The following is a 144,179-nucleotide window of genomic DNA, read 5'->3' as shown; positions in this document are numbered from 1 at the left end:
GGGTCATGATGACAAGGTGAAGAAGAGGAACATCAGTGGAGGCTGAATGAGAGATTTGAGTCAGAGAAATGTGCTGCAGGGTGCTGAATGTGGGAGGTTCGGAGGTGGGTGGTTCATTCATGGAGCCACAAGATCATTCTTCATCAGAGCTGTGGCTTTAAGTGTTGCTGTGAGAGAAATTAGAGATTTTTGTACATTACTTCACATCAGTTTATTAAAGGAGATGACTTTTCAGCACAGATGGAGGGTTGAGCACTCAGAGAGCTAGATCCCCTCTCACAAATGTCTCTATATTTCTGAAGCACAAACAAAGGAATAATAATAATAATAATAATAATAATGTCAAAACTTGTTTTTCACTATTTTTGATATCTATTAGTGGTTTTTTTACTTCGTACAACTGCTTCTACTTCTTCCTGTTTTTTTAAACCAGTGCATGACCTATTTATGTTTTTGAATCAGAATCCAAATGTACAGTACGGCTGAGAAAAGCTCATTGACAAACCGCCGTTGTTGGGCACAGCACGCTGGAAATTGAGCTGCGTCACCCTGGCGAGTGCTGTCTACAGTGGAGATGGATGGTCTAATGGACAGACGAAGGTGGAAGGCTTGAAGTGTGTTTTTCCTCTGTGCTGAAGAGCCCTTGTGTAAGTGGGCCAGGAGGGGCAAAAAATAGCTCCAGTCCCCTTGAGGAGTCACTCCACAAGGTCATCTCCTTGCCCTAGGCCTTTATGCGTGAAACTAAATGTCCATACTTTTTCTTTCTTCCCCCTTTCTCTCTCTCTTTCTTTCTCCTCGTCTCTCTCTATTTTCCCCTCTGTGGCTTAATGGCTTACCCAGACCTCGACATCAGTAAGGTCTCTGCAGCAGAGTGTTGAGTTTGTGTGCTAACGAACCCCCAAGCTAATTAGAATTTCAGCCAAGCTGGCTACTCTCCTCATTTCCTTGCCATTTCCCTCCCTTTGGACAAATACAATTTCACCCCTCAACCCGCGCAGAATTAATCCAGTTAATGTTCAACACAAGATGAATAATGGCCACTTATCTGCTGGGAACATGGATACAGAGGGGCTTTTGGGTGCAGGACCCTTAGTGAGCCCTCAGTCTTGTGTCAAACTAAATCTGCTCTTGGGCAGTGTAGCTGGGCCAAAGTACTGCTATTTCATGGTAGAGGGGACGTCAGTGTGTCTTTAAAATGACACTTCACTCGCTGAATGAGTTTGGAAAACCAGTGAACCTTTATACTAACTGGCAGCTGCTTCCTCTTCTTTGTGACTGGATGCAAGTGTCTGCATGAATCATTACACCCTTAATGTAGCGGAAGGACCATTATCCGACAGTAAGCAAACAAAGTTACCAGGATTATCTGTGGTGGCTGGCAACAACTTCCATATCATCTTCAATATGCCACGCACTGACTTTAACACCCTTGCTTGTTCCTTGATTTATTGGTTTGTGTCCTCGCACGGAATCCAGCAATTAAAGATTAACATTATTCTGCCCCATGTTTTCTATAAAGCTGGGTTATGCTTGATACAAATCAAATAAAAATCACATTTGATGGCAAAAGTGGACATAGCCATTCTGAACGACGAAACTCAAAGGCAAGGTGAAAATGCTGCTGTCATTGAACAGGTGAGACCAGTTTAATCTCAAAAGTTCATGCTTTCCTTCTCACCTCTGCACCTCTAGTGTTCGTAGCAACTATGACCAGAGCATAAGCATTAAAGCACCTGTGTGGAGAGGAGGTCATAGTGGTGGATGGGTCCAAAAACACACGACTTTTACCCTGAGGGGGCCAGTGTTCATGTCCCTGAAGTTCTTGTTTCCACAGAAGCCACGATTTATTTTTCAAACTTTAACCAAGTGGTTTTGGTGCCTAAACTTAACGGGTTACACAATGGTCACAGTCATCAACTAGTCACCATTTCACAGTTCTGAGCAGGACTTCCAGTTTACTCCTGGCGTCAAGCATAAATCCAGCTTTAGACATTCTGATAAGCCCTTCTCGTTAAGGCGTACTGGCACATTAATACTCCTTGTTGTCTTCAGTGACGTTATTCTTCAACATATTAACTGTCTGCTTTGGGGTTCTGTAGACCTTATCTTCAATTGTATGTTTACCGTTTACTTATTTATATTCATATTTGATTTATATGAGATCCTAGAACTCTTAATTGCATTTTGACAATTCATTTGGATCATTTTTTCTCTAGCCAATCTTCAAATGTCCCCTTGCTGATTGCTCCTTTCCATTGCCAATGACATGTTTGGTTGCTGAGGAATTATATGGTGTGATAATATATCCCTGCCCTCATATCATGGCTGCTTCAGTTCTAGATCAATCAGTTTAAGGGTTTGCAACACAGTTCAGTAGCCAGTTGGGGATCAGATTATGGGCAGTACTTAGAGTAGTCAGAAATTAGCTAAAGAGACCCTCTGCAGCAGTGAGATAGAAAAGTTATATGGGAGAGGAAGCTGGTTCACTCCCTCCCTCCCAACATGTCTGAGCTATCAGCTGTTGGGGTGAGTCCCAGCTGCCTTGTGTGTTGACTCTAGAGTGATAGCCATCAGCATTTGCCACATGAAAGGAGAGGAGACTGGTGTTCTTAAAAAAGCAGATGAGAAATAAAGATGAGGAGGTCATGTTGGGATGTTGGCTACATTTCAAATTGAGATAGAGGCATCTATTTATCAGGAGTCTTTTTCTTACCATATCATGCTGTATATAAATCAGTCACTGCCCTGGTAAGATATAAATAATGGTCTTGTAGGATAAGATCCTTTTGAGGCAGTACAACTTTCCGGGAAACTTCAGATGGGGCTCCTGGGCCCGGGTGAACATATATTTACAATATCGCTCATCCTGTGCTTTGATACAGACAAAAACCTCAATATGCTTATGCATGCTTAGTAAGGGAGTAAACCTGTTTGACTCACTGTCTAAAATTACCAAGCTGAGACTGTCAGTGCATGCCAGGAGTCCGGACAGGCAATGCTATCTGTGGTATGTCCCCCAAGCTGGCCTCTATGCTTTTATTCAGTCCTCTCGTGGCATTTAAAATGGCTCACTGCAGGTTGAACAGCTTATTAGGGAGAAGGGAATGACTTATTGGGGTAAATGGCTGGCCTCAAACCAGATGACCCATTCTGTGGTCGCTCCGAGCAGAGGACACTGTCACTTAGGGAGCCTTGTAAAATCTTGTGGATAGGCCATAAGTACAGCCTGAGTTGTAATTGATATTCTTGTGTTTTTAAAGGGGCTGCGATTATATATTCTTATGTATGAGACTAAGTCATAGCAAGAGTCACCCGCCACGTGTGAGCAGAGAATCCAGGGCAGAAAGACGGCTTTCACTAAAAAAGAAAAGCAGAGCTTTAATCTGACTCCAGGGAAGCCAGAGGAACAGTTCCTGAGAGGAGAAAAGAGACTGCAGTACTGTCCTTAAAAGCTGAGAAGGTCTTTCAGAGCGACTGGCTGGTTTCAGCAGTAACGGCAAAATTCTTCCTTGTGCCTCTTTGCATGCATCATTTCAAAGCAAGCTTTTTGTATAAATATATTTCTCAACACATTTTTTTAAACTTGTGTTTCCCCAACAGGCAGCAGCAGGGAACTTTGGGAAAAATATACACATATCTTGATTTAATTACTCTCTTAACCACTTCCATCCATCCTCCAAATTGCCTTTTTAAATCTCTCACCAATCTGTTCAGCTTTGATTGCCAGAACATTTTTTTGCCTTTTTTGCTTTTTCTTGACACATTTTGCGTTACACAGATATGCAAACGAGGAGCAGCAGTAGGACATTGTTTAACACTCCTACCACTCATTGCAGGAACAAGAGAAGAGAAATAGCACTGCAGAGCTTATTGTCATGGGACTGTTTGAGAGATTGAGAAGGAACCAAAATAGCTGAGATGGTAATCTGTTAGGGAACAATTATGCTGTTTATGTTGTTGCTAATAGCCGGGCTAACTGACTCCACGTGGTGATCATATAAATCCGCCCCCTGCTTTAATTTCCTTGTGGCTGGTTGTATTTTGGTCAGTTGAATTTTGATAATCATATCACTGTGGGAAGCAAACTTTATTTATAGGCTATAAAACTTTTCCGAGCGGAAGTGACAAAATGCTTCACATGTGACTAGAAACTCGAATGAGTACGCAGCCTTACTTATTTCCTCTTGGCGTGCCGAATTAGGGCCAATGCTAGACCTAGTCATTTTTTAAAACAGCCCCAGTGTTTGCAGTGTCGTCAGCCGGACTCTGGAAAGTTAATCCGGCCCAATTCTGGGGCTTCATTCAGCCAAGTCAAGCAAATGGATGTGGAATTTCTTCCAGGTCATTTTTGCTACATGGGAAGAATGTTGTCTACTCATAATAACAAATGATATGAAATAACAAATGCATAGATGGTAGTAAAGTATAGAAAAATGCTACTAATATTTGGTTAAAAAATAATAATAATAAGGATAATAATAATAAGTCATCCTAAAATACTGGGTCCCAAGGTGCAATGCAGTGCAAAAAAATAGGCTACTGGAGTTTTAATATCCTACTAAATTGGCTTTACGTTTGCATTTGATTCAGTGGATTTTCATTGGTCTGGAAAAAAAAAAAAAAAAAAAAAAAAAATTCAATTTCCCCGTGCGGGATAAATAAAGTAATTCTTCTTCTTCTTCTTTGTCCTTGCTCAAGCTAATGTCCGCTTCTTATGTTAAACAGCACTGTTTTGTTTACAGGGGCTCACCTCTCCATTTCCCCATGCAGGTCAGTGCCCTGCAGCTCCTCTCTCCCTCTCATCTTTTTCGGGCCAGTTGATTCAGGGAAGTGAATTAATTCACATTCAAATCCTGCCAGTCATTCATGGTGCTAATTACCCCAGTGTTGGGATGCTGACTTGCTGACATCACACCGGGATATACGTAAGAATAGAAGAAAGAGAAGGGTAGCTTGTGTGTGTGTGTGTGTGTGTGTGTGTGTGTGTGTGTGTGTGTGTGTGTGTGTGTGTGTGTGTGTGTGTGTGTGTGTGTGTGTGCGTGTGTGTGTGTGTGTGTGTGTGTGTGTGTGTGTATGTGTGTGTGTACGCGCGTGTGTGAGTGCGTGCGTGTGTGTGTGTCAAGTCACCCATAGAAGGCCCGCAAGAAAGGATATAAGCTACTGTGCCTTCAAAACAAAATCTTTCAGATATAAGTGATTTTAACTGACTTGATTTTCTCTTTGTTCAGAAATTAATAGAGGCCAAATGCCTGGAGATGGAATATCAAATCTTCATGGAGCATAAAGAATGTTTAAGGCTTTCGTGGTTAAGTTAATGGTTCAATAAAGAATTAATTAGACTAAAAAAGTCCACTTACTTATGGATTCCTCTATCATTAAGGTTTGAATTACAAATAAGAATTACCTCTGCCACAGAGGTTTAAAAAATAAAATAAAAATAAATAAATAAAAAGTCAAATCTATACTCAAGATGTCCACTTTGCTTTTTCCTGAGCATTCAACCGCATCTCATGGTTTTCCTCAGCAGTGTGAATAGTTGTAACTGAGCTTATTCTTCTTTGCAACACAGTCGTTTTGCATTCTGTCTTTTAATTTGGTAAAATGAATAAAGAAAGAAAGAGAAGAAAATATATTTTTTTTAATTGTGTTTTTATTTTGAAAGTGCAAACCGGAAACCATCACCTCATATATACGCACTTGACACCGGTTAAGGATTAAAGTACTCCTATTCAGTGGGTCTGTCAGCACAGCAGCGAGCGGAGCACCTCCAACGCTCCGTGTCCTTTCGCAGCGAAAGTCCGTAAGGGTGTTCACTCAGAGCCGACAGCATAATACCGCTTCTGAGGGAGATTTCTGTCTTCTTCGTTTGGATTTTTCAGATATTCCGGCGGAATCTGCGCTGTTTGTTTGGATCTGTAAATGGAGATTTGTTTTTTTACGCACTTTTTACGCTTTCTCCTCAGTATTTGCTGAACTCCTGAGACTGTTTGTGGAGAGCGGGGGGGTTGACAAAAGGCTTTTAAACGGAGGGGGTAAATGTAGCAGAGGGGTGCAGGCACCACGCAGCGGGGTGAGGGAGAGAGTGGGGTGTTTTCGTGGCAAATCTGTGGCGTTTGGAGTTTTGAGGCAAATCCTGCAATGTGGAAGACGTATTTTAAAAGCAACACCAACATAACAACCAGCGCCGAGGTCAGGGCTATGGCTTCCCTACGCCGCCGTTTGTAAGAAGGTAAGCAGCTGATTATCGATTGTTTATGTTGCGTTTGGAGCTTTTTTGTAGCGCGACGGACGACCCGACGGGGCTTTGAATACGTCATGAAAACAATAATTCAGTCACTAATATCTTTAGGTATGAAAACGACTTTAATCTTTTTACTCTCTCCTTGAAATGTATGCGTTAAGAAGTCACACTACTGAATATCAAAGCCAACTTTCCGATTTAAAGTCAGTGGGCTTTTAACCTTGGTTTTCGCCTCTTTCTCCGTAGTCACTTTACTCATACAGGACTGTTATTGGAATGTAAATAACACCATGAACGCAGAGTTTTGTTGGACTCGTCTCACACTGTAGTTCTCTCTGCAAAGACGTGTTCTCGCCGGTTCATGTCCCCCACCCCAACCCCCTGTGGAGCAATGGTCCAGCTACTGTGCTCTTTCGATAGTCTTTGTTTATTGTTGTGCAGCCTCTGTTCCATATGGATTGTAGATCGTTTAGTAAATAAACAGACTCATAAGTAGGCCTAAACTTTTTTTTAATACCCCCCCCCTCCAGTCTAGTGTTATAATGTTGTCAATATTTGAGTCTTCCCAGTTGAGAGGCTCCAAACCTTTACCGAGTTTGCTGTACACTGCATTGGAAACAAGCGGCATAGTTGTAGCTCCATTGAAGTTGTTTTTAAGGAGAACTTCGCGAGACTCAATGCAGGCTAATTGACCCATTTAGATGGCTACCTTTTGGCCTAAAGGGTCACTGGATTAGCACATGAATGGACTGACGGGGGGATAATGAATAATGTGACCACGCAGCTGTCTGCAGTATCGTTAACTGAACTGACATGAGCCTAAACGCCAAATCAAAATTATTTCGGAAATCCAAAACTGCTTCTGGGAAATAAAAATTGTACTGCATTGGTTGCTGCTTTTTCCCACTTACAAGAAAGAAAAACCAACATAATATTCCAATAAAGTTCCCATACAAGGACTGGTAGATTTCCTGAGACATTTTTATCCTATAATGAATCATAAGCCAGTCGACCAAAGCCTTTTAATGTATGTTACTGGTTAACACATTTGCTAATGATCCGGTACTGTCTTTCCAGTGTCTGAGAATGTCCTGAAGTCTGATCTGAGGTTGTCTTGGAAGCTTGTCCCTTCCATGACATCCCCCTGTTCCCATCCAAAGTAGTGTCACTTTATGGAACAAGTCGACACTGAATGAATAAGTAATGTGATCCAGCCTCAAGTAAAGCGTGACTGCAGCTGAAAAGCGTCCCAGTCTGATGTTTCATGAATATCTCTCTCTCTCTCTCTCTCTCTCTCTCTCTCTCTCTCTCTCTCTCTCTCTCTCTCTCTCTCTCTCTCTCTCTCTCTCTCTCTCTCTCTCTCTCTCTCTCTCTCTCTCTCTCTACCCCCTTTTGCTTCCCACTTCCCACACAAGTCCCATACCATTCACTTCTCAAAAAGAGATATTATAGGATAAAAAGCCTCTTCCAAATCTGCAATTTAAAAATTAATGTGACCATTGAGTCCCAGTGGTGCTTTAATGTATGTGTTGAAGTAGTCATAAGGTTACATAATGTTTAAAGCTAGTGCTTTATAACACCTTCTGAAAACCTCAAAAACCACTGAAACAAAATATTTTAAATAGCTATTAACTGTAATGGACAACAAAAGTAATTTCTACAGAGATAAGTCAGTGATTAGCATTTTAACAACTGCATCTCCCACAAGTCATGCACTATTACAGGGGTCCTCCAACGATTTTTGTTTTGTACCTCCATAGAGTTAGGGGACACACAAGATAAAGGTTTAAAAAGTAGTTAAAACTGAAGCAGCAGAGGTCGAGATAGCTTCACTGTTTAAGTCTGTAGTATGGTCAAACTCCAAAAACACTGGCTCCTACAGTTCCCATAATACACCTCAATAGCATCTGTGGAGTGTCTAATGGAAGCAGTCGTGTTGAATGCTAACGAATTAGAAAGATGCTTATATGTCTGTCTCCATTACAGTAGAGGAAACTCATCATCAGGTTGATGCCAGGGACTAGTTGAAAAGAGAGGATTTTATATAATTTGTTATGACAGGTGGGTGCAGGCCTAGTCTCTGTCCTTGCCATTCGCTGCATCTGGTTTCTTACTAATTTGCTGCTAATGGAAAATGTCTTTGTCATGGCTGATTCTTGTCGGGAAAACCTCCAGTCATGTTCAACTGTGATTAACTCCTAAAGGCTCTGAAGTCAACATGCAGCCCAGTGTAGGTACAAAGACTTTGCTTGTACATTGGTAATTTGTGAAAAATGGTCACCAATTGTTGAAGCCCAACAACAGCTTCTAAACACTGAAATGTTGCATTCACCAAAACAATACAAAAGGCTGTTAAAGAGAACAGAGTCTGCCCCACACACACACACACACACACACACACACACACTGCTAGAGAAAATAAAGGCAGCAAAACAGAAGACAAGACTTGGCTGCAGTGTGTGCGCCCAGCTGTTCTCTTCTCTGTGCTCTCCTCTCTTGTCATTCAACCTCCTACTTTTACGTAGAGTTGCCATTTAAAGATGGGATTTTAATGTGGCCGTCCAATGTGATGCCATGGAAAAGCTGAAGTGGTTTTGGGAGCTGTTCAGGAATGAAAGTGGAATGAGGTTATACTTCCTCGACTGGCTCTTGGATACAGTTGAATCAGATGGTTTTCTAACGCTTGGGTTGTATAGCCTCCTAACCATAACCCTGGAGTTAGAGTTACAACCCCAGCCCTATTTTTTTTTTTTTTTTTTTGCCAAACAAAGATAATTTTGAGTCAACTGTTTTGCTTTGAAGCACAGTATTAAAATGTTAAATTTGATCTGAGTTTTAAGATGGCTTGTTCGGCCAAACTTGACACCACACTTGCTGAAGATCTTGCAGCAGTGACCTAAAGCAATTGAACAAAGTCTATATAACTGTAAGAGAGGCCTATCAGACTCTAGTTACATATTAAAACCACTGTGTTACCTTGGTTACAGAGCGAATCTAGAGGAGCAAAGTGATGATAATTAACCCGATACGGTGAATCATTGTCCACTGACATCATGGTCACAGGGATGACTATCCAACAACAATACCCCCCAGGTCTTGAACAAACCCCACACTCCAACTGACCAATGATACACCAGCGTTTACATCTCCCGGGGGATGGAAGCCCAGTCATGTTTGAATAAAGAACAAGCCTTTTAACCTTGTCTTTACCTCACAGTCATTTATAAGGCTTCAGTGATGGACTTGACTTGTATTACCCCAGTCCCCAAATCTCTTCTAATTGAAATCATGTAGATTACAAGGGGAAGCTCTGGGATTAAGTTTCAGTGTAGGGGAAATCCCAGGCATGTGCATGAAGCGTGTTGTAAATCATGAGGATAGCACGGGAGGGAAGGAGCAACAGGCCCCTGTAGGCCTCCAGTATCTCTGGATGTGTGTGTGTCTGTGTGTGTGGGGGGGGGGATCAGATGTTTTCCAGTTGAATCACTTGAGGAAGGTCATAATCACACATCTGGCCTGAGATAGTTGGTCGGAGAGGTGCGTTTCTCCAATGGTTACAAGCTTCTCTGCCTCCAAATTGAACTCCACAGAGACTATAGACTGTGGGGCAGGGAACTTGTAATGTGTCTTCTCAGAAGGAATGCGCTGTGAAATGCTTTCCTTCAGCTCAGGCTATTTGTATACCCTTATCTCCAAGAGTTCCTCCTCACCCCAAGGCAGAAATATCTGCTAACCAACTGGCAGTGTCTCAGAAGAGCTGTACGTACGCGCTTAAACCTTTCTGCCTATCCCGTGTTTGTCTCTCACTTACAATCATCATCTTCATTGTTAGTTTGAGTTCTTACATGCACATTTCTGTGTGTCAGCCAGTTAATCAGTCCTGAATTGGTAATGATGCAGACGGTGCTGGGCTGTAATAAAGCAAGCTGCGTCGCCTCTGGCTATAGCATCATGCCGCAGAGACAGGGATTTGCCAAACACCAGTCTGCCTGTTTGACAGCTGCTTGATGACTTTGTCTCCCTGAGCTATATCGATGCTTATCATAACTATTAACATTCATGGTGATGCTATCTGGACACTTTTTTGGATGAAATTCAAGGGGTCAAGACTGGGGCTGGCCCTTCCACAATGAAGTCTACCTCTTAGCTCAGGGTGGCATTGAAAACTTGAGTTGACACTAATAGGCTGTAAGGCTCCTCAAGGAGGTTGAGGAAACTTAGGTGGTGATGTAGAATTCATGCAACTTTAGACCTATATATTTGCTGGTTTTCTTTTTAAGGGTTACCTGTCTTATGACCAGTTGTGGCATGTCCGTGAGGTGTTTTACTTAGAGAGCTACAAGTATTTCTAGTGTCTGTTCTATCATCAAACTCCATCAGTGCTAAGCCGAGGAGACTGAAGTGCTTTGTTAACCGAGACTCAACCCCTGAACAAGAAGTGCTCCTTTTGAATGACAGATTAGGTGAGACTTGGCCAGCTCTCCACGTGATGCATTTACAGATCCTCGGCCGACCAAGCTGTCATTCTGTCAAACGATGTCCTGAGTGTCCTTAAGCTCCTCCATAGGGCTGTCTGTCAGATAGGCAGATGTCTGTCTGGGAAGGTAATGGGATTGTCTCCCTGGTTTGGTCGCCTGAGGTGCAACAAGGGCTAGTGAGATGCAATCTTCAGGCCAACCAGGGTTTCGCTCTTAATGCAGGGGTTTAAAGCTGTCAAGGGCACAGGAATCTGTATAAACAATGTGTTCTCCCTTTGGATCCAAGTACAGACCTGGTGAAGGTGGCCTATATTTTAATTATAATCCATGCACTCAGGTATTTAACCCACATTCTCTTCTTTTTGGGATATGTCTCACAAGCTCTCTGTCATTCTCCAAGGAGTACTTCCTTTCTGTTAATCCCAATATTTTGTAAGACAACACTCTAAAATGGTTGTTTGAGTCTTTGCAATGCAACAACTCTCTTTATTACTTCCTGGACATGAAAAATCAGTTAGCAATAAGAGTGTCAGTATCAAACACTTCCAACTCTCTTTTCTGTGGAAAATTATGGATACTTTCCCTTTTAAAGCTGGGTGGGTCCCCTTGAGTAATGAGAGTGGAGCACTGTCCTAGCTAAGCATCTGCTAGTGTTTCTCACTAACCTTGTGCATAAGGGAGTGTGGTGTGCATGTTACTGTGTTTGTACAGTGCTGCTTTCCATCACTGTCATTGGCTGTATTCTGCTAATTTCCATGGCCTGTCTGTGATTATATCCTTGTTCTCGGTACCCCAGAGGATTGGTGAACGTTGCATTTGTGGTGCCGACAGTTTATTGTGAGGGCTGCAGTGGGGAGCCTTGACCCTTTGAACTGTGTGGAGTTCACATCCTTTATGGAAAGAGGGTCTGCAAACAGATTTCATGCGGTTTTGAACAAGTCAAGACTTTCACAAAATTATTTTTGGGAGGGGGCTTTACTATGTAAGACGAAAGGCTTGGGTCACATATTTTCCTTTCTTTTTTACAGGTAGTCTGAGGTTACCTTTTGAAAAAAAAAAGCAATTTGGTTATTTTTATTTTCAGTGATTAATGGCAGGCTACAGAGGCCCAAACAGCAACTGCAGCATGACGTCTTGTTTCTGCTGAAACTCTATCTCCCCAAATGTATTTCTGTTTACACATTGATTTATTAAACTGAGGGTTTGTTTTCCCCTTAATGATGGTACAGGCTGGGGTATAATGAGTTAAAGTGTGCATAGTTTATTTGCAAAGCACAAATCACAGTGTAATTTAGAGGGTCAAATAACCATTGCTGTCATTTCTAATCCGAGTCTCTTATTCCATTAAATCTTTCATTCATATATTCATGTTGACCAAAAGTTCATTGGCTTGACAGATGTGCTTTGTCTGTGATTTGCCCTGCTAGGAAGATCTGTGTGCACTGCAAGTGTCGTCGTGAGGAGCATGCAGTGACAGCCATGCCTGTAGAGATGGAGAAGACAGTCACCAAGCTGATGTACGACTTCCAGAGGAACTCCACCTCCGATGACGACTCGGGCTGTGCCCTGGAGGAATACGCCTGGGTACCACCAGGACTCAAACCTGAGCAGGTATTGGCATCTTACACTCATCTGTGCCGCACCACATTCATCCTGGACGGCACCACTGGGGTCTGTGTTAAACATGTGTAGAACTGTACACTTTTCCTGTGCAGTTTCTCAGCTGTTGTCAATCACTCCTGATTGCGGACATCACATAGTCCACTGTTCATCCACCCACCAGAAATGTCCATATTAAAGAGATACCCATTTAAATCCAGGTCTGTGTCATGGCAATGTTGGCATTGTTTCAGATGATTGATGTTTGACCTGTCTCCGTGGATTTCGGCAGCGTGTGATGATGCGTTACCAGTTATTCAGCAGATTTATCTCCAAATTAAGTGTCTCTTTAAATTAAAAGTAAAAATGTGTTATATTTAAGCATTTAAACCCACAGCTTTGTTCTTTTCTCAGAAAGTGTCTTTCCTCTATGTTCTAGTATTGTTTGTTATACAACAGAGGCACGTCAGGACTCTTAAAATGGATCAAATGACAATGAGTCTCCAGGGCTCACGTTACACTCACACTCATCAAACAGCTCTGATTTTGTCACACGCACCACAATGGGGGTTCAGGAAGTTCAAATGAATATACAAAAAGTGACATGTTTAGTGTCTTAAATCATTTTATTGTGGATGGAAGTCCAAAACAGAGGGGGGAAAGGTTTCCAGTCATACACACAGACAGTTCAGTTATACGATTGTGTGTACTATGTTAAACTGCATGTCTATATATTTTGTAACTTTGCAGTTAGTGCTGCAGCTCTCCATATTATAGCTCACCAGTTATGCTGACTGCTCCTTCTGCAGGCTAATGGGTTACAAGGATTGTGTGGCTCTAGCAGTTAATCTCCAATTCTTTCCGCCCGGCAACATGTGTATAGTAGGTGTTATCGCCCACCCGACAACTAAGCTAAGCCGGAGTAACACACAAACGCATTAAATGATTCCATACATGTAGAAGAAAATCCTCTTTTACAATATTCTACTGAACCATGCGTGTACACATGTGGGAGGGTTTCCAGTTTTATGGGACGATTCAAGCGTTTATAGAAGCTGGTTTCATTTTGTTGATGAGCTGAAAGCAATGAACTGGCCAATACAATGTTGCCCTCTGTTTTCACCTCAGGACTGAGCACAGCTATTTTTCATCTCCCTTTAGGGTCACACATCTAACCCCGAAGTCAATTAGATTCTCATCTAGTGGTGATATAACCTCAGTGCAGTATCACAATATCACAATACTAAACAGCCTCGAAACCACTGTTTTTTCTGTATTTTGTGATAAGAAATTGTGAATATTAAGAACAGCCTTAGTGAATAGTGTCCATAGCTGTAGAAATTTCTATTTCCCAACCTGACATCCAAGTCATTCAAGCTGTGGAAACATGTTGTGTGACCTCTCACAGAGGTGCGGAAGCAGGCTTGATGTGGGGCTTTTCAACACCCAGCCTTCCTCTGCACAAGGTAAAGACAGAGAGAGAATAGAGGGAGATGGTAAACACAAAGCTAATCTCCAGGATCTAAAAGGCGGCTTTAGGTTTCACCGTAGAGAGCGAGGGCTGTGTAAGAATCTGCTATTTAGCCAGCAGTGGTGTAAAGTCACCACTCTGTAACAGGAGATTTCAGACCAGGACTGTGGTATTCAATCATATATATCTGGAGGATTATGAGGGAAAAGTCAGCACTTAGTTGGGACTTTTCCGCTCTCCTGTGTACGTTTGCATTTTTGTCAACAGTCTCTGAAATACAGGCCCTTTATCACCAATGAGCCATTACTGAGTGTGCTGGAAATATAATTGGGCCTGCCAATATTCTCTCTCCCACTGTCTTCTCTTGCTCTCTTCTCTCCATCATTCCCAAGTAAAATTCTTGGAGGTTGCCAAGTTAAAGCCAAGAATGTTACTCAGCATTGGCCTGTATTTGGTGTTTTATTTTTTTTACCATCGCGTAGCAAGAACTGCAATCTAGTGTGCAGACTGGACTCTGCATGTACCAGAATCTGATTTTGTAATTTGCACTTGAACATGAAATCTGCTTTTTTCAAACAGCTAACATGGGATATTTGAATAGAAATTCAGTAGACTAGAGGTCTTTCCAGTTTATGAGAGGGACCCACAGCTCTGACGTGGATAACTTAACTTGCAAACAACAAAGAGCCAGTCTCAAACGTACCTGAGGCCATTTTGACCTGTTCCAAAAAGGGACCTGAGGACAATTAGACTCGTTCCCATACAAGTTCAAGGACCATGAAAACCGTCAGCCCCTGACCTGATTACAGCCAGCAGCTGTGAATGGGAGATAAATGATAAAGCTATAAATTGCACTTTAAACACCAGTTAATGATAATGTCAGATCAGTGAAGCCACATCAGTTTGCCACACTGTCATCATGGCTCGAGAGATGAAAATGTCTCAACCCGAACCTAGACTATATCTCAACAACTGTTGAATGGATTGACATGAATGTGTGTACAGATGTTTATGGTCCCCAGAGGAGGAAGCCCACTGACTAGGTGATCCTAAACTTTTTTCCTAGCATCACCATGAGGTTGTTTAATGCTAATTGGCTTTTTTTTCATGCTAACACACCAAACTAAGAGTCTTATCTAGTTGGTAACCCCAGATTTGCAAAACTCTTGCGAGGTGGTTATGGTTATACACACTGACCTTGAATGGTTAAGGTTATTTGGTTGAGGTTAGGCATTGTAATTGAATGGTTATGGTTGGACATTGTGCTTGAATTATTATTATTATACCCCCTAAACATTGGCACATTTATCATTTTAACTGTGAGCATTTTATCATGCTAATGTTAGCACGTGGCTCAAAGCACCGCTATTTGTAAACGCAACCTCACAGAGCTGCTAGCTTGGCTGGGGAGCATACTATGTGTTCTCAGGGTGCTATGTTCCCTATTTCAATATATATTTAATATGACACATTAAAGATATATACCAAATGGTTTTACGATCTCAGCAAGACTTTTTCTCAAGGTCAGATGTTCAATCTATATTTCCTTCAATTTTCCTTCGTCAATATGTTGAAACCACCTACATCGTTTAGCCTACTTATGTTATACTCCCTGAAACCTATAGTTTAGTACTAGTAATAGTTTCCCTTTAAGCCCTTTATAACTTTCAAATGCATTGCACTGCCCCCATATCTGTACTGACTGCAGTGTTGAGCTGTGGGCACTTTTACATCTCTGCAAAAACGCGAGAAGAGAAGGACAGAGAATGAAAACACAGCGGATCAATTCATAAAATGAACACTATTTTTCCCACCATGTTTGGCTGCAACTACTAGTGTTTTCTCAACAATATAATATCTCTGTCCACTAACCACTGTAAAGCAGCTTGTTGGGAGAGAAAGTTAGAACTGGTGCCTGGTCGTGTCTTTTCTAGCACTCTGACCATTAACGGCAATTGAAACCAGCTGTGTGAAGTGATCGCTCTTGTCCCTCAGTTGAGAAGTCCTACCATTTGCTTTAGCTTCTAAAAACACTCCTTTCTGTACAGTTTGAAATTCTGCCCTGTCTTTAGTTTCGTCTGCTTTCAATTACAGTTATTATCACAAGCTGCTCCTCCAACTGTGTCCATTATGCACATGGAAGTGTGTGTGAGTGTGTGTATCTGTCTTTAGATCTTATCCTCGGGGCAACGTGCCTTTCACCTCCAGATTGAAACCCTGTTGTTGTTGTTGGAAGCATGTTTCGTAATTTATCATCAGCAGTATGTGTCTGTGCATCTGGAAGCACAGGCACTGTGTGATTTACCAGCGCTTGACCACAGTCAGTTTTTTTAATGGAATATCCTGAGATCCCCCGCCGGCGTCCTGAGCCGTGCTGATGGACACGGATCCTGCGTCCCTCACCAGCACCGGTGGAAGCCAACAAAAGCAGAGCAGAAGGAACTAGGTTACACTTACAACAAGAGGTTACTGCTTTAAATTCATCCAAACACAAACATACTTGTGTAACACTTTAAGGAAATGCTTGTCTTGATAAAGAATAAACAATTAAACTTTAATATATGAGAGTTTTTTTTAAAGCAATATTTTAATATAGGTATCTATGTACCGATGCGTGTCTGCATTATTCAAGTTCATCAGTTTTTGTGTGACAGACTCTGTGTTATTGCCAAGGACAAAGCTGATGGCTTCTAGTCAGTAGATCCATTCAGTAGACAGATGGATCATTAAGATTGGCGTGAGGTAGTCAGCAGGTATCGATCGTGTTCTCCCTCGCTACATTCCAAATCTTTTAATATGTGTTCTGCTGTATTGGTTTTGTTTGTTTCTTTCATTGATCAAACATCTTGTTCATTGTTTTACTTTTACTCTCTCGTCATCCATCGAACATGTTATTTTATTATTTCCCTTTCGACACCTCTCATTCTCCTCTTTATTTCCTGACCTCAAATCTCCCTTTAAAAACCCAAAGGCATTCATGGTTTGCACCCCCTCTAATCGCATAAATATATGACTGCCTGACCTCTGTTATACCCCGGCCCCCCGATACAGTGTAATAAAAAAGACTGCAATAAATAACAAAGAGATGACACTCATTGTCTGCTGCTGTAATGTAAAGAATGTCCAAAGCAATTTGGGATGGCCAGATTAGCATTAATCCTGGTGTCGCAGACATTCGTATGCACACGCACTACTACATGCATTCCTGTTAACCAAGTGTGTGAGTGTGTGCACATTTGACAGGTCAGCAATGCATTCCCATGTCAATGTGCAAAGATGGAGAGGTGAGTTTCCATTAAGTCTCTGCTGGTGGTCCGTAAATCAAAGTGATTTCTCTTTGTGTGTGTGCGCGTGTGTGCATGTATTTTGTCCCTGCACAGTGACTCCTTTTTGTGCTGGAATGATTAATAGACATTGTAATAATAATAATACCATTTTGTGTAATTTATCAAAAAAAGACATTGCAATAATTAACAATTTTGTGTAATTTATCAAGTAACAATGCCAAAGAGGTCGATTGTATATTCTAGCGTCTTCAAATGAAGATGTTTAGCCTCTCTTTGTGTCATATAATTTTAATATGTATCGGTTTAAGCTTTTTGACTGTTGTAAAGATAGAGTAAGTAATGGAAGTGTGAGAGCTCTTGGTTTACATTTTTCCTAATCTTGTGATATTTTATATGTAAAACAACCAATTAATCAAAAATTAGGAACCGTGAGCTTAATTTATAATGAAAAGGATCGTAGGCTGCAGACTGAGAGTATTTTGGGCTTGTCACCTAGTTTACATGTTGCAGATATGTTGTTGTTCTTCATCACTCTCCTCCTCTCTCTGTCTCTTCGTTCAGGTTCATCAATACTACAGCTCGCTGCCCGAGGACAAGGTGCCCTATGTGAACAGCCCAGGAGAGAAATACCGCATCAAACAGCTGCTCCATCAGCTCCCACCCCACGACAATGAGGTGAGAGTCCAAACTGACCCCTCCCCCACCATCTCCATCCATCCATCTATCATCCCTCCCTCTCCTCCCCTCCTTTAGGGCAATACAGAGATAAGAGAAGGTAGGAGACAGACAGGAAAAATGTAATCTGTCTTATAAATGAGCAGGAATGAGATAGTGGGGTGTGTTTAACATTTTTACATCAATAAACAATTACCACAATTAATGTGAGATATTTGGACATTTGACCTTTATCGCCTCTACATTAGCCTGATAAATACACTGAGTTGCGATATAATTGTCATTATTCAGTGTAACATAATGTTCATGTTTGCTCATTTCTGTTTGAGCGGGAGGGGTATCTTGTTTAGCAGAGAATGACATCAGGGAAGCAGTGGTAGAAGTTGCTTAGAGCTGTATATTGGTGAGTCCCTGTTGCAGAATGGTTAACGTAAATATCACATAACCGCATCCACAGTTTTTAGATTCCACAGTTTTAGATTACAGTGTTTTAGATTCCAGTTGCAGCGATCAGCACGTTATTCTCCTCCTGTAAAACCAATTGGAAAAACCTGTGTGTGTGTGTTCGTGTGTGTGTGTAGGTACGCTACTGTAACAGCCTCGACGACGAAGAGAAGCGAGAACTTAAGCTCTTCAGTAACCAACGGAAACGGGAGAACCTGGGCCGCGGCAACGTCCGGCCATTCCCTGTGACGATGACTGGGGCAATCTGCGAACAGGTAGCTGACAAATATTGGCAAAAACATACACCTTTGTATCATTTGCCCAGCAGTCAAGAGTAATGACAAGATTTAAGATGATCTGAAAGCCGCCCGACTTTCAAATGTCATTTCTGTATCCCATGACAAGCGAACTAAGCGCGTCAAGATCAAAGGTGCATCATGTGGCTGGCGGAATGAAAGCAATGAATCGTGTGACAAGACATATGGAACAGCCCACTGGCATTTCACGTCTTAGTAACGATGTATGAGAGGTGCTTTATGTTCACATATAAAGGGCAGAGACACAACAGTCGTCTGCTATTATAACAATGTTGTGACCTTGTCTGCCTCTTCTCAACGTGTTGTTGTAAATAGGTCATCGTAGTATGTTTGTCTACATTTATTCCTGTAGTGTCCTTATGGGACTACAGAGTGTTCTTTTAACACCAAACTAGCGTACTTCATCACCGAACCGTTTACTGTGTGTACAACAGGCTTAAGCAAAACAGAGGTACACTATTTTGTGTTGGTGCCCTGGGTGTATAGCTGCTTTATAGCTTGCGTTGCTCATTCACTCAGCAGACACGCACACATTCACGAGGGAGCAGATTGTATATTGATTGAACTCCTTACGCCCCCCCCCCCCCCCCCCTTTAGCCTCCTTGCAGAAGTTCGCTCTGTGCCAGTTAGATAACCTGATTGTAACTCTCACTCCATCTCCATCTTCCCACCCCTCTAAATCTAGTATTCCCACCCGACCTTTCCTCCCTGTCTCCTAAGTACTCACTCTCGTTTATCTTTTTCCGGCTTCTCTACCTTTACACCTCCATGCCGATCTCGCTCTCCTTTTTATCCTCCGGTATATCACTCAATTTGGATTTGTTCCTTTTGCTTCCATCAACATCCTCCAGCAGCCATCCAGCTTCCTCTCTGTGTCTGCGCTTGCCCTCACCGGCTACATATGCAAACAAACACACTCGTGATCTGAGTCTTAATGCCTAATTGTTTTAAAGACAGAGATGCACTGATTTGATACACCAGATCTGTAACCACACTGATACTGACCTTATTAAGATCCCATGAAATTGGCACTTAAACTTCTTGAAAGTTAAAAATGTTACTTCTTTGAGAACTGTACATCTTCAGTGTTCATCTTCAAGATCCAGCTTCTCATTTGTAGGGCAATGCTGCTTTTCTTCGTCTTATGGCATAGCAAAAATAAGCAATATGAAGATGTGATCTCGGGCAGGAAATTGTGAATGACATTTTTCACTATGTTCTGGCATTTTATCAACCTATTTAGTCATCACAAATGGTTCAACAATCCCAACATTCTGCCCTTTCCATCAAATCACACTGCCTCTCTAGTAGCCCTGTTTTAAACAGGACACATTAAGAAAAAAATTGCCTTACAGGTTTCAAGATGACGCCCCATACATTAATTTTGGTTGATGTTCCTTGTACAGGAACCAAAACGTTTTCAAACTGTTTTGAGCCCACAGAGTGTACACATATGAGTCCATCTCTGGTCGAGCCAGCTGACTAGATGCTGGCTACATGTTAATGTGATTGGGAATAAAATAATTTATTGGTACTTATCATCAAGATTTAAATAAATTGTGAATAAAATTGTGTTTGTGATGTTTGATTCATCATTTTACTAATAAAGATTATCTTATCTATAGCCTTTACTTTTCAAATTATTGTATAAGGGGAAAAAGTAATTATTACATTTTATATGATCTTAAATTTCTTAGGTTCTTAGTCACTGTCATAATGAAATGGTAATACCAGAATGAACTTTATAGAAATTCTATAGACCTTGATGTTGATGTTATTATTGTTTTGGAATTGTGCCTCTATTGACACTGACTGCGTATTAGGACAGGAGGCATAGGGAGCATGAAAAGTCAACCAGGTGTACAGAACTACAAAAAAGTACCACGGTTAAACTCTGTATCAGCTATTACTCTGAGTTTACGCATAAGAATTGGTTTTGTAGAAAAAAGTGGAATCTTAATAGTGACGAGTTCTGACAAAAGCTGTAATCATTTACTCAAAAATGCTCCTTCCTCTTCTCCTTCTTCTTCCTCCACCTCTTTTTAGTGCCGAGGCCAGATAAATGGTGGTGACATTGCTGTATTTGCGTCACGGGCGGGTCACAGCGTGTGTTGGCATCCGGCCTGCTTCGTGTGCAGCATGTGCAATGAGCTCCTGGTGGACCTCATCTACTTCTACCAGGACGGAAAGATCTACTGTGGCCGCCACCATGCTGAGAGGCTGAAGCCACGCTGCACTGCCTGCGATGAGGTAGTCTTGTCACACACATGCCTGCACATGGACGACCGTGTGTTAACAGACGCACATATCACTTACTTAAACATACTGTGCCGGTAATGTGGGATGGTGTTGGTAGAGCTATTTATTAAGTGTTTACACACGCAAACTTTACACAAATGCATGCCTACATACACACCAAACTGGCTTCCCAGCACACACTGTCACAGTTTAACACATGCAAGGTTTTTTTTAATCTAATGGGGTCAGCTCACAATATCCTGATCCCTCAACCATTAGTACTGACTTACACTCTCTCCAAATGGGGACAGAATGCTGTTAGTACTTAAAAAGCACCCCAGTGTTTTAACAGCAGCGTAATTAAAAGCAAATGTACCATCTAGATTTCACCAAGCCCCCACACACATTAGCCTCCTACACAAGTCAGTGACAAAGAGGATGATCTAAGAGTGGGAAGCTGCAGTGGAGAAAGTGTTGTGTATGGTGGGGGAGGGAGGGCAAGCCTTTGCCCTGTCAATCAGCACGCAGTAATAACCCAACTGAGGTTTTACCTCTGAGGATCTGTGATAAACGATACTCCTTCTTATCTTTCCTTTCTTAGATCATCCTTGCGGACGAGTGCACTGAGGCAGAGGGGCGTCACTGGCACATGAAGCACTTTTGCTGTTTCGAGTGCGAGACTGTGCTGGGAGGCCAGCGCTACATCATGAAGGAGGGACGGCCCTACTGCTGCTCCTGCTTCGAATCCCTCTACGCCGAGTACTGCGACTCCTGTGGGGAACACATCGGTATGCTGCTCGCATCTACGACCGTTAATACAAAACTGCATTAATAACCAAATGGTCATGCAAAGGATGGAAACATTGAAAAATCAAGTGAAACATTATTGAGCTAATAGTGACCTTGTTTTTTCGTAGTGAGTAACACAGGAGAAAAAAGCTACAGTAGAAAGGATGTGGCCTGGTTTTTAGCAATTTATTACAGAATGATGTCATAGTCAGGCATTTGAAGCAGGGGCACATAGTAAAGGAACAGAGACCTTAGCTTTAAGAGAACGGAAATATGTACAGTATATATCATGCAGCATGTTTTCATCCTAGACTCATGCATGAAGTATCAACTTAATACAAATGTAAACCTTTCACAAACTGTAGTGTTGGAGGCAAACCCACTGAGAGGAGAAACCAAGGTATTTTTCAGCGAGAAACCTTCACATTAGCACCTCCTGGCCCCATGCCACCTCCTGTTAAAACTGTATGTGTGTGCGTATCCCCACTACAGGATGCCCTGGTGTGATTTTGGCATATACCTCTCATCAAATTTTCTAGGTAATTGTTTGTTAGACAGGATATAGAAAAGTATTTGGATAAAAAGCACAACTGATTATGCATTGAAACCATCAAAAAACACGCTTGAGCCAGATGGCAGCCATTAGCAAATAGCTGGTTTTCTTTCTCCCCTCAACAACTGTATGCATACTTAAAATGCAGCCTGTTTATACAATGCTAAGAAAGCTCCATAATGAATTTGCTCCCAGGCGTAGTTAAGTTACAGCCTCCAGCTCTATTTTCTCACTCAACGACCAACTTAGCCACTATTTTCACTTAAAACAGCATTTTAAATAAAGACATTAAGATTTTAATTTCAAGCTCTTGATAATGACATGGCACTTTGTATTTTAATTGTGCCTGTGCATAATCTTATTTTGCATAAACCCATGTGCATCTTTCCGACAGGCATTGATCAAGGCCAGATGACGTATGATGGACAGCACTGGCATGCCACAGAGGGCTGTTTCTGTTGCGCACGCTGTAAACGCTCTCTGCTGGGTCGGCCTTTTCTGCCAAAGCAGGGCCAAATCTTCTGCTCACGCTCCTGCAGCCTGGGGGAGGAGCCCAATGGCTCAGACTCCTCCGATTCAGCCTTTCAAAGCGCTCGCTCAACAAGAGAGTCCAGACGCAGCTCCAAGGCAGGTAAGAATGCAGGAGGAGGCGGTGGAGTTCAAACTGAGAGATTTTCAGGCGAGGTGGACCCACTATCTCTACAAATGGATCTTCTGAGTCTCTCCAGCCAAACACCCAGTTTGACTCGTGAGCCACCTGCTTGGCAGAGCCAAGAGCAATCAGGTGACTGCTATAATTATGAATCCCGAACAGACCCAACTGCCAACCCCACCCCTCTCCAGCTCCTGAGCCAGTGCAATGTCAGGACTGCCTATAACCCCACCTGCTCTGGACAGAATAATCAACAGCAGGATCACAGGATCAAGGAGAATGGAGGTTTAAAGAGACCCCCCATCTCAGCAATGAAGGGCCACTCTCTGAACGAGATGTGGTTCCAACAGCCAGCTCCAGAGAAGTACTATCCACCCAAACTGAGGAGCCAAAAGAGCTTCACAGAGGTATCACATTGTTCTCAGCACCACAACGGCTTCTCCTCTGACAAGCGCTCGATCAGTTTGCATGGCTTTCAGAGGGACAGGGACGGAGAGGCGGGGCCTCCAGCAGCAACCCAGGTGGCAAGAAGCAGGAACCCCATCAATGCACTTAACTTTACAGAGCAACTGACCCCACTGGAGCAGACCCCGAGAGGATCCATGGAGTCCTTGGCCTTGTCCAATGCAACAGGTGGGTACTATAGTAGCCGGTAGACCTGTGCTTGTTGCTGGTTTGGCGCCATGTTAGCATGACTAAGGGCAGCGGTGTGTTTTTAAAGAAGAGTGCTAGTATCACAAGTGTATACATACCAACTTGTGCTGACATTGCTGGTTGTGTGATCTGAAATTCAGCTTGACAAATATCGTCTTAAATTTGATGGGATGACAATGAATAAAAGACAAAGTTGACACTAAATTCAACTCTATTTCTTTACAGGACACTCAGCAGATGGAGGAGGAAAGCGTCAGGAGCACCTTTCTCGTTTCTCCATGCCAGATCTAAGCAAAGACTCTGGAATGAACGTGTCGGAGAAAAGCAACATGGGCACCCTCAACTCCTCAGTGCAGTTCCGTAGCTCGGAGTCTGTTCACAGCCTCACTGCCAGTCAGCCCTACATGGAAATGGATCCTCCCAGGTCCTCCCAGTACCAGGTGCAGTACTGCGACCCTCCTGGCATAGGTATGGGTATGACTCATTTACCGCCTGGCTTCACCTTCCAGGAGGAGGATAGGGCGAGTTTGGTGAGCAGCGCCAATGCTGCTCGCCTACCACCCATCAGTGAGCGCAGGGTGGGTGGTGTCGGTGGTGGAGGCTCTGGAAGGGGAGCCAGTATCCGAATAGATGCTCCAGAGGAGACTCCTCAGAGGCGCCGGCACCACCACCGCTCTCGGAGATCCCGTCGGTCCCGTTCAGAAAACGCTCTCAACTTGGTGGCAGAGCGAAGGGCCAGACCTCAGGAAAGACCACAGTTGTGTGTCCGTGAGGATTATGACCGTTTTCCTCCACCAAGGAGTGCCAGGGACCATTTCGGAGGAGGAGGGGGAAGATACCAGCCCCAACCCTTTAGGCAGTGCCCCAGAACCACTTCAGACCTGACTCTTCAGAACCCTGGGGCTAGCAGACGCCCTGGCTTGAACCAATACTCCTGGGATGATTACGATGACGATGGCTGGTGTTCCACCTGCTCTTCGTCCTCCGAATCAGAGGACGAAGGTTACTTCCTAGGTGAGCCGATCCCCAGACCCATCCAGCTGCGCTACCTTAGCAACCAGGAACTCGTCCGTAAGTACAACAACACAGGGATCGGAGGACCTAACCGCAGCGGGCAGTTACACACCCACAAACGCAGAAAAAGCAAGAATTGCATTATCTCCTAACACCTTGTCTTCAGGCAAAGAAAATGACTCTTTTTCCAGCTTGTGTAGTACACTTCCATCTTCCATCTGGAGAAAAAGAATAAATAAAACTCACGGTTCATTTATTCAGTGTTGTTGAGTGTTGAATATCAAGTAGTTGAAAGTGATGAATTGCAGTCGGTAAACAGTGAAAAAGCAACAGTGTGTGCATGTTTGTTCATTTAAATGTGTCAGAATATCTCCTGAGTATTACGGCTAACAGTTACATGTGCAGTTCTAATCAAGTCACTTTTATTAAAAGCTGATGTGCAATTTTTTTTTTTATCAGAACTTAATTCCCATGCAGCAAACAAGTGTGCAAGGTAGTCAGATTGGTACAGTTTAGCTTTTTCATGCGATGTGATTTAGTTATAGGATAAACTGTACTATTGTATTCAGTTCATAGCATGTACATAGGTAAATGAATTAATAATTTCACTTAAGTTAAGGAAGTCCATGTAAATATGGTTGTAAAAGAGGCCTCACATATTTTTATATTTTGTATGGATAGAATCATTTATGTATTAAATATATATAATGTAGAAATAGACGATGATAAAAACAACTTATGCATGTTTTATTTGGCTGACCTGGTCCTGCATTTGGAATAAAGGAGTATTTCAGTGAGTGCTTTAATTGACAGCTGGTGTTTCTCTCCCGAGAATGACAACACACATGTTTGGTATTCACAAGAGTGCATAACATTCATCTTCTCCATCTGTTTAATGCATAAATTAATGACAATGTGGTGTAGAGGTTGATTAGTAGAGTCACCCTCCATTCGGTTGTTATACTTAACATCTTAACGGGTGCTGTCACATTCGAACACACAGAGCTCCATTGTCTCAGAAACAGATGCCACTGAAGTTCTGGCTTATTGCATCAGCCTATGTACTGTAAATTAGAATCTGCTGATAAAGGTCTGGGGATTTATTTATTGAAATCTGGTGATTTTTTTTTTGTGCAAGTATGTATGGCATGCTAGCAGTGTGGCTTGAGGGATGGCAGTGGGCTCACCACTTCGGTCCAGGCAGAAAAATCTCAACTATTTGATGGACATTCATACTTTCCAGTCTTTTGTGATCCCCTAACCCTAATTTCTATCTTATCCAGTGAAATATCTCAACATCTGTGAGACTCAAAACATTTTGTAGCGCAACCATGACATTTGTGGTTTTGAAGGAACAACTGTCGGATGGATTGCCATTAAATTTGGCAGAGAAATTCCGGTTTCCCTCAGGATTAAATGTAATAACTTTGATGATCCTCTTCCCTTAGGATTAAGCATCATCGTCATGTTAAGTTGTCTAACTGTGACTGTAAAATATGTTATAAGGTGTTTTTACACTGGACAGCAAGTCAGAAATTTGGCCGCCTTTTTGTCGGCCTTGTCCGCGTATTCAAACAGATTGTGGCATATTGCCGGCCTGATTTAGCCCTCCAATGTGCCAGCTAGGACCCTACACATATTGGCGACTCAATTTCAATGTAAATAGAGTTTTGGGGCTTGCCGGCACATTGAGCAGGTGGCCAATGTGCTTCACGTCACATGTTTAGGCTTCGCCTATCCCAGAAAGCAGGCTTTTGGGAAAAGAAGAATATTCCGTCCAGTTTCACATGAAATCAAATTGCCGCCAATGTGACACCTTTTCCGTATAAAAACACCTATTAATGACAATAAGAGCATCCAGGGGATGTTCTGAGTATATGGGTAAATTAAGGGTGTATTTTGTTACCTGGCACATCAGCTGGATTCTTGTGATATCAGAGGATCACGTGAGAATTGCAGGTTCACATATGACACGGCAAATACATCTTTTCATCTTGTCAGTGAGCCCGCCATTCAGCATCCTGGAGAAGATACTCAGGGTAAGGGGGGAGTTCAAAAGAACATCAATGTTTCCTAAAGAGGTGTGCACAGATGGTGCAGGAGCATCAGTTATATCAGAACTGGAGAGTATATCTTCCTTGAAAGACGAGCAAAGAATGGCACTGAAGGCATTTCTTGATGGAAAAAAGATTCTTGCTCGGCTGACTCCGCCAGCCCATATTAGACAGTTGATTTATCCAATCACCTGCCAGGTATGTTTTGGAAGTGGCTGACCTTTTCCAGACAGTTTCCAAGGATGGCTTCTCTGATGGTTCTGTGTATCAAAGCGTCTGACAAGTCAGATTAACATTTTGGGTTTGGGGAACTGAGAAGAGGACAATAGAATAAAGCTCTCCCATTCATTGTCTATAGATCAGCTCCAAACTGTAAACTTGAAGACATTTCAATTTTGAGACATACTCCTCTGGTTTGACATAAAATAACTCATGTTCTCAAAGGTGCTATTGATCGAATTGTCATTCTGAGCATGCTATGCTGATATCAAAATTTAGTCCAAAGCCATTCCACCGAATCAGTGTCTTTTCCCTCCCCAGGACATTATATGCATAACTATGCATGAAAAGTATGCTTTTAATATATATTATTATCAAACAGTCCTCCAATTTCTCCTATACTTGCAATTTGAAGATACAGTATGTAAAACCTTGATGAAAACTACCAAGAACACTGAAACAAATCTAACAAATCTTCTACACCCACTTTGGGCCATTTCACAAGTGACATGATCAACAGGAAGAATCATCTTCTGAGTCTCCTTAAGGTCATGACCAAAATGTGATTCTCTTACTCTGTTTTTGATATTTTAGTCATATTTTAGTCATATATATAGTCATATTGTAAGTATAACGGAGATGGTCGATATCAACTTTCAGTCCTATTACCTAATTTATTTATTTTTTTAAATGTAAGAAGGTTTTGGTAAGCCACTTGAAGCGCTAAGTGTTCTCATGCTTTTAGCATCAATGCCACGTGGCTACATTTTATGTATTTGCTAATTCTATGATAAAAACTCAATTATGTTACTATTTAATTTTAATACTACTTAATTTGAGGGATTTGTCATTCATAAACCAATGCAAAAAATACATTTAATGTCAAGAGATTTAATGTCCATTACACATTTTCAGTAGTTACACTTGAAAAATTTTGAACACAACATCCAAAAGGCACTGCTTTGGCACAATTGTGCTGCTTCCAAATACTGCCTCAGTGAACCACTAGCATAGCTTGTAAGTAAGTTAAATCCTAAACAAATCCTCTGCTCCCATTTAATTATTAGCATATACACTATAACAGGTTGTATCTGTCTTAAGCAGTGACATACCGTAAATTGGATTGCCTCTGACATACATGTGGTCCGGGGATTACTACCACTAGCCCCTATAATCCACACGCACACGCACACACACGTTAAGAACAAGGTGTGTGTATGTCAATCTCTTGATAAGAGGCGTTCAAGCACACATACTGTTGACATGATTGGCGCACTGATGCATTTATTTCACCCAACTTCAACTTCCAAGGCGTGTGCCCCAGTTTTTGTGTTTACCCTGGGACACTCGGATAACTCCCAGACAGGGAGGAAAAAATCCTAATTTAGTCAGCCATGATACGACTTAACCAGCTGCACAAACACGTGAGATACATTATGTCAGACTGCTGATGGCCTGGTCCATAAATGTGGACTTTCCACTGCTTTTAGAAAGTCTTCAAATTACGGCTGCAGTCTGTTCTCACATCAGCTGCAAGTTTGGATGATTATTACTGCCAGTGTCAGTGTTGCTTAAGTGTAATGAGACATACAATAAAACAAACACAAATGTCTGTTTTCAGTAATGTAGATGTCATTGTCCTTGACACTTGAGTTTTCCTTACATCATCATTAAACTACTTTGTTTCTTTATTAGTCCTTTGCCAGACTTTTACCCAAGCGTGGAGTGTCTCCATGCTAATTAAAAGCAAATCAAGGCCGTACAATGAGGGGTGCCACAGAATGCAGCCATAAGCTTCCTGGGACGTGCCATATTTACAGTAGTGGATGGTGGGGAGATCATCCTCAAGTTGAGTGGATGCTTCCAGTTGTGACAGTCATATTGTTGACCAAGCTGTGACTGTGACCAGTAAATCAAATATGTGAGCTCTAATATAATGAACAAAGAGTTTACATTGTCAAAATTATTCTCAGGAAGAGAAGGTTTAATCATGTGGCCATTAATGGTACAATGCTGCTTTTCTGTAAAATTGAGAGTTCTTTCAAACATGATATAATCTGTGATTTGTTAAGGTAGACCCCTGGTCAGTGAAAGTGTAACACACTGTCAGAAACTCTGTTCACTCCAGAGTTTTATATTTATCATCAAGTATAATGATCATGTTCAGAGAGGTACAGCTCTCAGGACACTAAACGTCGCCTTCTTCTTACAACATGCCAGTCACAGATGAGTACAGTGTGCTTCATTTATACTGTCAATAACGTAATAAAAAGTTGATATAAAACTTGTAAAGTGTATTTTTTAGAAAACATTAGGGAGCTGTCTAAATTCAAACATGCGCATTTTCATCACAGGAGTTAATTACACCTAAAATAACTATGAGATTACTACTTGAGCTGAACAGCAGAAGTGCTGCCTGATCAGAGGATTAATGTAGTGTGTTCGGAAGAGAAGAAAACAACTTGTTGCATGGGAACACAGTTCAGTGCTATTTAGGGCTGGATAATGATTTGATTTTTCATTTTCAGTCGTAGCTGTCCAGTCAGACTGAAATGTTTTTGAGTAATGAATTCAGGATGAGGTAAAAACTAAGGTAATTCTTGTTCGTTTTTACGGTGTAAATTGTCTCAAATTATACCGAAGTTGTCATGTGATCACACTGTATAAAAGGTTGTCCTACTACATAAGCTAATTTTGTTTTTCCTCCCACAATAATGGCCCATTGAATCACACTGCCTGCACTCGGGCTTCTTTAGGCTTGACAGAGTACACAGTGTCTGGAGAACAGATAGCCTTTCTTTCTTTAACTCTGAGGTATGTGTCTGTGCTGGATAAACAAATCAGATGAAATGAAAATGACAATAGACCCTCTTTAAGGTTCACACAAATCCTGTTTCCTGGAGCTACAATGGCCTGAAATGCATACAAAAAAACATGCTCCAATAGAAACCCAATATACAATTATGAACCTGAAAATTAGGATAATATTAAATCTGCACTCATTCATAAACCTGTGTAATGAAATCCAATTCAGTTACAAAATATAACAGTTTAATTAACAGCCACACATACAGTATGTTAGGTGCCTGTGTGTGTGTGTGTGTGTGTGTGTGTGTGTGTGTGTGTGTGTGTGTGTGTGTGTGTGTGTGTGTGTGTGTGTGTGTGTGTGTGTGTGTGTGTGTGTGTGTGTGTGTGTGTGTGTGTGTGTGTGTGTGTGTGTGTGTGTGTGTGTGTGTGTGTGTGTTTGTTTTAAGACCCAGATGCACAGCTGTCATGAGTTGAAGCCGTTTGAGTTGTTTTGGGAGACTCTAAAAGCCATAATTACCGGTCCTTAAGAACGGCTGCAAATTACAGCTGCGCTCTGAGCAAACTAAAATAGCCTGATTCAATTATTTACAAATGAAGAATGCCAATGGTGTGTTATCGCACACACACACACACACACACACACATCCAGCTTGGCACGTAAGTACACACAAACTCTCTCACGCACATTCACACACTAGTGTTAGTGAATAAGAGACACGTGACAGGACTGACTGAGGCCATACCAGCAGTCTCCCCTCCTTCAGCCTCATCATGTGTGTTCAATTACCATGGCAAGAATGCACCAGAAAAATGTCAACAGACACACAAACTCAGATATCACAGCTTATTACAACCTGACATTTAGATACATGAGCCAGACTGGGACAAAATCACATTTTCAGAATCAGTATCAGCATTTGGGAGTCTTTTTCTCTTCCTCAGGCTGTGAAATTCCCATAATCCGACACTTTATTTGAATATTTCCTTGGAGGCTCACTCCTCTCCTGAGGTGGATGTGTTAATATTGTGTGACAGAAACCCCACTGTCCATCTTCTCTTCTCCTTTCTTCTTTTCTCATCTTTTCTCTTCTTTTCTCTTCACTTCTCAGCTCTCTACATTGTCACTGCAAACCTGCATACCAGACCCAAAATGTCATTATCTCCTACAACTCCCACGCTGTTTACATTCAAGCAGCTCCCAATTGTCTTAAAAAATAGGTCAGTGAATGACAGTGAAGTAGTCAAGAATAGTTTAGACTTGTGACCTTGACTAAATCTGCTAATCTGAAAATGCATTCTCACCCACTTAAGCATGGCCTTTGCCCTTCAAATGTGATCAGTAAACACTTTGTATCCCACTCAGCTTCACCTCTCAAACTAATCCCGGTTTCAATAGACTTTTTGCAAAGTTTTTCTTAAAAGCAATCAAAAAATGGGAATGGGAATCTTGACACACTCTACACTGTTACACTGTTTATAATAAGTATCTATGGGGGCCCTCATTAGGCATGATTGTTGTCTGTCAGCCACACTGAAAGAAATTTATTCCAGTGTTTGCATAGTCTGACACGTGGCACAGTGGACTCCTGCCAGGTCTGGGTTAATCCACAGTGCCGACGGCCCGAGGGGCACCTTGCCATAATGGAGAATGGCATGTTGGGTACATCGGTGTTGCACTGCCAGAGGGCTCCGTCTGGTTCATGATATCAGCCCCCTCCACCCCTCCTCTCTGTGACTCATTAACAAGCTCAGGTCCCAGGAGGGGTCCCATCTGTGTGCCACCTGTACGAAATCACCACCAATAGCAACATTTAATGTAGAACACCATTCACATTTGTTCCAATGTTTCCCTTGTGCATATCACTTAAATGTCTATTCCCTTATTTCCTGCCTTTTCGTCTGTCTGTTTCTCTTTCCCTACTCTGTCTGTCTGTTTTGCAGAGATGATGGATGGTCTGATTAGTCCTAGCTGTAAATGAGGCAGAGAAGGTCTGTGATGTTGACTTTACAGTAACACATTTTTCCAAGACCTACAAATGATCATTACACTGTGTAAGGCAAATGGCCCTTTATTGTCTTATAACATTTGCAGTTGTAGCTATAATATATTAATAGTAGAAGTGTCTGAAAGAAATTGTTAGGGAGTGAATTCATGAAAATGATTTAAGAACTTTTAAAGGTCCCATTTATGCTAATTTTCAATGTTTCCATACCTTCCGCATCTGTGCCGTCAGCTCTATACCATCATTGCAGCCGGGGAATGACTGTAACGGCACTGTAGCAGCATATCTACCTAGATGTTGTACTGTTGTGACATCACAACTGTACTTAAGTCTCGACAGGTCGTTTAAAGGATTTAGTTTCTGACTACGGGCTATGTGCATTTCTCTGTAGATTGAGCGTTTTGACACTTTCACAGTATTTATATAGCCCCTCAACTTGCTTTATAATGAAAAACAAACAAACACGGAACTTACTTTTTAAAATATGGGACCTTTAATTGCTATTTAGCAAAACTTTATTTTATATTTTAGGATGATCATATCCTCTACGGTGGCTTCAGATTGCAAAATAAATGTGTTCAATGTTACTTTTATTATGTTATACGCCATTTGATGCTCCTTGTGGTTCTAATTTTCTCAGCTATAGCCATTAAAGGTATTTGCACTCCGTAATGGCCTTACTAGTTCTCACTATTTGTGGCGGAATCCGCGTTTGTACCTGTCGTGACGTAAATGACGTAATTACGTGATTATTATGGTGGTAAATATGATCAATGGTGAGTAGTGGTACAGCTTTGATACAATGAGATATATTACTGATGCTGTTTTAGTGCTAAAAATTGTATAATTTATAAACTTATGATAACATATATTAATAATAGTAATAATAGCAGCAGGAAGCGTCACACAGGACCACGGCAGCAGGCACCACCACGATCTGCAGAGACCTGCAAGACGACAAAGCACAAACAACTCAAGGAAAGAAGATGAATTAGTAACATGCATTTATGAGACATGAATGATACAGACAGAGAGGAGAGAAGCTCAGAGTATCAGGAACAGTAGTATCCCCATGCAAACTAGGCCTATAGCAGCATAACTAAGTAAGCATAACAAAATCAGCTTAGGAATGTAGGAGTTAAATCAAAAAATATGTTAACAGCTCTATGAAATGTTTCTACATACAACTTTGAAGAAAGTTTTCATTGACATAGACACAAATTGGAATTGTCCTTCACTGAGGCCACTGACTAGCATCAATGTGACCTGCTAATTCCCCTGACATCTGCTACTCACCCTCTTCCACTTACACAAAGTAGATAATCTTCAGACACAATGGACAATTTAATCAGGTGGATTTTTTTGTGCATCCTGTTCACTAACTGGCATTATTTCATATAATCATCATATTCACATGGCTTTATACAGAACAGCATGTGTCAGTTCTATTCACTGGAGAAATGTCCAGAAATCATCCAAGTAGATGGATGTACTAACTTGAGACTTATGAAACAGTGACTCATACAGTCTGTAATACATCCAACTGTGTTCACTATCATCTGATTTGCATTTCAGTTCAGTGAGCTCAGTGTTGCCAGGCGGAGAGACAGAAGAATAATGGAACTTATCTCACCTTTTCTCTGCTTTGTATGGGTTCACCACTGGAAGAGGATTTTACTTTCTACTGGAGTCTAAATGGCCTAAAAATACCATGTAGGATTGTAAGAATGATGCTTTTAAAGCCTGACCCAGAGCAAAATCTACTGATGTTAGTTTATTTTGTGTTTGTCCATTAGATACAAAATTTCAAATAATATAAAGTTTAGAGGGAGTGTCTTTTGCGAATGACTTGAGTAGGCTACTCACATATGGTTAGATAGGGCTAAAAACACTTGTGAAAAAACATTGGAAGTATCACATTGACCTCTACTCAAACTTACCAAGTTACATCTTGAACTCTGCTGAATCCTCATAATTTCCCTATATGACGACTGAACGAGGAAATGACATGAGTTTAATCAGAAATACAAAGAAAATAACACATAATACAATCTTGATCACAATACATGCGGATGGAAATTCATCTTCAACGTTTGTTCTTGTCGGGGTCACCCTGGACAGGACGCCAGTCTATCACAGGGCACATAGAGACAAACAGAGACAGACAACCATTCACACCTACGGGCAATTTAGAGCCATCAATTCACCTAACACGTGCATGTCTTTGGACTGTGGGAGGAAGCCGGAGAACCCAAAGAAAACCCATGCGACACAGGGAGAACATGCACTCCACACAGATGGGCCCAAGCTGGGATTCGAACCAGGAACCCCTCTTGATGTGAGGCGACAGTGCTATCCACCACCACACCATGCTACCCCTAATAATAATAATCTTTAACCAAAGTAGGCAACAAAATTGAGTTAAAACATGCCAAATGTTAAAATATAAATTAGAATTCTAACAGTAAATGCAGTTATTTGGACTCTTTATCAGCCACCTTCATACTGGTATAAAATGAAATATATAGTTTAAATTAATCTGCCCTGGTTCCTATGGGCTACAGTTAGTGATTTGTGTGGGTGCATGTGAAGACTTGAGCAGTGTTGTGCATCTCAGTAGAAGATTAACATCGCCATCTGTCGGTGTAATGGAGCCATTACAGCTGTAAAAAAAAAAACACAGAATCAAAACCATGTTAACACTATACTTTTCTGAATTCTCATTCAACGTTCCTCAAGAAATGTTTATTACACATCCATGTGATTGTCTTGGACCATTCATTTTTACTTTTCTGCTTATCATCTGTGCCTTAATTATAGCATTTTCAAACAATAAAAACACAAATTGATAACAGGGACTATACTCAGGCCTGCAAGAGTAAACAGCTTACAAATGGTTTCTCCAATTAATCCTCCAGTTAATCCTCCTCCAGTGTTAACGAGGCACAGCAGGACGTTCCCCTAACTGCTGAACTATGGACAGAGTGTGTTTGGCAGCTAATGAAGCCCCTGTGGCTGCTAGCAGCTGCTGGCTAGTGATAAGGAAGGGGAGACATTCAAAGGCTTGTATGTATATATATATATATATATATATATATATATATATATATATATATATATATATATATATATATATATTCCCCACTAATGATGGAGTCAAGTCTAATGGCTGCAAGATGCGACCTGGAGGCACACAGATGGAAAATGTCCAGAGGAAGAAACTGTGAAGTAGGCAATTCTGCTTCTATAGTGTTCTTGATGTAAGAGTGTAGAAAATGCTGACACAATGCGGTACATTAGAATATTGCATACTTAAGCAAGCAAGACTATGGAACACAATGTCCTTAAAAGAGGAGAAAGAGACACTCACTCAATCATCTCATCTCACTCACTCATCTTCAACCGCTTATCTGGGATTGGGTCGCTGGGGCAGCAGCTCAAGCGAAAGAGACAATACATGAAAAATAGTAAGATTAGTTTATTTAAAAGTTAGGAAGTACTACAATATATACCATATTTACAGACACTGCCTACTTTAAAGTGAGACTATAACTCTTGAGAGGATATGGATTACCGTACCTAGTCTGGTATGACCACTAATGGTGGCTAATGTTAGCAGACTTTAGGTAAAAAATAAGGGAGTTTTGACACGGACATCACTAAGTGAGTTTGCTGACTGAATTTTAGCTTTTCCTATAACTGTTGCATACTCCTACTTTAAGGATAGCCTATGAGTAAAAGAAACAAGGTCACCAATAGAAATCCAAATAACAGTCGCGTCCCCCTTTGGAGTTTAATTAGCTGGCCCTGAGAGACAGTAAAGAAAGAGAAAGGACTGGCCTTGTGTGACTCTGTGAGACTCTTCCCATTTATTTTGCTGGCACTCGCGACAGTGTGCTTTAGATATTAAGAATTTCAAGTAAATCTGATTAACTTTGTCATATAAGTCTGATTTCCTGTTGCCAGTAGATGTCGCTGTGTCTTTTAGATGAATCATCTCTGGTAAATGTGATGCAGTTCGGGCAGTTCATGCTAGAGTTCGAGCAACTTCCTGTTTATGGCGGGCGGGACAAAATGGATGCCATGCATTTACCCAACATACACAAAACCTGCATCAAGTGTAGATACCACAATGTAAGTTTCATGTAAATTGGTTGATATTGATAATTTTTCCTGTTGCCAGTAGGGGGCGCTATGCTTATGACTAAATATTAAGACGCAGATGTGAAGAGGCCTGGACTGTAATGAATCATGAAAAATTTGGGAAATATTGGACAATGTATGTTGAAGTTACAACCACTTCCTGTTTCACGGCGAAGGATGGTCGCCAAGACAACAGAATTTGATAAAAAGTCAAAAGCTACATGATCAAGCGTCTTGAAAGTCTTTAGTCTGTGCTGACAGGATTTGAGGTTGGTGTGTTCAACCGGCTAGGAACAGGACATCAAAATATGTAAAATGCAACTTCCTGTCGCCAGTAGGGGGCGTTATTACTACGATTAAAAAATGTCCTACATCTGTGTTCAGGGCAGGTGTCTTATCAAACGTGAAGTTTTGAAAAGATCTGAAAACCTGGTGTGCAGTTTCAGCAATGTCTTTTGCTCCGCAAATTTAGCGTCGGCCATGTCTTGAAGGTGTACAGACAAACTTTGAAGTCATTCCGTTGAAATCTCTAGGATGAGTTTGTTGAAGTACAGAGCAAAGTTTATGAAAAAATCGTGTCATCAAAAATGAACAAAAATGGTTAAGTCAAAATGGCGGACTTCCTGTTGTTTTAGGGCATACCTCAAAGAGGATATTTTGTGTGTCTCTGCATTCTTCACATGCTTATACCAATTTTCATACGTGTAGGTGAAAGCGCATTGAGGGGCTCGACTTTGGAAATATTCAAGGGGGCGCTATCAAGCTTATTTGCCACGCCCAAGACTGAGACTCATAAAATATCAAAATTTTCACCACCTCTGATCAGTGTGCACAGTTTAAAAAAAGTTATACATGTTGAGGCCCTCAAAATAATATTAATAATATTCATCATCATCATTCCACTTATAATAGACTTAGTCGGTGCTCGGGCCGTAATATGATTGCGCTTTAAACTCACCTTTAATTCACACTTGAAGTTTGCAAGTTGAAATGATCAGTACTGTTTCAGTTGAATAGTGAATGTGTTTACCTTTGTTGTTTCTGTGACTTAGACCATATGGAGGAGTACAAATTAGGAAAGAAAAAAGAAGAGACACATTTGATGGGCTCGAGCAGCTTGTTTCAATAATCTTTGAAAACAGGTTTGTTTTAAAGTGTCAGATAATAAAATCCAAATTCAGTGCGGAGACATACAGGTATGAACAGTTGGTTGTAAGGACACAATCCATACAATTCGCACTAACCAAACAATTTCTGACATATCAGTGGTGCAGTAAATCCAGTTTCCTGTTACGCCATGGAAGTCAATCATTCCTTTTTTCTTTTGTCTGTTAAGTCAACATTGCACTGGAAACATGGGCATTTTCTGTTTCACAAAAAACTTTTTATATTAACAACACACAACATACCGTACGGTACCACAATTCTCCATGAAACATGTAAATAAAAGGCGGAGGCTTTTGAAGCCAGTGGATGTAGAGATATAAATACATGTATGCAGACTGTGCACATGTATCTTTAAAGAAAAGACCCTGAGTCAAAGCAGAGGAAATTGTCAGTAAATTAAAACAATAATGTTTTTAATTCAGTGATGTCCATAAATTGATCATTTACAAATGTAGTTGAAGATTTTAAAAATATATGTAATAGCCCACTAACCCTAACCTCTTACCCGAAGACATGGAGACATGATTGTAAGCTCACAGTCTGAACCAGCAATAATGTGTTTGGTTATTGGCACTTGAAAGGCATTGAGGTTAAACATCAATTTGGATCTTGGCCCAGAAGCCTTCAGTGGCAGTCAGTGAAAGCCTGTTAAAACACATTCAGCAAAAAACAGTTCAAAGAAATGACTGACAGTGCATAAAAGTGTTAACTCTAGTTCTGAATAAAAAACAAATTTTCAACCTGGATTTTGATTCTGATACAGTAAACTTCTGGCTCTGTAAAAGGGAGGAGACAGAGAGAAGCTTTATTCAAGAAAACCTGCCAGTGAGCAGATTTGTTTCACATTGTCAGTTACGATGACCCAAACTTTAAGTTACCTCTCTTATTGAAACGAAAACACGACCAGTTTTCTTGATGTTAAGGTTGACAAACTTAAAGTTTTCATCTATTGTACTCCCTGAAACCGGGCCCTGAACAAAATATGACAGAAATAACAGAATAACAAACCATGAGCATTAGAAGTCACCCGTTAATGGAAAATGACAGGGAATAAAAACATTATACGTAGTTCATTATTGTTTGTGTTTCATAATACTGTTTTCCCCTATATATGAAACTCTGCATCCTCATATGAAGACATTACATTTTTGGTTTCGTGCAACTTTTACTTTATTCTACTCAACTAAGAGTGCCACAGGAAATCATTCCTGCCTGTGGTCATTAAATTATACAATACATCCCTTGGAGACTGTCACCCCCTCTCTGTAATACGGACTCAATCATAAACAATCTGTTTTTTCAGAACAGAATAAATATATATATATTGGTTTGTAAGGAAAACCCCTGGGATTATTAAAGTATTTCTGATTCTGATTCTGATTCTTAGACTTGTTGTCCTCTAACATAGTTACTTTTTGGTGCCATCTAGTGGTAGCAAAAGCACAATACTTATCAGTGTAAAAACAAGTTGGCGGGCATATCAGCAAAGTCACTTTACAGCTGTCCCTGAGACAAAAGTGGACAAAGTAAAGAACTTTATGGTTGAAACTTGTTTATTTATATTTCCATGTTGTGTAAATTTGGCAAATTTTAGTAACAGTAGCAAGCTACAACTCTGCTTATTAGGAAGTAGTTGTTCAAGGCCACTGGGACTTTTTTTATCATCATTCATGCAAAGTAAAAGTAAATGGATAAGAAACATAGCTTTAGAAGATGTATAAAAAAACATCAGTTGGTTTTTGCATGTGGTACAAATTTGTCTACACCAATTCAAGGGCATATTTGAGTCAAGAACTGAAAGATTGCTGAGTGCAACAGAAGGAGACAACTCTGAGGCTGAGGATTAAAAAAGGTATAGCTAGGATAAATTAAAAATCCAACCAAACAAAAGCTTGGGTCTCAGGAGGTTAATATACAGTGTTTATTGACTGGTGATTTTACGTACAATAGATTAAAATACTTCACAAAGGATAATGTTGTCCATGTGGTTCAGAGTCATTCATCACTCCTCTGTTAGTTTGAGACAACAGTTGAACTGTACTGTATCTGGACTGCCTCATAACTTGGTCTGCGCTCTCCTTTCTTCTAAGAACGATTTCCCAAAGACGGTGATGGCTGTAAACTCCTCTGAGATCTCCAGCAGGGTCTTCCCTTTAGTCTCAGGCAGGAGGGAGAAGGTGCAAAGACTACCCAGCAGGCACACACAGGCAAACAGCACAAAGCAGTATGAGTCCAGGGCATTCTGGGACAGAAGGAACACAGTATAAAACATCAGAATGAGCTTCATGTTTTAATGTTGTATGGAGAGGGGTTTTCTGTCTTTTGGTCCAATGTGACACATAAGGTTTCCAATCAGAGCAGACTGGGCTTTTTCAGGAGGGGGGTGGGGGGGGGGGGGTAAAGAAGATGAATACAGATATGTTCAGACAGACAATATGAGAAAAAAAACATTGTTTTTTTTTATATCAAGGCATGTAAACAACACAAGTATGTATGCCATTATGTTGCAAAGTAATTACAAGACATTTTTACATACGTATTGTAGCTCATATAAGTGAATGTTTAACACATATCTTTTATTCAAGCTAAATGCTGAGAGTGCAATTAATAACTGTGAATCTGAACCTCGTCCAACAATACAAACATTTTTCCATACTCTTTTCCCTTTTTCCAAACTTATCCAGACCTGGAAATTACTCAAATTAATTTCCATACTTTTCCATACTTTTCAATACCACATAGGAACCCTGGATATTACCCTTTTATTCTAATGAATTTAAAGTGTTGTACAGCTAAATGCCAAAATATATCACAGAAATAAGATGAAACAAGATTGGCTGTTGCTTTAACAGTGTATACAATTGTAGTGTTGCTTATTTTCTTGTTTGTTGTACTCACAATAAGGAATGGAAAAACTAGGCCCAGCACAGCGAACAACAACCAGCGTAGGATCCCCGTGAGGACAAAGGCTGCCAGTTGATTGGACTGGATGAACATCTCACTTTGGAGAGTATTTAAACCTCCCCCTGGGTGAACCAGAGAGACAATACGGACAATTCACTTTAATTATCTGTGCATGCAAATATCTTTTTTTATGTGAACCAGACTGCTGTAAGACACAAACCAGGTCCTCCGTAAAAGAAGATGATGAAGACGATGATCAGACAGGTGGTAATGTAGGGAACCCAATAGCTGGAATCCTGCATGATGATAATTTTGTGTGTATGAATATTATACACTCTGCTAAACAAACACAGGTATAATACACATAGGTTTCTTCACAACACACACAACAACGCATTTTCACAGCCTACATTTCATACATTTTGAATATGTGAAAAGGTCAGTTTCAGATATTTAACTGCAGAAATTTTGGGGTGACCATTTCTGAGATTTTTGAGCAGAAGTAAACTGGAATTTGATCTACTCATAGGGACTATTACTTTAGTAGAAAGTAGTTCCAATGAACACAAAGTTAGGTCTGCTCCTATTGTTATTTAGAACCAGGACATTGATGATGGGAAGAGATTTAGCTCCCCCCCCCCAATGTTGTGAGCACCAAAAACACATTTTTATTCACCATTGTATCTGGGTAGAGGCAGAAATCTCAGAGCCAGATATCTCAAAACCTGCAAATCTGCATGTCTTCACATTACTAAGGGTAAGACAATGTTGTCATTGGTGAAATTACCCTTTAAAAAAGCATATATTTTTACACATGACAGCATATTTTAATGGTAACAGGTTTACCTTCAGGTTGAGTGAGACAGTGACCAACACCCAGCTGGCAGACATGACACCATAACCCCCCCAGAACAACGGCCTCCTCCCTATTTGCTCAATCAGCAGCCCCTGAGAGAGAGGGGGGGGGGGGGGGTAAATAAAATATGCCAATAATTGTTATCAAAACCCCTATTTCAAGAGATATACAACAATAATATGTATAACTGTAAGTCAACACAGCCTACTCCCAAATCAGAAGATGGATGGCCGTACAGGCCAGGGTGACGATGACACGGTGAGGCAATAGCATCAGTTATATATATATATATATACATATATATATATATATACACACAGTTGAAACCAGTGCAAACACTTTTTTAACACTTTTTTTCTCACTTTCTGAAGTTAAGCCAGACTAAACCTCTCGTGTTTCAGGTCAGTTAGGATTATCAAATTATTTCATTTTTCTAAATGCCACGATAATGAGAGAGAGTATATTTTAGATGTTTCTTTATTACTTTCTTCAAGGTCAAAAGTTTACATACATTTCCTTAGAATTTAGTAGCATTGCCCTTGAACTGCATAACTTGGGTCAAATGTTTTGGGTAACTTTCCCCAAGCTTCTGACAGTACTCTTTTTCGGGCCCATTCCTCCTGACAGAACTGGTGTAACTGAGCCAGCTTTGTCGCTTTCCTTGCTCGCACACGCCTCTTCAAATCCGCCCACAAACTTTAGGGATTCAGATCGGGGCTTTGTGATGGCCACTCCAAGACATTGATTTTGTTGTCCTCAAGCCACTTTTTAACTATTTTGGCAGTGTGCTTAGGGTCATTTTCCATTTTCGAAGACCCATTTGCACCCAAGTTTTAACTTCCTGGCTGATGTCTTGAATTGTTGCCTTAATATTTCCACATAATGTACTTTCTTCATGATGCCACCTATTTTATGAAGAGCTCCAGTTCCTGCTGCAGCAAAACAGCCCCACAACATAATGCTACCACCTCCATGCTTCACAGTTGGTATGGTGTTCTTAGGTCGACAAGCTTCCCCCTTTTCCCCCCAAATGTAAAGGTGGTCATTACGGCCAAACAGCTCCACATTAGTTTTATCAGACCATAGGACATGTCTTGCCTTGGTGTCTTTTTTCAAACTGTAATCTGGCTTTTATATGTTTCTTCAAGAGTAACTGCTTCTTTCTTGCTGAGTAGCCTTTCAGCCCATGTCGGCGCAGGACTCGTTTCACTGTGGATAATGACACTTTCTCACCAGCTTCAGCCAGCATCTTCACAAGCTCTTTAGATTTTGTTCTGGGGTTGTGGGACACAGAGCCCATCTCCATCCTGAGCGGTGTGATGGCTGGACATTCCCATGATGTTTATACTTGCGTATAATTGTTTGAACAGATGAATGTGGCAACTTTAAGCATCTGGAAATTGCACCCAAGGATAAACCAGACTTGTGGAGTTCCACAATTCTCTCCCTGATTTCTTGGTTGATTTAATTTCATTTGCCCATGATTTTAAACAAGAAAGCAGAGTTTTTGAGGTGTGGCTTTAAAATACATCTCCAGGTGTGCCTTCAATTAACTCACATGTTGTCAGTTAACCTATCAGAAGCTTCCAAAGCCATGACATCATCATCTGGGCTTCCCCATGTTGTTTAAAGACATAGTACTTTTTGTGTATGTAAACTTTTGACCTTTTGAAGAAAGTAACATAAAAATCTCTAAGAAAATCTCGTACTTATTATTGTGGCATTTACTAAAATGAAATAGTTTTGGTAATTCTAAATGAACTGAAACAGGAGAGGTTTAGTCTGATTTAACCTTGGATGGTGAGAAAAAAAGTGGTTCTGGTTTCAACTGTATATATACACACACACACACACACACACACACACACACACACACACACACACACACACACACACACACACACACACACACACACACACACACACACACACACACACACACACACACACACACACACACACACAGACAGACAGACAGACAGACAGACAGACAGACAGACAGACAGACAGACAGACAGACAGACAGACAGACAGACAGACAGACAGACAGACAGACAGACAGACAGACAGACAGACAGACAGACAGACAGACAGACAGACAGACAGACAGATAGATAGATAGATAGATAGATAGATAGATAGATAGATAGATAGATAGATAGATAGATAGATAGATAGATAGATAGATAGATAGATAGATAGATAGATAGATAGATAGATAGATAGATAGATAGATAGATAGATAGATAGATAGATAGATAGATAGATAGATATAGCTACCACAGCATGTGATAGACAGATGGTTCGTCCAATCACTTGCCAGGTATTTTTTTGAAAGTGCTTTCTCTTTTTCTAACAGTTTACAATGACAGTAACAACAACAACAACCAAATGAGCTTCAGGTTACTGACCTGAAAAAAATGAACGTTTGCAGAGCAGTAGCAGCAGCAAATGATCAGCATAGTTTTGAGGTAAGTCAGCAGGCAGGGCAGCACCAAAGGCTTAAGTACACCACTGTGTGTTGGATATAGTATGTTACAGTAAGAAGAGTGTGCCATGTGAGTGTAGCTGTTGAATGCCAGAATTAGCTTGGAGGTTATGCATTTGCCAAATGGTCATGATTAATTATTCTGAATTTTACCATACCTCAATGTGCTTCTGGTGAGAAGAGTAAGACAAACAGGAACCATAGCCATTTAAAGCAGAGGCTGAACTGAACAACCAATACGTTTCCCACAGTTTCTTAATGAAGGATAATAAAGATTTTTAAAAAAGCAGCATTCCTGTACGGAGAAGAGATCATGTAAAGAAGACATGTACAGACTATGGGAGTTACTCACACAGGAGATGGAGGTGATGATTTCAGATACTCCAAGACCAAGAGTAACATAGCGGATCTTGTCTCTCGGTATACCTGCCTTCAGGAAGATGTCAAAAGAGAAGATATTGATCTGGGAAAGAGAGAGGCATTAGTTTGATTTTGAGAGACTATAATCTTCACTGTCTGGTGCTAAAATTAGAATGAAATAAGGCATATAAGTTCCATCTTCACCGCAGACATGCCCGACAGCTGGTTGCAGCACAAGATGATGAACGCGGTGAGAAGTTGCCATCGAACAGTCCTGTCCCTCAGCAGCTGCAGAGGGCTTTTTGACGGGGCTGTCTTAACAGACGCCTGTTCAGCCAGCATCTCGTCCATTTCCTGTTTGTAGTCACCTTGGCCCCACAGGTTCTGGAGAGCTGGGATGAGAGAGACCAGACATTTAAAACTGAGAAATGTGCTCCTCTGCTCACATATAAAACATAAATCAAATATATCATGTGCTGGAATGGGTGTTTCCTTTGCAAAGACACATAAAATAAGAATTACTTTCAGAAGACAACAGTCTGACAAAGGCTCAATGATCCAAAGTGTGCGGGTAAACCACAACCCAACGTGTATGCCACGATATAACATTTGTAAACTGATTATTAATTGAATTGTCTAATAGATGCCTTTGTTTCAAACATAGCCAAGCTCTCTGAAAACTAAAGGTGTTTTGTCTACAGTTAGCTCATGCTCATATATATTTTGGTGAATTTTACTTATTTTAATTCAAATTGTATATGTTTTGAATGATGCTGTGCTATACCTACAGTACACTGTGTATTCCTTATTTTTTGTTATACAGTATTTATTTTATTATTAATACAGGCAGACAGCATACTCAAAACACACAACATAATACAATGACAAGGCAAGCCTCTACGACTGCACAAAAACCATTCAAAGAAAAGAAAGAAAAAAAACAAAGAAACAAAAGTTGATAAAAAATACATGTTAGTTCAAATAAATTTGGTGGGATCCCTTTTGTCAGGATCCCTGTTCTGTCAGGCCCTTCCCTCTTCATTTTGTGTGAGTTTGTCTCCCTCTGTCTGTTTTCTCCTGCTTGTGTCTTTCCCTTTGTATTTGTATGTCGTTGCTGGTAGGCATGGTCCCGCCCAGCTGTGGCTCATCAGCTCGTCAGCGCTGGAGGAATAAGTAGCCGGATGTGGCTCACATTCGGCGCCAGACCGTTGTTGCATTTACGTGGTATTGTGTCTTCCTTGGTTGGCTACCATTAACTTATGATCGTGTTCTCATTCCGTGTTGCGCTGTTAATTGTTTCTTTTGTTATAGTTTCCCGAGTTCCTGTTTTTCAACCACCCATTCGTGTTTGTCTCCTGATCCCTGCGTTGTTTTTTTCTCGCCTTCACCCGGACCCTGTACGTGTTTTCCCCGTTCCCTGGATCCTGTTTGTTTCTTGTTTTCCCATTAAATATTTGTGTCTGTGTCTGCATTTGGGTCCCGCTCTTCGGAGTTATTCCCCGAACCGTTCATGACAGAACGGTCTGGCCATAACATGGACCCGCAGACACTGCGACTAATCCTCAGGGATTTTCCGTTCGCCAAGATGTTTGCGCTCAGGGAGTCTTACTCAGTCAACATTCGCAGACATTACAAGGAATTCTGGAAAAGTGCTTGTTAGTGTTCGGTCAACAGCCCCTCACTTACACTAGCGATAGCTCGAGGGTAGCTTATGTGCTTAGTTTGCTCACCGGTAGGGCCCGTGCCTGGGGAGCAGCGTTTTGGCATAACCCTCAGACACATTCCGCTACTTTTTCGGCAGTTTTCTAGTGAAATGCTTTCAGTGTTTGATCATCATGTTTCCGACTATACCAGCAACCAGCTGCTCAACTTGCGCCAGGGTTCCCCCAGGGTTCCACCAGTGCAGCGGATGAGATGAGACTTTCGTACCCTAGCAGCAGAGTTAAGGTGGGATGATAGAGCATTACACAGTGTTTTCTTCAAAGGGCTAAACGAGGAGGTAAAGGACTGTTTAGTGGGTAGATCTGTAGCTTACCAAAGCTCATCGGAGCTTTTAAGATCGACAACCGTCTCCTTGAGAGACGCCGTGAGTGTCGGCCATTACCTTCCGTATCTCCTATCTCACTTGCAATACCACTCGACCCCGTTACTAGTCGGCTTAGCGCCCCAGCTAATTCCAGTATTCATCAGTCCTCCGCTCTTTCCAGGGAGGAACCCATGCAGCTGGGTCGTAGTCGCCTAACCCCGGCAGAACGCCAACGTCGTTTCAGAGGGAGATTTACTGTGGAGCCCTGTGAGAATGACGACAATTACAGCCGGATGATACAGCAAAAAAATGATCCATAGGCAAGGTTTGAGGTGGGTCATCAACGCGATTCTTTATTCATTGCCCTTGGCAAACCGTATAGGCACATCAGGATCACCAAACAAAAGAGAACCCCAGGTTGCCAAAATGGCGCCTATTTATAGGGTGTCAACCTATTACCCTGGAAGAATCCATTCTCCAGGATCCCCTGCCTAAAACATTTTTAACCCACCATTGTTTTTATTTCTGTATCTGCACCACATCATCTGTGACTTATATACATCCTACTCTACATCCACTGACAGAGAAAATACACCAATACACTTCATATTACCTCCACTAAAATACAATGCGCACATTTACCATCCCCACACCAATTTACACTTGGCTGCCCCCGGAACTATATAAGTGGCGTCCGTTTCCTGGGGAAGCCTTTTGCCTGCACACCCGGAAGACAAAAGACTGGTGAGTACACAACACTCTTGATTTATCCACTGCACACTCATTAAGCAACACAATACACATTTTTAACTTAGCTCCTTGTTTGATCAATTAACAACTTAATAGGCACATTTAACCCCATGTCCCTCTGCTCTAGGTAAACTGCGTGGCCTACACAGCACCTATCAGCCAGATCAAGACCCGCCAAACATCAATCACATGGCTACAAATCCAAAAATAGTGTTAAAATGTATTGTGCAAATCTCTAATAAAGTGCTGTTGCTCTTCTTAAAGTGTCTGTGCAATTATTAAAGTGCATCTGTATTCAAACTCGGTCTAAAGTGCGTGGTGCCATGTGTGCAAAACTGGTGACGATGTGCTCTTCGTCACATTAACCATCAACTGGCCTCCTGCCCCGTTTGGTTAAACTCCCAGGCTCCCAGACAGGATTCTGGTGAGTCGATCTGTTGTCCCTGCTATTCCTCGGAAATGCATTAACCTGGACATTGTTTTGAGCTGTGGAGACAGAGATTACCCCCTTTAAGCCTTAATCGATTCAGTGGCGGATTCTAATATTTTGGATTCTGAGTTGGTATGTAATAGCCAGTTCCCTACGGTACCTTAAGATACTCCGCTAGTGGTTAATGGTCTCAGTGGTGAGGAGTTAGCCCTGATCTCTGCCGAGACGATTCCCATGACTTTGTCGCTAGCTGGTAATCATACTGAGACCATAGCCTTTCACGTCATGCCCTCTGCTAATGCCCCCATAGTTCTCGGACTTCCATGGCTTATAGCTCACAATCCTGTCATTGACTGGGTTACAGGCAGGGTTGTAAGCTGGAGTTGCAATTGTCACTCTTCCTGTCTTCGTTCGGCCCCAGCTAGGTGCCTTAGGGTGCACACACACTGTCCTTCTGTCCCATGCCAAAACCGTTTTTTCAGCTAAAGCCTAGTACCTTTAAGCAGTGTGAGTGCACTCGCTCCGCGCATAACTGCGAAAGAGGTGGGCTTTAGCAGAGCCGTTTGCACATGTACGAGCACGAGCGTGCGCACGTGTACGAGCGCGAGCACGAGCCCTACGGCGGTAGCAGTATGTGCGCCTGTTCGGACATAGAAAATAGAAGGACGGACCATGCACGGACATTTAACAATAACAACAATGGCGGTGAAAGGTTCACGTTGGTGTGATGCGGAGGTGGAGTGTTTACTGCATATTTGGTCGGATGAAAATATTCAAAAACAGTCGACAAGACGCACAAAAACTCCGAGGTCTATGGAAAGATTTGTAAACAAAGCCACATACACGCGATCAATGTGTGTGACGTGTTACGGCGTGATGACATATGGACAGCAAGAAGCATTGGCCGAGGCCCAGGCAGTGTGAGTACAAACGGGGCTGGGGCACGGGGGGAGAGGGGGGGGCAAGTACCCTAAAGCCCGGGTCGCGGTGCGGAAGGACAGTGTGAGTGCTCCCTTAGTGACCCCAGACCCTTGTTGCCTGAACCTTCTGATTTGTCCTCCGTGCCACCAGTGTACCACGACGTCTACCACGTGTTTGGTAAGACGAAGGCTCTATCCTTGCCACCTCACCATCCGTACGATTGCCCAATAGATTTGTTACCCGGGTTGACTTTCCCAACCAGTGGTTTATACAATCTGTCAGGACCTGAGCATGAGTCAATGGAGACATATATTATTGATTCTCTCAAGTCTGGTATTATCCGTCCTTCCTCCTCTCTGCTGGGACTCGACGACCATGTATTGATTATCACGGTCTGAACAACATTACGGTCAAGAACAAATACCTAAGTTAAGTTAAATGTAGAGGAAATGTATAAGATAAAATATCTATTACAGAAATGAGCAGTAAGATTAAATTATTGCACTTAAGTGGTGGATAAAGTTATTGCACAAAGAAAAGAAGATAAGTGTCCAGGTATGTAAGAGTAGATTATGAATTGCACAGTGAGTGGCTCCCACTCCTTCCCTTCTGTCCTCTTTATTTCCTCCTCCCCCCGAGTGAGGAGTTGTAGAGGATGAGGCCTGAGGGACAAAGGAGTTCTTGAGCCTGTTGGTCCTACACTTGGCCAGGAGCAGCCTTCCACTGAACAGGTTACTCTGGTTGCTTATGACGGTGTGCAGGGGGTGGCTGGCATTGTCCTTAATGTCCAGCAGTTTGTCCAGGGTCCTCCTCTCTGCCACCGTCATCAGCGAGTCCAGCTTCATGCCGACCACAGAGCCAGCCCGCCTGATCAGTTTATCCAGTCTGGAGGTATCCTTCTTGGATATGCTGCCCCCCAGCACACCACAGTGTAGAAGAGGACACTAATGGTCACAGACTGGTAAAACATCCACAGCAGTTTGCTGCAGATGTTGAAGGACCGCAGTCTCCTCAGGAAGTACAACCTGCTTTGTGTCTTCCTGTACAGGCGGCTGGTGTGTTGTCCAGTCCAGTTTTTTTGTCCAGCCACAGCCCAAGGTATTTGGAAGTCCACAGCCTCCACCTCAGCTCCCTCTAGTAGGACTGGTCGCGGTCTTGGTCTGGATCTCCCAAAATCAATGACCAACTCCTTCGCCTTGGAGGTGTTGAGCTGTAGGTGGTTAGTGTGGCACCAGAGAGCAAAGTCCCCCACCAGACTCCGATACGCATCCTCTCTGTCGTCCCTGATACATCCCACAATGGCCTACATAGGCCTAGTCTTCACTGGAGCTTTTGTGGCGATAATGTTTTGGCTTTGCGCAATATTTTTTAAGGAATTTAAGTTCAAATTATTTCTTGTTTGTGCTTTAAAAAATAATAGTTTAGCCATTAAAACAATCATATTTATTACTTTTTCTCTCCAAAACCCAAAGAATAATATTTATTCATGCAACACAGGCAATGGAAAAGTGCAGCAGGTCTTCCTCTTTATACAGTATTATTGCTGGGCAAACACTTGTTCACAGCCTCTCAAATGGTTATTTCTGATGTTTGTGTGCTGATTGTGTAGTGTGTTGGTTGAATTATTCAATGTCGTTTTTGGCTTTTGGTGTTGTTTTGTTTATTGTTATTCGTTTTTGTTTTATTATATGTTAGGACCCCCTTTAAAACAAAATGGTTCATCTCAATAAACGTTTATGAATTAAGGTGTGCAGCATTTTCAAGTATGGTATTCTTTTGTGGTAAAATATAAAAGGCTGTTTTGGTCAGGTGCATGAAAATAGGGAAATATACCAACCTCTTTTGCAAGCCTTTTCATCACCTCTCTCTATGAATAAGTATCTGGGAGCATCAGGGAGAAAAGGCAACACTATAATGTGAACCACTGAGAAAAATGCAGGGATGCAGAGGAGGATGTTCCACAGCTCCTCCCGACCAAGGATCTCCCTGAAAAAACAAAAGTATGTGTTGTGTTCCAGTTTAGTATAAAGGTTTTTTTTTACAGCAGATAATTGCTTCTCTATTTACACTTCCTGATAATGTGTTGAAGCTCTTTAGGCACAAACTTGAAATTTCTTCTCTAACTCGCCTCTCTTTATCCAAACCTCCTTTTCATAGAAATTGAAATGTCTTTTCTCGTATTAAGGTGTCACTGATACTTTATACATTCAGTGTACATCGATGTCTCTTATCCTCTAATCAATCAAACCTACTGTTGTCTTCTTATACTGTACATTTTGGAAATAAGTGCATACCTCAGTCCAAAAACCTGTGCAAACAGTTTACCGAGTGACAAAAAGGTCACTGAGGTCAGCGTCACAGTCCCTCTTATCCTCCTGGGTGAAATCTCTCCCAGGTACATTAAATGGATACTGGTTCCCAAACCTGCACGTCATGACAGGATGTATCTGTTATCAGTCAGGTTAAACATGATGTGTCCTGAAGAATATGTCCTGATGTCTTACCTGCCGAGTAGCCATATAGCATTCTTGCCACAATAATCATTTCATATGATTTGGCACTTTTACTTGTCAGCATGATCCCTGCTGCAACAAGGGCTATACAGCTGTTGCAGATCATCGCTTTTTTTCTGATAAAGGAACATATCATTTCAAGTCTTTTTAGGCTACTCAGACATGACTGAATACTGCATTAAGTCTTTTTAACTCACCTTCCCAGCATGCCCGAGATCAACTTGACACTGAGAGCACCGAAAACTCCCCCGACAGCAAACATGGAAACGATAAGGGACCAGATCATCGTGATGGTCTGCGCGGGAGGAGGCTCTTCATATCTGTCATACCAGCTGCTGTTGATGAAGCGCTTAATGTACTGCAGTGGAAGTTTTAAAGGACATTTGTAGTTTGAACTCAATGAGAAATAAAAACAAAATTCAACAAAGGGGATGAGCAGAAAATGTGACAAGTTATGTGTCTCACCGGTGAAGGAGAACTTAATCCAGTGTTCTGGTAGCCTGATTGGAAGGTTCCTCCAATTCCCAAAATAATGATGAGGAACAGAGCATTACCACGGGTCTACAAAGCAGTTAAGTTAGTAGTGATTAGACACAGATAAGTTGGATATAAGTCATTTTAACCTTATTGATTCATTCTATGGTCTTATTGTTGTGTTATTTACTTCACAAGATATACTTTTCGAGACATGCAAAAGGTACCTTCACACATTCACACCTCAATCCTGTATTTGAATGATGGAGAAAAGGTTATCAATGACGTGCTTCAACTTTTGCAGTTACAGTCCTAGTGCTATGGATAGGACATTGGAAACTTTTCCTGAGGTCTGATGCTTCATCAGCTCGATTCAATTGTGTACTTCACCAACCCCTTAATGGATCTTATACCACAGGGATTTAAGTGACATTATTTTTTATATCAGATCAAAAAACTTTTGATCATGGAAACAAAAAAAACAGACAAATCTAGCTGTGTTAAATTAAGCACTAATTTAAAAAAATGCTTTTATAATAATTCAGGATATCATCAGGTAAAAGGCTAATACTGTCATCATTAAAGGTCCCATATTGTAAAAAGTAAGATTTCCATGTGGTATTTTACCATAAAGCAGGTCGATGTGCTATATAAAGTATCAAATTGCTCAATTCATAGAGAATTGCACACAGCCTCAGTATTCAGAAACTGTGCCTTTAAACGAGCCGTCGGGACTTCTGTATGTTTGTGATGCCACAACTTTTTTAAAATATAGGTATAAGAGCTGCTGCAGTGCTGTTACAATCATTTAATGGCTGCTATGACAATGTGGAAGACCGGTCTTAGAGAGACAGTGTTTCAGACAGAGGTATATTCTGAAACACAGTATTAGAAAAAGAATGTGTTTTTTGAACATTAATGTAACATTTCTGTAGAAACAGAAAGTATGAACCGGAAAATTAGAATAATATGTGACCTTACAATATCTCAGAAAGGCAGACTTCCTTTCTGAGATATATCATTTTATTGTAATTTGTGGTCTTGCAATGCAATCTTAAAAGCATAAAGAATACACTAAATAAATCATATGAATTGACTGCTGTAACTCCACATTTGTGTAATAGACTGAATGACCTGTCATATGAAAATATGAAATAACGACTGCTTCCATGCTCTCAATTAAAAACAAACAAAGGCATTAGACATTTACAAACAAATGGTTTCCCAGTTCATCATTTTATTGTACTTGGTAAATTCTATATACATTTAAAGTCAATGAAGCTTTTTTTTTTACACCTTACTAGAACTTAAACTGTTGGGCTTTTGTGTTAAACTCTGTTCCCATATTGTGATTTCTCTCACCACATTTTCTATATCTTGTTTAAAAAAAATCATACATTTTATATTTCGCTCAGTTTTAAATGTGTTGAGTGCCCTTCTATTTTTTAGTATTAAATGACGATAATAATATTTCAGAAACTCGTTAAGTTTATGACTCAGCTAAAACCACTGAGCTCGGACAAACTGAAAAACAACTCGCCTGCCTCAAAGAACATGTTTATCTTCCATTTCTCCCATTAGTTATTAAAGCTAAGACATAATCGTAGGTCTATGTATTAAAAACATATATATATTTATAGCCTAACTATTTCCACCACTTAAACGTTCCTGTGAACATTTATATAAACAATGATACTCAAATTCAGTAGAATTCAGTAAAAGCCTACCAGTTGTTGTAGCACAGTTTCCATTCTGTCTCTACTGGCATTGGCCTTAAAGTACATGTGTCCAGACTACATGGACTCTGTTAAGTATTTCAGGCTGGTTATCATTAACTTTTTAAACTTTCTGACCAGAAATAACATAACCATGCAATCACCCTGCAACCCTGACAGTGACTTTGCCTGAGTCACTCATCTTCCTGTTGGAGTGGACAGGACATTTGATCTGATCAAGATTCTACTGTATTGGGTTAATGCAGGGGTGCAAACCATGAACACCCAAAGACCAAAATCAATCTCAATAGTGTACATTCAAAATCATATGACATAACAGCAATTTGGTAAATTTAACCAACAGAATATGGTGATTTTGTGTAACTTGTCAAAGGATACCAATACTACTGTATGTATTTTCAAGCAGACATTCAATTCTTATTCTTCTATACCTGTTCTTCCCATCAAGGGTCACCTGGAGGGTTGAAGTCTAACCCACCATACACTGGTGAAGAAACATCTTCATATTGGCACCTTTTATGTCAGCATGCACACACGGGGGGAGGAATAAACTCAAAGAGTGCTCATGATCATGATTAAATACATGCTGTTAAAAGGCCAACGCTAGAAAACAAACAATATGAAAAAAATGATATAGCTTACATATAAAGAGCTGTGTTGGAGGGGAGGCTCACAGTCTTAGACTTTGAAACCCCTGATAGGATCTATATGTTGCAGTGGTAAACAGCTCAAGAGAGTATTGATAGGCTTAAGTTAATATTTGGAAAACATTTTGCTTTTTTTTTGTGAAGATTTATTGGCAATATTACAATTTGACTGAAATCCTTCAGAGCATGCCCTGTTAGTATAAAATGATAAAAATACAAGTGGCATGAACCGTGCGGGGGAATAACTCTGAGGAGCAGGACCCAAATGCAGACAAGGACATGGAGTAAGGTTTAAACAAATATTTAATGAACAAAACGAGAAAACAAACAAAACCAGGGAACGGGAAAACAGGTACAGGGTCCAGGTGAAGACGAGGGGAAAACCAAATGCAGGGATCAGGAGACGAAACACGAACAGGTGGTGGTAAACAGGAACTTGTAAAACTAAGACAAAAGAAACAAAGAAACGATTAACGAAACACAACGCAACACGGATAGAGAACATGATCATCAGAAATAGGTAGCCAACTAAGAGAGAGACATAAACCACGAAATAGCAATAAAGGTCTGGTGCCGGCAATTTATCCAGACGTTGATGAGGAGACAAACCACAGCTGGGGAAACCACGCCTACCAGCTCTGACAGTCAAACACAAAGGGAAAGACACAAGCAGGAACAGACAGAGGGAGACAAACTCACACAAAAGGAAGAGGGAAGAGCCTGACAGGACCGGAACAACAAGTAGTTTATTATATTGTGTTTGCAAACAGCAGGGCAGTGGTGGAAGGAGTACTCAGAACTTCTACTTAAATTAAAGAAATACTCTGTTACAAGTAAAAGTCCTGTATTCAAATGTTACTTAAGTAAAAGTACTACATAATTTGCATCAAAATGTTCTTAAAGTACAAAAACTAAAGGCACTCATTATGCAGAATAGCCCATTTCATAATATTATATTATCAGATTATGAGTATTGATATATTAATGTGAATATCACGTTAATGTTGCAGCTGGTAACGGAGGGGTTAATTTTATTTACTTTAAATTCTGCTGTGTATCTTAATATATAACGATTAATATTATTCAATTTGTTGATAACAGTTTGTATTAATAATCAGAATCTGTAAAGTAACTAGCAACTAAAGATACCAAATAAATGTACTGGAGTAAAAAGTATAATTTTTCCTTTGAAATGTTGTGGAGTAGATGTTCTTAAGTACAAGTGCCTCATAATTGTACATTACTTGAGCTAATGTACTTAGTTACTTTCCACCACTGCAGCAGTAATCGTAGGCAATCTGGATACAGTAGTGTAGTATTTGGACACGGTTGTTGTTCGCACTGATGTCCAGCAGGGGGCAGTAACTGATAACTTGGTTATGAAATGTCAGGCTGTATCCACTCTTTCCTCCACTCTATGATTGAGGCTCCGCCGGAAACAACAGTCTGCAGGTTTCCGCTCTATAGTTTTCCGTAGTCATCGTTAACGTTTAGCTGGTAGTGATCACCGTCTGCACAAAGAAAGCCTTTGATTTCAAGTCTTTGTTTCTTTTGGAAGAACAAAAAATGCCGCTAGAAAATCTAGAGGAAGAGGGTCTGCCCAAGAACCCCGACCTGAGGATAGCACAGCTGAAGTTTCTGCTCACGATGGACGGACACCGGCAGGACGCTAAAGTGAAGACGGAGCTCATGGACGCGATCAGAGCTAACAGTGAGTTAGCATATATGACTTGTAGCGGCGGCCTGGTCATTATAAACATGGTGCTGATACTAATGTTCAAACTTTATTGTTGTGTGCATAATTGGCTTGTAAATGTTCAAACATTTTAAAAATGTACTCAAACTTAAACTTAACGAGCATTTCAACAAAAATCACCGCGCTAGCTAAAGCTATTAGCAAACGTCTGCTAGTCGAAAGGCAAACTGACGATGGGTTCTTTGTTAAACTGTGCTTAATACCATCACGTTATTTACTCACACAGAACAAAATAAAATAGGCTGCTTAACTCTTACATTCAGTGTGTATTTTGTCGTGTAAAAATGATCCCACTAGGTCGTAAAAGGTGTTTCAGGATTTCCACAAATTTTCCATTTCAAAAGTCCAGACTTCAGAATCAAATTTCAAGACTTCGCTGAGGATTTTTCGGTCGATATGAAACATCTGAATATCAACTGTTGGATGCTTTATGTCAGTAAATGGTTTTAAAATCCACCTTTTAACATGTATGTTAAAGTCTGAATATGTATGCCATTATGTTGCCAGGTAATCACAAGACATTTTTACATATGTATCTTAGGAGAAAAGTCAGGAAAGGTCATAGAAAAGTTTGCCAGAAAAAGTCATAGTATAGTTTGTCGAAATAGTTCTTAAAAAAACAAAAGTTTAAATATGATATGTCAAAAAATGGCAGTCATAGGAGAGCCTGTTTAAAGCAGGCTTCTGAATTGAGGTATGTCAAATAACATTTGATTTAAAAAAAACATTTTTTTAATATTATGTATTTTTACATGTCCAAAAAGAAAAGGGAAGAGGTATACACTAAAAAAGTATATTACAAAATAAAATGGTTTCTCATATATCCATGTCAAGTATATATTAAAATTTCTTGCATATTTATTTTATTTAATCAAACAATATAAAACGTATTGACGTATTTTAGCATCCTAAATATTGATTTATTCAGAATTTTAAAATGAACAAAAATCGAAATAAAATAGAATGAAAAAAGTAATTGGCAAAGGATAAATAACAATCTACATAAATAAATAACGTTAGTCCACAGGTTAAACTATCTTTGGTGTCTCCCTGCTGCAGATATGGCACCCTATTATGAGAGTCTGTGTAAGGATCTGAAGTGGCAGCTGGACAGCGACCTGCTCAGTAAAATGAAGAAGGCCAACGAGGAGGAGCTGAAGCGCCTTGATGATGTGCTGGAGGATGCAGAGAAGAATCTGGGAGAGAGCGAGATACGAGACGCCATGATGGCCAAGGCCGAATATCTGATCAGGATCGGAGACAAGGTAACTCACCCTCAACAGAACATTAAAAAAACGTTTATGAGTATGCTTTCTGGAGCAAAATGTCCAGTAATGTGTGAAAGTATAGGTGTTTTTTTTTTTTTACCAGACGCAAGTTTATCTAATCTGTGAAATGTGGTGTCATTTTACGTTTTTCTTTATTTCTGTTGAAATGGAAACCGTCAGCACAATCCTGAGAACATTTATGGCGTGTGTGCGCTTGTGATAAGCTCGGGGCAGTACGGTGAAGGCATTTCAACTGCTTTTTTAAACCACTAATATTGCTCAAAATATCTGCCGTAGCATGAGAAGCATCCCTTCACATAAAACGAAGCAGCGACCCAGAGTATTTAAAAGAGTGTTTTGAAAGACTTACCTGTTGGCCCCGGTACCAGCTCCTCTAGTAGTAAAGTCCATTCAAGTTGATTACCAAATGCAATCCAAAAGGAAGGAGCCCACTGATGATTTATTTACTGTCCCCAGCTAATCAGTGATATCCACGCCCGGCTGTTAGCGACTCTCCAGGATTTCTCCGTTAATAGTTTACACACGGAAAACTGTCTCGATGGCTTATTTGATGTATATAAGTGCCGAAAAAGACCATGGGATGATTTAACGCCGGAATTACACTTACACGCTTATTACACTGTTTTCCTTTCTTCCAAAATCTAATTTTGCTGCCTTTCATTTTTATCTAAGACTTAGACTTCTCTTTATTGATCCTTTGGGATGCCTCCCGTAAGTAAATTGAGTTTCCAGCAGCTTACAAAAACACAAGGGAGGTTTAAAAAAATACAGTATAAGATAACCAATAAACTCTTAACTTTAAATGAATACAGAAAGTATAAAAAAACAATAAACTCTTAGTTAAATATAGGCATAGCACAGGCATATTCCTGTCTTCTTGATTAGATAATTAGAGCAGATATTGGCTTATCACAGAAATATTGGTATCTATCGGTATTGGAGTGTATGTTTTCCAACATGAAAACATTTTTTATTATGCGGAAAACAAATGGTATTGTATTGCTATGTATTTTAATTGTATTAACTTAAATGGTTAATTATTGACTAATACTGAACATCGTACTATTTATTCATTAATCGTTTTCAACAATTGAGTGATACTGAACATGATGTTTATTTAGCTATCAAAAAAAGTGGTCTTTATTTTCTCAGTGTTCATTTGTAGAATTGGTTGAACATGTCCAGGGCTTAAGGTTATCAGGGAACCATGCCTGATTTCAGGAATAGACATTTTTTAATTCATATTATTCTGAATTCAACACATTGTATGCAATTCCTCCTGGAAAACTGTTCGGGCTCACAAATCTTTTCTTGCATTGACCCCTGAATGCAATACATTGTATAGTAATAGTATTAAATATTCTTTAATAAAGTTATCTGTTTAGGAGAGCAGCCTTCTGATTTTCCTAGAGATATATATGTGCCCAGTCCATCTAGAAAGGGTCTATTTTCATTCCAGCTCAAAAATTCACTTTATTGGTTGCCAAATCGGTAATGTGTTCATTTATTTTCCGGTATCTGCCACAACAATCCCATATCAGTCAAAGCCTAGTAGACAGAATCCATAACATGACCTTTTTCACTGAAAGCTGCTCTCTTCAAATGTTGATAAATTCATACACTTTCCAGAGTTTGCCCATGTTTAATGTAGGTATTTGTGTAAGTTTATATCACAAACACTTAATCATGCTCAGTATTGGGCGTGCCACAATATAAATTCTAAATCAAAAATCGATCAAAATTAGCTTTCAGAGAACTCAATCAAAAGCAGAATTGTCGGTTCCCCCTTTTTAAATACATTATTTTCATTTGACCATATAGTGTTGTACATACCCAAAAAAATAAGATCAGCTTCCTGTATACCCCTCCTATCGTGACCAGGCAATATAGCAAAGTGGTCGTCATATTTCATCTGAAATAGTATAGCACTAACTACAGATCAAGTATTTTGCCAGAAGTCTTTGGCAAGATGAATGTAGCTACATAAATTGATCATAGTGCATACACACATTTGAATAGCAGCAGATTCTTTGACATTGCCGTCCTTTGTCCTGTGTGTTGACAGGAGGGCGCCCTAACAGCCTTCAGGAAGACTTATGATAAGACAGTGGCTCTGGGTCACAGACTTGATATCGTCTTCTACCTGCTGAGGATCGGACTCTTCTACATGGACAGCGACCTCATCACGCGCAACTCTGAGAAAGCCAAGAGGTAAAGGCTCCGATAACCTCTGTTCTGAAATATCTCCACTATTGAGTCCTGTTCGTCTTTTCAGGTCTCTTCATGCACCTCTTTTATCTGCAGCCTTATTGAGGAGGGGGGAGACTGGGACAGGAGGAATCGTCTGAAGGTCTACCAGGGTCTGTACTGTGTGGCCATCAGGGACTTCAAGCAAGCCGCTGAGCTCTTCCTTGACACAGTCTCCACCTTCACCTCCTACGAGCTCATGGACTACAAGACCTTCGTCACCTACACAGTCTACGTGTGCATGATTGCCCTCAAAAGGCCTGACCTCCGTGAAAAGGTAGATCGAGTGTGTGTACTCACAAAATACTATTGAAGAAGTTTCTTTATATGTTTATTTGTTAATTTTTTTAAGGGTGTTAAGGCCTATACACAGTTGGGTTTTTTTTTTTTAATGCTGATTATCGCATGAGTACTTTCACACCCTTTTTTAAATCTGATCTAGGCAAATTTTTCTTTTTCGCCCCACAAATGAGGGCCAATGATCAACCAATCACGTTGTGTTGTCATAATGGGTCTGCTGCCAAGACGGCAAGCTTTATTACTCCTTCAACCTTGACAAAGGCAGCGCATACCACACACTATGTTGCTAACTGTTTACCAGAGGGAACTCGATTTTCAGTCAACATTTCGTATATACATAGAAGGAAAAAGCTTACAGTAACTTAGGCTATACAACAACGTACCTCAGAAAGACAGCCAGTCCCTGCTCTGGATCAATAGTATCCGGCCAGTTGGTTGAATAGTTTTAATGCAGAATATTGGCAGGCGAGTATTTCACATTCACTTTGTGTTGTTTTTTTGTCACAACTCCGGTGTGTAAAGGCCTTACGTCAGGTAGTGAATTTGACTAATTGGTTTATCACTATCTATACTGAATTTGTGAAATACCTTCACCCATGTTATGGTACTAGCACTGCACATTTTCAGACACGTGTAAATTGACTGCAAGGAAATGTGTTCCGCTTCAGGTAATAAAGGGAGCAGAGATCTTGGAAGTGCTGCACAGTCTGCCTTCTGTTCGCCAATATCTGTTCTCCCTCTATGAGTGCCGCTACTCTGTCTTCTTCCAGTCTCTGGGTGAGGAAGCCTTTCCTTTTTATTGGCCCAAGAAACTTCTGGTCACTTGTAGAGTGGATGGTCATGTTGCCGTTTAAGTTCTTTCCAGTCTGTTATTTAACATATTCCCATATTTAATTTATTTATGAAGAATACGTTAGAATAAGATTTTAGTCATGTGTGTTTTAATCGCGTGTGTCATGTTGTAGTATTTCTCCTGCTTCAATAATGACTGCAAGTTTGTTCTTTGTGCCATAGCCATGGTGGAGCAGGAGATGAAGAAGGACTGGCTCTTTGCACCACACTACCGCTACTATGTGAGGGAGATGAGGATCCAGGCCTACAGCCAGCTGCTAGAGTCCTACCGCTCTCTCACCTTGGGCTACATGGCCGAGGCCTTTGGTGTCAGCACAGAATTCATTGACCAGTAAGTGTGCCTGCACACCATGTTCATACGCCCCATCCTCTGGAGACCTTCTATATATGCATCAGTTGAGCCTCACTGTCACTGTGTTAGAGGGCATGCATACTGTATATTTCATTCTACAGGACTTGTATCAAGCTAAACAGACAAAACTGCACCAATAAATGAGAACCAATGACCTGACTCCTGTTACCAGTAAGCTTTACTTTAGCATTGATTCCCCAAGAAATAGTGTTTTAAAGCTTCCTGGGAATACTAAATTTTTCATTTGGGTCATTTCCAGTTATTATGCTAAGCTAACGAGCTGCTGACTGCATCTTCACATTTACTGTCCAGTAGGGCGTTTACTCAAAACTTCGATATTCAAATATAATTCGAATATAAAAAAAAAAGATATTTGAACGAATATTAGGCAGCCCTTAATACTCAAACCTGTAATGGACATTATTTTTTGGAAATGTGTTTGCTTGTAAACGTTGTTTTAATTCAGATTCTGAGGCGATGTTAGCGTCAGTCTGGAATAGGGGTCTCAATGCGTGACACTTAAGACGCCTGGAATTTTAATTAAAAACAGTCATGACTGTGTTTTGCTTCTGAAAACATCATTGCCTGCCTATTGTCATTGATACACTGCCCTTTAGTGGACAGAAGGACGTGTACAACTTAATGTTGATACCAATATAGGTCTAACTGAAGGCATATAATGGTCAAAATATTAATAAATATTAAAATATCATTTGAATAATGATATTAATAAACAAACAAACTTCGCATTTTATTTTTGGGCAAAAGTCACAGCCCTAGTGTATAGACACGAGAGTAGTGTCAATCTTCTCATTGCTGCGAGAACATGAATGAGCAAAAGTATTTATCCTTATGTAGTATAGTAGTATTTTCTTCAAGAAATTATGTCATGGCTGCTTTAGACAGGCTCTCCTATGACTGATTTAAGCATTTTTTGGGCATAATATATCATGATTTTTATTACTTTTTCGACATACTATATGATGACTTTTTTGGACACGCTTTTTTTCTATGACTTTTCCTGACCTTTATCCTACAATAAGTATGTAAAAATGTCTTGTAATTACATAGCAACATTTTGACATACATAGTCATGTGTTAAAAGTTGGATTTTTAAAACTATTTATTGACATAAAGCATCTGACAATTGGTATTCAGATGTTTAATATCGACCGAGAAGTCTGAAAATCTGAGTCTGAAAAAGTCTGGAATTTTGAAATGGAAAATGTGTAGAAACCTTGTTTTTTCATACAATGTGCTCAGGTTAATATTGTGTAACGTTATCACATGATCTGGCTAACTGAACTGACTCTACTCTCCTTCCTCAGGGAACTGTCACGATTCATAGCTGCTGGCCGTCTTCACTGTAAAATTGATAAAGTGAATGAGATTGTGGAAACCAATAGGTAATGTTACTATTCTTTCAATCTCAGTACTTCTAGAAATATCTCAGTAACCAGTGGCAGGACTCTAACTCTCATCCTGTTCTTCTTTCCAGACCTGATAGCAAAAACTGGCAATACCAAGAAACCATCAAGAAGGGCGACCTGCTGCTGAACAGAGTCCAGAAGTTGTCGAGAGTTATCAACATGTAACCGTGGTGGCCATCCTGCATTCTTCTCCTTGGTATACTCAAACCAGTAGTTTGTCTGACAAAGTGACTCTTCTATTGTGTATATAATAAAACTTGTTTAACTGGTGACATTGCATTTCTATACAGTTTTTATTATTATTATTATTATTATTATTATAATTATTATATTTTATTATTATTTTATTTCAGTGGAGTTTGAGGGTAAACAAAACACTGGATTACAGTTAAGACGTACCATACCTGATTCCCTATGCAGGAAAAAAATAAACATTACAATTCACATCTGCCCACAACAGCTGTGGATTTCACACAGCTCCATGGGTAAAAAGTAGGAAAGTTGTGGCAATAACAATACGGTTTGCACAGATTTTCTTCATATCCACACGGGCAATGCACCATCACCGCTTCATGAGCAAGACTGCCCACCTTTTCATTAAAAAAAAAAGTAGTTGGCCAAGCTGATAGCAGCTTTTGGCTAGCTTTTTGGACTCCTCTCAGGCTACTGTGTGTAACCCGAGGTAACTCAAACGTGTCCCTAGAAAGAGTCAGACCAATGGAAAGTGAAACAACAAGGTGATTGTGTGTTGTTTAAGGTGTTGCAATTAACAGTTTACTGCTCCTGCTCTCCTTCCAAGGCTTCTGAGATCAGGCGCTGGGGGTGTAATTAAGTTGGAAATTCCAGTAGTCCAGCAGAATCTAACTTGAGAAAAATACTTGTACACACACGCACATTTGCACAGTCATTCGTAAACAAACACGGAAGAGATCGGCTTGTTGTCTCCCCAGTTGCTCAGCGTCACGACGGCTTGTTGCGGCAGCCCTTAATCTGAACCTAATGAGCTTTGAACTGCAGCTCAAGAGACCCGTGGTTGTTGCTGTTGTTCCTCCTACTTCAAGACAGGAAGACCTCTCAGAATACTGGGGCAACACTTGCGTGAGGGTCCTTGGCTCGCTCAAGGTCATTAGACCCCTGGCACTCCACACTATACATACAGTGCCATCGAACCCCCGCCCCAACACACACACACACACACACACAGCTTTGGGAGAAAAAGTAAGGACCACATTGACTTCACTGGGCAGTCCAGATCATCTCCACCCTGAGGATTGTGGGAAGCTGAGAGTAATGTGGGTTTGATTTTTAGAAGGCCTCGTGCAGTCCAGAGCAGTATGCGTACTTCCGGACTATGCCCCGTCCACCTGCCGGTTCCATAGACAGAAGCCGGATACCGCTGTCAGGGACGAGCCTTTGGCTGGGGGAAAAGAGGGAGAATAAAAGCTATGTTAAGACGGTTAAGTAATCTGTACGTATGCTAGTTCTCTGCTAAAATATTAACCGCTTTTCCTGGTAAAAAAAAATTAGTTTCTTTTTTTCATATAGATGCAAAGTTATACCTTTAGATTAAATGCCAATCAACTGTTTTTATCAACTCCCTACATGCATATAAGATGGTCAATTTCATGTTTAGGTTGCTGTTCCTGGATGACGTTTTCACATGTCGCAGTATGAAAAGTAAGGATGTAAATCACAAAATGAGTGGGTCCAGGTTTGGTCATGCTGGCCTGCCGCTACTTTCAAAGCTTAAGAGACAGGTATCTCTCCTACTTATTATTTAAATGCATCCTACAAAACCCACCTGATGTAAATGAGAGTTGTTGGGTAGCCCTGGTGTCCCTGGAATGCTCCGCCCATGCTTCCCATGGATGTTGTTAATGGCAGGTGACTCTGCCACGTTAGGTCTACCTGATCCAGCCAGCCAATAGTTCACTGTCATCTGTTTGATCCATTGTCTCGCAAAAAGCTCATTAAATAGATAAAACCGATGTTTGCATTTGGTAAGGCAATTAGTTGAATTATCATGTTTAGAAAATAATAAGTAATTGAATAATCTACCACTAGATTCCATTGTTTTCTAGATTTATAGTTGGGTTTATACAATCTCATGGTTCAAGGAAATGCCCATGTCCCAAATTTCAGTTTAATATGATATAAAAAGCAGGAAAATCGACGATCTGCTGCAGTTCAAACCGAGCATCAGAATGGTGAAGAAAGCTGATTAAAGTGACTTTGGACGTGGCATGGTTGTTGGTGCCAGACCAGCTGGTCAGAGTATTTCAGAAACTGCTGATCTACTGGGATTTTTACGTACAACCATCTCTAGGGTTTACAGAGAATGGTCAGAAAAAGAGAAAATATCCAGTGAGCGGAAATTCTGTGGGTGCAAGGCCAGGCTGGTTCGAGCTGATAGAAAGGAAACAGTAACTCAAATATCCACTGGTTAAACCTGTTGAAGAAGTCATTCAGCTTGTTCGCCCTCTCCACTGTCCCCCCTGTAGCTCTGGTCTTTGTGTTGTGACCTGTGATGGGTTTCACACCTTCCCAGACCTCCCTCATGTTGTCCTCCCTCAGCTTCTGCTCCACCTTTCTCCTGTAGCTGTCCTTAGCTTCCCTCACACAGTGTTTCACCTCCTGCTGTGCTGCCTTCATGGCCTGCCTGTCCCTGCTCCTGAAGGAAGCCTTCTTCTTGTTGAGCACAGTCTTAACTTCCTGCGTTACCCACGGCTTGTTATTAGGTTAACAGCGGACAGTCTTGACAGGGGAGACACATCTGCGCAGAAGTTCAGGTACTCCGTCAGACAATGTGTCATCCCCTTTATGTCCTCACCATGGGGGTTGATCAGCACATCCCAGACTGTGATGTTGTAACAGTCTCTCAGGGCACTTTCCATCTCAGGGAACCACCTTCTGCTGGTGCAATTGTCACTGTATTTTTGGACCAGGGGGGTATACAGTGGCTGTAGGTGAACCAGGTTGTGATCAGACTTCCCCAGTGGGGGGAGGGGAGTCGCTCTGTATGCATCCCTCATATTAGCATACATGAGATCAATTGTCCTGTTGTTTCTGGTGGGACAGTCTACAACCTGGTGAAAAACAGCCAAAGTAGAATCCAAAGTTGCATCAATAAAGTCTCCAGAGATGATCATAAATGCCTCAGGGTGCTGTGTCTGCAGCCTTGCAGTGACTGAGTGGATCTTGTCACAGGCAGTAGCTGCGTCCTCTCTTGAAGGAATGTAAACACAGACAGTGATCGTGTGACTGAACTCCCTCAACAGATAATACGGCTGTAGGCTAACAGCTAGAAGCTCGAGGACCCAGCAACATGAGACTGTCTTTATTGAGATATGTCCTGGTTTACAGCTCATCCCTCTGTGTGCAGAGCGAGCAGTTCCTCTCTTAAGTAATTGAGAAAACTGGCACTTGGTTGCATTTTAAAGTTTAAAATATCCATAGGATTTATATAAAACACACAATCTCTTCAAAGGAAGAGTAAAAAAGTAGAAAGAAAGGCATTAAAATAGGGTAAAAGAGCTAAAAAACGGAGGGCTACTGGAGAGGCAGCCGTCTCCTACAGCGCCAGAGTAAATTGTCATTATGGTTCAAACTTGTTCTTGGTCTCCCCTGGCTCATCGCGCACAATCCTGTCATTGATTGGGTAGCAGGAAGGGTTGTGAGTTGGAGCAGCGGCTGTCATTCCTCGTGTCTTCGTTTAGCCCCTTCAAAGTGTCCCCAGCTCCTCGTCACCTGAACCCGAAGATCTGTCCTCCGTGCCACCTGTCTACCATGACTTCACCGAGGTGTTTAGCAAGACCAAGGCCCTATCCTTGCCACCTCACCGCCCTTATGACTGTCCGATAGATTTGCTACCCGGGTTGACCTCCCCCCCCAGTCATCTCTACGATCTGTCGACACCTGAACGAGAGGCCATGGAGACATACATCATCCATCAAATCTGGAATCACTCATCCTTCCTCCTCTCCCCTGGGAGCGGGCTTTTTCTTTGTGTCAAAAAAAGGATAAATCATTACGGCCGCGTATCCATTACCGGGGTCTCAACAACATTACCGTCATAAACAAGTACCCTGTGCCTTTGATCAACTCCGCTTTTGAACCTCTGCATGGCGCCACCATCTTCTCCAAACTGGACCTCCGCAACGCATACCATCTGGTTAGGGTTAGGGAGGGAGATGAGTGGCCTTCAATACAACGCTAGGTCACTTTGAATACCTCGTCATGCCCTTTGGTCTCACTAATGCCCCTGCTGTGTCTTTGTGATCTTTTGAACCGTTCTGTTTTTGTTTACTTGGATAATATCCTAATCTTCTCTAAGAATGTAACTGAACACGTCACCCATGTTCATCAGGTCCTGCAGCGCCTATGACTAAGCTAACCTCTCCCACTACTCCCTTTGTGTGGTCATCTACAGTGGAGAGTGCTTTCCAGGCCCTGAATAAACCCTTCTCGTCCGCCCCTGTTTTGGTTTAGCCCGATCCCTCCTGCCAGTTCATTGTTGAGGTGGGCACCTCGGACCTCGGAGTGGGAGCTGTATTGTTGCAGCGTTCCGTGAAGGACAATGAGGTCCACCCCTGTGTGTTTTTCTCCAAGAAGCTGTCACCGGCAGAGAGGAACTATGATGTAGGCAACCGGGAACTACTGGCAATCAAATTGTTATTGGAGGAGGGGAGACATTGGTTGGAGGGGGCGGAAACCCCCTTTGTGGTCTGGACCGACAAAAAGAACCTGTCGCACATTCAGACGGCCAAGAGACTGAACTCTCACCAAGCCCAGTGGGCTTTGTTTTCTGGGTGGTTTAACTTCACGCTTACCTATATTCCAGGCAGTAAGAATGTCAAACCGGATGCCCTGTTTCGGACGGTTTTGGACCACATCCTACCTTCTTCCTGCGAAATGGCATCCCTCATCCCTCCCGTGTGTGGAAAGCCTTCTGCCAAGCATTGGGAGCCTGTGTGAGTTTGTCCTCGGGTTACCACCAACAGGCAGACGGAAAGGGCTAATCAGGATCTGGAGACTGCCCTACATTGTGTTTGCGCTCTGAATCCCTCGTCATGGTCTTCTCAGCTTGGTTGAATACTCCCACAACTCCCTCACCTGTTCCGCCACAGGTATGTCACCTTTCAAGGCCTCTTTAGGCTAATTACCCCCTCTCTTTCCTGTTCAGGAGTCCGAGATTGCGCTTCCGTCGGTCCACCATCACCTCTGGAGGATCCATCGAATCTGGAGAGAGGTCCAAGGGGGCGCTACTCCGCTCTGTGGAACAGAACCGCAGGATTGCGGATCGCTGCCGCGTCCCGGTCCCTAAATAGAGGCCTGGTCAGAGGGTCTGGCTGAACTCTAAAGACATCTCTCTGAATGTGTCCTCTAAGAAGCTCGCCCAAATATGATTGAGAAAGTGAATAACAGGCCGAGGTCACCGTGTACTGGGGACATAGACCTGATAAGCACATTCTGTTTAGAAAACAATAGAACTGTATTTGGGCATGATGACGTCTGGACACCAAGTAGACGCCACTGATGTACTGAGTGTGTATTGGAAAAACCTGACGGGGCGTCAAAACGTTGTCAGCCTCGTTATAAGACGGGAAATTCTGTTAAAAGACACTTGGAATTTTGGTATTGTGGATCTTGGAACTCTGATGAGTGTATCAAACCTTGATTCAATAAATTCTCCTTGATTGCTGTGAGACCTCTCTGCTGACTACTTCTTGTAGACCTTTCTATTTTTATAATACATTGTTCTACCATATTTGCAACCTGAAGGACGTCATTGCCACATGGAGAGACGCTCCACCTGGAGTTGAGATCATTCACCGACACGCTCAGGAGAGCATTACATCACATACTTAGCCCCCACTCCTTTTCCCCTCTTGTACTGGGCACTTTGTATATAGTACTGTCACTAACTGAAACTCTTAAACCTGACTCTGTGTTTCGTGGCTGCATTTGGATCCCGGTTCTCTGTGTTTTCCAGTACCGGTCATGACAATTGGGGTGTTTCACTCAGCATTGAAAAACTGATGCTAATTATCTGGGCAACATTCTTAACAGCAGTCAAGTTGTGAATTTGTTGTAATGTAACATTAAAACAGGAGATGACTTACTTTGCTCAAAGTGATGCTCGGAGCTCTAGTGTTGTAGCAGAATGACATGAATAATACCAGGACAACTATGCTTTTTTTACTTGGTTGTTGTGATAAATCTTACCCAGATACAATGGTGCTATTTTCTGATTGGAAATTGTTTAACTGTCTGAAGGACAAGTACAACTTAATATTGATACCAGTATAGTGCTTACTGAAAGCATTTAATGGTCAAAATATTATGAATAAATATAAAAAATATATCTAGAATATTGATATTATTAAACAAACAAACGTTGCATATAATTTTTAGGCAAAAGTCACAGTCATACTGTACAGGAATGAGATACATGCTGTGGTAGCTCCATTATAACTTGGCCTTGCAGTGCAGGCACATCATATGTATTGTTCACAATTCCTGGTGGATTCTCTTCATGGAATGGGATTTGCTTCATCATACAAGGAAGTTTTGCATTTTGAAAAGAATGCGGCAGATTCAGTTGCCCCAGATATGTTTGCAGATGACATAGATATGCTGGACATGGCACTTCTTTTTGCTGGGGACAATTTTGACCACAACATCCTTACTATAGATGGTAAGGGGACCTTCCATGGAATGGGAATCATAGCAGTGATCACTCCAGGGTGAAAAAAAGATTGTATTATTCCAAGGAGACACATTACCAACCTAGATTTTGCAGTGCAAAGTAAAATCCCAGTCATTGCATATCACTTTACGAAACATGTGTGCCGAACCATCATGTTCATCTACCTCTCAGCAATGATCAACTGTGACAGAACAGTTGATGTCCTGTGGGAGCTATAACTTAACTTCAAACAAGAAACCCCAGGGGGGCAGGGAATGACTTGTAACCCTTTATTACGATGTGACAACAGAGCACAGGTAAGTGATTCTAAAAGATGGACCAGTAATAGAAGACTAAGGTAGTGAGAGCCCTTGATGTTGGGTAATCAAAAGACACAGGCAACAGTGGTTTCAGTTTTTTGTGCGGCCACTTGTAATTATCAAATAATAACACAATTAAAATACAACAATTTATTGCAAAGCATTCAATGAAAACTAAAAAACTAAAATAAAGCCAGCAAAATAAAACCTTTTGTTCCCAAAGTTACCATTGGGGCCCTTTTTTTCCTTGGATCTGTGTCAAGTGTATCAGTGTATATTTGTTTTGTCAGTGAGGAAGGGGGATGGAAGGAATCCTTCACCACTTGTGGCTCGCCACCCAGCTCACGCTGGGAATCTACGGATCTGGGATCTGGACACAATCTCTGGATCTCTGGAAACTTCACATGAAACCAGCTGAAGCCCTCCAATGGATGGTGGGATGTGACTGGGATGTCATCTAACACCTGTAAAGAACTGTCGGCATCACTGCCCTCCATGCCGCTTTGTTGTCTTCCGGTATCTTCTCCGCAAGCAATAGTACCTCTACCAATGAGACGAGCGGGATTCTGGTTCGTCATACTTGTGTGTGAGTGTGCTGTCAGCTCATTGGTCACAGAACAGGAGAGGCTGAGAATAAGTTTACCGTAAATTTTCTTATAAGGCGCCATTTATTCATTCATTCTATAGTCAGGGGGTATAGGGGGTTCTCTTCTTCAGTCAAAACATTGGCCAGTGCTGTGGTTAGTCCATGAAAGAACGATTTAACCATGGTGACCAAGGAATTCCCAAGTTCAGCATAGTCAAGTCGTTTTGGCGACTGTCGTGTCCTCTCTAAACTCCTGACAGAGGTATCCGTTCCTGTCTCTTTCTGTCTTGTCCTAGGTCTTCTGAACGGGGGCTGTTTGACAGGTTCATTTGTCACAGTTGTAGACAGAAAGCCACAAGGGAGGAGCAGGTTGCGATGTAGGGTGCGCACTGGCCCATCTTTGCCCTCAGGCTTGACTGTTTAAACAGGCATGTCACCAGCTTTCCTGAGAATAATGTAGACATCATCCTCCCACTTGTTTGCTAGTTTATGCTTCCTGCCCAGCTTGACATTGCGAACAAGGATCATATCATCTATTTCCAAGGATGAGTCTACAACTTGTCTGCCAAACCGGGTCTTCTTTCGTTCAGCGTTCTTTTGTGCATTGGCGGTTGCAATCCTGTAACTCTGCTCCAAGCGACATTTTAGGTCTTTGACGTACTGGGAATGAGAGATCTTATTGGTGTTAGTGGGCAGCCCAAAGGCTAGGTCGATGGGAAGCCTAGGTTGTCTCTCAAACATCAATTCATAGGGGGAAAATCTGGTTGTATAATTTTTGGTGCAATTATAGGCATGCAATGTCCCGAGCATTTGGAGGAGCATGTGATTGAACCTCTCAACTGGATTTCCTCTGGGATGGTACGGTGTAGTATGCACTTTTTTATGTCAGCGAGTTCACATACCTCCCTTATTGTGTGCGACTCAAAGTCTGGGCCCTGATCGCTAAGTAGTTGCTCCGGGAAGCCGTAATGCACAATGAAATTATCCCAAAAGCATTTTGCTACTGTACAGGCTCGCTGGTTTGGAGTTGGTATGGCTAGCGCATATTTTGTGAAGTGATCGGTAATGACTAATACATCCTTTGAGTTGGACCGATCTGGCTCCAAGGATAACAAGTCAATATACAAGAGTTCCAGAGGCCGACCAGTCTTTATGTTGACCAGCGGAGCAGCTCTCTCTGGAAGAGTTTTACAGCGGACACATCGCTTGCAGGTCTTGATCAGTTTTTCAACGGTCATATACAGTTTAGGCCAGTAGAATCTGGCTCTTACTAGATCGACTGTCCGCTCGACTCCAAGTTGACCCATGTCGTTGTGGAGGCTCTGCAGGGCTGTTGCTCTTAACTCCTCAGGGAGCCCTAACTTGAAGGTGATATCGGGTCCGCTTGCCGCTGGCGATAGAGCAGTCCGTTCCGTAGCTCCAGCCTGTGGAGCTCACACACTAGCAACAGAGGGAGCTCAGGCAGCTCTGCTTTGAGGGTGGGAGGTGGGGTTTTACCAGACTCCATTTGTACAATCACTTAATTGATTGTAGGGTCTAATCTCTGTTTTTTCCTTAGTTCCCCTTCAGAAAACGAGGGTACAAAATGAAACCCCTTCACTTGCTCTTCCTGAAAACCGTCTGGTCTGGGGCTTGCGTCAAGCTTGGCTGAGGTTAAAAGGTAGGTCAACGGGTTACTATCAGTAACCACTGTGAAGTCCGTGCCATAAAGATAATCCGAAAACTTTTCTGTAACTGCCCACTTTAGGGCCAGAAATTTAAGTTTATGGGCATGCTATAACTCTCGGCTGGCCATCCTGAACCTGGTACAGAGCAGCCCCAATGCTGAGGGTGCTGGCATCTGTATGTAGGACATACAGAAGCTGGGGGTCTGCGAAACCCAACACCGGAGCTGACGTCAGCTTCTGGATTACCAGGTCGAATGCTTCCTGACACTGCAGTGTCCATCTTTTGTGAAAAGGTTCTTTTGGATTGTAATATTCTCTGTCTGTGGCTTTCCTAGGTTTTTTGTTTCCCTTCCTAAAGGGTGGATAACCAGAGGTTAACTCAGTTAGGGGCCTGATGACATGGGAATACCCCTGAATCAACCTTCTGTAATACCCTGTGAATCCTAAAAAGGACTGAAGTTCCTTCAGGTAGGTGGGGACAGGCCATGTCGTCAGGGCCTTTACCTTCTCTGGGTCTGTTTCTACACCCTTTTCAGAAACCACATGACCGAGATATTTGACAGAGGTCTGAAAAAATGTAGACTTCCCTGGCGCCCGTACTCCTTCAGCCGTTGTAAGACACGCTTCAGGCGCTGTTCGTGCTCCTATAAGGAAGATGAAAAAATAATCAGGTCGTCAATGAACACTAAAACCTCTTTAAGGTTCATCTCTCCAACACACTTTTCCATCAATCGTTGGAATGTTGATGGCGCGTTTGTAATACCCCGGGGCATTCTATTGAACTCCCAAAATCCTAGAGGGCAAACAAACGCTGTCTTCTGCTTGTCTGATTCTTCCATTTCGATCTAATAGTACCCTGATTTAAGGTCCAGAACGGAGAACCACTTCGATCCAGCCAGAGCAGAGAATGCCTCTTCAATTTCAGGAGAGCATACGCATCTTTAATTGTCTGAAGGTTTAACTTCCTGAAGTCTATACAAAGACGAACAGAACCATCCTTCTTCCTGACAATGACAATAGGAGATGCGAACGGGGACTCAGACTCTTAAATAACCCCTGAATCAAGGAGCTCCTGTAGGTGTTTTCTCACTGCATCCACATCATTGGGGTGTATCGGACGTGGTCTGAACTTGAAAGGTGCTTCATCACTGAGCCTGATACAGTGTTTGACTTTGTCTGTATGTCCAAAATCCAAGTTGTGATGGGAGAGGACGTCTGGCATGGAGTTCAACATATTTGTTACCCGCTCCCTCCACTTGGGGGGTAAAGGTGACTCTCCAAAATCAAAATTGAGTTTTGTTGTCTGAGGGGACTCCTTTTGCATGTCGGGGGGGGTCTGGTTCCTTTATTGTTTGCTCTTTGTGTTACACTCTCACAACAGCACTAACATCTGCCAATATGTCTTTGATGGAATTGTAATGCTATGTTTTGTTTAATTTTTCAAAAAACAGGTAGGTGGCAAGGTTGTTTCGTCGGCAAGCTGACCAAGCTGGATGTGACCTGGAGGCTGCTGGGTAAAGAAGAGGCTGATGGTTGTTCCATAATGATGTACTTATCAGAATAAGCACAAGATACACTGGACATGCCTTTAAGGACGACTGTCTCTCCTGCTGGAACAACCTTAGGTGTGTTTCCAACCATCTTCGCCCAGCCAAGGCTACTACTGGTGGAGCTTTTCTGGCACAGTTGGAGGATTTTGAGGATGGCCCTATAGCTGAAAGGTAGAGAGATCCAGGTCATCTTTAAGGTCAGCATACAGGGCGTCAAGAGTATTGGTGCCAATAAGTACCTGTTCATGGACTGCAGATCGGAGGTAGGGGATAACCAACGTCATAGTGTGGACTTCAATGTCTGTCCCTACGAAGTCTTTAGGAAATGTAACAGAGCGCTCAATGTATCCTATGTAGGGGACTAATTGGCCGTTGGCACCCTCCACGTCAAGGAGATCGCCTAATGGATGGATGGTCAGATCTGGTAGGTGCTGCTCATAAAAAGACTGGGGCACCGTGGTCACCTGCAAACCTGTATCTAAAAGAAAACTATTGTATTTTCCCGCAATGGTAACCTGAGCTGTGGTTTTAATTCCCACAAGTCCACAAGGGAGTGTACTGGCCTTCCTCTTATTTTGAGCTATCTTCCAGGCAGTTTTTTCAATTGTGGGACTAGATTTGTCAGGTGTCACTCCCATACACCCCTCTATGGTAGCAGATATCAGTTTAAATGGGTCTGATTGCCAAGGGAATTCAAGGACTCCCATGCAGCCTGCTTTTCTCTCAGCTGTTTTTTCTTTGATGCAACAAGAGAAGGGTTCTCCCTACATTGGAAACAGTACCAAAGGCGTGGCTTGCTGCTGATTTTGACAGAGGGGCTCTGCTGATTTGTTCCTTTCTTTTTCATGAGGTGAGCATCGGCTTTGGCACCGGAAACAAAGGACTTTGCTTTCTGTTTAGGCAGTTTCTGCTTTTGACTCTCAACAGTCATGCTGTTAAGTTGGGCACTAATGTCTGCTATTTTTTTCCTCAGCATCTCGACTTCAGTGCAGCGATCAGAATCAGTTGTGGCATGTGCCGTCTCTAGATGAGACATGACACGCTGTTTGCTGGCACTATAAGCAGGCTTGGTGCTGCCCAGATGTTGCTTCCTACAAGTCATTTTTGCTGCCTGTTTATCCTCTTCTGTCCTTAATGGTAGTAACAGCTCTGCAAAGGATGGCGGATTCCTCTTCCTTTGTTCAAGCTGAAGGTCGACTATTAAGGAATTTTCCCAGCAACCACGGCATAACTGCTTTAAAAGTTGCTGGTCAAAGTTGTGAGAGGACACACCACCACGTCTTATAGTTGTGCTCAGTGCCACATGCAACCTCTGCAAAAAAGCAGATGGCTTTTCCCCATCATTTTGAAGTGTACTCAAGAATCTGGCATACAGTTCATCCCCATCTTCAACTGCTCCATAGGCAGTCCAGTAGCTGAAGATAGACCGAAGGTTTGGCCTGTGGGCCAAGATGCTTTGTCATCTCAGAAGCAGGAGGGAGAAGACTGTCAAGGATGCGATGTGTGCAGTGTGAGTCAGAAACGGAGGGATCCTTCATGAGGACTTCAACACTGGTACGCCATGTGTTGTAATCTGCTTCGTTATTAGGACGTGCACATTTCCCTGAGAAAGCTCCAAGCCTACCTGGCATAGAAAAATGTGATGGGCTTTCACTGCTGCAGACATGTTCAACCACCACTCGTTGAATACTTGGGGGATTTGTGTCGATGGTGGACTGGGTTGTGTCACCAGTGACAACTGGAGGCGACAAGGTTAACTCGGTCAGGTTTTTTGTGAGGATCGAAGGGGTATGAGGCTGAACCTTATCATGAGAAGGTTTCTTACTTGGAGAGGATGAGGCATTTTCCTGGTCAGATGGTTCCGTTTGGGAGAGTGGGCTTTGCTCAGGTGAGGGTTCTGGGTGAGGCTGAGGAGAAGAGGACAGTGTGCTAGCTGTAGACAAAGCAAGATGTGCCAGCTCTTCTTTCAGCATCTGCTCTAAAGATGTTCCACTCAGCTTGGCAATGTCATACAGTTGTTCCATGTATGTTCTGGTCGCCTTGCTTCAGGCATCTAGTGTGTAAACACTTGCCAAGCTCTTCACTTCATACACAGTGCTGGTCTGGGTGTGGCTCTGAAGCTTAAAGGACAACAGGGGCTCTAAGGTTTCCATAGCAGTGCCATTTGTGAATTCCACAATGATGTGTCTGTGGAAATCTGATTTGGAAACCATCTATGCGAAAAAACGTTTGAATGAACCTTATTTCTGAAGGTAAATGGATACTTCATCATCACTATCCGTCTCAGTTAACCCACTAACCACTACAGAGCAGGGGATTTCAACTGATTCCTGCATTACTATTTCCATTCACCAACAGGAGAAAAAAAAACCTGACCTACAAGAAAGTCAGAGGAGATCCAAATAGCATGTTGATTATCACCAATCAATAATACTCCCTTCACATTAACTGGATTAAATCATGCTCTCAAAAAGGTTCAGTTGTACTACAAAAATCTTCAGTTCAATTGTTAATTCACTATTGTGAAACTATAAATACATTCAAGGTGCATTTTATAATTATATATTCAAGTACTGTAACTACTACATTAATAACTGTTTTAAGATCTAAAACAGTCCTAGTTACATCAGTAACACAGAAATATATTTAAAAAAAATATTGCATAGTACCCCTTCAATCTTGTAGAAAACTGCATTAAATTCAAAGAAACTCATGGTAATTTAGAGGCATTAAGGCCTACTGTGTTTATGTCTCCCCTTGCACCGGTAACAGTGAGAAACTGCACCAAACATTTACCTCTGCATTTAGCACAATCACACACATCAATAATCTCACCATCATCTTATTTTTTCAATATTTGTAGTGAACGACAGTTGTGGAAATTATTTCTTCAATAAAGATAAACAAACAGGATCAGCTTTTTCTCCAAGGTTTATTTTGACGAAGCATTTTCTTCTGCAGACAAAAATACGTTCACCCCTGCTTCCTCACAAAGCCTAGAGTCTAGCAGGAATGACACAGATCAAACTCGTGCCCATTCTTTTAGAAGAAGAGACAGGACGCGCTAAGACTTGGTTGGGTGACGTCTTTAGACCAAACAAAAACATGCCTCAGACATTACAATTCTGAACATTCTGAACCTCTCTCATCACAAGGTCTCTAACACAGAGTGCAGATGCACACATTTGCCATAATACCATCAAGAGTTAGTTATTTGCATTATCCATTAAAAAGGTTAGACAGAGAAGACACTGAACTGTGTCTGACCTGACAAAACTATGATTATGAATTACAAATATCCCAAATTCCCACAACACAACCAAACAGGTTACACATGGGTATAAGATGCATTCCAAGTTAACCGAACAGGTTAAAAGGTATTTTCACTTACCGAGTGACCAACCTAGGAGCACTGTTTCAGCATGTACCCTCGCAAGGGCAGTCAAAATCCTCCAGTCTCAGAGCTCTACAAAGTTTGAATGTTAACAGTACACTGGTCAACTAGTGCTTTACATCATCAAAAATTACTACAACTCAGTTTGAAAAATTATTTTTCACATCTCACCCCATGGATGGAAATGGCTTTACTCTCGGTTTGGTTCAGATAACACACGAGGCAATGGAGGTAAATATGACCGCAAAACCGAAAGAGAAGACCTGACATTACCCTAGCCAGCAATTGTTTTTCTCCCCTTTTTCTCTCTATTTCTCCTTTTAACCCTGTTTTTAAGTTGTTGGTGCATATAAATAAATTTCAATGACTTATCAACTCATTTCAAAATAAAATGAACTACTTTTAGTAGTTTAAATGACTTTGCAATGAATTGTTTCTTTCAAAAAATAGAATGAATTATTTCAAAGGAATAGTTTTTACAAAATAATGTCACTTTAAAGCCTGGGTCACAGATGCATATCATTCATCACAGATTAGAACATCCAGGCCAATCATCAGTTGTGTTCCTGCCAATGATTGGCCTGTACTCTGGAGACAAACTAGTCTTAATGCTTGGATGTTTTCATACTTTTATTAACCTTCTTGATGCAATAGGCACACTTATGGAAGGTACAGGACTAAGGGACAGAACATTATGGAAGTTGTCTATGGATCAAATGCTGTCCAGCACACGATGACTGGAAAGTCAGTGCAAACAGCTTTTTGTGGACATTTGCTGGTGGACAGATGGCTCAATCATCTGGTTGTGTCAGAGCTGCAGGAGGATGACTCACAGTTTAAGTCATTGGTGAACCAAGCTGGAGAGATACTCATCCATAGTAATTAAAGAACCAACATTGGAGAGAGCTGCAACATCAGACATGCTCAACCAAATCAAGGAAAAGCTGGACATTAAGAAGGCAGACCTTAGTACAAGGTCAAAAACCAGCCAAATGTGGGTAAACTATCAGAAGACGCTGCAGACAGCCTGAGCTCTGACCAAGGCAGATCGTACAGGATCTTGGAAGATGCATGTATGCACAATGTTGGACTGTCTGCCAATAATAGCCGCCGCTGGGCACTACAACTACCTGAAATCAGCATATTTCTACCCCCAAGAAATGTGCCAACTTGAGACCAGACATCCTGATTTTTCAGACACCCAGGTTTTCATGTGATCCGCCGCAGCAAACAGTACTGGGAAGGTCATAGCTGTGACTTTGTCATCGAGCAGATATTGAGCAGTCGAGGCTTGAACCATGGAAGTGGAACGATTGAAGAAATGTGGACCATGTCTACACCCATCACATCTGAATACAACAAGACCATGCAGGAATTCAATGACCTCACCTACACGACCAGTGAGCAGCACAAATGATCCTTAGAAGCAAGGATAAAAAAGAGACTACGAGCCCTTAGCAATGTTGTTATTTTTAAGCTGATTTTGTTTTGCTTAATGATGCTGCTATAGGCCTAGTCTGCCGGGGATAATACTTTTCCAGATACTCTGAGCTTCTCTCCTCTCTGTCTGTTGTGGGAAATAACCAGAGATTTCCTTCTTTCTTTGTAACTCTTTATTCATATATGATGTAAATCCTTGGTTTCTGTATGTTGATTAACGTAACATTCAAGCTGTGAATGAGTGCTGGGGGGATTGTGGAGAAGGGGTCACATGGGGGTTGCAAATGGTGACATTTGGTGGTCGTAAAACACTGATAACATCCACTGGGGTTCTGAACATTGGGTAGTGTGTTTTTCTTACTTTGATGTCCTTGTGTTTGTAAGGTGCTTTGATGTGAGGGTATATCCGCTGAATTGAGTTGGAGAAGAGCAGAGATGATTTTGAGAACCGTTTGAGGTAGTCTCTCCTGTTATGCATACAGTATATAGTAAAGACATGATTTGAGAAACACTGAGGACTCCAGAGAATTTTTTTCACACTGTATCATTCATGTCTCATCAATGCATGTTAATAATTCACTTCTTCCCCGGAGTTGTTTGTGCTTTGTTGTCTCGCAGGTCTCTGCTGATCGTGGTGGTGCCTGCTGCCGTGGTCCTGCATGACGCTTCCTGCTACTATTATAATCTTTAACCTTAGCTGTGCTTGTTTCTACTATTCTGCTGTATTAACTGCCATAACATATAAGTCATATTCACATGACTATAGATATTTTTATAGTTACTGGAAGTGTGTCTGTCTCTGTCTTTGTGTCTATCTTTGTCTCTCTCTGTCCATCTGTCCGTCTTTTCTCTCTTTCTCTCTCCTTTTCTTCCTCCCCAACCGGTCAAGACAGATGGCCGTCCTCCACAGAGCTGGGTCTGTCTGACGTTCCTGCCTGTAATAGGGAAGGTTTTCGTTGCCACCGTACTCTACGGGGGAATTGTTGGGTCTATGTAATTCATAAATAAGTCATAGAGTGTGGTCTATACCTAGTCTGTAAAGTGTCCTGCGATAACTTTTGTTATGATTTGGCACTATGAATAAAATTTAATTGAATTGAATTGAAAGTTCAAGGAAAAGCTTAGCATTTTCAGACCATTCTCTCCAGACACATCTCTGAGAAACATTGTAACTGGTGTTGTTGCCAAAGAGGAGGTGAATGTGCATGCATTTGAGACTGTTGGCAATGAGATAATTAAAAAGATGATTGGAACACCTTTTTTTGGAATATCCTTCAAACGGAAAGACCGGGAAAAAACCCTTGCAGATGACTTTACCATCAAAGTTGCCCAAGACCGAACCATTGATCCTGCTTTGCTGTTCCAACAGTTCCTGATCATGTCGAAAACTGGACAGTTTTTTTTATAGGAAGATGTAATGAGCTATGAGCTCTGCTCCTTTCCTGCAGCCCTGTTTGATGGCAGGGAAATATTCCATAAAGCCAATAAGCTCCAACTAGGGCAGGCAGTCGCTGAGTTCTCATGGTCATAGCGGACCATGGGATAAAGGCAATGGCAGCATTGTTTGGAGGAAAGAGTACTGATTCACTTGCCTCTTTGCGCTACAACCTTTTAGGCAAGAAAATCATTACCGCCAAATAATTTGTTACCCCAGAACATCTGCCTCAAACTAAGTCCTCAACCAAATTCCACTGCCAGAGAGTTTACTTCCAGATCGTGGTGTGGATTGGAAAGGAAGGTGACATGAACACAGCGTATTGGGGATGGAAACTGGTGGATGACCGGTTTCTGCCAGTTATGACCAGTACCCGGACCCGCTCCATTAGCCCTAATATGTTCAATGTTTGGTGAAAGTGCTTTTCAATATTTAGCACCCTTATCTTGGAATAAACTACAGGATAATTTCAAACTGGAATCCCTTATCAGCATGGACCATTTCAAAAGCAGGATTAAGAACTTTCTGAATGCAATTTGCACATGTACTGTCTCTGGGCACTGATCTGCTTCTTCATTTTTAATGTTGTTTCTTCATGTTTAATTGTGTGTTATGTTTAGTTGTCTGTTTTATTTGTTTTAAATGTGCTTGTGAACCATGTCAAGTTGAAAATCTCTATGGGAGGAAGAGTGTGACGACTAATGATAAATCTAGTGTCTAGATCGCAGTGCAAAAAAGTATAAATGTTAAACCAGAATAGGAGGGAAAACTGAAAAAAATAAAAGGTAAAAATAACACAACATTAACAATATTTTTTAAAAATCTAAAAAGAATAAAACAAAAAGACAATTAAAAGGGTTAGCGGCACTGAGCCCTGTTTTGACTAATTGTACAGTACCACACAGTTCTAATTGATTTATTCTTGTGATCTGCTGCAGCAACCAGTACTTGGCAGCCCTTAGCTCTGACCTTGTCATCCAGCAGGCAATTGATGCGATCCTTGAAAAGCAGTGGAGGCTTGAACCATGGAAGTGGAATGACTGAAGAAATGTGGACCATGTGTCTACACCTATTACATCTGAATACAATAGCGCCATGCAGGAATTCAATGACCTCACCTACATGACCAGCACAGAGAATCCTCAGAAGCAAGGATGAAAAGAGATCACTGATCTAGAAAAGTTCAAGGAAAGGCTTAGCATTTGCAAACCATTCTCTCCAGACCCATCGCTGAGAAACATTGTAACTGGTGTTACTTATTATGTTCTATGTTCCTTGAACCAACACTCTATTTGGTGACAGTGCTTTTAAATATTTAGCACCCTTATCTTGGAATAAACTACAGGATAATTTAGCGGTACTGAGCCTTCAGGATGCAGCCCTCATTTTACTAATTGTACAGTACCACACAGTTTTAATTAATTTATTCTTAAGTACATCTGATACTGTAAACCTGACAAACTATTTGTTAGATTTTTTTTAGGGTCAAGCCTTATCTGCAGCTGACTACTATTGAAATTGAAGGAATTCTTTTAAAAAAAAATTTTGTCCAAAACGAATTGCCTTTTTGGAGGCTTTATCATATTCAAATACTAACCAAACTTAGAAAAAAAACAATTCAGTTGTGGTGAAAATTTACGTATTTCATTGTTTTCAAAAATGGACGTGGCAAATTTACTCTAGCGCCCCCTAGAAAACAGCCAGATGGTTGTAAATTTCTGAAAACCGGTAGGCATATAAAACTTATCCAAATATACAAAAAAGCCTTTCGGAGCAATATCCTAACATCAACAGGAATTCAGCCATTTTAAATTGTATGGCCATTTTTCCACTTTTGCACGTGTCATACTTTAACAAAGTACTCTAAGAGATTTAACACAATTGACTTAAGAAATGCTCAGAAACCTTCTAAACGAATGTCTTATCAAACAATACTGAGTTTTCACTGCAACGCTGTGGGCATGGCTTGGCCCCGAAGTTACTCCTTTCACCATATCCTCAAAAGCAATTTCAGTCAAAAGCAACTGGACTTGGTTATTTGTCTAGGAAGACCTTTCACCTCTCATCCAAGAGGCTTCATCAGTTCAAGTACGCATCTGACCAAGCTGGGACTGGTCCAACTAACTGGTGTGGAGATCCGGGTATTTAACCTCTCACAAAGCCGATGATGTCACTGAAACCCTTTGTGCTCCTAGTGTCAACGACCGTAGTTAGAGGGGCAGTCGTTGGTGGGAAGTTGGTTTTGCCTTTGTTAGTGCTCTATTGAGTCTTAACGACAGTCGTTGGAGTCACAGGAGGCCTTTTGTGAACAGTTGTTCTTTGAGGTTAGATTGTTGAATCGGCTATAAAGAAAAACAACCTTAATGGAACTGAGGCTGAAGAGCTAAGGTTAAAAGTGTCAGCAGCGTTGTCCCAAGCTAAGGTCCCCCCATCCAACCTCACCATTGAGGAGAGAAAAGCAGTAACAGCACTGAGCAAAGACCACAACATCACAATCCTCTAACACTTTTGAAACCCTGAAACGAGACCCTACCAGCGGTTACAAAAAGAAGGTTATAGAGTGTCTACAGCAACTACAAAAAGAAGCAGTCATTAGCAAATCACAATATTACAGGCTTTACCCCCAGGACTCAACCCCCTTCATATATGGACTCCCAAAAATCCATAAAGAAGGGGCCCCACTCAGGCCCATTGTCAGCAGCATAAACTCAGTCACTTATAACATTGCCAAGCATGTTGCCAATATTCTGGCACCACTGGTGGGCAAACACCCCACGCCACATCCAAAACTCCATAGACTTGTGAACAAAGTCCGAGACCTAAAAATGGATCCAGATGAAACCATGGTATCCTACGACGTGACTTCCTTGTTCGCCTGTATTCCAACCATGGAGGCCTTGGCCACAGTAAGAGAGCCGCTCACACAGGACAACTCCTTAAACAACCGAACAAATCTAAAACCAGACCACATTTGCCAACTTCTGGATTTGTGCCTGAACACCACATATTTCCAATTTAATGGCATTTTTTACAGACAGGAACATGGCTGTGCCATGGGTTCACCAGTATCCCCTATTGTGGCAAATCCATACATGGAGGAGGTAGAGGACAAGGCTTTGAACTCCTTCAAAGGACTAACCCCAAGCCATTGGTGTGTGGACGACACATTGGTTAAAATCAAATCCAAAGAGGTGCAAACTTTTACTGAACATATAGACTCTGTGGACAGAAACATTAAGTTCACCAGAGAAGAAGTCAAGGACAATAGTTTGCCTTTCTTAGACTGTGACGTCCATATGGAGAATGACAGGAGCCTCCACATTGGGGTATACAGAAAACCCACTAACACAGATCAATATCTACTGTTTGATTCTCACCACCCTTTGGAACACAAGCTTGGAGTTATCAGAACACTGCAGCATAGAGCTGATAACGTACCCACCAGCTTACAGGCCCAAGGGGAAGAACACAAGCACCTGAGAGGAGCCCTCACAACTTGTGGCTACCCCAGCTGAACTTTTGTGAAAATGGCAGCTGCTTCCATAAAGAAAACCAAAGTGGTTGAGAAAGAAAAAGAAAACAGGACAACATAGTCATTCCATATGTGGCTGGGGTATCAGAGAAACTCAGGAGGATCTTCAACAAACACTGCATCCCTGTGTATTTCAAACCCAGTAACACACTCCGACAGAGTCTAGTACATCCCAAGGACAGAAAACCACACACCCACAAAAGCAATCTGGTTTATTCTGTCCAATGCAGCGAGGAATGCAAAGATCTCTACATTGGAGAAACAAAACAACCGGCCCAACACAGGAGAGCTAACTCCTCAGGCCTGGACTCTGCTGCCCACTTACACCTCAAGGAGAAAACCCACTCCTTTGAGGACAACAATGTCCAAATCTTGGACAGAGAGGACAGATGGTTTGAAAGAGGAGTAAAAGAAGCCATCTATGTAAAAGTAGAGAAACCATCGCTAAACAGAGGAGGAGGTCTGAGACACCACTTATCTCCAATTTACAATGCTGCCCTTTCATCCCTTCCCAGGAGACTCAACAATCTAACCGCAAAGAACAACTGTTCACAAAAGGCCTCCTGCGACTCGAACGACTGTTGTTAAGACTCAATGGAGCACTAACGAAGTTGAAACCAACGTCCCACCAACGACTGTCACTCTAACGACGGTCGTTGGCACTTGGAGCACAAAGGGTTTCAGTGACATCATCGGCCTTGTGAGAGGTTAAATACCTGGATCTCCACACCAGTTAGTTGGACCAGTCCCAGCTTGGTCAGATGCGTACATGAACTGATGAAGCCTCTTGGATGAGAGGTGAAACGTCTTCCTAGATAAATAACCAAGTCCAGTTGCTTTTGACTGAAATTGCTTTTGAGGATAACGATGACCTGGACAAATGAGAATATTCACAGGCTCCTTTCACCATAAAACACAAAGTTGTTGTAATTTCATAATACATTATTCGATCTCCCTCTAATTTCTCGTGATTCATATGAGTCCCGCCCTGAACACAACCCCATGTTAAAATTGACTCACAGTCATAGCTGGCGACAGAAAGTTACATGTTTTTAAATGTCTTTATACTTTAACGAACTGAACAAATTCAGACCTATCGCCAAACAAGACGAAGTTGATGAAACCTGCCCATGCATTGTCCAATTTTCACCAGATTTCTCATAAATGACCACAGTCCCGGCCTGAACACACCTACATCGCAATATAGCAATTATAGCGCCCCTATTGGCAAACATTAAATTACAGCCCTTCCCCCAGGATTGATTAAAAATTCTGAAAAACGGTAGGCATATATAACTCAACCAGATGCACAAGTCTCTGGGAGCAATATGTGAAAGTCAACAGGAAGTTGGCCATTTTTAATTTTGTGACCATTTTTGAACATTTGCATGTGTCATACTTTAACAAACTTCTCCTAGATGTCTGATCAAACGATACTCTGCACTTTTTCTGTTTTTTGCTCTGTATCGCTGTAGCATGCTGTCAAAGTTAGGCCTTTTGCCATAAACAGGAAGTAGCTGTAACATGGACATACATTTTCAAATCAGCCCAATATTTCCCATTAAAAAGATCTTGGTCTGAAGACACTTAAATCTCAATATTGACTCATAGTTATAGCGTCCCCTATACAATACATTACTGCCTTGTTCACAATTAAAGAAAATTCTGAATACGGGTAAGAATATATAACCCTTCCAGACGTACAAAAAAGCCTCTTGGAGTGATATGCAAAAGTCAACAGGAAGTCGGCCATTTCGAATGTTATGGTCATTTATCCACTTTGTGCACGTGTCGTACTTGAACTCCTCCAAAGGATTTAACACAATCAACTTCAAAATCAGCCAGTATCATCTAAAGACATGTCTGACCCAACAATACTCAGCACATTTTCTATTATTTGCTCTGTGTTGCCCTTGCATGGCACCCAAGCTTGGCCTTTCACCTTCAAACAGAAAGTCGCTGGAACTTGAGCATACATTGACCAATCTGCACCAAATTTCTCAAGCAGGACAAGAATTATGTCCTGACCAAACCTACATCTCAATATTAACTCACAGTGATAGCGCCCCCTGTTGGCAGGATGATAAAAAAGAAAGATCATCCGATTTACATGATATTTCCATTGTGAGTTCTGCACTTAATGCACGGAAACATAAGGCATGTTTTGTGCATGTTGCGTAATGGCATGGTGGCCATGTAGTGCTTCTTGCCATGAAACAGGATGTCGCTCTAACTTCAACGTACATTGTCCAAACTCCACCAATTTTTCCAGACACGATGAGAGTCTAGGTCTGAAGACACACATGCCAATAGTGACCAACAGCGACAGGACCACCTACTGGCAACAGTAGTCAGCCTGATATGACAGATGGTATCACATTTACATAAAATTTTCCATATGCATTCTACACTTGATACAGAGCAAAACAAAGTGTGTTTTCAGGCACTCTCTAGCACCACACAGGGGACACAGGAGGCACTGCAAGAGTTTCTATAGAAAGCCCGCAGCCCGCACCCTCCGCGCAGCATCCCAGGGTCCCATGAAGGCCCAGCCGTGCACGCCAGGGTCCGGTGCAAGGGCCCGTTCATCGCTGCTTGCAGCTTTAGTTAGTGCCTGAAAACCAACGAACGTCGGGCCAGCAAAGGACCTATTGAAAGTGAAGGATTTTTTTTTATATTGTTGTTGTTATTAATGCAAATAAAATGCCTTTTTAGAAGCTTTATCATATTAAAAAAACTTCACACAAAGTTCAAGCTCGGTGAAAATTTACGCATTGTTTTCAGAAATGGCCGTGGCAAATTTGCTCGCTAGCGAACCCTAGAATCAGCCAGGGCGCTAAGAATGAGGTACATTTACCAAAATAGGTAGGCATGTAGAACTCTTCCAGACAAATAAAAAAGCCTCTTGGAGCCATATCGTAAACTCAACTCCATTTTGAATTTATTGGCGATTTTTTGACATTTTAGAGATTTGCACGTGTCATACTTTAATGAACTCCTGCAGATTAAACACGATCTACTTCAAATTCAGTCAGTACCATCTTAAGACATGTCTGACCAAACAATACAATGAGTTTTCACTGCAATGTGTGGGCATGGCTTAGCGCCAAAGTAAAGAAACCGGAAGTTGCTGTAATTTCAACAAACATTGCCCAATCTGCACCAAAATTTTCATGCATGACAAGAGTCATGGCCTGAATACACCTAAATCTCAATTTAGACTCACAGTTAATGGGCCCCATGCTGGCAACAGGAAGTCACATGTTTTTGCATGTCTTTATACTTTAAAGAACTCCTCCTACATATTTTACACAATCGACTTCAAAATACGTCAGTACCATCTAAAGACATGTCTGATCAAACAATATTAAGCGTTTACGTTTTAACTTTACTGTGTAGATGTGACGTAGCCCAAAATTCAGCCGTATCGCCAAACAAGACAAAGTTGTTACCACCTGCCCATACTTTGTCGTAATTTAAACAAATTTGTCATACATGATAAGAGTCCCATCCTGAACAAACCTCCATCTCAATATTGACTCATGAAGATAGTGCCCCCTATTGGTGAACACTAAATTACAACCCCTCCCCCAGGATTAAAAAAACATTGTGAAAACCGGTAGGCATATATAACTCATCGAGACCTACAAAAAAGCCTCTTGGAGTGATATGCTAAAGGCAACAGGAAGTCAGCCATTTTGAATTATATGGCCATTTTTGCACATCTGCACGTGTCATACTTGAACGAACTCCTCCTAAGGATTTAATACGCTTGACTTCAGTATCAGCGAGTATCATCTAAAGACATGTCTGATCAAAGCATATTCCGCACTTTTTCTTTTTTTTTGCTCCGTAGCTTGGCAGCAACGTTAGGCCTTTTGCCATAGTTAAGAAACAGGAAGTACTAGGCACGTAGAACTCTTCCAGACACACAAGAAAGCCTCTTGGAGCCATATTGTAAACTCAACAAGAAACTCAACAAAAAGTTGCCTATTTTGAATTTATTGCCGATTTTTTTGACATTTTAGAGATTTGCACGTGTCATACTTTAACAAACTCCTCCTACAGATTAAACATGGTCGACTTTCATATCAGTCAGTACAATCTCAAGAAATGAGTTTTCACTACAACGCATGGATGTGGCTTGGTGCCAAAGTTAAGAAACAGGAAGTTGCTGTAATTTCAACATACCTTGTCCAATCTGCACCAAATGTCTCAGGCATGACAATTGTCAAGGCCTGAACACACCAACATCTCAATATTGACTCGTAGTGATAGCACCCCCTATTGGCAAACACTAAATTAAAACCCCTCTCCCAGGATTGACAAAAAATTGTGAAAACCGTTTGGCATATATAACTCATCCAGACGTACAAAAAAGCCTCTTGGAGCGATATGCTAAAGTCAACAGGAAGTCAGCCATTTTGAATTATTTGGCCATTTTTGCACATTTGCACGTGTTGTATTTGAACAAACTCCTCCTAGGGATTTAACACGATCGACTTCAAAATGAGCCGGTATCATCTTAAGATATGTCTGATCAAACTATACTCTGCACTTATTGTATTTTTTGCTCCATGTTGCTGCAGCTTGGCGTCAAAGTTAGGCCTTTCGCCATAAAACAGGAAGTTGCTGTACCTTGATCATACATTGTCCAATCTGCACCAAATTTCTCATGCATGACAGGTGTCAGGGCCTGAACACACTAACATCACAATATTGACTCACAGTCATAGTGCCCCCTATTGGCAGGATGAAAAATGACAAACATCTTTGGATTTACATGAAATTTCCATTGTGGGTTCTTGACTTCAAGTATGGAAACATTTGGCATGTTTTGTGGATGTTGTGGATCGGCATGGCGGCCATTTTGGGCTTCTCACAATGAAACAGGAAGTCACTGTCACTTAAATATACATTGTCCAAACTACACCAAATTTCCTATACATGATGAGAGTCCGGGACTGAAGACAACCACTTGCCAATATTTACCAATAGCCACAGAACCACCCACTGGCAAATAGAAGTCAGCATGATAGAAAAAACATTCACCCGATTTACATTCAATTTTCAACGTGGGTTTTACACTTGCAAGGAGAAACACAAAACATTTTTGGTTCAGGCTTTCAGGCAGCACACAGGGGACACTGGAAGCGCTGCAAGAATTGCGATAGATAGCCCGCAGCCCTGAACCCTCCGCAAAGCATCGCGCCATAGTGCAAAGGCACGGCCACACCCGACAGGGTCCAGCCGGCTCCCGCGATGCACTCCGGGTGCGAGGGCTCGTTCATCGCCGCTTGCTGTAAATTCACCATACATTGTCCAATCTCCCTCACATTTTTCATGATTCATAAGAGTCACGCCCTGAACACAAACCAATCTTAATATTGACTCACAGTCTTAGCACCCCCTGCTGGCAACAGGAAGTCACATGTTTTTACATGTCTTTACACTTTAAAGAACTCCTCCTACATGTTTTACACAATCAACTTCAAAATCCAACAGTTCAATCTAAAAACATGTCTGATCAAACTATATTCAGCATTTACGTTTTAAATTTTCTGTGAAGACGTGGCGTAGCCCCAAATTCAGCCCTATCGCCAAAAAAGACGACGTTGTTGCAACCTACCCATACATTGTCCAAATTTCACCAAATTTGTCACACATGATAAGAGTCCCATCCTGAACAAACCTACATCTCAATATTGACTCCTAGTGATAGCGCCCCTTATTGGCAAACACTAAATTTACCTCCAAACCCCCAGGATTGACAAAACAATGTGAAAACCGGTAGGCATACATAACTCATTGAGACGTACAAAAAAGCCTCTTAGAGCGATATGGTTAAGTCAACAGGAAGTCAGCTGTTTTAAATACTTTGGCCATTTTTTCACATTTGCACGTGTTGTACTTGAACAAACTCCTCCTAGGGATTTAACACGATTGACTTCAAAATCAGCCAGTATCATCTAAAGACATGTCTGATCAAATGATACTTGGCACTTTTTCTATCTTTTGCCCCGTGACGCCGTAGTTTGGCGTCAAAGTCAGCCGTATCTCCAAACAAACCAGAGTTGTTGACACCTGCCCATACATTCTCCGAATTTCACCTAATTTGTCATGTATGATAGGAGTCCCATCCTGAACAAACCAACATCTCAATATTGACTCATAGTGATAGCGCCCCCTATTGGCAAACACTAAATTACCACCCCTCCCCCAGGATTGACAAAAAATTGGGAAAACCGGTTGCGTATATAACTCATCGAGACGTACAAAAAAGCCTCCTGGAGCAATATCTTAATGCCAACAGGAAGTCAGCCATTTTGAACTCTCAGCTATTTTTGCACATTTGTGCGTGTTGTATTTGAACAAACTCCTCCTACGAATTTAACACGATTGACTTCAAAATCAGCAAGTATCATCTAAAGATATGTCTGATCAAACTATACTCTGCACTTTTTCTATTTTTTGCTCCATGTCGCTGCAGCTTGGCGTCAAAGTTAGGCCCTTTGCCATAAAAAAGGAAGTTGCTGTAACTTGAGCATACATTGTGCAATCTGCACTAAATTTCGGTGTCAAGGCCTGAACACACCAACATCTCAAAATTGACTCACAGTCATAGTGCCCCCTATTGGCAGGATGAAAAATGACAAACATCATCTGATTTACATGAAATTTCCATTGTGGGTCCTTGACATCAAGTATGGAAACATTTGGCATGTTTTGTGGATGTTTATAATGGCATGGCGGCCATTTTGGGCTTCTCGCAATGAAACAGCAAGTCACTGTGTCCTAAATATACATTGTCCAAACTACACCAAATTTCCTATACATGATAGAGTCCGGGACTGCAGACAACCACATGCCAATATTTACCAATAGCCACAGCACCACCCACTGGCAAAAAGAAGTCAGCCTGAAAGGAAAAAATTCATCCGATTTACATTAAATTTTCAATGTGGGTTTTACACTTGCAAGGAGAAACACAAAGCATGTTTGGTTCAGGCTTTCTGGCGGCACACAGGGGACGCTGGAAGCGCTGCAACGATTGCGATATATAGCCCGCAGCCCTGAACCCTCCGCAAAGCTTCGCGCTGTAGCGCAAAGGCATGGCCACACCCGGCAGGGTCCAGCCGGCTCCCGCCGTCTCCCGCGATGCACAGCAGGTGCGAGGGCCCGTTCATCGCTGCTTGCTGTAAATTCACCATATATTGTCCAATCTCCCTCACATTTTTCATGATACATAAGAATCACGCCCTAAACACAAACCAATCTTAATATTGACCCACAGTCTTAGCGCCCCCTGCTGGCAGCAGGAAGTCACGTCTTTACGTGTCTTTACACTTTAAAGAACTCCTCCTACATGTTTTACACAATCAACTTCAAAATCCAACAGTTCCATCTAAAAACATGTCTGATCAAACCATATAAAGCGTTTAGATTTTAAATTTTCTGTGAAGACGTGGCGTAGTCCCAAATTCAGCCCTATCGCCAAACAAGACGAAGTTGATGCAACCTGCCCATACATAGTCCAAATTCACCAAATTTGTCACACATGATAAGAGTCCCATCCTGAACAAACCTACATCTCAATATTGATTCATAGTGATAGCGCCCCCTATTGGCAAACACTAAATTTACCTCCAAACCCCCAGGATTGACAAAACAATGTGAAAACGGGTAGGCATACATAAGTCATCGAGATGTCCAAAAAAGCCTCTTGGAGCGACATGCTAAAGTCAACAGGAAGTCAGCCATTTTGATTTCTTTGGCCATTTTTTCACATTTGCACATGTTGTACTTGAATGAACTCCTCTTAGGGATTTAACACGATTGACTTCAAAATCAGCCAGTATCATCTAGAGACATTTCTGATCAAATGATACTTGGCACTTTTTCTATTTTTGCCCCGTGTCGCCGTAGCTTTGTGTCAAATTCAGCCGTATCGCCAAACAAACCAGAGTTGTTGACACCTGCCCATAAATTGTACGAATTTCACATAAATTTGTCATACATGATAGGAGTCCCATCCTGAACAAACCAACATCGCAATATTGACTCATAGTGATAGCACCCCCTATTGGCAAACACTAAATTACAATGTCTCCCCCAGGATTGGCAAAAAATTGTGAAAACCGTTTGGCATATATCACTCATCGAGTGATACAAAAAAAGCCTCTTCGAGCAATATGCTAAAGTCAACAGGAAGTCAGCCATTTTGAACTCTTTTATACTATTTTTGCACATTTGCACATGTCATTCTTGAACAAAGTCCTCCTAGGGATTTAACACGATTGACTTCAAAATCAGCAAGTATCCTCTAAAGACATGTCTGATCAAACTATACTCTGCATTTATTCTATTTTTTGCTCCATGTCGCTGCAGCTTGGCGTCAAAGTTAGGCATTTCGCCATAAAACAGGAAGTTGCTTTAACTTGAGCAAACATTGTCCAATCTGCACCAAATTTCTCATGCATGACAGGTGTCAGGGCCTGAACACACCAATATCTCAAAATTGACTCACAGTCATAGTGCCTCCTATTGGCAGAATGAAAAATGACCAACATCTTTGGATTTACATGAAATTTCCATTGTGGGTTCTTGACGTAGTATGTATGGAAACATTTGGCATGTTTTGTAGATGTTGTGTAATGGCATGGTGGCCATTTTGGGCTTCTCGCAATGAAACAGAAAGTCACTGTGACTTAAATATCCATTGTCCGAACTGCATCAAATTTCCTATACATGATCAGAGTCCAGGCCTGAAGACAAACAAATTCCAATAATAACAGCCACAGTGCCACTTACTGGCAACAGAAAGTCAGCTTGATAAGATAAAATTCATCCGGTTTACATTAAAATCTAATGTGTGTCATACACTTGATGAAGAGCAACACAAAGCGTATTTGGTACACCCAACCTCTACCCTCGGCGCACCATTCCCCGGTCGCATAAAGCTACGACTGCCCCCGCCAGGGCCTGCAGCCTCCCCTGACACACAGTGGGTGTGATGGCACGTTCATCCCCGCTCGTGGCTTTAATTTTTCTGTTTTAGTTTTTTTTGTTATTTATGCAAATAAATTGCCTTCTGAGAAGCTTTATCATATTCAAAAACTCCCCAAACTTCAAACAAAATTCAAGCTTGGTGAAAATGTACACATTTCATTGTTTTCAGAAATGGGCGTGGTAAATTGGCTCACTAGCGCCCCCTAGAAGCAGCCAGGGCGCTACAAATGAGGTACATTTTCCAAAATCCGTACACACATAGAACTATTCCAGACTTTGAGTTTTCACAACAACGTGTGGGCGTGGCTTGGTGCCAAACTCAAAAAACAGGAAGTTGCTGTAATTTCAACAAACATTGCCCAATCTGCACCAAATTTTTGATGCTTGACACTTGCATGACAATATTGCCTCAATGTAGCGCCCCCTGCTGGCCCTCTAAATTACAGCCCATCCCCCAAGATTGACATAAAAATATGGAAACCGGTAAGCATATAAAACACCTCCGGACATCAACGAAAAGCTTCTTGGAGCAATATCCTAAACTCAACAGGAAGTCGGCCATTTTGAATTACATGGTTATTTTTCCACTTTTGCACGTGTTGTACTTTACCAAACTCCTCCTAGAGATTTGACACGATCATCTTCAAAATTATCCACTTTCATCGAAAGTTATGTGTGACCAAACAATACTTGTCACTTGTTTGGTTTTTTTTGCCCTGTGTTGCTCTGGCATGGAACCAAAGTTACGCCTCTCACCATAAAATCGGATGTTGCTGTGAATTCACCATACATTGCCCAATATCCCTCAAATTTCTCATGATTCATAAGAGTCACGCCCTGAACCCAAACCAGTCTTAATATTGACTCCCAGTCATAGCGCCCCCTGCTGGCAACAGGAAGTAACATGTTTTTACATGTCTTTATACTTTAAAGAACTTCTCCTACAGTTTTTACACAATCAACGTCAAAATCCGTCAGTACCATCTAAAGACATTTCTGATCAAACCATACTCAGCATTTACGTTTTAATTTTACTGTGTAGATGTGGCGTAGCCTCAAATTCAGCCGTATCGCCAAACAAGACAAAGTTGTTGCCACCTGCCAATACATTGTCTGAATTTAACCAAATTTGTCATACATGATAAGAGTCCCATCCTGAACAAACCTACATCTCAATATTGACTCAAAGTTATAGCGCCCCCAATTGGCAAACACTTAATTACAGCCCCTCCCCCAGGATTGACAAAAAATTGTGAAAACCGGTAAGCATATATAACTCTTCGAGACGTACAAAAAAGCCTCCGGGAGTGATATGTTAAAGTCAACAGGAAGTCAGCCATTTTGAATTCTATGGCCATTTTTGCACATTTGCACATGTCATTCTTGAACAAACTCCTCCTAAGGATTTAACACGATTAACTTTAAAATCAGCCAGTATCATCCAAAGACATGTCGGATCAAACAATATTCCTCACATTTTCTTTTTTTTTGCTCCTTGTTGCCGTAGCTTGGCAGAAAGGTTAGGCCTTTTGCCATAGTTAAGGAAAAGGAAGTAGCTGTAATTTCAGCATACATTGTCCAATCTGCACCAAAGTTTTCATGCATGACAAGAGTTCAGGTCTGAACACACCTAAATCTCAATATGGACTCACAGTCATAAAGCCCCCTGCTGGCGTCAGGAAGTCATGTGTATTTACATGTCTATTCTTTAACAAACTCCTCGATTGACTCCAAAATGCGACCAGAACATTCTAAAAACATGTCAGATAAAATGATACTGAAAACTTTGAGTTTTCACTGCACTGTATGAGAGTCGCATGGCACCAAAGTCAGCCGTACCGCCAAACAAAACCTGAGTTGTTGACACCTGCCCATACAGTGTCTGAATTTCACCAAATTTGTCAAACATGATAAGAGTCCGATCCTGAAAAAACCTACATCTCAACATTGACTCATAGTGATAGCGCCCCTTATTGGCAAACACTTAATTGAAAAAGGATTGACAAAACAATGTGAAAACTGGTAAGCATACATAACTCATCGAGACGTACAAAAAAGCCTCTTGGAGCGATATGCTAAAGTCAACAGGAAGTCAGCCATTTTGAAGTCTGTGGCCATTTTTGCACATTTTTACGTGTTGTTCTTGAACTCCTCCTCCTAGGCATTTAACACGATTGACTTTCAAATCAGCCAGTATCATCTAAAGACATATCTGATCAAATGATAGTCTGCACTTTTTCTTTTTTTTGCCACATGTCGCTGTATTTTGGCGTCAAAAATAGGCCTTTTTGCAAAGTTAAGTAACAGGAAGTAGCTGTTATTTCAGCATACATTGTCCAATCTGCACCAAATTTCTCAAGCATGACTAGAGTCATGTCCTGAACACACCTCCATCTCAATATTAACTCACACTGCTCACGTCCCCTATTGGCAGGATAAAAGATTACAAAGATTATCTGATTTACATGGAATTTCCATTATGGATTCTCCGCTTCATGTATGGAAACATAAGGCATATTTTGTGCTTGTTGGCTAATGGCATGGTGGCCATTTTGGGCTTTTTGCCATGAAACAGGAAGTCGCTCTAATTTAAATATACATTGTCCGAACTGCATCAAATTTCCTATACATGAACAGAGTCCAGGCCTGAAGACAAACAAATTCCAATAATGACAGCTACAGTGCCACTTACTGGCAACAGAAAGTCAGCTTGATAAGATAAAATTCATCCTCATTCATTCATTCATCTTCAACCGCTTATCCCAGGGTCGGGGTCGCGGGGGTGCTGGAGCCAATCCCAGCTGACATCGGGCGTAAGGCGGGGTACACCCTGGACAGGACGCCAGGCTATCACAGGGCACATAGAGACGTACAGAGACAGACAACCATTCACACCTACGGGCAATTTTAGACTCATCAATTGACCTAACCTGTACATGTCTTTGGACTGTGGGAGGAAACCGGAGTACCCGGAGAAAACCCATCCGATTTACATAATTGTTTTCAGAAATGTGCGTGGCAAATTGGCTCGCTAGCACCCCTTAGAATCAGCCAGGGCGCTACAAATGAGGTACATTTACCAAAATCGGTAGGCACGTAGAACTATTCCAGACAAACAAAAAAGCCTCCCAGAGCCATATTGTGAACTCTACAGGAAGTCGGCTATTTTGACCTTATGGGCGATTTTTTTACATTTTCGAGATTTGCATGTGTCATACTTTAACAAACTCCTCCTACAGATCAAACACGATTGACTTCAAAATCAGTCAGTATCATCTTAAGACATGTCTGACCAAACGATACTGAAAACTTTGAGTTTTCACTACAACGTGTGGGCGTGGCTTGGTGCCAAAGTTAAGAAAGAGGAAGTTGCTGTAATTTAAACAAACATTGTCCAATTTCCACCAAATTTTTGATGCATGACAATGTTCAGGTCCGAAGACACTTGCATGACAATATCGACTCACAGCGTAGCGCCCCCTGCTGGCCCTCTAAATTATAGCCCTTCCCCCAAGATTGACACAAAAAAAGAGGAAACCGGTGAGTATATAAAACACTTCCGGACATTAAAAAAAAGCTTCTTGGATCGATATCCTAAACTCAACAGGAAGTCGGCCATTTTGAATTTCATGGTTATTTTTCCACTTTTGCACGTGTTGTACTTTACCAAACTCCTCCTAGAGATTTGACACGATCATCTTCAAAATGATCCATTATTATCGAAAGTCATGTGTAAGCAAATGATACTTGGCACTTTTTTTGTGTTTCTTTGCCCTGTGATGCTTTGGCATGGCGCCAAAGTTAAACCTCTCACCATAAAATCAGACGTTTCTGTGAATTAACCACACCTTGTCCAATCTCCCTCAAATTTCTCATGATTCATAAGAGTCACGCCCTGAACCCAAACCAGTCTAAATATTGACTCACAGTCATAGCGCCCCCTGCTGGCAAAAGGAAGTTACAGGTTTTCCTATGTCTTTATACTTAAACGAACTCCTCCTACAGATTTTTCACGATCAATATCAAAATCTGTCAGTACCATCTAAAGACATGTCTGATCAAACCATATTCAGCATTTATGTTTTAACTTTACTGTGTAGACGTGGCGTAGCCCCAAATTCAGCCGTATCGCCAAACAAGACAAAGTTTTTGCCACCTGCCCATACATCGTCCGAATTTCAACAAATTTGTCATACATGATAAGAGTCCCATCCTGAACAAACCTACATCTCAACATTGACTCATAGTGATAGCACCCCCTATTGGCAAACACTAAATTACAACCCCTCCCCCAGGATGGACAAAACAACATGAAAACCATCGAGACGTACAAAAAGCCTCTTGGAGCGATATGTTAAAGTCAACAAGAAGTCAGCCATTTTGAATTCTATGGCCATTTTTGTACATTTGCACATGTTGTACTTGAACAAACTCCTCCTACGGATTTAATACAATTGACTTCAAAATCAGCCAGTATCATCTAAATACATGTCTGATCAAACTATACTCTGCACTTTTTCTATTTTTTGCTCCATGTCGCCTTGGCGTCAAAGTTAGGTTTTTCGCCATAAAACAGGAAATTGCTTTAACTTGAGCATACATTGTCCAATCTGCACCAAATTTCTCATGCATGACAGGTGTCAGGGCCTGAACACACCAATATCTCAAAATTGACTCACAGTCATAGTGCCCCCTATTGGCAGGATGAAAAATGACAAACATCATCTGATTAAATGAATTTTCTTTTGTGGGTTCTTGACTTCTATTATGGAAACATTTGGCATGTTTTGTGGATGTTGTGTAATGGCATGGCAGCCATTCTAGGCTTCTCGCAATGAAACAGGAAGTCACTCTGACTTAAACATACATTGTCCAAACTACACTAAATTTCCTATACATGATGAGAGTCCGGGACTGAAGACAACCACATGCCAATACTTACCAATAGCCACAGCACCACCCACTGGCAAAAAGAAGTCAGCTTGATAGGACAAAATTCATCCAATTTACATAAAAATTTTAATGTGGGGTTTACACTTGCAGAAGAGCAACACAAAGCATGTTTGGTTCAGGCTCTCTGGCGGTATACAGGGGGCGCTGGAAGCTCTGCAAGAATTGCAATAGATAGATAGATGTGGCGTAGCCCCAAATTCAGCCATATCGCCAAACAAAACGAAGTTGTTGCAACCCTTCCCCCAGGATTGACAAAAAATTTTGAAAACTGGAAGCCATACATCACTCATCGAGAGTTTAGCATACATTGTCTAATCTTCACCAAATTTCTGAAGCATGGCACGACCCCCGAAATGAACACACTTACATATCAATACAACTCACAGCCACAGCGCCACCTTGTGGCAACATGACATCAGCCTAATATTACAAACCTCCTCCGATTTACACCATATTTTCAATGTGTGATCTTGTTTTAATATACAACAAGGCAAAGCATCTTTGGTAGGTGCTCCGTAGCGACATGGTGGATGGAGGTTGGGTAAAAGTTTCCATAGATTGCCTGCGGCGCCATGTCCTTTGTGCAGTGTTTGGCAGTCGTTGAGACACATGGCCGCATTGGCTGGAGTCTGGCCGGTCATCGCTGCTTGCAGCTTTAATTCGGACATATATCTTTTTAAGACTTTTATCCTGCAATAAGTATGTAAAAATGTCTTAATTGGCAACATTATGGCATACATAGTCCGAATTTAACATACATGTTTAAAGTTGGATTTTAAAACAATTTATTGACATAAGCACCTGACTATTGGTATTCAGATGTTTAATATCGACCGAAAAATCCTCTGACAAGTCTGGAAATCTGAGTCTGAAAATATCTGGAATTTTGAAAACGAAAATGTGTAGAAACCTTGTTTTTTCATTGAGTGTCATGTTATCACATGATCTGGCTAACTGAACTAAGTCTACTCTCCTTCCTCAGGGAACTGTCACGATTCATAGCTGCTGGCCGTCTTCACTGTAAAATTGATAAAGTGAATGAGATTGTGGAAACCAATAGGTAATGTTACTATTCTTCCAATCTCAGTACTTCTAGAAATATCTCAGTAACCAGTGGCAGGACTCTAACTCTCATCCTGTTCTTCTTTCCAGACCTGATAGCAAAAACTGGCAATACCAAGAAACCATCAAGAAGGGCGACCTGCTGCTGAACAGAGTCCAGAAGTTGTCGAGAGTTATCAACATGTAACCGTGGTGGCCATCCTGCATTCTTCTCCTTGGTATACTCAAACCAGTAGTTTGTCTGACAAAGTGACTCTTATATTGTGTATATAATAAAACTTGTTTAACTGGTGACATTGCATTTCTATACAGTTTTTATTATTATTATTATTTTAGGAAAGAGGCAGAGACATCATTTCATATAAATAGCAGTATAAATTATTTTATTTACAGAAACTTGTTACAAAACAAATATACTATACAATCTTTTTTTCTTTAAATATTAATTCTAACCTATGTTTTGTTCATGAATTACATAGCAGCCAATACATAAGTCCAGCTGAAAATGATTTTGATAATGTATACAAAACAAATCTATACACGCTTTTACATAGTATGAATGATGGGATTTTTTTCTTCTCCCAAACACGAGCTGAATTCTCTAACTTTCACATTCCAAGTCTAAAAAAACACCCTTTGTAATGTCTCCATGAACTGGAAACAATGTCAAGATGTCAGTGGAGTTTGAGGGTAAACAAAACACTGGATTGAAGGTTTCTACGTAAAAATACCAGTAAACCAGAGGGGGCTTAAAACACACACACTGAGGCTAACAAAAAATTGGATAACACTAAAGTGTTTCATACTGAGCGGCTGACAAGCTCAGGTTTTACCATATTAAGGGTTCATAGGCAGACTAAAAAGCAAACTCCTAAACACTTTGAACATTCAAGTAAGGTAAAACAACGCAAAGAATACTGTCCTCAAACAGTTAGGGTGAAACAAATTCAGGCACTTTCTTAATTTGATGTTTCTTTCAAAAGCTGTGATTCAAATTACTTGTTTGGCAACGATGATGCAAGCAGTTGGACTGTTTGAAGTGTTCCTCTTCCTTGCAGTGATTGCTTAAATCCCTTCAACCTTTATAAAAGAATGCAAGTTTTTCAATTGTGAAATGTGTTTAAGGTCTACAATGTGTATGACGGAAGAGTCCATGGAAAATGGTTAGACAACGGGCACAGCGTCAAGCCTTTAAAATCAAAGGCTAATTGGGTCATAAAGTAACTTAGTTGTTGGTAATTCATAGGCAACGTAAAATGTCTTGTAAAAGCACAGGTGATTGAGACCTTGAAAAGTGAATAAAGGTATCCTCTGTAATACAGACACATGCCTCAGTGGCAACACTTCACCTTTGTTCCTTAACGGATCTCAGTACACGATTCATGAGATGCTTCAGCTTCTACATATAGGCGTATTGCATTATATAGACTTGGCAGTGAACCACTTCAAATAATCAAGTTCTCTGACTTTTCGTCTTTTTTTACTAAATAAATATTTTTTTTTATTGTACCAAAATTTCAGCGTGTAAGAAAAATGCCTGTGCAAAAATACATATTTAACTATGTACAATTAAACAAAATATGTATTCTCAAATAGGGATACTTCAATACGTGTTTGATACATGAAAAAAAAAGCTAAATTAAGAATCTTCTTTTATAAATGGTCTCCTCTACTTTTCCACACTGACATCAGTGGAGGTTCAATAAATCAACAGGTGTTGCCAAAAGTTTGAATATGTCCCCGTGAAGCCATCTCTATGAATCCCGCACCATAAAACCCACTCAAAATAAGCAAACGTCCCGACGAGATGGGCAAGTATTGCCTGATTTAAGACTCCATTTTGACAAAGGAATAGAGTATAATGCCTGGTTATCCGTTCTGCTGTGACAAATCATCTCTTGACACGCACCAACATAGTGTTACGGTGGGGAGTTGAAACTGTAACATCCGGAGCCTTGGGTAGTGGTTACACACAGGCGGGACAATCAAACCCACAGAAGACGGGTGACGTGCATAATGTTTGCTCCAGTTAAGACGTACCATACCTGATTCCCTATGTAGGAAAAAATAAACATTACAATTCACATCTGCCCACAACAGCTGTGGATTTCACACAGCTCCATGGGTAAAAAGTAGGAAAGTTGTGACAATAACAATACGGTTTGCACAGATTTTCTTCATATCCACACGGGCAATGCACCATCACCGCTTCATGAGCAAGACTGCCCACCTTTTCATTAAAAAAAAAAGTAGTTGGCCAAGCTGATAGCAGCTTTTGGCTAGCTTTGTGGACAACAAAGCAGCGCTTGTGGAGAAAGTAGATTTCTAGTGCTGTTCACAGTTGAGGGTAGGTCTACTGTGGTAATCGTTTTGCACAATGAAAAGATTCAGAAAATTAACAGGTGTCCAAGTTACATCTCTGACAAAAGGTTCCATTGAATGGGCACATCAGGCGTCCTTTTCACATTTGAAAGCACAACTGTCGTCACCACGTCTACAAAGACTCTTTATAGTTCAGTGTAAAAAGCTCATAAGAAATCATAAAAGAGTAACACTTGCATAATTATTCTGGGTAATAAAATAATTGACCAGATCGTCCCTACGGGCTCCTCTCAGGCTACTGTGTGTAACCCGAGGTAACTCAAACGTGTCCCTAGAAAGAGTCAGACCAACGGAAAGTGAAACAACAAGGTGATTGTGTGTTGTTTAAGGTGTTGCAATTAACAGTTTACTGCTCCTGCTCTCCTTCCAAGGCTTCTGAGATCAGGCGCTGGGGGTGTAATTAAGTTGGAAATTCCAGTAGTCCAGCAGAATCTGACTTGAGAAAAATACTTGTACACGCACGCACATTCGCACAGTCATTCGTAAACAAACACGGAAGAGATCGGCTTGTTGTCTCCCCAGTTGCTCAGCGTCACGGCGGCTTGTTGCGGCAGCCCTTAATCTGAACCTAATGAGCTTTGAACTGCAGCTCAAGAGACCCGTGGTTGTTGCTGTTGTTCCTCCTACTTCAAGACAGGAAGACCTCTCAGAATACTGGGACAACACTTGCGTGGGGGTCCTTGGCTCGCTCAAGGTCATTAGACCCCTGGCACTCCACACTATACATACAGTGCCATCGAACCCCCGCCCCAACACACACACACACACACACACACACACACACACACACACACACACACACACACACACACACACACACACACACACACACACACACACACACACACACACACACACACACACACACACACACACACACACACACACACACACACACACACACACACACACACACACACACACACACACACACACACACACACACACACACACACACACACACACACACACACACACACACACACACACACACGGCTTTGGGAGAAAAAGTAAGGACCACATTGACTTCACTGGGCAGTCCAGATCATCTCCACCCTGAGGATTGTGGGAAGCTGAGAGTAATGTGGGTTTGATTTTTAGAAGGCCTCGTGCAGTCCAGAGCAGTATGCGTACTTCCGGACTATGCCCCGTCCACCTGCCGGTTCCATAGACAGAAGCCGGATACCGCTGTCAGGGACGAGCCTTTGGCTGGGGGAAAGAGGGAGAATAAAAGCTATGTTAAGACGGTTAAGTAATCTGTACGTATGCTAGTTCTCTGCTAAAATATTAACCGCTTTTCCTGGTAAAAAAAACAAACTGTAAGCTCATTAAATCTTAAGTCTGTAACTTTTTATGAAAAATAAGTTTCTTTTTTTCATATAGATGCAAAGTTATACCTTTAGATTATATGCCAATCAACTGTTTTTATCAACTCCCTTCATGCATATAAGATGGTCAATTTCATGTTTAGGTTGCTGTTCCTGGATGACGTTTTCACATGTCGCAGTATGAAAAGAACAGATGTAAATCACAAAATGAGTGGGTCCAGGTTTGGTCATGCTGGCCTGCTGCTACTTTCACAGCTCAAGAGACAGGTATCTCTCCTACTTATTATTTAAATGCATCCTACAAAACCCACCTGATGTAAATGAGAGTTGTTGGGTAGCCCTGGTGTCCCTGGAATGCTCCGCCCATGCTTCCCATGGATGTTGTTAATGGCAGGTGACTTGGCCACTTTAGGTCTACCTGGTCCAGGTCCCCCTCCTCCTCCTCCTCCTCCTCCTCCGCCTCCAAGCCCTCCTCCCCCACCTCCCCCACCTCCACTGTTAATCCCGCTCGAGGCAGGAGAGCTTTTACGCTTCTTGACCTCCAGGCGTCCATCTGAGGAGTGGTGGCTGAAGTTGGTGTGGTGGTCAGATGAGGACTGGTGGTGGACAAAGGGCCCCAGGGAAAGGGTGGAGTCACTGCTGTTCATCACCACACTCATGCGTTTGATGGATTCTGCAGGGCTGCCCGAGGGAGGACCTCGTGCTGGCAGCCCTGAGGAGCCACCTGCTGAGCCTCCAGAAGGCTCGGCCTTGAGGCTGAGTGAGTTGGTCCGCACAGTGGGGCCGCAGTTAAGCCCCACGCTGTGGACCCCGCTGTGGGAGGAAGATAGCAACGATGACGATGAAGGACCTAATGAGCCATGGTGGTAGGTGCTCCCTGAGCTGCCGACATTTGCACAGTTCTTCTTGAAAGAGGAGGAGGAAGAGTAGTTGGCATTCGTAGAGGAGGATTCCGAGGGGCCATGGGATGAAGAGAGAACAGAGCTGTTCTTTCTCTTCTTCCCCGAGCTGAAACTAGTGTTGCTACTGTTACTGTTGGCTCCGCTGCTGCCCCCACCAATGGAGTTGGGGATGACCGGTGTGGAGGAGCCAGAGGAGATCTCTTTAGGCCTGAAGGATGATGACGACTTCATAGTGCTGCTGCTGGAGGAACGGGACTTAAGCGCCCGGCCTGAGGCTAGGGAAGGGGCTGAAGAAGAGGATGAGGACGAGTGGGCTGAAGGCATCTGCGGCGACGAAGACACTTGTCGGGCCTGCGTAATGCCGTAGGCCGGGTGCTCAGCCCCGCCCTGTGGGGAGCTGCGGGCGTTTAAGGTGGTCCCATAGGAGAGCACGGACTTGCCCTCGTAGGATTGACTATAAGGAGTCTGGGGCGAGGTGGAAGGGGGGCCCAGGAAGCCTGCAGAGGGAGTGCTACTGTGGGAATTTGTGCTTGTCCTATGGGCAGGTGCAACAGAGGAGGAGTTCTCCAAGGCCAAGGGGATTTTCCTGCAAAAAGGAACAATAGCATTCATAAGCTTTGACTTTTGACTCAAGACAATAAAAGACAAGGAGGTCAATTATTACGTTCCTTGGCCATAATAAAATTTGAGCTGGAAGGACTTACTTCCACATCTGAGAGTTGACATGTTTGTCCATCATTGAGGTTAGGGCACATCGCACTCTGTCCCATCGCCGGTCAAATGAGTAACAGCCTCTCCCAAACAGTCGACTTCCAAATGTACAGTACTGGGAACAGAGAAGGGGTACCAATTATCAGTAAACTGTTAATCAATGATCAAAGCAAACAGTACTTGGTTTCTGTGAAATCTGAAACAGCTAATTGATTGTCTTTTGTAGATTTACAATCCTTCATATTTTAACAACAGTAACAAAAAGGAAAGTTGTCTATGGCTAATCAGAGACCAGTGACTGTAGGGTGTACTTACAGCTGCCGGTCGAGGGTGATAACCTGAATAGTGACAGTCCAGTTTGTCAGCGCTGTCCTCCCGCTCATCGTTCTCTCCCTCGTCACTGGAGGGTCTGGAAACCCCATCGGGGGTAGTCTGGGCTTGGTGTGGTGACTCATGGACTACTGCAGGGTCTCCGGGGGTACCACCTCCGTGACTGCTGTTTAGTCTGATGGACATAAGACCATACAACCATAGAAAATGTGTCAAATTAAGAAGGGTAGCTTGATGGGTGTCACTACTTGCAATACATACAGGACAAAATTAAGTACAAGTACAGATCTGGAGCAGGACATACCGTGGAAGACCGGGGCTGTGAAATTTGGGCTTGCTGAGTGGCAAAGGCTTAGTGGCGTCTGGGGCAGGGCCGTTGCCATGAGCAACCTGGTGAGTGTCATGGGCAGCCGCGAGATGGGAGGAGGGGTGTGGGTCCCTGAGAGAGGGGTTTTGCTGGGAATGGGGTTGGTGGAGTTCTCTCTCCTTCTCCCGATCCCTTGTTCTGTTCTTGTGCTCTGCCAGCAATGTGTCAAAGCGCTTCCTTCGCCCTGGCACCGCCCTCCGCTGGCTTAAGGAATGTGTCTGGTGGGACATTAGAAATGTCAAAGGTCAGAAATATCATTTGAGAGGTGGGTCTGCTTGGGTTTCAAGTCTAATGAGGGCTTTTTCTTTCTTTCTTTCTTTTAAAAAACGAAATTTGTACGTGACAGATGCAGCTCTGAATGTTTTGGGGGATATTGCACATGTGGCTTTGCTAATAATCACAACCACCAATATTCTACAACACCAACAATGAACTGATCCTACTACCGAATTAGGCCTGTAGCGATACACTAATCTCACAATATGATACTATACACGATAAATATCACAATATTCAGCCAACAGTACAACGATTTGATGCGATTCAATACGATACACTTACATCATTTTCTGAAAGATTTTAAAGTGACAGTGTGATTTTGGTGACATCTTGTGAGTGTTCCATTGACGGGGATTGAATTAATAAAAACCTAAAGGATCAATTACACAATACTATATGGCTCTGACTGGACAGCAGAGATGGTAACAAGTCACTTTTTGCAAGTCCTAATCAAGTCTCTTATGGTTTTAATAAATAATTAAATAGAGTTGAACTGCAACCGTATTGTATAATTACACAAAGTCCCAACTAATGACATTTTATAATCTAGGGTAAATAACGTCTGCTGCTCCCTTTACCTGAACTAATTACAGACACACCTGAAACTCCAGGTCCTGCTCTCATTGGAAGATTTTAAGACCTGTGATAATAATTTAGAGGCAGACACATCTGGCTGTAGATATTCAGCATTATATTTTCATGATTAGGCTCGACTTTGATGTATATTTTGTATTATTATTTATAATTTATTATATTTTATTTGTACGCAGTGTAGTGGTTAAAGCTAATAACCTGTAACATTAACGTTATGTGGTCAACAATAAACCTGTAACGTAAACTTGCCTTTAGCTAACATGAATAATTAACAAGTATTTCTCCTGGTTCAACGGCGTGAGCCAGCAGACGGTTGCATTCTGTGATTCTTTTGTTTCGGCTTTGCCTGAATTTATTAAAGCCAAACAATGACAAAGGGTGATGAAACTGCAGCAGCAGACCGGGCAGAGGTTAGTTTGAAGTTGGATATTTGGATAGACTGGGACCAGAGTGGGTCAGTGGAATATCCAACTTAAAACTAACTTCGCCCCAGCAGCAGCAGGTGATGCGCTTTCCACATGGCTCTCCAAGTCATCTGCGGAGTGTGGCTGCTCACGCATCTCTGTGGGAGAGACTTTTTGCTCCTGATATTAATGCTCCAAAAAGTACATAAAGATTGTGCACAAGTCTCAAATGTCGAGTCCCCATCTCCGCTGGACAGACAGCTAGAAATGCTCTACAGCGACACTAGCGGCTGGCGGACCTAATAGCTCTTCCTGCAAAGCGAATGGGGGAGGAAATGGGCAGTGAGAAAAATGCCAGGGGGATTTGAATGGGACTTATACTATCTGTGGAAACAAAATATCTATTTATATCGCAGAATCGATAAAATCCTACAGCCCTATAACAAATATTGTCTGTGTATCTAAACTTCCTATAGCTTATCCCTCGATGCCATAGAGCCCCATCATTGGCCAAAAATATTATAAATAGATGAATGTGCCACACAGCACTGGATGACATGTTACTTCATTACAGTATGTTGAACCCAGACAATAGTGTATTTTGTACAGCATGATTTCACAGCTAGAAAGCAGAGAGACTGGTTACCTTGCATGTTAGAGATCTTGTGCATGGTTTCCGAGCTGTCATATCCACAACACCACAGTGGATATCCGCATTGAACTCGCGTTCTAAAGGCACAGGAAAGAAGTGAGGGATAAGGAAATTGTTATGTTACATGCATTGTGATGGATGGCCTGCTCTGGTAACTTGCCTAACTGTAAGTTGTGTTAAAATATTCGCCTTTTAACTGATGTATGTGGCACAAGACAGCGAGCCGTTCTAGCTGGTAACTTTCAGAGTTCCTTTGGTATACATACTGATATCTTGTGGGTAAAACGGGGTTGCTACACATTTCCATTTAAAAAATTCCATACTTTTTCAGACTCAAATTTTCAGGGATCTCAAAGGAAAGTATGTCGAAAAAGTAAAAAAAAAAAAAAAAAGTCAAAATATTTTATGTCCAAAAAATGCTTAAATCACTCATGGGATAGCCTGTCTAAAGCAGTCATGGCATAATTTCTTGGCCCTATACATATTTGCTGTGCTCCTTTTTTGATGACCTTAATGGATTACTGATGTCAGTAACCCAAGGGGATTTCATATCAATATCTAGTATTGTGAAAGATTGATATTTAACCCATCACCCTATTACTTTACTTCATAATTTAAACTGAATTCATGACTCAGACAGTACAAAATATTGACAGCACAAAACTGGAACAGTCATTTCCCTCCGTTTCCCCTCCAACTGACCTGTCACTTTCTTGTTAATGTGGCGTCTGCTACTGGCACTGCTGCTGCTGTTGTCCTGCTTCTTTTCTGAGAGGACTGATAGGTGGCCCTTGCCGTTGGGAATCTGACCGGGGGCCAGTAATGGAGGCTTTGGTATGGAGGGACAGTTAAGGCCTGGTTTAAGGGCTGATGATGAGGAGGAGGTGGTGATGGTGGTAGTGTAGGAGCTCACAGTGGTGCTAGAGGAGGATGTAGAGGAGGATGAGGTGGTGGCTGGGGCAGATGGGGCCTGCACCAGCTTAGCTGACGGGTCCACTCTCAGATGCGTCTTCTCCAACTTGACAGCCGGAGTGAGGCTGGAAGAGAAGGTTACAGAGATGAAGAGGGCAGCAAGGAGGAAGCTGAGAGTTAGAAACACAGAGCCAGTGAGAAACGCATGGTAAGAGACAGATGTGCACGTATGGAAGGGGCTGGGAGGACAAAAAATAAATCTAATATGATCTATCATTTATCAAAGACTCTGTATAAAAAAATATATGACTTATCTCTGACAGATCCTAAACACAGAGCCTGGTAAAATAAAGATTATGATTAAAATGAAACCTCACTTCACATCGAACTCTTCTTCATTGAGATTGGAGCCTGTCGTCAAATGAGTAGGGACATTTCTAACACAAGTTGACTGAATAAAAATGTACGTGGTGATGTGAACTCTGGCTCTGACCTCTGGAGAGTTCAGAATTAAATATGGCAATGTATTTGCATTGATGTGTTTAATTGATACTTGTACTTTATATCAAAATTAGAACACTGTCATGATAACACCAATTTGTTCACTACATTATTGAATAAAGATTAGCAAAGGCAATATAATACATCCGGTGATAGATCAGTAAACTGGCCTAGTTTTATACAGAAAGAAATAGGGATGCACAATCCTCGCTACATCAACTTCTGAGATAAACACGTAGCTAATTAGTTGAAAGAGAGTAGACGAAGTAACGATAAATCTTTTTTTATGTTAATGGTGCCTTTTGTGTTCAGTTCAATATTTAATGTGTGCAATAAAAGAAGAATTAATAACAGTATACTGAAAGCAGCAGAAAGGCAGAACCGAGTACAATTTAATATCTGTCGCAAGTAATATTGTTATCAAAATATTCAGCATTTGATGTATTTTCCTCATATTGTGCAGCTGTATAAAAAGATTACCAATTTTTAAAGATATGACATTAGTGGTATACTTGACAAAGTTTTATATTCAAATGTCATCATGACATTTAAAAGCAGTGTTATACTTATTGATAAACAGCTGCAAAATTGTCCAGTTACTGTAACAATGAAAAACTGGGTACTCAATTTACTGACAATGTTTTGTTATTGGACTGGTGAACCTAATAATAACTACAGTGTTGAAAAGGTTCACATAGACTAGACAAAATTGTGAATTAATCTTAAAATAGGTGGATGCCCATATGCACATTGAAACAATAAACAGTTTTTTTGTAATTTCTCTTCCTGTTAATTCTGGCCAAGTTCCCTTCTTAATAGAGTGTTTATGTAGTTCCCAAAAGTCCAGCAAAGTGCCAGCTCTTCTCTCGTTAAATGAGCTGATCACATCAGGCCAATCTCCAGTTAAAATTTCATTCAGGTCATATCAAAAATGTAAGTACTAATTTGATCATTTTAAACCAGGACCTCCGGTATTTGGATTGAGTCTCTCTTGAAAAAAAGGGAGGTGTGTCAGATCAAGTAGGCTATAGCATGTGAATGTGTCATATACTGTATATTAGAGGTCGACGATTAATCGGCACTGATGGGCTGTTTTACAAACTATCGAAATTGGCAGAACTTGGCTCTGATAGTGGCTGATGGCTTCAGTTTTTTCCCACAGCGCCATAAACTGCTTCTTCCCTGCTCTCTGATCACTGAGGGGCGGGGCATCACATTTCAGCATAAACATCGAAATTTCCATCGGCACGTTTCACACGACCACAGTGCAGCCACAGTTTTAGCCGTGAAGGCAACCCCCTTGTTTCTCTGAAAAGTAGTTTCCAGATTCTAGAGAATACTGAGACCTTCAGAAGCTAATTTCGGTGAGGAATTATTCTTAAAAAAAAAAGGGATATGTGGTATATACACGTGTGTGTGTGCCTGCATACATATATCATGCCAGTAGGTGGCAGTGTCACTCCTTGTAACTCATGCATTCTGAATACACGCTGCACTTGTCCTGAATCCTGAGAAGTAAACATTCTTCCTCTTGATAAGCTTGCCTGCTAGCTTCTGTATAATTTTTTACAACACAACAATTTTGTTCAGCTTAATGATGCTGCTATAGGCCTAGTCTGCCGGGGGATAAAACTGTTCCTGATACTCTGAGCTTTTATCCTGTCTGTTTTTATCAATCATGTTACTAATTCAACTTCATATTTAACACTATTACACATATTGTCATGTTCTGTCAGTTTGGCTGTGCTTGTTTCTACTATTCTGTTGTATTAACTGCCATAACATATAAGTCATATTTACATGACTTTAACTATTATTTTAGTAACTGTTACTTTTGTGGTTGCTTGTATCTCTGGAAGTGTCTCTGTCTGTCTGTCTTTGTCTCTCTCTGTCCATCTGTCTTTTCTCTCTTTCTCTCTCATTTTCTTCCTCCCCAACCGGTAAAGACAGATGTCCGTCCTCCACAGAGCTGGGTCTGTCCAACGTTCCTGCCTGTTATAGGGAAGGTTTTGGTTGCCACCGTACTCTACGTCTATGTAAAATCATAAATAAGTCATAGAGTGTGGTCTACACCCCCTCTGTAAAGTGTCTTGAGATAACTTTTGTTATGATTTGGTACTGTAAATAATACTGAATTGAATTGAATGTTAAGCTAAAAATGAACAGCTTGTCAAGGACACACTAAAATGAAAGCTGTCTCTGTGTAGTCTGTTCATCTTAGTTTGCCATGTCTTGTCAACTTCAGCTGCTGGCTCAGAGACCCCCCCGCCCCCCTTGATTTGCCTTGTTTAAGCAGTGTTATTTGGTGATGATTATTTTTTACATCCATCACTCAAAGTGCAACTAAATCATCTATGTAGATTTTAATAGCTATTAAATACATACAAGTTTAAATTGAATATATTAATATCATATGATATTAATTATATATTAATGACATATAATAATATATGGCTATTAAAAATCTATTTCTAAATCTATTTTTATCTTTTAGCTATATTGAATTAATTTACATTAATTCACATCTTGAGTGATATCTGCTATCTGCTTTTTCCAGCTCCAATTATTATATTGGACTTTAAAAAAACACTATCGGTCAACCTCTACTGTATAGTATATATAATATATATATATATATATAAAAGAATTCCAGCAGACACCTAATATTTGAGGATTTGGATCGTTTGGGCCAAAACAATGTGACTGGGACATCCCTACTTTGATCATTTATGTACTGAAGACTTGTTTAGTCCACTGTCCTAGTTCAAAAATTATAAATAGTGGTGTTTCATCCACCACAAATCTTGTGAGTGTAAATGTATAGACACCAGGGGGCATATCTTTTTTGTTACTAAGCCAACTCACCTAATTAACGTTAATTAACTACAGCTGAGTATATCCTTACACTACTAAGTCACTATTACTGGCTGTCCCTCGCACCCGACAAACTCTGTGGAACGTCTTTTGTGCTGTGGTCTCTGTTGATGCTTTTAAAAAGCACTCTGTGATTGTCTGTAAAAGATGCTTTATAAAATAAACGCATTATTTATATTATTAATTATTATTATTATTATTATTATTATATTTACAGGCCTCGGTTGTTATTATAGCCAGTGAAACCAGCACTGGCTTAAACTTTTAAATCACAATTTTGTTATAAAAACAATTAATTGTTCAGCCCTGGTCTTGGTGTATATTGGAAAACTGCACAAACCGAGCAACACTCTATGCTACGACGGTTACACAGTGAAACTTACGGCTGGGGCGTCCTGAAGGGTGCAAAGGGGGTTCTTCGCTGATGGCCTGGCAGCTTCTCTTTGGCTGGTTTGAGGAGTTTGGGATTGGAGGAGGACGCAGAAGAGGAGGATAAGCTGGATCCAGCGGCAGAAGGTCGGCTAAGGATGCCTCCACTCGCCACTCCAGCTACAGACCCAGAGCCCAGCCCCGGCCCAAGTCCGGTACTCCGGTTCCTGCCCGACACGGGAAAAGGCGAGGTGGAGGCTGGCTTGCTGGCTGAACTGTGTCTTCTCTCTGCAGTGACAGTATAAACCAGGCTAGAATTAAAACATTACATTTAACTCAATAACATGATCAGAATGAAGCATCACAAAGCTCTGACCCAACACTATAACATTAATGCATATGGGTAAATGTGGCAGTTAAACTAGGCCGCAAGTCCGAAGAAAAGCTATTGCACATGGGAACATAGAAATCTTCCTCTGACAGTAGCAGGTTACCTCGACAACAAATAAGCAGCATTTGTGATTAATGCCAACTCTGACTGAAATAGAAGCAGCCAACAGGTCAAGAACTTCATTTCCTGCCCAAGCTTCTGTGCAAACTGATAAAAGACAGTATGACAGCAAAAAAGGTTAGGGTGATACAGAGATGTGGATAGAGAGACAAAAATAGAAGAAAGGAAAAAAATGCTCATCACCAAGTGCTTGAATCTAAAACTAAATATATTTTCCTCTGCAAAAAATTGAAGTACACCACGGTTTCCAAACATAATCAAACCTTGGTCTCTTGTGTGTGCATCCACAATTATCATAGAAGGGTTTGGGTTTTCAAAAGGAAGCTCTTGCTATTTTTAGTAATGAAATAGCACACTCAGAATAATTTCATCGACATTACCACTTAAGTTCCACAACAGAGACGCATTTCACCACAACAGACTCTGAGACGCATTTCATAGAATCTAGTTCATTAACTGCCACAGCAGAAACAACCCAAGAAAAAGGCAGGACAGCAATCTCATGAAGGCAGTTTTTTAAATTCAGAAGTTACTGCAAATTGTACCAAAGTCCTGAATCTTAGCCAGGTAGCGGCTCCATATCAGATATACTCAGCCCCTTGTTGTCAGATACACAGACTGTCCTGCTGCTCTGACTATAACTGGAGAAAGAGAGAGAGAGAGAGAGAGAGAGAGAGAGAGAGAGAGAGAGCGAGAGAGAGCGAGAGAGAGAGAGAGAGAGACAGAGAGAGCGAGAGAGACAGAGAGAGAGAGAGAGAGAGAGAGAGAGAGAGAGAGAGAGAGAGAGAGAGAGAGAGAGAGAGAGAGAGAGAGAGAGAGAGAGAGAGAGAGATGAGCTGAGGAGAAACAGGCAACTGAAGGTTAACTAGACCTCTTCTTGTCAACACTGCTGCATGAGCAAAATGGCAAATAATGAAAAAAGTAAAACAGCAAACATAGTGAATGTAAGAGGATACAGCTACAGGAGCACAAACAGGTTTACATAGAAAACATCTGTATCGGCGGCTAGCTAATGTGGTCAGGGGTATGGGCCTGGTTAGCTAACCTTTTACTGGACTTAACTCCAAGGTGTAGCAAGGAACCGGGCCATAGGCCAAATCTCAGTCTCAGCAGGTGATCTGCAAACAAGCTTGTTGCTGCAGAAACAATGGTGGGGATGCTAACACACACATATGCGCAGAGCTACCACTCCCTCAGCCCCCAACACACACAAAAACACACACTTTCACACTGTATAACCTTCTTCCAATTTCAGTGTGGAAAAAAAAATGTTCAAGAGTTCCCTCTTTTTACCTAAGGGCCTCTCTCTACACACCCATTCACAAACTCCAGATATCTTCCCTCCCTTTACTTAGCAGTCTCTTGAACTCCCTCCCTTTCCTCCTTCCCCTGCTGTCTTGTCCTTTCCCAGTCTCAGTCAAAAGCACACCCTGCACACAAACTCACACTAGGAAACCCCAGCGTGACACTCTGTGCTTTGTCCACAGTGCACTAACACTGAGAAAAGACAGCCAACACCAGCGGCAGAATAAGAGGAGAAAGAAAAATGTGGGGGAAAAGCAAAAAAAACAGCAGACCCAGGAGCCTTAATATCCTCTTTCCCTCTGTCAAACAGTTGGCTCAGTGCTAAGGGGAATCCCTGGCTGTGTGAGTGAGAGAAATACCCTAACGTACAAGTGTGATGGCCTCTCTAACATCTCGACAAGCACCATGAGCAAGCGTGGCCTGGCCTATGTAAACTATTTGTAAGAAAAGCAACCCTGTTCTTCTAGTCAAAATAACAAATCCACTATTGTTAGTTTCCTTACTATCTTAGCTTAAGGTGCACAATCTAAAAAAAATTATGTTTGTGTGTTTACTCAGCCAACAACATGTGTGAGCAAAAGCCGTGAACAAGTCTTTGTTCAACACGTTCATAAGTAAATGCATAAAACAGCAGCGGTGCTTGCAGCTTCCTGTTCTGCGGTGAACGTCACCCCTGCTGGGATCGGCCTCAGTCGAGAAGCACAAACGGGAGACAGACGGGCTCAAAGAAGCACGCTAACATCATATTGAGACCATCTCAATAGTGCTGAGATCAGTGCTTTTACCCTGTGTTAACGCCACATGGGGTCTTCCTATAATGACATCAGAGGGAGCAGGACAAGAGGAAAAATCACAGCAAGTGCACTCAAACTCTGTATGGCTACGTAAAGGAGCACAGCCACAGAGTTTCACTTAGATTTAGACTGTTCTGTGGAGCTAAAATGATTAGTCACTTGACAGAAAATGATTCACCAATGATACTAATAATGTATAAAACAAAAAAAGGCAAACGTTCCTCTCAATTTTGAGGATTTGCTACTTTTCCTTTTAATATAGTTGTAAATGGAATAAATCTTTGGGGTATGGACTTTTGGTCAGACAAAACAAGACATCTGAAGATCACACATTAGGCTCTACTATGTTCTTAGGTTTTCTACACTAAAGGACTCATTCATAAATAAAATAATCATTTGCTTAATCAATAATGAAAATAATCATCATTTGCTTCAGCTCTATTCCAGAAATTTGTATTATTTAATTTACACAATAATTCAGTAGCATACAGGTGATTTAACAGTTAAATGATTATAATGACGCACCGATCTATCAGATGTATCAGACTGCACAGTCTGCATTCACAATACCACCTTGTTAAAGATACACAGTGGCCCCTTGCTGGGATGTTGTCAGTACAATATCTATCTAATTCTTATTCAAAACTCCCAAAGATATGAAAATCTATCTGTAATAGTCATAAGCAATAATCCTGTCTAGACATGATTGTGTCAGTCTATATTGTTTATTGTTCTCTTTGGATACTGTTAACATTAGCAAGGACAGTTTCTCTAGGATCCATGTGCCTTAATATCTCCCTCTTGTGGCTGACCTTGACAACTGTAATTGCTGTCACACTTGATGGGGTCCACCAGTGACAAGAACTAAAACCTAATACATAGGAAAAAAGACCCTCATTATAAAAAGGGAATGATGTGTTATTCAGATGCTGTGAGTGAGAGTGTAGCAATGGCACAAAAACTGGTGCTAAAAGAGTTGAAGCCATCAAATCTGTCAAAGGCACAGATTAACAATTTACGCCCTCTTATATTAACTTTATTTAAAAAGACTAATATACACTCTTTTTTTAAACAAACAGCCCTATACAAGGACATGGTAGGTGTCACTAACATGCAGCTGTCCTTACCATTTCAAGGAAATGAGTTTGGAAGTGAACAGATCAGTTCTTTCAATGACTGTGGGCGTTTGTGAACTTGCTGTGAACACTGTCAAGTTTAAAGAGATCCACAGTGATGCAGTCACTCTATTCACACATCCATAATTCATCTATTTACTTTAGTATGTTGTCAAAGATCCAGCTTAACTACTAAGTAGTGGAAATCCACGCACTTAAACACATCCCTAAAGTTGTAAGAGAACCAGAAATCTGATCTGAGCTGTACGTGTTAAAAAAAAAAACTGCGAAGACCGAGAGAGTCAGATCAAATATTAAAAGGTGAATTGTAAACACACAAGGGAGACAGTGAGTTAAATAAATAAATAAATCAAAGTCTGTGACGTCCCATCTCGGGTTACTGTGTGGAGAAGGAAAAGTGGTGAGGGAATACAAAGGCGGAGGGAGAAGTGATACCACAGAGTGTGTTAAAGTGTGAAATATCACCACCAGCCTTGAAGTGGAATATGGCTCCTTCAGATGAACACCACTTTGTTGCCTTCTTCACTTATACAGGGATTAACGACGTCCCGACATTCCGGGACGTAATTAATTGTCACCAGGATGATCAATATTCTTTCTTGGGTCGACTTTGGGACGAAGAAAGTTTCTTTCTGCAAACCAGATCGGGTTTGCGGTCATAGGACATAGCCCATCAACCCAGTACGACTCACAGAGCCTGCGGTAATATTAAGCCAATAGTGTTAACTACAGAACCACCACCGCCATTCTCGGCAACGATAACGATACACGCGAGTCTCGGGGCAGAAAGCTTTTAGTGGCTTACGATGCGAGTTTAAGCTAGAAAGCCAGGAAACTGTGGGAATTATGATTTTCAGTAACTACCGATACTGACTGATACTTTAACCTCCCTCACATTTAAGACATGTTAACGCATCCTCTGATATTATTATGTTAAGATATTCCATCTCTTTCATCTTATTGTCTAGACTCTAGTAGTAACTGGTAAGCAGATTAGCATTGTCTGCTAGCTAGCTTATGTAAGCAGTCGTACACAATTAATCTGTTGAAACAAGGTTATAACACATTAAACTTTGTATTCACCACATCGAGATTGTTGGTTATCATACTAAACTTTTCTGGTTATGTTGGTAAAAGCAAATAATCCACAAGTTATCCATCATCAACACAACAGGTAGACTGTCAAAGTTTACATTAGCAGGGCTATTACCAATTGCTTTTAATGGCAGTCTGTTAGCTTCAGCCATCTCTAAATCTATGTGTATTAACATTATTTCGTTTTTTAAAACACCTGATACTTTAACTTGCTGGTACAATGTCCTCATGACGAATTAAACTAAAAAAAATTCAGTCATTAAATGGTGGCGTAGTGGCAGAAGGTCACGTAGACCACAGTTCTGTGACTGAGGGTGTTGGTTGTCATTGTATTGCATACAATGAACTTGTGCAACTCCTTTTGGTGCATTAAACAACAACAATAAGATCAATTAAAAACAATATAAAAGAGGTACAAGCTAAACAAATATAGTCTGGAAATAAATATATGATCTTGTCAACATAATGTGCTGTGTTTTTATTATATTATTAGTAAGTAACAACTCAAAATTTTTGGAAAAATTTGGGAGGAATTGGGACGGTTCAAAATGTTTTTCGGGACGATTCCGGGACGGTGGTGAAAAAGTTAGTTTTAACCCCCGCACATTTACTCCCCCCTTTTGTTCTTTTTTGCTTTGTAATGTCAATTTCTCACGACAAGGTGCTACTTTGACAAGTGGCTCATGCAGCCACCATGCTAATGCGTACAGTAAAGTTATAATGTTCAACCCTTTCATAAAGAGATTTTAGTATGATTGTTTTGTTCACGGATAACAGAACTGGGCTACCTCACATAACATCATCTCCAGTAGCTAAATGGGTAATTGAATCATCTAACGTGATTGGGGCTATTTCATTAGAATTAAATGACATACTGTAATATGAATAAACTTGTAAATGTGAGTAGACGTGAATAAACGTAACATGAACGTTAATACATTAACTCACCCATGAATACTATTTCCGTTCTGAGTAATGTCAAAAAGACTTTCATCAGCAATGGTGCGTTATCTATACAATTCAGAAACTCTCAAAACCTAACATTGCATGGTATTAGCATGAAATGCTAATATATATTCATGATAATACATATTTATGTTTGTATGCATGTATGTGTGCATTTGGCACTTACCGTAGTGTGCTTGGAAGGCTTGGGGCTTGACTACCTGACCACAGTGGCTGCACATCACCAGGTAGAAGTCGTCTTGTGCGGGACACTGGCCAAATATGGGCATGTCTGTTTCAGGGGAAGAATCAACCAGACAGGGCACAAGTCAAGGAGAGGCAAATAAAATAGAACTACATTCATCTGGTGCTCCAGTTGGCAGCAGACCGACTCTACACTCAAGTGAAAATAACTTGTTGTCATAGCACTGTAATAGCTCAAGATAGGGTAATTCCAGTTTGATGGCCTAATCTTTTTTGCTTAACATCAAGAAGGAAAATTTGTCAACTCCTGGATAAAATCTGCGTTAAAACACACATGAAAAAACGTAACCTGATTATTATAAAAGACTGAAGAGCTCACTTAAGGTAACTTAACAAACGAAGTCTACACGCGAATGCAAATAAAGATCACTCCCAAGTACATTCATCATTGAGAATGTGCTAATGATAAGAGGCAGGAAAAGGGCTGAGCCACCAATCCAAAGGTTATCCGCTGTCAAAGAAATAACGTCTCTCAATTATATGAACAAATACAGCACAGACAGCAAGATAGAATAGAATAGAATAGAATGGAATAGAAATACTTTATTGATCGTAAGCTGGGAAATTGCTTTGCTTTGTTTTGTTTTGTTTTTTTAGAATATAAATACTTTATAAAGATGTATGCATGAGTGTGGATGACTTGGACCTAGGAGATATCAAGAAGAGATAAAATTCAATGTTTCTTTCCCTCATGCTTCCTGTGTTCTTCTACTGGCTAACTTATCCGGTCTCTTTCTTGCTACCAATGTTGATATTCTTAATTTAAATATTCTGGCACATCGCAACTCTATGAAGTCACCAAAATGTATTCTTGCATTTCAATTCATAATGATATATAGCTTTATTCATTTTGAAAAATTATTTTCTTAAAGTTAAATATAGTTAGTTCAAACAACATTTCTAGAATATCTGTACACTGCAATTCAATGACGCAAAGGATAAAAAAAATAGAGCTGCAACATTTTGTTGATGAAGTGATTACTGAATCAACATGGTAATAATCTGAAACTTTTGATAATAGATCAATTCTTGGAGCCTTTCCTTTTAAATCACCTTGGGCTTTATGAAATTGTGATGGACATTACTCAATAACATTTTATAGACCAACAAACACTGAACCAATTCATTTAGAAAAGAGATTGGAGGAGATCAACTGATTAAAACAAAAGGGAGTTGGTTTTCATTAAAGTCTGTCAAGTTATAAAAGTTGCATGCCACAGTGAGATGTATAGCGATGTTTAAAACCATATCATTAAAATATTCAGAGTAATGAAGCCATGTTCTCTTGAGTCAGGATTCATCTAAAACCACCTCACCTAAAGCCAGCTCATTATGAAGTAACTAGAATTGCCACCTTGTGGTCGTATGCCTTTGCCATCCAGTTAACTGGTTGTAAACTTCCGTTTAAATCCATGTCTGTCCATATTTAAAAAATATATGAAATGAAGACTTTGAAGGAATTTATTTAAAAGTGTTAAGAGTAATTTTTAGTGAAACATTGATGCTTCACACACAAATTCAACCCCGCAGCAGAGGAGAACTATACAATCACCAGTTTCAAGATTTGTGTCACCAGTTCAGTTTATGACCAAATGTCTCCCCTTCGGTTCCTGAGTTATGGTGCTGCGTAATGGACAGAACAGTATGATGTCACGGTGAAGTTGACCTTTGACTTTTTGAAAGTGAAATCTCATCACTTCATCTTATTAGACATTTGTGTGAAATGTCCTCATAATTCGCATACAACTCTTGAATTATGGTTAATAATGCGCTTTGTGAAGTCACAGTGACCTTTACCTCCAAAATCTAATCAGTTCATCATTGAGTTCAAGTGGACACTTGTGCCAAATCTGAAGACTGAGAATGAGACATACAAAAAGAAGGACAACCCAAAACCACCACAAACAACAATGCCTCTGGCCACGGCTGTCACCAGCACAGAGGCATAACGACTAAAAACTGGACACACACAGGGTCATGGAACCCTAAAAGCTTTTGACAACCCATAGCAGTGCAGTGCCTGACTGGATTAGCTAAAAGAAGAAATGGCTGATTTCAGGAAAATGTAAAGATGGTCATTTTCCTGTAGTGCCAACAAGGAAGTGCAACTTCCAGGTGCATGATCATAAAAAAGCACAAGACCCATGAGTTCCAAGATAAAATGGCATGTCTAGAGCTCCAGCATCTCAAGTCACACAATTGTATGAACCAAGATTCAGGCTTCACTAGCCACTATAAGGCAAATCAGAGGAAAGTGCCTCTCCTCACCAGAATGTGATCAAAATTTACCCTGGCGCACAGAACCACAAACAACCTAATTAAGGAGGCAAGTTAAGAGATTGCCTGGGGCGTTATGATGGGATGAGCAGAAGTCAGGATATAAGAGGAGAGAAGTGGAGCCCCTCTTCAACACGTACTCTGCTGGGGCTGTCAAGGGTTCTTGAACCTTCACTGGACGAGTCTGGAAAGGATGAGGGCCATTAAGCAAAGCCCATATAAAAAGGGCCTACCTGGCAGGATTCCCTCTCAGGGAGGTCAGTGGCAGTCTTGAGTGGATGAATTGACAAGTCTGATGCTACTTAATGTGTGGCAATTGTCTAAAGCCACTCTGCTATGTATCTTCTTGAAGTGAAAATACTTGGGAAAACAGGCAAATGTCTTCACTTAATGGACAAAGACATGAACATTATATAGAATTTTAGTAGGGAAGCAATATGCTGATGAACACAAGCAAGGATCTGACAACTATGCAAAGAGCACAAGTGCAGAAATGTGATGTCGAGGGCTGGTCGCCACTTGCACAAGCCTCGGCCATTAAAAGCAGTAGTTGGAAGCCATTCGGTTCTACATGTTTGTTTTCATCCAAATCTCTCTATGAGCCATTCTCTTTTACCACTAGCACACTGACATTATGGGAGAGAGCACACATATTGGCTAAATCAATAACTTCCCATGTATTCTCCACCTTTTCTTAGATACTTTAATGAAACAGGGCAAGAACTGTGGAGTCCAACAGGCCAACCACATTTCCTTGCTGGATCAATAGCAAGGTCAAACAAAACTCATTCCTAAACTGCTGCTGTTGTTCACTTGGAGCGTTCTCCAAACGTTGCTCCACTATAAAAACAGCACAGCTAGATCACCTCCTCACTCTGCATTCAGAGCACTGGCACAGACTGAACTGTACCGCTGAAAAGCCTGACTTGAAAAGTGGTCCAATGCCACTGTGTCTGACCCATTCTAAATCTCCATTTTCTTCTTGTGCAAGAAGGAGATGAAAAGGATAGAGGAAAAAAGAGGAAGTCACTGTGGAAGAGGAGACAGAACGACCAAGCGGCGCTAAGAAAGGAGAGAAAAAGATAGAGAGAAAGAGAGCAGAGAAGCAGGCGTCAGCAAGACAAAGCAAGAGTGAGCAGAGGACCTGCGCTTGAGGAGGAGAAAGAGACTCTAGTTAATATCAGCATCCTCATCCATGGCAGTGATAAATGATCTGGGTGGAATAGTAGCAGCTCTGGCTGCCTCTGAGCAGCACACACGCCGACTGAATCTGACCTGTGGCTGACACAGGCACTACATTTCCCAGCTTCCCTGACTGTGACAGTGTCACATTAAAATGTATAAAAAGTGAGACAGATGATGAGTGGCTTCATCAGTCATACGTTGCCATACATTTTACAATGTGTTAATCATCTGTGTGTGTTAGAATGGTAGTTACACCACAGGAGGAATCTGGTGGTGAGTCACGGTGGAGAGGTGTAGTCATCCACTTGTAATACCCCTACCACGCACAAACGCATGCACACACACACAGGCATGCACGCACACACTATGAACATACACTTTTACCGCGAGCAGAACGTGTTGATCAGCCCCATGACACAAACAACAGACATTAACAGACGCTGCTACATGACAGAGACATGTTTCAAGCCACTTGCACGTCAAGTGGCCTAACAGTCTCACATTTAAAATACCATTCAGTCTCTCTGCCTTCCTCTGTAAATGCTTTTCTTGATCTGGCGATCCAAAAATCTCATCCAGTTTTAAATAGAATTTCTTCAGCACAAAGCAGACAATAACTCTGCATGTGAGCTGCCACGCCTGTGTATGCATCGTAATGTATCTCACACTATTTTAAATATTTTGTATGAAATATGAAAGCTCATTTTTTCTTGTCATTGGGAGGCTCTAGGTCATGTTATTGACATTGTGCAGCAGTTATTGGGTATGCACGCAGACCCAGTGTTTCCCCTACTATTATATTAGGGGGGCGCTGACTTCAGACCAGGGCTGTACCGAATGTCGTTGGTTCTACTGAGGTTTCTGAAAGGAAGCTTTGAATGTCTGTCGTCATATCTGATGATGATATCTGATGATTGATAATTTATTTGATTAAATTAGTATTTTTTTATTAAGTCAATATGATCATCTTTTGTAACAACTTATGTAATTTACAATACTGTTAGAGCCAAAACAGATTTAGCTTGTTATTGTAGTAATTAATAATAACTAATAATTATATAAATGTAATATACGGTGCTGTTAGATTGTTGTTAGACAGACGCGTGTCTCCCTTTGTCTGCGGAAAGGTTTAGACCGCAGTGTAAATGTTTTTGAAAGGCTAAATTTCGGAAATGATTACAGCAATCTTTTTTTAAATGTATTTGACTCTGATTTTACAACAATGGGGTGATAAGAAATGTTTGGATCACATGAGTCAGAAACAATCATATAGCCAATACTGGAATCTAATTCAACAAACAGTCTAACACTAATAATGATAATAGTGTAGCCTAATCTTTATCTGCAACTCTGCAGAAATACCAGGTTTACACAGGGTGAATAGGTGTGAGAAAAAGCAACATTTGTGAGTTGTATTACAATTTGAATGTCAATGTAATGAATGAAGCTTCAAACTAGTTGGTACAGCTCTACTTCAGACAGATGCCCTGTCCTGCAAATGCATTATTTAGACAGCATGAATGAGAACCAGAAATATTCCAACACACGTGACTCCAAAATGCTTGACACATCCATGTCCAAAAGAGTTCTATAATAGAAAAGTCTGAAAACTGCCAAATTCAGTGACAATTATTCACACCACAGTGATCGCTTTGTTGTTGGCTGTAGAATGAATGATGTTGGTGAGTGTCTAAAGATGATACTTCCCATTTCTCTACTGCCAAATTATACACACAAATCAGAACAGAAAACAACAGAGTATACATGTATTTTCACTCTGCACTTAGTTCTGATACACAACTAAAAGAAAAAGATGCATATTAAGCCTTTATCAAGCTTAATTAATTTGCTGTGGTTCCGTTTATTTTCATACAAAAAATCCTAGCGCACCAAAATGCATCACCACACTATTGGTCACGTGTGTCAGGGGCAGCGGCGACAAAGTAAGTACAGGAAGAAAGTCCAATGTTCTGGATATTTCTGTGAGAGAAGTATTGCTATGCAATACTCCGGCTAGCTGCTACAGTTTGAATGCAGACCTGACTACAGGAGTTGTTGAGCTCAAACTTGCAGCTGCAATGACAATGAAAAAAACGTCAAGGTCACATTTGGCATGCCCTGCTTATGTTTCCTTGAGCATTAGGAAAAAATAATTTTAGAAAGTGATTTAAAGTAGCTATGGATGTTGAAGACTGTGCATGACATTAGCGCCTTTCGATAAACTTAATTGAGCTAGGCATTACACTACAGTCACTGTATCACTGTTGTAACCAAGTTTGTTCATCATTCATTTATTAAATTAGTTAAATGAACAGGTTATTTTTTAACTCATCCTGTTGACTTGCTTATTATGGTGTCAGTCTTATAACTTGGTAAACCTGGAAAATTGTATGTGATTGTTGATTTAAAATGAAACAAGATGCAAGTTTATTGTTATAACAATTTACCTTTGTAGTGAGGTTCATTCTACGACCAGTCCTACCAGCAGGACAGATAAACAAACTGAATTTAAACTGCAGTTCAACCTGTCCTGTGGCTCAGAAGTCAGGAATTTGTGTTTCTGACATAGTGGGTTTTATCACCCATGTCAAAAGATGCCCTTTCTCTTTATTCTGCCATGACTGAACCTTTCCAACTACTGCATGTGTAAAAGAACACTATCAGATAAACCTAAACATGTTTAAACTCTAGAGAGAAATCCTGGCATAATCTGAGATCGTAACAGGAACATAATCATCCTATCACTTTGTTATCAGAGTAGTCTGGAAGATTGCTTTCATCCATGGTGATGGCAGACTTTTAACGTTTACTAATATCAGTCCTGAATGATTTTTAAATGTACATGATATGCTGATTGGTGAGCAATTGCTTCAAAAGACATTCAAAAGTGTTGAATTTAGGATTGTTGTTCAATTTGCTATGCTTGAGTATTTATGTGTGGTAACTAAAACAACACTGTTGGTAGTATTTTGTGATGAAGCAGCGTATGAAATAGGAGCAATCCATGTTGTAATTTTTTATCATTTAAATAGAACTATGACTAAAAGTCGTAACCTCAGTTTTAACCTCTGCATTTCAATTTGTGGTTCCTGTTCTCATGGTTCTTGTTTTAATTAATAGACACAAGTTACTACTAATTAACTTTCTAAATTGGAACTAACTTAAAACTCTGATTAACTATAAAGTCTATTAAATTCATTCTACAAACAGAATATGACACTGTTATTACTATATGTGGGCCTATACCCGAGTACAGCGAGTCTAAGTTATTAACCGTTAAGTTATTTTAGGGTCAGATGCAAATGTCAACTACCACACGAATACACGTCTCAATCATTGTATCCGGTTATCCAGTCAATTCGTGATGCGCATGATTTACAGTGGGTTTAAATGTTGGCCGTACGACGCGTGTAAAGTGTTTGAAATCCATGTGTATGTGTGCAAACCTCCAGAATCAAAATATACCTTTGGCCCTAGAGGAGAGAGGAAAAAAAACACTCACCTTCTCTGCACAAACGCATGGCTTCTCGATTTTTCCCGAAGTCTTTGAAACTTTCCTCCGATTCAGCACCTGAAAATAAGGCGATCCGACACACAGACAAATAAATAGTTGCACTTGCTTGCCTGCTCGTGCTGTTGCTACCAGTAGCGTTTCTTCATATTCCACCAAAAACTGCATGCAATCGGCCAAAAAACAGGACGGGACTGGCAACTGTCGCGCTCTACCTCGCTTCCTCGCTCACATTCGGGACGCGGGGGGACTCACCGTCGTTGCCGTGGAGTTTGGCGGCGTCGACCCAGGTGTTCCAAGGCTGTCCCAGCATTATTTCTGGACTAGGCAAGGATCTCCGCTCCGCAACAGTCGCCATTGCTGTGGAGCTTTCTCTCCGCTGGATCTGCTGCTGCTTCAGCTGCTGCCTGGCCGCTCGGCGCTGCTCCCCCCTGACGTCATCCTCGGCCCTTTCCGACATTCTTTCCGCTACAATGTAACAACACGAGAGTCAGCTTTGGTCTGCTCGGGATAGGAGGACTTTTTCACTGACTGACACGGGCAAACGCGTGTTGTTTCACCGCACCCGCCCCTCACCATGAAAAAAAAATACTATATGACAAAGCTGACTAGCAGTTTATCTTCGGGGTTTGTGTCGCTGGCTAGTTAGCTTTCATTTATTTGACATGCAATGCTTAGCGAGTTGGTTTGATGGTTAATGTAAAACCATTCAAAATAAAATATGTCATAGGCAGAGGCGGATTTATGCACATGCTGGCCTAGGCTGCAGGTGTGCAGGGGCACCGGACTATTTTAATTTTTTTTAATTTGCTACACTGGGATAAACGTGCCACCTATTGTGGCCCTTAGAAACATTAAAAAAAAAAAATAAGTCACTGATTGGATAGATAAGGGACACATTTACCCAATCAGCTGCCATCATCTGGCCGGGTTCATGAGGTCAGTTTTGCTGTCAAATGATGCATCACTCACTCAGTGCGTTTACATGCACACCAGTAACCCGAAAATGGCCTCACCCTGGTTAAGGGAATAATCAGATTACTGAAGTTTCCCCAGTACACATGAGCGAGGGTTGAATGGGAAAATTAAAAGAGTAATTCGACCTCCGGTACAGTAGGCGGCGCTGCGCCAACATACAGCTGGACTGAATACGGCTTTATTTCCAGTTCACCATTGTCAAAATCACAGTTTAAAGATAAGATAAGCCCTATTGTTGTTTTTTTCACGTTGTTTTCGGGGCCGTTGCTTCCTGGTTTATTCTATTTCCGGGTCAAAAGCCACTGCCGCGGAGTGGGCAGCATGCACAGACTAGAAACCTGATAGTAAACCGAGAATGCTGTTTACATGCGCAAATAATCATGGTGTTTGAGAAACAGGAGTATGCCCTTAACCCGATTATAATCAGGTTTAAACTGCATGTAAACGCACTGACTGTTACTAGAAAAAACTGTCAGAAAGGAAATGTGATAACAGAGCACAAAAGCACGAGAGCGAGACCAAGATCTACTAAAGAAAATTCCTAAATTGACAGGTTTTTCAAGGTTGCAGTCTCTTCTTCTGTTCTTTTTTCTGATAAAGCATGATTAATAATGGGGGGGGGGGGGGGGGGCAAACAAACAGTAGCCTAGGGGCCCATGACCACCTTAATGCGCCACGTCACATAGGTTACACATAGGCTTACATAAGCTCTGGTGCACTCTGGTTATACCGCAACAGGTGACCTAGTATTATATCATTTATGGACAATATTCAACTTTCATTTTTAATACTTTACAGCTCTTTCCTTTTTTATTCAGATATAACTGTATATATTTCTTACAATATTGTATTGTATTTTGACATTTTCCTCAATTAATACAGTATATTCAGGTTACCTGGTTGGTCAGTGACAATTCACAGTCCTTATTGGTTATGGATACCGACAACTGGGTGAGCAGGCTTAACAAGCATGATAAGCTGTTCCTGTAGCTTGAGAGTGAACACGTGAAAATTTCAACTTTTAGTGCTTTTGAAAAATACTATACAGATAAATTTGCATTACATTCAGCAAAATGTGTATCAACGCATTACACTCTTTGTAATTTGGAATGGCTCTTCAATATACAGTGCATCCACAAAGTATTCACAGTGTTTCACTTTTTCCACATTTTATTACCATACAGCCTTATTCCAAATTGTATTAAATTAATCTCTGTCCTCAAAATTCTACACATAATGCCCCATTATGACCACGTGAAAAAAGTTTTCTTGAGAGTTTTGAAAAATTATTAAAATTAAAAAACAAAGAAATCACATTTACGTAAGTATTCACAGCCTTTACCATGAAGTTCAAAATTGAGCTCAGGTGCATCCTGCTCCACTGATCATCCCTGAGATGTTTCTACAGCTTAAATGGAGTCCACCTGTGATAAATCCAGTTGATTGGAAATGATTTGGAAAGGCACACATCTGTCTATATAAGGTCCCACAGTTGACTGCATGTCAGAGCGCAAACACCAAGCATGAAGTCAAAGGAATTGTCTGTAGACCTCAGAGACAAAATTGTCTCGAGGTACAAATCTGGGGAAGGATACAGAAAAATATCTGCTGCTTTGAATGTCTCAATGAGCACAGTGGCCTCCATCATTCGTAAATGGAAGAAGTTTGGAACCACCTTCCTAGAGCTGGCCGGCCGTCTAAATTGAGCAATCGGGGGAGAAGGGCGTTGGTCAGGGAAGTGACCAAGAACCCGATGGTCACTCTGTCAGAGCTCCAGCGTTCCTCCGTGGAGAGAGGAGAACCTTGCAGAAGGACAACCATCTCTGCAGCAGTCCACCAATCAGGCCTGTATGGCAGAGTGGCCAGGCGAAAGCCACTCCTTAGTAAAAGGCACACAAGCCTGTCTGGGATTTGCCAAAAGGCACCTGAAGGACTCTCAGACCATGAGAAAAAAAATTATCTGGTCTGATGAGACAAAGATTGAACTCTTTGGTGTGAATGCCAGTAGGAAACCAGGCACTGCTCATCACGAGGCCAATACCATCACTACAGTCAAGCATGGTGGTGGCAGCATCATGCTATGGGGATGTTTTTCAGCAGCAGGAACTGGCAGACTAGTAAGGATAGAGGGAAAGATGAATGCAGCAATGTACAGAGACATCCTGGATGAAAACCTGCTCCAGAGTGCTCTGGACCTCAGACTAGGGCGACAGTTCATTTTTCAGCAGGACAACGACCCCAAGCACACAGCCAAGATCTCAAAGGAGTGGCTTCAGGACCACTCTGTGAATGTCCTGGAGTGGCCCAACCAGAGCCCAGACTTGACTCCGATTGAACATCTCTGGAGAGATCTGAAAATGTATCCCATCCAACCTGATAGAGCTTGAGAGGTACTGCAAAGAAGAATGGGCAAAACTGCCTAAAGAGAGGTGTGCCAAGCTTGTGGCATCATATTCAAAAAGACTTGAGGCTGTAGAGGCTGCCAAAGGTGGTTCTACAAAGTATTAAGCAAAGGCTGTGAATACTTATGTAAATATGATTTCTTTGTTTTTTAATTTTAATACATTTTCAAAACTCTCAAGAAAACGTTTTTCACATGGTCATAATTATTGTACATTATGTGTAGAATTTTGAGGACAGAGATTAATTTAATACAATTTGGAATATGGCTGTAACGTAATAAAATGTGGAAAAAGTGAAACGCTGTGAATACTTTCCGGATGCACTGTATATTCTGCGGAAAACAACTGTGTCACATATCAATAAGTTGACAAACAGGCCCAACACAGGTATATTTTCAACAGTAACACAAAACATTAACCTTATTTTTCAAGAGGAGTGCATAACAAATCTTTTTTAGGTGTAATGTGTAACTTACCTTAGGTAGTTAAGCCACTGTCACAAATGATAAAACTCAGTGGATTACATTTTTTGGTATGGCTTTTATTGCTGATCCATTATTAGCCTAAACTAGCAAACCATTTAGGTTATGACATATTGACTGCCTTAATACTTGTTTATCTCAATGAGTAGCAGTGACTATGTCTGAAGTGTAATTGTTTTTAAAAAAAAAACATCTTTAATATATTGAAATCACAGGATTTCCACAAAATCCACTTAAAGACAATTATTCATTGCAGGACTGTTGTACAGGATTGTACTTAAATTAGAGGGATCTTTATTTTTAGAACTAGTATTTTTATGTATGAAAGAATAACAGAAAATGATTTCCCTTTTTTTGAGATATCAGCTTATAGGGCTGGACAATATATCGATATTTTATATTTTCATATTGTGATATGAAACTAGATACTTGCTGTGTCCCAAATACAAACTGGCTTTTTTGAGGGTGGAAGTATATTTACGACATAAGTTGGTAAAATGCAATGTACTGCATTTCTCCTGTCACGCACTCAAAAACGGCCGAACCGTTGAGTGTGGTTCGATGGACACTCAACGCCCTCAATTGCAGCCATTTTGTCTACGTAGTGCGAGAGGCAGTACTAAATTCAAACTGGAAAATGTCAGAACAACAGAGCAACGGAGCAACGGAGCAGCAACAACTAGATTCACTTTATAAATATGAAAAGAGGATCACAAGGATTTTTGGCGGTGTGTTGAGTAAGAAGTGTTGTTGGAAAAGCTTTTGAACAAAATAAACAGAAGAAGAAATATGATCATCAGTTCCGGTAAGTGCAGGCGTGATTTGAGACAGCACTTATTGGGGGAATTGAGTGTACTGATCGTGTCAGTACACTCACTGCAGTGCACGATTTAAGACACTGCATCAGTCTTAGATTTTGGATATTGTAATATTGTGTCGTGTATAATAAGTGTTGGCTTTTCTTCCTTTTAAAGGATGCATTACAGTAAAGTGATGTTATTTTCTGAACTTAGCAGACTGTTCTGTTATTTGCCTTTATCCACTTACCACAAGACTAGTTGGCAAGCGTGGTCAGACAAGCTCTTCACCTACATGTCTCATGCAACAGATACGCTCTCATTTTAATTGATCCATATGCATCAGCTCCGTATAGGCTTGCGTCTCACAGTGTAAACATGACCTGAAATGGTAATTTACGCTTCAAGACTTTTTAAAAAAAATATATATATATATGAATGCGATGTCCAATAAAAAGGCACTGAATAAAAATATATGTATTTACGTTTTGCAATCTAGGTGACGCAGAGTGTGGGCAGAGCCAGAGAGCAGCCCACTCTGCTCTGGTTTTAAACCCACATGTTCTCTGTTCACTTTTGCCCAGCAGCTTCCTTGGGAAGCAAGACACGGGAACTTCTTGGGTATTAAAGAGCTGCAGGGTATATTCATGGGCAAACCGTGACCTTCACTGTACATTTACTGTCACTAAATAACTCTTCTCCTATCATCTCCCCTGCGACTCAACACTTTGAAATTTGCAGACAAGTTGGTACTGGCATAGACAGGTGCTTCAGTGTTGCATGAATGCTGTTGGCACACAAGCGTGACTTTTGCTGTCTAGACGGTGGGATAGTCACATTATTGATGATTATTTATCAGAAATCTCTATGTGAAAATATTTTGTGAAAGCACCAGTGGCCAACCCTACAATATTGACAGAGGTATTTGATCAATATTATCGTGATATATTTTCTCTTTATTGCCCAGCCCTCTACCACACTCATTTTATCATGACTACATGTGTGTCTGTGTTATTTTGACCCTAAAATCCACAAAAAGGCAAAAACATGTTTGGGTTCTCTGGAAAGCAGTTACTGCTATACTGAAATCCAACATGTTTCTAAATAAGCCACAACTGTAAACATCTGTAAGCACTATAAAACTGCCTATCATTGGTTGTTCTCATTAGAATATAGAGTAATGAGTATTTGTGATATCTTACCTTGGCAAAAAAAAAAAGTTTAAAAAAACGTATTTTAAACTAATTCAGCCGATCCACATCAGTTTGGTTAATCGTTGGCCGCCACACACACTGGAGAGGAAGTCTGGAGACACACAGACAACCATTGAGAGAAAACAAATCAGTATCAGGCTCTTTGTTTTGATGTTTCTTCTCTTTTTTTACTCTTTTGTAAACTTAATTGAAACACATTTACCTCTCTATTTACAGTCCGTCCCCTATATGTTACCCTCTTAAATCCACACACACATGTTACTATTATACTTCTACCCTTATTACAAACCTGACTCAAAAGATAGAATTTCCAATTTTCGATAATAAGTGAACGCAGCATAACCATTGGTGACGATCTAGGCAGAACGACCAACCGCTGTCAGCAGCGTCACTAACATGGCGGCTTATTTACCTCTAGCCCGCAAGTGTCACCACAGACACGGTTATTGGAATACTTGGCAAAAAAGGAAAGTACAAGTACTTTCATTAGTGGGTCATATGATAACATTACATAGTAATACTACCACAATGTAGCGCAAACTAACTATCCAATACTTTATCTTTATCCACCACGCAATAATTAAATCTTACTGCTCATTTCTGTCATATACAGTCATACATATTTTATCTTATACATTTCCTCTACATTTAACTTATCTGATTTCATGTTCCTTGAATTTCATTTGACCTGTATTCCTACATCTACTTCATATATATTTAACTAAGAGTTTATTGTTTTGTTTTTTTATACGTTCTGTATTTATTTAGCTTATACTTTATTTTGGTTATCTTATACTGTATTTTGTTAAACCTCCCTTGTGTTTTTGTAAGCTGCTGGAAATTCAATTTCTTTGCGGGAGTTCATCCCAAAGGATCAATAAAGAAAAGTCTAAGTCTAGTCTTAATGCCAAAAATCAAAATTGAACAACCATCTAAATATTTACAAAGTTCACAAAGAAATGTAATAAAAGTTCAAGATTTGACAGTTTTATAGCAATAAGTGCGTTTAGCTTTGTAGTTGAATGGTGGCTGTTCTGTGGTCTTAAAATGAAGCGGCTTGGTTTTTCCAAAATAAATATTGCATGGCAAACATGCAATCAACTGATATTCGATACCGTTCACTGCTCATATCAAACAACTCCTAGAGAAAATGCTTGAAGCAAGTAATTTGGAAGACAGTATGACATGTCAGATATGTCAGACAGTATGGTAACATGATATGTTCCTCAGCCTGTGAATGTTCTCATTTGTCCAAGTCATCGTTATCCCCAAAGCCATTTCAGTCAAAAGAAACTGGACTTGGTTGGGACTGATCCCACCCGGTCAGTTGTGTACATGAACTGATGAAGCCTCTTGGATGAGTGATGAAACGTCTTCCTAGACAAACAACCAAGTCTGCTTTCTTTTGACTGAAATCGCTTTGGGGATGATATGTTCCCATTATTTAAATCAGAGAGTCAACACAAGATCATACTTAATTTCTACCCCAGCCCTTACACATGTCTACACACATTGACTATCACTGTAAAATCAGAGTGAATGTATGATATACACTGTAACATCATTTAATTTCATAAGAAACTAGGTACTTGTTATTGAGGTGCACAACTTGACAGGACAACTCTGTCAGATAACTGACATTAGCTAACAGAGACCAAGAAGAGCAGTTTTACTGGATAGCTTTGCTCCCACCTCTTCGTACGTATATTAACATGTTTTCATATAAATAGAAAGTAATCATTAATACGGCATGTGGAGGGAAAAAACCCTCTGAAAACAGGCTCCATCCAGTGTGTGTCTGTGACTGGTACAAACGTTAGGGCAGCCGTGGCTACATTAGCCTGCTAGCTGAAGCCTGTAGACAGCCATGACTAGCGTTAGCGAGGAAGCAGCAGCCTGACAACACAGCAAAAGTCAAGAGCAGTCGACACGAATGGACAACAACTTTGCTCTTACCGAGGCTCTGGGGGCTGTAGACGCACACGTGACCCCAGGCAGATGTGTATCAACCGGATGCACCGGGCGAAAGAGACAGAAGACGGTGAGAAAGAGCGAGTGCGGTGCTCAGCCTCTGTGGAGGTCTTCACCTGGTGCTGCCATGTCTGTTTACCAGACTGCATTGTGGGACAGAGACGTCACTGCTCCTGAGCGCGCACGCACGCCATGACGCACACACACTCTGCATGTGTTAATAAACAGCTTCTCCATCATACTCACCCCCAATTATATTTTGGGAAAAAAATGTGGGCTTGCTTTCGTTTTAACCTGTAACTACTCACCTGACAAGCTTCCGGTCACGCTGTCCATATTTTATCAGCAATCACTTCTTTCTGGGAAAAAATGCTCCACTCGCAATTTTATCCTCACAAAACTGTGTTATGGAATAACGACTGTATTTCTATTAGGAATGTGTCTCTTTTATTCCAAATGGTTTGAGAGATGTATAAATAATATTTAGTCTGTTTCGGATGAACATCGTCTTGTCCTCTCCTACGGGAGTTTCTTGTCGCGTCATAATTTTCCTGCACCTTTCAAAGAATACAACTCTGTGATAAAAGCGACGCCCTCTGGCTTACTTAGTTTAATGAAATGTCTCTTTGAAGACATTAGACCAGAGGGTAAATCTGCTTTTGCTTTTGAATGGTATCAACACACAAGAAAATAAATATAATAATACTTTTTTTTCAAGATAAAAAGAGGTTTTCTCCACGAGGAACGTTTTATTGGTACTCTCATTTAGAAGCTATACTGGGAAAAAGCATGGCTTTTACCTCACAAATACTGTATTCATAACAAAGTAAAAGAAACTCATTTCATTCTTCACAAAATATATCCTATTAACGCCCTCATTTCAAAATGTATGGATGTGAACAGCTCTTGTGTTTTTTGTGGGCATGCTGATGAAACTTTAAACCATCTGTTTTTTTAATGTAATGTCACAATGCAATTTTGGCCAGAATTGTGTTCTTATATCTTCCTCTAGAGATGTTATATGTTATTATGAAAATAAGAACAGGTGTCTTCAGTATGAAGTTAATGTTTTAATATTTATTTAATATATTTATTTGTTATTGATTTTTTAATTGAATTCAATCCACTTTAGTGAAAAACTAAAATAATACAACATTTTTAGACAACTATGAAAAGATATTTGATATACCCCCTGGAATTTAATAACAGAATATGACAATGATAATAATTATGGTGGCAAACATGATCAATGATGAGTAGTGGCAATAGCAGCTACGATATAGCGAGACATACAACTGATGGTGTTTTATGGCTACAAATTTTATAGTTTATTAAACTAGTGATAGTATATATGAGTAACAGTGATAATAGCAGCAGGAAGCGTCATGTAGGACCACGGCAGCAGGCACCAGCAAGTATTATCCCCGGGCAGACTAGGCCTATAGCAGCATCATTAAGGAGAACAAAATCTTATCGTCAGCCCTAGCTGTAAGCTTTATCAGAAAGGAAAGTTTTAAGTTTACTTACAAAGGAGAGGAGCTTGGTAGCTGAAGGCTCTGCCTACCATTCTACTTTTGAAGACTATAGGAACGACAAGTAGCCCTGCATTCTCAGAGCACAGCGATTTAGTTGGGTGATACGGTACTATGAGCTCTTTAAGATACGAAGGAGCCTGACCAATAAGAGCTTTGTAGGTAAAGAGAAGGATTTTAAATTCTATTCTAGATTTTACAGGTAGCCAGTGCAAAAAAGCTAATACAGGAGAAATATGTTCTCTTCTATTTGTTTTAGTTAGTACACGAGCTGCAGCATTTAGGACCAACTGGAGACTCTTAACAGACTTATTGGAGCAGCCTGATAATAAGGAGTTGCAGTAGTCCAGCCTAGAAGTAACAAATGCATGGAGAAGTTTTTCTGCATCTTTCTGAGACACATCGTTCCTAATTTTCGCAATATTACGCAGGTGAAAATTCACAGTCTTTGTCGTTAGTTTTATGTGAGAATCGAAGGACATATCCTGATCAAAAATAACACCCAGATTCCTTACTGTGGTGCTGGAGGACATCACAACATCATCCAGAGTAACAATATCTTTAGCTATTGAGTTTCGGAGGCCTTTGGGGCCAAGTACAATAACTCTCTTTTTCTTTTTCACTTTAAAGCAGACGCTCTGACAGTATGTAACTGTTGGACTTTACTTTGCCTGTCTGCAAACATTCAATAAAGACATTTGGAGAAAAAAAATCTCATCTTCATAAATGTCTCTTTTCCTTTTCTTTCCTCATTTCTATTGGTGTTCTTCTACTTATTCAGTTGTGTATGTTGTACTACGCAACTTAACCGATTTTATACATTTGTATTATTGTTTTTTTTATTATTAATAAAGCTTTCTAAAAAAAACTTTAAATTCAGACCGTGCTCTCGTCTGTGGCCAATCACCGCCGTCTGTTACCGGAAGCGGGGTGAGCTGCATTGTTCATTTCCTGCTGCTCAATAAAGTGGATCTGGGTCGGTACGGATATGGGGTCTGTTACAGATGGTAAGTAACGCTTTAATTTATTTATTTGTTTCTACTTTCTGGTAAAAGCCAGGAGTTTAAATGCGTGTAGAAACTCTTTAAGTACCGAGCCAATTTTACGCGTAGCAGCAGCTTGCTTTCAAAACAGCTAGGATAATATGCAGTAGCCTGTGAGCTAACAGTTAGCCCAGCGGCTCTTGTATTATATGTATGTATACCAGCTGAATCTGGGAGGTCGTTTGATGCCCGCTTTCGCCCCTGTTTTAGATGATACTATTCGGAAACGCCTTCTTATTGACGGGGACGGAGCCGGAGATGACCGCCGGATCAACGTGCTGCTGAAGAGTTTCACCAAATGGTGCAACTCTCCTGAGACCCCGGACGAAGGGTGAGCTCCACACACCCCAGCCTTGGACTTTGTCACCAAGAATGTATGTAAAAGTGTGTTGAATGCTTGCCTCTTGTCATAAACCGTGTTTGTGATTGTGTTCAGGTTCATGCAGTATCAGAGGATGGTGGGCATACTGGCCCAGTGCGAGTTCTCCATGGGGAAGACGGTGATGGTTTATGACATGAATCTTCGTGAAATGGAGAATTATGAGAAAATCTACACTGACATAGGTAGGAAATATGGATTTTCTGATACTGACCCTGAATATTTACAACCCCTGACACCCTCTTATTGAATCATTCATTTATATATAACAGAAATACTCATGTTCATGAATTTCAGCCACATAAAGAATGTTTTTGTGTAATAATAATAACCCTGTTATCACCCTTGTGTCCACATTGCAGAACAAAATATCATGTCTGCACACGACAAGATAGCAGAATGCAAAAAAGACATTCAGAGGGCAAAGAGAATACGGAAAAATCGCCAAGGTACGAATATTTCCAGTTCTCCCGATTGATTTTTGGCAATTATCTACAGGAGAGATTTACTACATGTGTTTTATATAGACTGACAAAGACCAGAGGCAATATTGGAGTTGTTGTCCCACCATGTTGAAATACAACCAATACGAACACAGTTTAACATACTGGTGAAATGGTAGTAGAAGAAAAAAGATATTCTTCCAATGTGAGGATTTGCTCCTTTTGCTCTGTTTTATATAATTGTTGACTGGATATCCTTTAGTTTGGCTGTTCGTCAGCCCAAACAAGCAATCTGAAGACACAACTTTGGGCTTTGGTGACTTTGATTTTGACTTTGAACTTTCTGACAATTGATGACTATAATTGACTTGAAAATTGACTAAAATTGACTACGCAATTGTTGGGTCAATGTAAATTATAAATAAGTCATAGTGTGTGGTCTATATCTACTCTGTAAAGTGTCCTGAGATAACTTTTGTCATGATTTGGCACTATAAATAAAATTGAATTAAAGTATTGTTGGGATAATCTACTCTGAAAATCTTAAATTGTTCACAGGGGAAATTATATTTCCTTGAGGACCACAGTGAAGTGTTTCTAATGTAGATTATACGATTTGATTTTGTAAACAACCACAATCTCAGAATCTTTAATACATGAAACCACTGCTCACCGATTCTGTTGCTGAATTTTTATTGGCGTAATCTCACACTATTATACCAGTAGCCTTCATACACTGCGTCCATTAATCATTTTAATCTGTGGCAATATAGTTTTTCAGAAAAATGTATAATTTATAATAATTGTGTTTAGTGTGAGCTAGTTTGAATTTCTGCTTGTCTCACATTTTACTTTTTTCCTTTCCTTCCAGAGTACGATGCTCTAGCTAAGGTTATCCAGCAACACCCAGACCGACATGAAACGCTAAAGTGAGTCAGCCTTTCATTTGATTCATCAGATACTGAGTTGTTCTGCTTCAGGTGTTAGAACAATTTGGGCTTATATGATAATCAGAGAATGTGCTTAATGTTTGTATGATCACTTACAGGCGCTTGGAGGCACTTGACAATGAACTCCAGCAGCTGTCGTACATCAAGGAGAACGTAGATGCAAAGGTAAAGGCAAATACATTTATCATCTCTACTATTCTAACTTATGTCTTCAAGTAGTGATATTGTATTTGAAAATGTCTAAACACAGTTGGAGTTAAGGAAGAAGCAGTTCCATGTGCTACTCAGCACCATACAGGAGCTACAGCAGACACTTGAGAGTGAGTAAACAAGGACATTCTGGGGGCCATACTTCGCATTGTGTGTGCTGTTTGATGTCCCTATGTCATGTTCTTTATTCCCAATAGCTGCTGGATTTGTATATCGTTAAAAACAAAACAAAATGTTGATCTTTTTCATCTGTAAATTGGAGAAAAAGTAGAGGTGCATTGCTAATTTTTTATCTTTCCTAGATGATGACAAGTCAGACAATGACAGCAGCACTCAGGAGAGCACTGCAGAGAGCGGGGAATGAACTCACCCTGTCTGAAATAAATGAAGTGAACTGCAATTAAATGATGGTGGTTTTTTTTATGTATTTTTGAATAAATTTGAATTTCTTCACATCAGTCTTGTCCTTGTATTTCCCAACATGGTGGATTTTCAAATGTATGTCTGTCCATATACCTCATGACTTCTGTTGGCAAATATTTCATGAGGAGAATGCACTGTATGCAAGAGAGATACAGTAGACTGATATAAACAACACAGGAATCAGGAGTGGAGTATTAATTAATGTAGAACTTGTTTTTATTTTTATATTTAGACTCAAAAGTCAATTGGACTAATTTATATACACAGCCTTAGTCATTGGTACATCCTTCATTTGCAGGACTTTTCAGTGTTTAGTGTCCTAAAGTCAGAATTGAACTGGGGAAGAAAGCTTTTAGGTGTTTTTGAACGCATGGAACAAGCTGCAGACTGTTTCAAAACAAAGTATCACATTGTGGCCATGTGCTTTTTTTTTAATTGATAAAACTCTGTGTTGCTAGTATTCTTGGCCAAGTCTCCTTTGTAAAATAGATCCTCAATGTCAACGGGACAAACAATTAAAAAGAAAAACCCATTTCCTCTGTAAAACCACAAGGGGGAGCCAAAGCACTTTTGCACCAATACTTGTTTGTAGTCATTAAGTTTCATGTACATGTTACCACATCCATCAAGAATCAAACAGCTAGAAGTCTCATAAGAAAAAAATATTTAGTGTTAAGTCTTAGCCTGTTTAACATGACATTGATATTGATGTTTGGCTCAATATAAAGTAGTTGCTGTAGTAGTAGTATCATTCAAAGCAAGTTGGAATTGCCAAACAAGACAAGACAAACAATCAATTCAAAGCAAATCTTTATTTAAACAAATATATTTGAACCAATATGAACAAGATGCAAATTAACAATTTTTAAGTCCAATCAGAAACAAGTTCAGGACTTATACAAGGTCGTCCTATGATCTAATTCTTACTCTTTAAAAAAACAAAAAACAAAAGGAGTGCCTAATACAGTTCATTTAAAACAACTCTGCACATGCTGATACTAAGCTGTTCTGACTTAACTGTTACATCCAAGGCAAATGCGTCTGTTCCTAAGACAACACAGTAAAATAATAAAATAGCAAATACAGCAACAGGAACAAAAACAACAGTATTGTATTTGTCAAATGAAAGAGGAACAACAGACTAATGCTGTTAGGCCCTGACCCCGTCTAGAACTCCACCAGGTATGCACGGGCCTTCATGAGGCGTTTAAGGCGACTCTGTAAAGCAGCCCTCTTGCTGCCAATTTCACAATCTTCCTTCAGCAAGAACTCCATATTCTCCTTGTCTTGAAGCATCTGCAGCATCTCCCTCTGCAGCTGGACAGCAGACTCTTGCAACATCTGGTAGCGGATAACCAGCGGGATCTGGTCAGCCAGGCGCTGGTTGGCAATCTGAAATAGGAAAAAGAGGGAAAAGTTTGACAGACGAGGGCAAACCAAGGGTCTAAACCTTGTCATTGTTTGTTTAATAATTAATCATGCCTCAACATTAAAACTTACTTTATAATAGGATTTGAGGTGCAACATTAGCTCCTGAAGTGTTGCATGATTATCCATGCTGTACACAATACTCCTCTCTTTAAAAAATGGTTGTAATTTCTGATTGTCTTCCTCCTCATCCTCCTCTTTCTTCCTGTCACTCAAACTGCTGCTGTAGGTCCTGTCTTGAGAGTAAACGATCAGCTCCATCTTGAACTGGGTCCTCAACATGGATTCAGCAGTGGACTCTTTCTCCTGCTTGATGGCTTCGATCTTTGCCTGGAAAATAAGACGTGATCAGTCTGAACTCCACCGTGGATATTATACAAATTAAACTATAAAAAGTGGTGGCTACCTTGGCCGTTTTAACAAGGTTAGGAAAGCCAATGAAGCTAGTGTAGGCCAGCTGTATGAACGCCTTCCTAACAGCATCTAGAAGGAAAGGGAATACAACAAGTTACAGGACAGCTGGAGGTTGCATTGTAAGAAAAGAACATCTGCTCCAAAAAATCATAATTATTTTACCACAAAAATTGGGCCTAAATGCAATATATATATATATATATATATATATATACACCAATAAAAATTGTCACGGAAGAGTAGAGGGAATAGACAGCTTGTCTGTGTGGTTCTATAGTACATTTACACAAAGCGTTGGTAAAATGTAATCTCTTTTCTGAGACGAGTGAAAAGAAAGAAAGAACTTGGCCACAAACAAATGGAGGCTGAATATTTGACGTACTTTCATCAGGTGACCAGAAACATGACTCTAAATGAATACTTTTTACACTGTACCTCCTATGTCCTTCAGTTTCTTTACAGCGGGTTCTTCCAGTTGTTTGATCTGGTCCTTCACCATGATCTCAAATGTCTTGTAGTTGATAAAACCCGGAAGTTCTCTTCCACGGTACTTCTCTTCATATTCCTCCACCTCTTTCTCAATTCTCTTGTTAACTACAACACACACGCACGCACGCACACGCGCACACGCACACACACACACACACACACACACACAAACATATATATATATATATTTCCTGCTGTTGATGGGCAGCTGTAGACCAGATCAAAATGATACACTCACACTTTTCTCCTGAGTGGTCCAGGTGGGAATTCCACTTTCCAAACTCTCTTCTGAGCATAGAAAACACATTAGGCCTGTCTCCACACTTGAGTTCCTCTCCGGTAGTCAGACTGAGGGCATCCTGAGTGAATGCTGTCACTTTCTGCAGCATAACATATGCAGCAGTTGTTAATGGGTGTTTTATAGTGATTTAATAAATATTTTTGATTCATACACGGCAGTGAGCATTTGTAACCAGGAGTAAAGCGAGGGAGCTCACGTCAATGAGGAAGAAAAGTTTCTCAGCTGCATCAGATGGGGGTCCACTGCCATATCTCTCCAGCTCTGCCTGAGTCTGCACTAGTTTCTCCTCTATCTGCTCTTCCAGTCGAGGCAGAGACATCTGTAAATCACACGAGTCGAAAACTTAATACCTAAAGTACGCAAAGTAATGTCATCGTAAATTGTTAATTTGAAGGAGAAAGAATTCACCTCAATATGATGCACCAGCTCGAGTGTGAGTTTCTCAGCAAGGTTAGGAACAGTAGCAAGGTCTTCTTTGAAGAGAGTTCTACAGAAGAATAAAAGGATACTGACTGAGTAAATGTCCTATTTCATGTAAAATGCAAATAACTGCATTAAATATTTCACAAAGGATATATTTTCAGGATTCGGACACCCTTTCCATGGTCAAATTCAAGCACTTTTCAAACCTTAAAAACGCAACATTCAGATTCACGCATTTTCAAGGATTTGAAACACCCGCACAACCTTGTATTTGTTAAAAATATTAAAAATGTAAGAACTTACTGGAAATGCACATGGTCGTTGAAGAAAGCTTTCTCTCTTTCTATTGCTTCAGTAAGAGACACCTTCTCTGTGATCTCCTTCTGACCTCTGCACTTGACGATCATGTAGCCCTTCTTCAGGTGGATGACCTCATTATGGACAATTTCAACCACTGTCTCTTCTGTGCCTCTGTCAACCAGGTCAGGCTTGGTCAAGATACCTGAGACAGAGAAGGGCAAACAGACTGTGAACTATCCGGAAGTCAATAAACATGATGAAGTGGTCCTTTTCCAGAATCAGCTCTATTTACCCAAAGTCCTCTCTCCATCAGGATCCACCTCCCGTGCCATCTTCAAAGCCTCTGTGGTTGCTATGTCCACGTTGCATGGAACCACCACCAAGCTAATGGTTTCTTGTTTTGTTATGAATTTCTGGATCAGTCTCTTTATCTGAAAGAATGAATTAATATTTACATTAAGTTATGAGTTGTACAACTACCATAGAACTACTGTTCTTAAATGTATAATGAGTGAAAATGACAGGACTTAAAAGTTAAATATGGAGAATGAGCAGGAGACCACCATTTAGTGTCTCAAGATCGTAGTCGCAACAACAAAAAATAATTAAAAGCACTACACCAGTAGCCGAGAGGAGACCGGAGTCTGTTTGAACCTGTTTGAACCCATCACCTGCGGCAAATTGCATCATAAAAACAAGTATTGCAGAGAAGTTTGACTGACTGTTAGCGTTACAACTAAGTAAACATGAAAGTTAGCTTACTGATCAAAGAGAAACGTAGCCATTTTGGCGAGTGTTTTAATGCCATTGACCTCTTTTATCTCAGTCCATCGTATGAATTATAGGCCTATATTGACTCTGGTTTTGCCCGTGTCCGGTCACTCAGCCCTGGCACTTTCACCCAGTGCCAGCCCAAAGTAGCTGCTCCGAAAAATAGACAACCCTGGCAACACGCAATGCCGACCGCTATTGGCCCGTACAATGTAAACAGAATGTGACAGATAATATTTGTCAAACCCGTCGAAAAACTTTTTAAAATATCATATTCTGACTAAATTTATTTTTCTCAATGGAAAAGCAATACTTTCATTTTGTACCCCTCAAAACGCCCCGTGGATAATATATATATATATATATATATATATATATATATATATATATATATATATTTTAACTATAGCTTTTAATAAAGATTCTACATATTCAACATTTAAGTCTATAGCCTTGCTATAATCCACAGACCTCACTGTCAATACTTTTCCTCGGAAGAACTTTCTACTAAAGACTTTATCCTCATGAAAACGTGGATAAAGTGCTTTGGGGACACTGAACAAACATGCCTGGTCTCCAATGTTCTCTGGTTGTCCTTTTACAGCCACTCTTGCGATGCCGGGGAGGTCAATGAGCGTCAGGTCTGGAACATCAGGAGAGGCGATCTCCAGACTGATGAGGTCATCACTGATTCCTACCCCGACGCCGGCCATTTCATCCTGAGCTGGAGTGAAAGGAGATGATGTTCGATGGTGACAGGAGGGACATGCTGATCACTGAAACCTAAAAGAATTCAGTAGCTTCATCAATATTTGGCTTTTGATTGACATTACAGTACCTTCTCTAATCTTTTTCTCCACATCTGCAGGGTCATCTATCTCTTCCACATAGTCCTGGTAGCTTATCTTTCCATACCACTCCTCTCCTTCTTTCTTTCTCTTCATCTTCAGTTCGAGAGGACATCTTGTTACAATGCCTGAATTAATAAAGAGAGGAGAAAGATTTAAAGTGAAATCCAGTGTGCTTGGTGAAATTATGAAAAGCAGAAGGCTATCTTAGAAAACACTGATATCATCTTTATAAATATGGAATCAATAAAACACCTTCATAGGATAATATGTCCCAGACATACATATGCTAGAGAAGTCTAATAACAATATCCAAACAGGGGCATGTCTTTAGTGTGTGGCTCTATAGAGCTCCACAGTGATGTTAACCATACTATCTCTACAATCCAAGCTAAACTTGCCACAAGTTATGAGACTGTGAAACAACGGCTTATGCTCCTGAATCCACAAGTCAGAATGACATCATCCTTGTTTTAAGAAAACATGTTTTATTTGCAATTCCACGGAGAAATAAGACACTACCTACGTGTAACAATGTCACTGATTGGTGGAGTTTGGCGTATTCATGACAGCATTACTGTTTGGTCTGTTTGCTTCTCCAACTTATTTCGTAGTTGGTTGACTAGAAGGTCACTATTGAGCTCTATACATCAGCATTTTAACACTGTAAACCATTGAGAGTCTGTTAGCATACTGACACCAGCATTGTTTAGGTCATTCAAAATTGCCAGTCCCTATCCGGCTGTTAAGTCATGACGTAACACCCTTTCAAAATATGATTTCCGGTCCAAGCCTCGTATTTCTACAACGCCGCAGTGCTGTGTTCCCTGCTGTTTGAACAGATCTGAGTTTTAAAAAACAACAACGTAACTGTCATTGTACCTGTTTCTCATGGATGAAAAAGGTGTCTAACTGACGTTAGAGGTGATTGTAACTGTTCACATGTTCGGCCGTTGTTGTCTGTTTTGTTTCAACGGAGCGCTTGGACCCGGAAAATCGGGAAAGGGTGTTACGTCATACTTAACAGCCGGATAAACCTGTTAAAATGAATTCCATTGCTAGGCAACAGCCTTGGCCCAGGTTAACGTCCTGTTCCTGTTGATGCCATTCATATTCACTGCAACAGGAATTTACCCACTGACTGGGATCAGCTTACTCCTAGCCTCGGGTAAGTTGAGTCACAATAACACTTTTTTTCTGAGGTCATATTTTCAAGGCTTTTTCATAGATGCAGTAATAGTTTTGCAGTTGATAGACAGCATCCCAAATTGAAAGTAAAAAAGTTAATGGTTCTTCTGTCTCAATTGCCCTTGCCTGGAGAACCACACGGTTTTACCGTACCCAACTATCTTCTGCCTTTATAGAGCCATAGCTGTGCAACATCGGTGCAAAATTCACAAAGAAAAGTTATATTTTTATTCCAGCTGAAAAAATCACTAGGCTATATCTGCTGTCATATTCGATTTATGGATAGATAAATATATGTTTTGTCTCGTAGACAGTAACTTACCACTTCCTCGTGGCAGCGCCACCCCTGACAGCGCCTCCAACACGGAGCTCTTCCCCGAGCTTTGGTCTCCAATCACGGCGATAGCAGGCAGCGCCAAGTCCTTCTCTACACCCAGAGAGCGAAGCGAGTCAATGAGGTCAATGCAGGGACGCACCTTCTCCTCATAATGTTGGTTCAGAGAGTTCATGATGATGTTGTTTCCTGTAAATAAAGAAGGAATAAACTGACTGACTTGTGCCTGTGTTGAGTCTAGACTACACTGTCAGGATGCTGAGGCGTAAGTTGATGCCACCCACGGATGTAGAGACGAATGCAGAGATGCAGCGATCAGAAGAAATGAAAGTTAAGGAAGGTTTCGTTTCCTTGACTTTCGTTTCCTTTGTGATTAAAGGGAATAGACTGGGCGGATTGTGCTGCTGCAGGTATGCTTTGTTCGTGAGGAACCTAGAGCAGACACTTTGATCATGCTTTCAGGCTGCAAGTCACTATACGTGGATGAGTAATAAAACCAGTCCGAACTCAAATGTACCGAGGGGTGGGGAGTCTGATGTTTGAGGAAAATATTCTACAATGTGATTTACATTTGATTAAAAGATTAAACTTCTGAGTGCAGTTTGCCCTGACCAGGCCACAGACTCAGTCCAAAACACTTTATTATTATTTGATTAGATTTATTACACATTATTTCTATTTGCATCTCAACTATCTTTACCATTAACCTTTTCTTTAAGCAGCCAAATCCACATTCAATTTTATTATAAATTGTTCGTCATTTTCAGATCTTGTCTCTGCCCCTCAGTAAGTCTGTGGTTATTAGTATTTGGTTTTACACAGTTGTACATATTTCCTGCCGTGGTGTAGATAGTCATTTCAGTCTCTCCTATCTCCCTTGATGTTGATGGTCAGTTTCATGTCTCCCTACCTTCCTCTCTTCCACAATCACATGTTGTTTTTGTTGTTGTTTTAGGAAAAACTGCTATCATTTGTTTCCTCCATATCAGGGCTGGATGAACCTCTTATTATTAGCAGAATAAACTACTGAGTCCAGGGGGCAATATTGCACGAAAGCAGGTTTTAGAAATCCGGGATAAATGAAAAAGCCAGCCTTGAACTGGTCTGGTCTGATCATCCTGGCTTAATTAGTCAGAGGTGTAAGTAATTCTGTTGAGTGTTAGTTCATAGCTTTGAAGGAGAGACGCAAGGTCAACCACAGATTTACTGATCTAGAAATGGAAAAGAGCGTGCAGCGGTCTTCTCTGCGTCCAACAGCAGGTCCTAATAGAAACCTATAAGAAGGTAAAGCATGTAATTTGTAAAAAAAAAAAAAAAGGAAATCCAGCCGCTATTATTATTATTAAACAACAAGAAAAGGGGTGACGGGCAATATCAACGGACCAGTTGAACAAGCAACTGGACAAAAAATATACATGGAAAATCCTGTCTTAATCCCTTATCTAGGTTTTGTGCAAAAGCCCCCAGGCCCACTTTAATAAACACTAACAAATCCATTGCTGATAACAGGCACGCCGTTAGCATTTGGGGGAATAGCCCCAGACCTCTGTGCAGTCAAATAAATACACATAATGATGATAAAAATAGCCCATTGCAGTAGACTTTTATGTGGTTGCATTACCAGCAGCTGAAGATGCAACATTGAAGCTGTGAAAAACGCAGAATTCTGACGTGTCCACATTTTTGTACAGTCTATGGTCCACACTGACAAGTGACTTGCCAGTGTTTCGGTTTAACGAGTGACTGTGTTAACTGAGTGCGTCTGCACTCGCTGTAGTGACTGCAGATGATGAAAACAGGATTATGTCTTTACGAGATACTCATAGACTGTATAAAAAGGAGATACTCTGAGATATGTTTTACTAACGTTACATTAGGGAGACAGGTTCGTGGCTGGTGGCGCACTGAGTTAATCTCTTATAACTTTAATTTATTTTCCCACAATGGCATGACTACGAAAGTTTTCATGTGGTAAATAAAATTCTACGCACACGTGTTTACACAGGCAGGTTTCGAAGACAAATGGATTTATTTAGAAAAGGAATTAGAGATAGATATCAGGAAGAGTGAGTCGCTCTCTTCCTGTTTACCGTAACAACAAGCAACAAACAAAACGCCACTGACACATTTACTCAAACAAATCTTTAAAGACTGATCAGGCAGGTGATGTTATGTTTAACATTGTGATGAAAACCGGCCAAGGTCAGCCCCCTCTTTCTATTTCCTGTCAACCTCCAACTGTACTATCAAAATAAAGGCATGAAAGGCCAAAAAAAAAAAAAAAATTAAGGTGAAGTGGCAGGTGTGGTTAATAGCAACAGAGTCACCAAGTGTATGGCAGACTGACTGATAGGTACTAGTGTTTATCTGTATTAGTATAAAGATGTAATATAAAACATTGAATGTGATACAAAACTCAGAATAATATAGTAATATGGTAAGATGTAGGATGGGAAAT

General features: G+C 40.9%; 6 protein-coding genes across 7 annotated transcripts; 3 read left to right on the top strand and 3 right to left on the bottom strand.

Moving 5' to 3' along the window:
• Window positions 1-6,005: 6,005 nt before the first annotated feature.
• prickle2b (prickle homolog 2b) lies at window positions 6,006-25,058 on the top strand. Its single transcript, XM_083938361.1, has 8 exons — window positions 6,006-6,229; window positions 12,147-12,330; window positions 17,638-17,751; window positions 18,333-18,470; window positions 20,559-20,762; window positions 21,352-21,538; window positions 22,487-23,377; window positions 23,624-25,058. The coding sequence occupies exons 2-8, from the start codon at window positions 12,199-12,201 to the stop codon at window positions 24,562-24,564; spliced, it is 2,607 nt and encodes an 868-aa protein (XP_083794487.1). The 5' UTR covers window positions 6,006-6,229; window positions 12,147-12,198; the 3' UTR covers window positions 24,565-25,058.
• Window positions 25,059-38,862: 13,804 nt separating this feature from the next.
• On the bottom strand, window positions 38,863-52,279 carry slc2a9l1 (solute carrier family 2 member 9, like 1; the record flags this gene model as incomplete). The annotated part of the gene is made up of 12 exons (XM_083939622.1): window positions 38,863-39,048; window positions 39,705-39,832; window positions 39,931-40,006; window positions 40,557-40,658; window positions 43,407-43,517; window positions 43,619-43,806; window positions 49,379-49,527; window positions 49,836-49,965; window positions 50,046-50,170; window positions 50,252-50,412; window positions 50,520-50,615; window positions 52,256-52,279. The coding sequence occupies 12 exons, from the start codon at window positions 52,277-52,279 to the stop codon at window positions 38,863-38,865; spliced, it is 1,476 nt and encodes a 491-aa protein (XP_083795748.1).
• A 2,097-nt stretch (window positions 52,280-54,376) lies between these two features.
• psmd6 (proteasome 26S subunit, non-ATPase 6) lies at window positions 54,377-61,400 on the top strand. The gene is made up of 8 exons (XM_083938811.1): window positions 54,377-54,622; window positions 55,727-55,932; window positions 58,022-58,167; window positions 58,261-58,480; window positions 59,172-59,280; window positions 59,518-59,686; window positions 61,036-61,113; window positions 61,206-61,400. Exons 1-8 carry the CDS (start codon window positions 54,478-54,480, stop codon window positions 61,300-61,302), a joined length of 1,170 nt encoding a protein of 389 aa, XP_083794937.1. The 5' UTR covers window positions 54,377-54,477; the 3' UTR covers window positions 61,303-61,400.
• A 38,752-nt stretch (window positions 61,401-100,152) lies between these two features.
• On the bottom strand, window positions 100,153-128,300 carry atxn7 (ataxin 7). The gene is made up of 12 exons (XM_083939521.1): window positions 128,263-128,300; window positions 122,657-122,869; window positions 122,393-122,461; window positions 115,352-115,456; window positions 109,393-109,666; window positions 105,425-105,759; window positions 104,717-104,799; window positions 102,731-103,011; window positions 102,412-102,601; window positions 102,090-102,211; window positions 100,795-101,971; window positions 100,153-100,364 (listed from the first exon to the last, which is right to left on the bottom strand). Exons 2-12 carry the CDS (start codon window positions 122,859-122,861, stop codon window positions 100,347-100,349), a joined length of 2,859 nt encoding a protein of 952 aa, XP_083795647.1. The 5' UTR covers window positions 122,862-122,869; window positions 128,263-128,300; the 3' UTR covers window positions 100,153-100,346.
• A 4,443-nt stretch (window positions 128,301-132,743) lies between these two features.
• Window positions 132,744-135,248, top strand: thoc7 (THO complex 7). The gene is made up of 8 exons (XM_083938685.1): window positions 132,744-132,784; window positions 133,031-133,151; window positions 133,257-133,384; window positions 133,562-133,648; window positions 134,514-134,571; window positions 134,691-134,757; window positions 134,843-134,912; window positions 135,105-135,248. The coding sequence occupies exons 1-8, from the start codon at window positions 132,766-132,768 to the stop codon at window positions 135,164-135,166; spliced, it is 612 nt and encodes a 203-aa protein (XP_083794811.1). The 5' UTR covers window positions 132,744-132,765; the 3' UTR covers window positions 135,167-135,248.
• An 811-nt stretch (window positions 135,249-136,059) lies between these two features.
• On the bottom strand, window positions 136,060-141,968 carry LOC310965037 (interferon-induced GTP-binding protein Mx). Of its 2 annotated transcripts, none has more exons than XM_083938420.1 (12): window positions 141,710-141,968; window positions 140,190-140,327; window positions 139,921-140,075; window positions 138,873-139,011; window positions 138,584-138,782; window positions 138,266-138,344; window positions 138,054-138,176; window positions 137,795-137,936; window positions 137,503-137,661; window positions 137,060-137,136; window positions 136,726-136,983; window positions 136,060-136,617 (listed from the first exon to the last, which is right to left on the bottom strand). In XM_083938420.1, exons 1-12 carry the CDS (start codon window positions 141,894-141,896, stop codon window positions 136,393-136,395), a joined length of 1,881 nt encoding a protein of 626 aa, XP_083794546.1. In that variant the 5' UTR covers window positions 141,897-141,968; the 3' UTR covers window positions 136,060-136,392. The 2 variants fall into 2 exon arrangements, with proteins under 2 accessions (XP_083794546.1, XP_083794547.1); XM_083938421.1 differs by lacking the exon at window positions 141,710-141,968 and adding an exon at window positions 140,726-140,805.
• Between the last annotated feature and the right edge of the window lie 2,211 nt (window positions 141,969-144,179).

The sequence above is a fragment of the Echiichthys vipera genome (assembly GCF_963691815.1).
Source record: "Echiichthys vipera genome assembly, chromosome: X".
Lineage (NCBI taxonomy): Eukaryota > Metazoa > Chordata > Actinopteri > Perciformes > Trachinidae > Echiichthys > Echiichthys vipera.
The sequence above is the reverse complement of the archived record's forward strand: the minus strand, read 5'-3'. Positions and strand labels throughout refer to the sequence as shown.

Bases quoted from the DNA above. Each gene is read 5' to 3' on its own strand.
- prickle2b (XM_083938361.1), top strand. From the start codon at position 12,199: ATGCCTGTAGAGATGGAGAAGACAGTCACCAAGCTGATGTACGACTTC. The intron at 18,471-20,558 runs GTAGCTGACAAA...ACCTCTTTTTAG, and splicing joins CTGGGGCAATCTGCGAACAG to TGCCGAGGCCAGATAAATGG. The intron at 23,378-23,623 runs GTGGGTACTATA...ATTTCTTTACAG, and splicing joins GGCCTTGTCCAATGCAACAG to GACACTCAGCAGATGGAGGA.
- psmd6 (XM_083938811.1), top strand. From the start codon at position 54,478: ATGCCGCTAGAAAATCTAGAGGAAGAGGGTCTGCCCAAGAACCCCGAC. The intron at 54,623-55,726 runs GTGAGTTAGCAT...TCCCTGCTGCAG, and splicing joins GGACGCGATCAGAGCTAACA to ATATGGCACCCTATTATGAG. The intron at 59,281-59,517 runs GTGAGGAAGCCT...TTTGTGCCATAG, and splicing joins TGTCTTCTTCCAGTCTCTGG to CCATGGTGGAGCAGGAGATG.
- atxn7 (XM_083939521.1), bottom strand. From the start codon at position 122,861: ATGTCGGAAAGGGCCGAGGATGACGTCAGGGGGGAGCAGCGCCGAGCG. The intron at 115,457-122,392 runs GTGAGTGTTTTT...CCCCTGAAACAG, and splicing joins CATGCGTTTGTGCAGAGAAG to ACATGCCCATATTTGGCCAG. The intron at 105,760-109,392 runs GTAAGTTTCACT...CTTCTCTTCCAG, and splicing joins CCCTTCAGGACGCCCCAGCC to CCTCACTCCGGCTGTCAAGT.
- thoc7 (XM_083938685.1), top strand. The intron at 133,385-133,561 runs GTAGGAAATATG...TCCACATTGCAG, and splicing joins GAAAATCTACACTGACATAG to AACAAAATATCATGTCTGCA. The intron at 133,649-134,513 runs GTACGAATATTT...CTTTCCTTCCAG, and splicing joins AATACGGAAAAATCGCCAAG to AGTACGATGCTCTAGCTAAG.
- LOC310965037 (XM_083938420.1), bottom strand. From the start codon at position 141,896: ATGAACTCTCTGAACCAACATTATGAGGAGAAGGTGCGTCCCTGCATT. The intron at 140,076-140,189 runs GTACTGTAATGT...CTTTCACTCCAG, and splicing joins GGAGAAAAAGATTAGAGAAG to CTCAGGATGAAATGGCCGGC. The intron at 138,177-138,265 runs GTGAATTCTTTC...TGTGATTTACAG, and splicing joins AGCTGGTGCATCATATTGAG to ATGTCTCTGCCTCGACTGGA.